Source organism: Acanthochromis polyacanthus, chromosome 5, assembly GCF_021347895.1.
Source record: "Acanthochromis polyacanthus isolate Apoly-LR-REF ecotype Palm Island chromosome 5, KAUST_Apoly_ChrSc, whole genome shotgun sequence".
NCBI classification, from domain to species: domain Eukaryota; kingdom Metazoa; phylum Chordata; class Actinopteri; family Pomacentridae; genus Acanthochromis; species Acanthochromis polyacanthus.
Window position 1 is genome coordinate 25,281,438 of NC_067117.1, and position 136,942 is coordinate 25,418,379.

The following is a 136,942-nucleotide window of genomic DNA, read 5'->3' on the forward strand; positions in this document are numbered from 1 at the left end:
TTATAGTAGCTACTTGTGTGTACCAAACCCTTCAGGAGCGAATTCTAGCCTTGGCAGGAAGAGTTTTTGTGATATCCCAACAGAGCAGAAGACGGCCCTTGATCCTTGATCTCTAACTGCTTTCGGCGACCCGTGGTCAAGCAGAGAGTCTTGAAAAGTTGTAGAGACTCTGCTGGTCTAAGCATCAGTCCAGATAAACAAGTGTTATTGCTGTAAAATGAGGCCCTAGTGTGTCAGACTGATTTCAGTGGTTTGCTGTAGAGAGTGGTTTTCAGACAGCCGCTTAAGTGGTTAGCCCCAGTGTTTCAATTTGGCAACATCATATTGCCAGTCCAGTTACTCTTGTTTCTGCACTTAAATCCTCCCACGCCTTACAAGACTGACTCTCCGCTGCCCAACTGTCTCTGCCTTTTAATAGGCATGTAACAAAACATAATATGCAGTTTTTCAGATCCGTAAAGAAAACAAAAACAATCCACCAAGTCTTTTTCTCATTTATTTAGAAGAAATTAGAATATTAAACTGTGTCTAACTGGCCATAATTCTCACTCTAACAGTTTTGACACTTATATCTGGCATATTATCCATAAGAAAAGACCGGGGTGTTGACTCTAAAGCATAAAATGCCCATCAAGACAAGTACAACATAATCATAATTAAATTAACCATTAAGTCAGCAGCGTACTTTCAGCTTTAAAAATGGAACAAAGCCTAGCACTAATAAACTCAGCATTTGCTTTGTCTTCACTCTATTTCTCAGCCCATTTCTTCCCTCACAACTTTTTCTCAATTGCTCCATCTAACTCATTTAGTCTCTTCATGCTGTGACCCATCACAGACTGCGAGGGGCTCTCCTTGAGGAGGGGGTTGGGACATGCAGCTGATCAGAAGGCAATCAATTGGGGCATAATGGAGCATCATGTTGTAATGCTCACACTACACTCCAATCAATACACCAGCTGTGGTGAATGCTGATGAGCCCTGGGCTGTTGATTCGGCATACATTAGTCGCTGTGGTTCTCTGGAGCCTGGGGTTTTTTTTCTACCTGCTGCCCTCGTGTGAAATCCTCTTTGGGGATGTTCGGTGGTTGAAAATTAGAGTTGGGAGTGAAATTTTCCTCCGATCCCATCTTTATAATTGCTAACACTATCCGATTCCCATCAAATAGATCCCAATTCCAATTCAATTTAGAGTAATTACTTCCTGCGCTGAGTATTACAAGTCATCCTCATAGTACCTTGGGTAAGTCACAGGATGCTCAGCAAAGCTTTGAAATATATCAGCAATTAATTGGATAATTCCTCAATAAATTATTGCATTGATTTTAAAGAAATGGACCTGTAACATGCACTGACATATTATCAATTTGTTGTAACATGCCTCTACTGTAGAAAAAGCTATGGCATTTAAACAAATGTCAGACGATAACATAAAAATCCTGACTTCTGCATATTCCTGAGCTTCTCTCTGTCCTGTCTCTGTTCTGATGACACAGTGCAGTTCATCCCACTAGATTGCAGCTGGTCCCTAGAGTACCACTGGATCCAGTGTCAACAACTTGAGGGAAATGTCACTATGCCGTCACTGAGAAAGTCTGAGAAAGAATTGTGCTTTAGGGCAGGCGGCTTAAACTACACCAAAAAGCAGCAGCAGTCAAAGCTACAATGATGACATGCACTCACCCATGTATACCCTCTTGAAAAATTATTTGTTTCTCTAACCCAGAGAGTAAACAGATTGTGCACACAGATCGCATCCAACCAGACCAGAAATAATTTTGCTTGGCAGCGAGACCTGTTAGTCAAAGAGGTGGTGAATGAGTGAGTGACTGATTGGCTGATAAGCTTCAGGCCTTTGTGGACTCGGTGCCTTGGTCAGAGCCCGAGATTTGTGTCAGCAGCAGGAGTGGTGGCAGAAGCTGCCTTAGTAGTTAGGCAGTGATTCAGTGCCAGCTGTAAGTCAGCCATGAGTTGCTCCTGGCATGATACAGCCACCGCTCTCTTTGCCCCATTATTCATTTACTGACCACACATCATGACTTTGCACAGCACTGCTCTGTGGCTCATTAACATGGCTGGGGTTTCTGCATGACACTGTGTGTGCCACTCTATTCTAATAAATAGCAGTGGCTCACAACAGGTCCTGCTTAAAAATAAACCCATATACAAATCAAAAATGTATCACAATTCACATCAAAATAATTTGTTCACAATATAAAGCATAGAACGTACTAATCAAACTACAACTTTGAGGAAAATTACAACTACAACTGAACCATACTGTTTTTCAAATAGGAACAACCTATACAACACAAGGTTTGAAATGCCAGAAATGATAGTGGGAGCAGGACCAGAAGTGAACCCCGGGGTCCAATTGCAGAAATTGCTCCAACCTCCCATTGCTGCCAATATATTCCTGGGGAATCTGTGGGGGTGCGAGTGTTTTGTGTGTGTGTGTGTGTGTGTAGGTGTCAAGTGTGTAAAGCCTGCTGTTGAATCATTTCCCACTGTGAGGGCTTACAGCATATTACCTCCCCGTTCGCACAACAATAGCCTGTGATTGACAGCTCCTCCTATGCTTGCCCCTAAATTCTACCGTCTGGGAAAGGGAGGAGTGGGGAGACTCCCTCCACGGGATGCCCAGAAATAACTATCATCATGCTTAAAAGCTCCTAATTCAGTCAGACTGACACCCATAGTTAGACTGCTCCACTCAGCCTGAACTGTCACAGAGACAGACACACCTCTGCTCAGCTGCTGCTCTGGCTGGTCAGGAGCAGCCGATACTTGCCAGCCAGGAGCAAAAGCTGAAGCGGCTGTTTAAGAGGGAACTCTTTCTACACAAACCAAAACAATGAGCCCAAGCACTTCAGAGAGAGAGAGTAATGAAGAGAGTGAACGAGCGATGGGGAGTGCGATAGAGAGAGAGAGAGAGACGAAGGAAAGCCCTCATTAACACAGCTCTTTTATTTGAAGTGCTGTGTGGAGGACAAGCAATTATTTCCTGCCAGGCTGAATGAATGCAACGGCAGACAGCTGAGCGAAGACGAGAGAGAGAGAATGAGACAGCCAACAGACAACGGTGTTCTTCGACCAAGGACAGCCCACTAAATAGCTCAGGGTATTAAAACATCTCCCGCTCTCTCATTCACGTTTTGTAAATAACCACAACTGCATGGGAAAAAAAACTTCTCCTCGACGACCTGCAAAGTTGTTCAGAAACACGAATCCTCAATTCATTTGCATTCAGTAGTGACCTGGTTTCCCCACGCACGGGACTGAGCGACCATCACAGCCTCAGCCTGGAGCACATGTCTCAGATCCAACATGTGAGGATGCCACAGGGCTTTAGTTTGATCACACCACCTCCCTGTGACGCTCTGGCAATCATCTAACTGATGATCTACATGCACTCATCTGTGTCAACACTTGCTTTACGCCTTGATCATTATGCTGAAACACATGATGTCCTCCCCTCCCCCTACTACTATGAAGGTTGATGGAGCAGAGCCCAGAGCTGCCTGCGCTGCTCCGAATTTATTAACTAGTCAGCTGGTATACTCCTCTGTATGCTCTATTGTTCTGTATTTAAATGTTGGACACTCTCTCGAGAACGGCTTGAAGTTTGTTTGGGAGGAGCACTGTATAGCCTCAGCTCATGATTCTGATAACATTTTCTCAGAAACCAGGCAAATAAAAACCGTGTGCTTGTGCAAGATGATAATGTGAAAAAGCAAAATTAGTTTGGATTGTACAGATTGTCATCAAAGCATCATATGTAGTAAAGTCAATATTAATAATTTAATACAACTAACACTAAGTGAATCAACAAATATGATTCAGCAGCTATTTTAGATAAGTGACTCATTGTTTACTTTCCTGGGATTGGAGGCTGTTGGCTGAACAACAGCAATTCAAATACATCAACTTGGGTTTGGCATTATTGACTAATTTGTTGACAATTTCTTCAGATAAATAAATTCTTAAATCAGAAACCAAAAAAAGAAGAGAAACCAATGACCTAAGTGCTGTCACAAGGGGATACAATTTGCCATTGCAACAGAAAAAGCAGCAAATCTTGACATTTGATTGTAAAACGCAAATAGAAACATGGATTTCTAGAGCTGGAGATGACCCTCAGGAGGATGAATTAAATTATAATTGTCCTTTCTGCTTATCCTGAGGTGTAGTGCGCTATGTCCAGAGATGATAAAATCAATAAATATAAAGGTCCAAATGTCTCAGACAGAACCTGTAATAAATGTACCTAGAACAGTGTATATATACAAACCCAGTCATTTGTTTCTTCTTGCCCTAAAAGTTAAGTGCAAACTTACAAATACTGCTGGACTGTGGGACTTTGGGTTCCCCGTGAGGAAATTCTGAGCCTGAAGAGACTGGAGCAGTGTTGTCATCTCCAGCCATCCATGAGTAAAACAATGTGTGTGAGTGAGTGCGCTGGGGAGGTTGAATGAGGATAGCACCTCAAGATCAGCCTGAGGCTAGAGCTCGTCTCAATTCATTCTCGCTGCCCACCAGAGGCATTAGGTATTCATCCCTTCATCTGCCCCTTCCAGTCAGGATTTTGAGGGCTTAATGTTATTGCCCCTTCTCCACCTTGACCCTCTACAACTTAAAAGAACGCAAGAAGCCAGAATATCACAGTTTTTAGTGGTTGTTACAAAATTAATCATAACATTGATTAAGCTATGTGCTTCACAGAATGAAGATCACACCAACTATCAATGACTGAGGACAAAATGCAATTTTTCACCATTATTCATCATAATGCTGCTCATTAGTTTAAGGCAATCTATCTGTGTTCCCTTTTCAATCTTCCAATTCTGTGTGCTGTACAATCAGGCAAAGTCTTATAACTCCATTCTCCACATGCTTGCTGCTTCTAGCTAGTTTGTGTGTCCACAGATTCAATGAGCCATTCTTTTTCTGTTCCATTCTCTTTAAATGCAAGTCTATTTCTGGTGGGTAGCTGAAGCCTGAAATTCACATGTGAATGTATTACAGTAAATGCCTTTAGTTACTGACAGTTGACCTGTAATTATTTTTCAATTATGGGATAATTTGTCACAACTTTGTTTTAGCACATACAGTGGAACTACTCTTTATTTGTGTAATTAGAAAAAGAGACAAACACACACAAAACAGCAAGAGGAGGGAGGAAGAAATCTTCGTTAAGGAGAAACACATGATCACTGGTAACAATTTGACAATCTAAACACAGACTGCCCAGCCCTATCAAGCTAGCCTGATTAATTTTTACAACCTGTAGCTACACCCTAAAACTGACACAAGACTTTTACAACTCATGTTACACAACCAACTTGGTCCAAATAAACAAAGTTCTGATTTACAAGTATGGGAATAATGAGCTCAAAATGTTGACCTAATAGGCCTAAAACGATTAACTGAGTCCCCTGCAAATCATGTGCCACAATCAGCTAATCATTTATACACTGCTCAAAAAAATTAAAGGAACACTTTTTAATCTAAGTATTGCATCAAATCAGTCAAACATGTGGGATACTGATCTGGTCAAGTAAGTAATTGAGGGGCTTTTTAGTCAGTTTCAGCTGCTTTGGTGTTCATAAAATTAACAACAGGTGCACTGGAGAGGTAACAGTGAGACAACCCCCAAAACAAGAATGAGTTTACAGGTGAAGGAAACTGACATTTTTTTCCTTCCTAATGCTTTCTGACTGTTTTTCACTAGTTTTGCATTTGGCTAGGGTAAGTGTCACTTCTGGTAGCATGAGGCTATACCTGGACCCTACAGAGGTTCCACAGACAGTCCAACTCCTCCAGGATGGCACATCAATGCGTGCCATTGCCAGAAGGTTTGCTGTGTCTCCCAGCACATTCTCAAGAGCATGGAGGAGATTCCAGGAGACAGGCAGTTAGTCTGGGAGAGCCTGACAGGGCTGTCGAAGGTCCTCAACCGATCAGCAGGACAGGTATCTGCTCCTTTGTGCAAGGAGGACCAGGATGAGCACTGCAACAGCTCTACAAAATGACCTCCAGCAGACCACTGGTGTGAATGTCTCTGACCAAACAATCAGAAAGAGATGTAATGAGAGTGGTCTGAGGGCCCAGCGTCCTCTAGTGGGCCCTGTGCTCGCTGACTGGCACCGTGGAGCTCGGCTGGCATTTGCCATAGAACACAGGAATTTGCAAGTCCACCACTGGTGCCCTGTGCTTTTCACAGATGAGAGCAGGTTCACCCTGAGCGCATGTGACAGGCATGAAAGGGTCTGGAGAAGCCGTGGAGAACGTTATGCTGCCTGTAACACTGTTCAGCATGACCGGTTTGGTGGTGGGTCAGTGATGGTGTGGGGAGGTATATCCATGGAGGGATGCACAGACCTCTACAGGCTGGACAATGGCATTCTGACTGCCATTAGGTATCAGGATGAAATCCTTTGACCCATTGTCAGACCATACATTGGTGCAGTGGTCCTGGATTCCTTCTGGTGCACGACAATGCCCAGTCTTATGTGGTAAGAGAACTCATGCAGTTCCTGGAGGATGAAGGAGCTGATACCATTAGTTGACCCCCATGCTCACCTGACCTAAACCCAATAGAACACCTTTGGAACATTATGTTTTGTTCCATCCGACACCATCAGGTTGTTCCTCAGACTGTCCAGGAGCTCAGTGATGCCCTGGTCCAGTTCTGGGAGGAGATACCCCAGGACACCATCTGTTGTCTCATTCAGAGCTTGTCCCGGCATCGTCAGTCACACATACAAGCACATAGAGGCCATGCAAACTACTGAATACCGTTTTGAGTTGCTGCCAAGGAATTTCAGAAAGATGGACTAGCCTGCCACATCAGTTTTTCACTTTGATTTTGTGGTGTCTTGAATTTAGCCCTCCTGGGGGGTTGATAATTTTCATTCCCATCAAACAATGTGGCACTTTTCATTCCTAACACATTATCCAGTTCATATCAATGCTAATATCCAGTTTGTTTTTTCCCCGTATTGAAATATGATATGTTTTCAAAGTGTTCCTTTACTTTTTTTGAGCAGTGTATTATCACTGGTTACTGGAGAGTGATGATACATAGATATGTGCATCATCACATTAACCAACAGACAAATGTGTCGGTGTAGCAGACTGAATATTAATTAGCTACAGCTGATATAATCTACAATAGGCGACACTGTTCATTTCAACCACAGAAACAGTTTTTTTTTTAAAAACTACTAATATAAGCTACAGGTTTTCAACATCAGACATCAAGCTTGTAGTTTACATCCATGTCTGTCCAGACTTCATTATCTGGATATGAATGTCAGCACTTCATCATGTTATCCAATTACACATGTATGTGAAAGTTTGTCATAATAACCCTCTAAATATGTGAGCTATAGCCAGAAACATACTTTGTGAGATCACAGTGACCATGACCTTGGACCATCAAAGTCTAATCTGTTCATCCTCAAGTCTCCATGTTAGCCAAATTTGAACAAATTTCCTCGAGGCATTCTTGATGTACTGTTTTCACAAGAATGGGATGAGTTTGAGGTCACAGTGACCCTGGCCTTTGGTGACTAACATCAAATCAGTTCATTAATTATTTCCTGTGAATATTTATGCCAAATTTAAATATGCTCCCTCCAGGTGTTCAAGACATATCGCACGCACAAGACTGTGATGGATTGATGCACTACCTGAAAACATAATACGTGGAGTCATAAAATGTATGATTTATTAGCATCTGCGCACAAAGTTTCCACAAAATGTCCCAGTGAAATCCCAGATAGCATCTAAACCACACAACTTTTTCCTAAAACAACAAAAGACAAATCACACCTAGCATTGTGTTACAACAGTAGGGAATACTGGCTGTAGTGGGCAGAGCAAAGGAACTGGGGAAAATCTCCCAAAGATATCTCAACTTGTCTGCAACAACTGTAATGTTATTCACCACGCAGGCTGCCGGGAGCAAGTTTTTCTGCTTCTCCCGACAGGCTAAAGGAGTCTGGCTGTCTGGGTTGGTGTGTGTTAGAGTGAATTTAAAGAGGAAATGTCTAACTTTGTGTCTGCTTATGTGCAAAAGATACTTCATCGTCACAGTGACAAGTCTTTCCATGAGTGACCTTTCAGGCAACGAACTGCCTGGCATCGAGCAGGCTGACAGCAAGTCATTGCAAAGGCATTAAGCACATATGAGCTCCTTCCATCAGCACCCCTGTCACATTGCTCACTATCATTCATTTGTTTTCCTCTTCTGCACCACCGCTCCATCATTTCCTCTTTGGCGCCTTGCTCTTCACTTTCTGCTCATGCATTAGCTCTGCCACTGTTTCTCCTAAATGCTGCACACTTTAAGCAGGTCTCCTCTTCCTGCTGCTTACCTCTGGTGTGCATGAGTTCTCTGTCAAGTAGACCCGGTCATCACATCTCCGCTGCCATGCTGTCATATTCTTTCCTGTTTGCTTTAGCGTGAACAAAGCCCGTGTTGGAATTTGCTCAACAAATTATCAAGCAGCACGGCCAAAGGGGACGCAGTGCCTTCACAGCAGGCTCTCATGTTCTACACCAGGGAAACAACATCTACCAAGCAAACAAAAACAAGATGTGGGGAAACCTTGACACCAAGACAACAAACATCAAGTCCCTGCTGACTACTGCAGCTGCGATTCAAATCTACCAAACTGATTTGACTTATCCTGGACTATGACCTCTCAACAGTGGTCAGACTAACTATGGTTTAGCCAGAGTAAAGATTAACAAGATGAAAACATCTGGAATAACTAAGAAAATTGTAAATGCAATTCTCACTTCTCTCACAAACTCAGCTGTGGTGAATGGCAAGTATAACGGTGCCATTCTTGAACCATGGATGGATGGTGGTGCTGGTAGAAACACATGAGGCTGTCCAGTCTCTTACTCCCTGGGTAATGATGTGCTTCGCTCTGCTTTAGCCCCTGGAGACTCTTGGCTGGGTGAGCACATCCCCTTACAGCTATACCCCCTTCTCAACACACATACATAAATGTCCAGATGCTAAACATTCCTCTGTCTCTTCACTTTTCTGTTTCTATCCATGTCCTCTTTTGCCCTCTCCTTCTTCTTCCTCCTCAGCAAGCTGCAACTCCGCACTAAACAACTCCCTTACTCCCTCTCTCGCTATCCTCCTTTGCCCTCCTCTTCTCCTTATTCCTCAGCTAGCTGCGACTCCCTCTCTCCTCGTCCTCATATGCCTTCTTCTGTATTTTCCAGAGACTCCTCACCCTCTCGCTGTCACACTCATTTGCTTGCTTCATCTTTTTTCCTGAAGGGGAGGAGCCCAGATACAACAGCTCTCTCAACATTTCTCTGTTTTGTCAGATTGCCAAATTGGCTATTGTATTTAATCACTCACACACTGCCAAATCCCATGAAGTAATTAAGAACTTTTAAATCCGGCAATTAACATGTAAAGATTAGGGCTACCCGCTCGTGCTCAGGGCTTTAGTGCAGATGCTGATAATGCTGGATAAGCAAAAGCAGTTTCCTCTGAGTGGGGGTTGCTGTGGGGGCAGGGGGTGGGCGAGGAAGTGCGGATATAAATTGAGCGCCAGCATGTCCCTCTTATGTAATTCCATTATCCTAGACAATTTGCCTTAATGTGACAGTGGTAGAATCCACGGATTATAATGACTCTATTCCATCATTGGAAAAGACAGACAAGCACACACACCAAGGCGCCCACAAACACAGACACACTGCAATCATTTTACAACAATTGTGCTGTCTTAACACACACACACACTTTTACTTTTTTAGCCTCACTCCTAATCCATGACTGTAGTGGTGGATATCATTTATTTATCCGTCACTCTGAATCTGCTTATCAATGCTGAGTCCACCTTCAAGTGTAGATTTATGGGTGGTCTCCCATATGGTCTTACTATCAAGCCAGACTAAACGCATTGCATATTTACATCTGCAATATCTACAGTGGTGAACAAATATAGTGATTGACTTACATATGTTTGCCACAGTGATCAGTCAGACTCAACAAGCTACAGGAGACTAAAAGTAATTGACTTGTTTTTACTTGTAGCACAGCCTCACCTGTTAGATAAACACAATAAATGTTGACTGTCGTAAACCTACAGAGGCTGCCTGGTGACACGGAAAGAATAGGAATTATATGCAGAAACGTCACAAGTCTTTCATTTTATTTAGCTCAGAGCAGCAGGTTTTTAACACTGACACCTCCTGCATGATATTTCACGCTGCCAATCCTGATTTCTTGGACAGATTTGGCTTCATTTTAAAAAGCAATCTTGACTAACTAAGATCACCTGACAATTTTTTTGGATTATCTTTTGACCTCTTTATCAGCATTTACTACGCAGGAAACAAAACAAAACACTGCACAAATAAGTTGCTTTGCTGTGATTTCTGTACAAATGGTTGTAAAAATGTTAATTTCTACTAAGATCATTTACTACCATCAGTCATAATGGCTTAGTGTCTGTGGCCTTGGAGCAGTCTGGGTTTCAAATACCTTGAGGACTACTTTGCAAGTTTTTCTATTTAATCAAATCCCAGCACTACATTTTGCTAACATGAGAGAAACACCCATTTATTCTGTTTTATATGAAGCAGAGATGAAAGTTATTTGAAATGGTTGACTACAGAGCAATAGAGCGAAGATAACAGCAAAGACTGAGGTACCTCAAGACTTCCTGTGATCCCCACCATCAATCAACTTTTAGAGGGCTCCTAATGGTTTCTCTCTGGGCCCCAGGGCTGCCAGAGGTGCATACCAAACACCACCACAAAGCAAACTGATGTACAGCAACACAGTGTCACATTCACACAGCGATCGAGTTCAGATGCCAGAAACATTTAAATATGATAGCATCCACCTCACAGGGGATGCTAATGCAAGCCCTTCTCCAATTACCAAAGAAGCGGGTACTGAATGCAGAGGCTGAAAACTTGGGCTGCTTGGACTTGTAGATTAGCAGTGAGGTCAGGTGCAAAAAGCAGAGTGCTTTCTTGTTTAAGAGTCAGAGTGGCAGAGGCTACATTTAGCCTACTTGGGTATCATGTTTCATCACTGAGCTGGACTGGGTCAACAGGTTCGTTAGGCTGCGCTCGGCTGGGAAGAACGAGGCCTCTCCTTGCATGCTGATGCCACAGCCAGAGTTTTGATCTCGTTAACACACATTCTTGACTCCATTAAAACAAATCAGAGATGCACAGCCTCCCGGTTTCCAGCTTGCCTACCGCTGGCAGGGGACAAAGTGTGATTCAAGCCTCATCAGAGTGTAAGCCAACACCCGTCTATCGCCATGTATCCTGTCAAGTGTGTGTTCCCCATCACCACCAGTAGAAACAGCTGGTGTCTTAATGACTTAGATCCACGCCTCACAGTCTGCACTATCAAACTCAGAGAGGATGCAAATATTCAACTGGTTTAGAATTTCATTTGGGACACGCTGATAGACCCTGATACAAACTGCAGCCAGCAAGCACATTGCTGTATTAGCATCTGCCAAATGCTACCTGTTGTACAAAACAACTTTTCAGTAGTAGATGAGGTGTACCACTGACTGTGATGCTGCCCGAAACTTCAGCTACATCTGTTTTCTCCTTTCAGTCAATGCTAGCTGAACAGGACTGTCACAACCACTCCACTCGCAACAAACCCTTTTCAAAAATGCCTTCAATACAATCGTCTCACACTGGTGGCACAAATCAGTATGTAAGATCATCTATCTTGCAGTGAACATAAATTGATGATCCAAATCAAGCTTCGGTGTTGACTTCTACCAGCAGTGAGGAACTCTAATTAGTGAACACATGTGTCCTCATGCATAAACGCACATTCAAATTGGAGCCCCAGATAAAAGCAGCAAGACAAACATCCACACACAGCCTTAAGTGTAAATCATTTAGCTAAGAGCATCTTGCTTCGTCCCATGCCTTGCTAGAACACATCAAACAGTGAAGAAAAGACGCCTAATTAGTACTCATTAGAATAAGAGGCAGCCCCGCAACTACACAACTGAATTAATCAAAGGTTAACAATTCAGATCAAACAGGAATGTGTGACAACCACTCCAGTGATGTCATGTGCTCCCATTTACCAAATAGAGGCAACTGGGCTGTTGCCAAAGCACAGAGGCAGGATGGCTACGACATGCTTGTCTCGGCTTCCTGCTTTCATGCAGCGTGCTCAGCCTACATCATCAGCTGTGGTCTTAAGCTACACGATGCTGGGAAAAGATCATAGGGGGAGGGGAGCGAGATGAAAAAGACGGAGCTCAATCTTCTGGATTGTCAGTAAACCAGCCCTAAGTGTGTTCTCCCCATCCACGGTGCACCACGGGTGTCAGCTGAGCCACTTATCGTGAAACCACAGCTGGAAAGGTTAGAGTGCAGGGGACTTGTCAACAAACCCACAAATGACTCATCTGTCTCTCCGTCTCATCATGCAACCGATGACATGAGCAAACAAACACACACGCAACTTATGATCAGAAACCTTCCCCTGAACAGAAGGAGTATGCGTCAGTATACACAAAACTGAAAGGGAATCCCATCAGTGTTGTACAATGATTTCATCTCAATTTCCCATAAGGCGATGTCTTCTGCTGACATTACAAAATGTACTCTGAGTTAAGCTCGGGGGAAATGTCTGGGACACACAACCCTGTTACTATAAATGCTGATATTAATCTGGAGAAATATCTGAGGGCAAACATCAGTGAATTCACTTAACAGCTTTGAGAATAAAGCAAATTTGAGGCAAACTGAGCTTTCAAAATGATCAATCATTGACAAATGTTTGGACTGACATTGGAAATGAAAAAATTAAATAATTTTTGGCCTTTCAAAACTGTGAACTTCACAGGGTGACACCAGACTGTGCGTGAGACGACACTGCCTTGAACTACAGAGCACAAGAGAAAAAAGTCTGATGACCTCAGGAATGTCAAAATGTACATCTGGGGTTTTCTTAAGCTAAGAAATATAAGCACTCTCCTACTGTACATCAGCCTTCTGCCCAGTAAGCCTTACTTGTCAGACCATTAAGAGGTTTTCTGCAATCCTACAGGTAGGTGAAATGCACAGGCAGGCATTCACCTTGTTTCACTCCATGAAAAAAACAAACAAACAAAAAAACACATCCCTCTCCATGTTGCTCTGTTGATGCACTGTAGCTGTACAGCCATCATGAAGTACGGTCCCTCTTCCCCACCCCATCCCCCCTCTGGCTAGTGAAGCAGTCAGCCTACCTAGACGAATGCATAAAAGCAACGCAATGTTAGTCGCATAAAACAAGAAACTATACGGATAATCCAAGACAACGGCGGGAGATATGTGCGAGATTGTCCATCAACAAGTCCCCATTCGCTCACAGACAAATAGGCTGTCGATCAAAGTTGTCATTCCCATAAATTGCGATGCAATGCTGCTGCAGCCAGGCAGGCAGGGGGAAAACGAGACGCTCAGACGAGAGGGGAGAGAGAGAGAGAGAGGGAGCGCTACGTTACCTTGTGGATGTGCCCTTCCTCACATCGCAGATGCTGCATTTGAAAGCCTCGGCGGTGTTCCTGAAGGTGCAGACGCTACAGTCCCAGTATCCGTCGTCAGCGGTCTGTTTGGCTTGTCTTTTTGGCCTTACAACAAACGAGACAAATGTTAAGGTCAAGTTAGTTTTAGAAATACCACCAGCGCACATTTCATGAATTAACAAGAACGGAGATTGTGACAAACACCACCCGGCGTGCGATATACAAGCCCCCCGGCACATCACAAAGCGTGGTGGTGTTGTCATTAATTTTGGGTTCGAGTCCCGGCAAGTAGAGCTCCTTGGTTAATAAATCTCCACAGTGGAGAAGCGGGCGACTATCCACACCGTCCGATTGTATCGCCAGCTAGGCTAGCAGGCAGGCAAGCATTGCTAAAAATTTCGGCATCGAAGCTTAGCATGTCGGCTAACAAAACCAATATCAAACAATGCCCATTTCGACATTGACCCTCCAAAAGGCTTCGTCGAGACGGAAGAGCGTTTCAAGGAATGCCAGGCGTATCCTCTGAAAAATTTCCCTTTGTCTGTTAAGTGACTGGGTTGTAGGGAGCGAGAAGCCGCCATAGTGACTGCACTATTCTAGCTAGCTGTGGCATACCAACTGAAAAAGGGAGAAACGATCCTTGTGTGAGAGAAACGCATCCGAATATCGAGCCCCAAAACGCGTAAAACAGCTCGAAATCGACAGGGGACGGTCGCATTACCTGGTAGGGCTCTTTTTGTCGCCCATGGTGAAGAATAGTCCTCGAAAATAAGAAGAAAAAGGGGGCCTCCTTTAATTGTCAGTGAGTGTAGTAGGATCCAGATAGAGCCGCTGCTGAAGCTGTTGGCAGACAGGCTCCACTCAGCGCTGGCTCGAGGCACGGCACAGCGACTGACTGCACTCCACCACGTGACCGGCCGGCAGCCAATCAGAAGGCGCAGGGGTTTAAAAGTCTGGATGGATATTTAGCAGCTATTTTAATAACTACTAGAGATATTTGACAGACCTCTCCTCTCAACCTACACACTTCCATACAGATGTGCACAGATGCAGCATCCTTCACAATCCCTCTGCTAGAACAAATGGAACTTAAAAAAACATTCAAACCACTTTATGTCAAAAAATAGTTAAAGAAAACAATACAGCAATTTAGATTCAAACAATGCATAGAAAAATAAAATATAGCAAGCCTATTATTGCAGGTTGTAGACACAAAATCCTGGTATTGTAGTGCAGCCAGCACAAACTCTTTAGACAGGTGTAAATCTGCTAGCAATTTGAGACCTGCAGATAACCCCACCAAACTCTCCAACTTAATAAAAAGTAATAATTATAATTTATAGGGCTTCAGTACAGAGTACAGAGACACTCCGGGGGAGATCAGTTCAGTTCTAAAGAACAGAAATAAATTCTTCTGAATGAAGCATTTCTTAAATGAGAAATGAAATATCTTCAAGGACCAATAAATAAATACATAAAATAAAGAATTAAATAAAGAAAGCATGTGATTACAGGCGTGAGCGTGCTTTATTGTCAGTATATGTAGCCCTATGATAGACTGGTGACCTGTCCAGGGTGTCTCCTGCCGTTGCCCTAACTCAGCTGGGATAGACTCAAGACCCCCCACGACCCTAATGAGGATTAAGCAGTGCACAGATAATAGATGGATGGATGATTATGGGTTTGTCAAAATGTGCCTGTATGTCATGATAACTGACAATAATAACAAAATCCTATTATTCATGTGCAGGCAGCACAAACTTTTTGTGTAAATCTAGTTACAGTTTGATGTGGGTCTATCGGAAAAAAAACACTAGAGATCTGCTCTCAGCTCAGTCAACTGTATTAATGATAATCCTGTGAGTTTTAGCAGAAGGCAACTGGACTCCTCTTTTATTAGTTCTTGGACACTCTTCAATAGAGATCAATTCAGTTCTGAAGAACAGAACTGAAGACACCTCTTGAATGAGAAATAAAACGTCTCAAGCAAACACATTATTACAGGCTTGTCAAAAGCACTAATATGGCATCATATTAGACACAAAATCCTGTTATTTGAGTGCATCCACCACTTTTGACAGGTGCATATCTACTAACAATTTAATGTAGAAAAACATTAGAGATATTCTGATAACAACACTCAGTTCTCCAGCTCAGTCAACATCAATAATTGTAATTCTAAGAGTTTCAGCAGAAGGCAACTGGACGTCTCTTTTATGGTTTTTGGAGACTCTCGAGTAGAGATTAGTTCAGCTCTGAAGAACAGAACTGAACAATTCTGAGCAGTTTTGGAATTGAAGAAGCCTCTTGAGTGAGAGATGAAACATCTCAAAGAACCCAAAAAACAAACAAAAAAAAAAAAACAAGAATAGTTGAGTTGCCATTTACTGAAGCTCTTAGGAAAACGAAATTATGTAATTGTTTATAATAATAGTGTTATTATGTTGTGGATAGCCACAATGAATCCACTGTCTGCTGGCTCAAGGAAAGTGGGAATCACTGTCAGATTGTTATACTGACAGATTCAGAGCAGTTCTGAAAGATTTTAAAGAACTGAAATGAAGAAATGTTTTTGAATTGTTCTTGAAATGTCTTCAAGAACCAAGAATGAATAGATAAGTCTAGATGTCTTTTAATGAGACTCTTGGGATTACCTAAATATACAATTATTAATAGCAATAGTGTTATCATGATGTATATATCCACAATGGACTGACTGTCTACAAAAACCAGGCATTTCAGTTGCACACCAGCATTGAAGGGTGCATCACACTTTGAGTGCTGAGCCTCTCTCAGCATGCATTTGATGATAGGGAGGGAAGCTCTCTGGACAGAGTTTGAACATGGCCAGACGGACACCTTTGCAATCAATTTCACTCACAAGTTCACCAGGACTGCATGTTTTTTTGACTGTGAGAGGAAACGAGAGTGTCTGAGGAAACCCTGTGAGCATGCAAACCCCACACATGACACCAAACATAATCCTTCAGTTGCAAATTATTGCTGCTTGTTTGGGCAATCGCAAATACGTCTGAACAATGTAATAGACAGGTTTTGCACACAGTATGTTGTCTTTTGTCTTGTGTAAAGTTTTCAGAAAAGTAAACTTGTTGCACTGAAAATTTGGCAGGGAGTATCCATTTTTCTCTCAAAGGCTTTTAAGAGCTGGAGGGAAATTCTGAATGGAAAAGATGCAGACTTAATGGACACATTGTCTTGCATTGTTTACCAATACTGGCACATCCACTGTGCCCCTGATTGATTCGCGACTCCAATAAGTACAGCAGACTTTTCTTCACTCAGCGTCTACAAGAGAAACTTTTAATCATCCCTTCACCCTCCTGGCTCTGACGGGCTGTGTCATGGAATGTGTTGGAGCAGACACTGCACCTCTAGCATGCCTCCACTCTGCCCAGGACAAGGCTGTCTGTGGAGGAGGCCAGGCGTGAATCATGTAGGCTCATTAGCTGCTCTCCACGACTCCAGGTCCTATTGTGAATCCACCGCATTTTCTGCTCACAGTGAATATCCGCGCCTCCATGTTAGTTTGCCCTCCACCCAGCGATTGCCTCTGCTTACCTTATAGCATGCTGCTCTAATTGAGCTTCATCATGGTGGCCTACCGGTAACTACAATTCAGTCAAAACAATGTTAAGCCCTGCTTCGCTGGCTCTGTAATGAGTTCCTGGGAAAACTGTGCTTTTTTTTTTGTTTTAATTTGCAACTTATATAGCGCTTACTTGTAGAAAGTGGAGTTCATTTCTATTCATAGGATGAGCCCTTGTGGCTACATATGTTTTCTTTTTATAATTTGAAATTTGTTTTCGACCAAAATACCTGCATGCAGATGGGTTGATTCATTGACGGAAATGAGGAGCACATTAAAGCAGGCTTTTAATAACATTTACGGAGAGCAGCTGGCCTAAAGGTGAGAGAAGTGCACAGTCCTCCCTCCCTCATCAACTACACCCTTGAGCAAGGCGCTTACATTACTCGCAGACGATTTCACAAGACAAACAGTTAGCCCTCATTTATTATTTATGAGAGGTGAGTAGCAGAGTTTGAACAGCGAGGCATTAAGGTGGTGAAACAAATCAGGGGTGAGATACACCGAAGGAACTTTGAGGGGAATGTTTATGATGCAAAAGAGGATGACAGTCATGCCAATTATGCTGGAGTGGAACTGCAAAATTTAATTCCATGAGGCTCAAAGAAAGTGGGAGTCACCGTCAGATTGTTGGTTTACCAACAATTAAAAATTGTTCAGTCTCAATCTGACTGCATCCCTCATCTCAAACAAGCACTTTGTTTGAATCATGAAGCAGCCTTGAATTCCAATAACTCCGGAGAGCTACAGAGTGTCTGACAGTAAAAGATTGAGGTTGTACTGCTTCTAGGCATGAATGTGTAAAATCTGAGTAACGTCTAGTGTTTGGAGAAAGAGCAGGTTCGGTCTCCGCTGCAGTCAGTATGCCCATCAAATATCATCATCACAGTGCAATGATGCAGCCTAGCATCCCAAGCAATTATGTCCATATTGAACAACCTTATTTATCTCTGATTCTAACATTTATTGCCCATGCAGTTGGCAATGTGGGCATTATGTAGAAGGTTGAATGGAAAAGTCAGGTTCTTTTAAAGATGAAGTAATTTTATGACTTGTTGCGGAGTGAATAGTGAGGCGGGGAAATCAAATATGTGGATAACATCACAAGTTTTCACACTGCCTCTCTTGGAGGGCATGCATTGTGCTGCAGTTGGTTGTACACACAAAAGGTGATAGGAGTTGTTGTGTAAAGAATGAAAAAAAGAGAGCTTCAGAAGTTCCAGCCTTGGCTTCTTTCTCACCTCTGTTGTGCTGGAAGCCTACCAATTTGCTGGAAAGGTGAAGAGACGGCTGTTTCCGAGGCAATCTCACCATCCAACAGGCACTTCTGAGGAAGCATGCCGCCAGCTTGAGAGTGTGGACTGCAAATGCATGCAGAAGACCAGACTCATCACAGACCTGTGGTTACAGTTCAACCTTGAGTGAACTTAACCACAGTCTAACCTTAACCTAGTGTTTTAGCTGCCTAACCTTAACCAGTTTGTATACTGTGTCATCCAACCACATCTTAAGAGAAAGGTGTTTATAGCCGTTCCAAATGGCCCACACTTAAAGGCAGAGTGAATTCCCTGCTGTGGAAGAGAGCAGTGAGACATGAGATGTGTTTAAATGGGGAGAACACCACCAGACAATTTTTCCTCTAAGGCATTTGTATTGCTGTATGTATTTGTACATATTAAAATGTAACCTGGTAAGGGAACAGGGGGTCACAGATGCTTTTAGACCATCCAACAAACACAGGGTGTAGCATACTGAAACTTTAACCACACAGCAGTGGTCATAGCCAGATGCTGGAGAGAATTTTTAAAGATGCTGGCAGTGGATGTCTTGAAACTGAATGTAATCCAGAGCTTTGCAGAAATTGTTGAAGGTGAATGTGTGCCATGATGTAATGGTTGGGATGCTGCAAATCAACTGGGACTTAAAAAAGCAAAGTAGTAAAAATAAAAGGCAAGCAAGTTCTCGCTCTGTTTTATCGCAGAAAGCGAGAGAAATTCGGTCAATTCTAACACTTTTTGTACAGTAATTATAGTGCATTTAAATGAAAGTATTAAACAAGCAGGATTCCGAGTTGATAATTCTCTTTCAGTCTTTATTGGCAAGACAAAAACAAATGAAATTTCCACAAGGGCCCCGCTCAAAGCTGTAAAACACTAGAAAGTTGAGCATGTGGCAATTAAATTTACTTAAGAATAAAGCTGTTAAACTTCCCCTATCTCAAGTACTTCAGTTAGTACTGAGTCTCCAAAACTCCTCTGCAATTTCACCAGAAGAGCCAACTGTGTAATTTCAATATGCCACTGAATCATTTATGTGGGCACACAGAAAGATGCTGGGCCACGTACACGCTCAGTGAGCACAGCCACCCAGGAAAGCAGAGGAGAAATCAGATTCTCTAAATCTCTGTCTGGACCATTTTGCTCTGTTTACTTGTTCCTCGAAAACATTCAGAAACCGAGGAGTTGGAGATAAGATGAAGAGAGCAGAGCAGAAGTGGGAGAATTGGCTGCTAAAAAGGCAGTGGGACAGCAGATTCAGGACACCTCCTCCTCCTCCTCTCTCTTTCTCTCTGTCTCTTCTTCTGGCACTGATCCATACTCACAGAGGAGAAAAGTGACTTATGATTAATCATCTCTCACAGAATCCCCCCAATAACATTCCCCGATCGATACACCTCGCATGCCAGGAGGGAAAACGCAGAGCTTATAAATAAGATTTAAAATGATTTAAAGCCCTCTTTTGTGCTTCTTTGCTTGCTTGAGTCTCAATTTTTGCTTGACTTTGGGGCAGAATCGGTCCCTTATGGTTGCTTCCTCCCTTTTTTTTCCTTACAGTGATGACACCTTTGTCATCAAGAGTAATCTTTCTGGTTCCCCTAGACTTTTTGTTGCATCTGTCCTGGCTTTTACCACCAGTTACATACACTTGACCTTTCACCTGCAGATAATGCCCATGTGAGTCTCCTCCCGTATTGTTCTCTCAGTAATTTGCCACATTTATCAAAATTAGAAGCAACATTGCAGTTTTTTAGTGTACTGCTTTTCCCCAGACCTGCTGTCTGGTTTTCAAAGAGCGCTCCTGCCATGTTAAACAAATGTACTCTTGTAACAGGCACATAACAGCCCTCCAACGGCTCTCCTCCTGGTACTCTTCACTGTAATGCTTGCTTTTCAACAAATGCTTTCATGGATTACCAATAAAAAAAAGGCATTCAGTTGAAGAAGAACCTCTTCAACATCTTATAGACAAGTGGGGTGAATTAGCACAGTAAAGGGAAGTTTATTTTTGTTCATTTCAGAGTCAGACTCTTGCTCCAAACCCAAAATTTAAATGTGAGAGCGTGTGGTGATAAATGGTGTGGAATAAGCTGATCATAGATGTCTTTACTACATTAATTTTCAATTCTTCTGGTGGAGTCTCTCTCTCTGTGTCTTTCTCATACATTCCCGTGAACACACCCTCTCTCATACATAGTCATGCACACACTCTCTCACTATTTCTGTTTATCTCCGTCTTTTTTCTCTCACTCACACACACAGACTTGCAGCCATCTTCATTTCCATGTCCATGCCGGTGCTGAATGGCTGCAGTCTGTGCCCGCTCTTTGTGTGTCTGTGCATGTTTGTATATGTTTATGTGCAATGATTGTCCAGTGGTCAAGCCCTGGCAGAGCGGTGTGGGATGTGTGGAAGCATCCAACGGGGAATTGTGGGGGAAGAAAAAAATAAAAGGAGAGTTGTGGTGTTGTGTGGTGTGGTGTGGTGGGGGTGGTTGAGGACAGTGTTTCCTTCAGCGGTGGAATGTCTTCATGCATGTTCCTGTTTGGAGAGGCTGCTCACGGCTCCCAGAAGTTGGCAGGAAACCACATGCTGCTTACACTGGGGCCGATAAGAAGGAGGAGGAGGCGAGAGGAGAGAAAAGGGAGGAGGAAGAGGAGAAGGAGAAGAGGGGCTGTGGAGGGAAGGGGGTGCTTTAGCAAACCTTCAGGAAGGTAGATTATCCCACGAAATGCTGGCAGAGCTTCAGCCTTTGTGCATGCCCGTGTATGGGTGTGGGTGTGTGTGTGTGTGTGTGTGTGTGTGTGTGTGTGTGTGTCGAGGAGAGAATGAGAGTGTGTGTGACAAAAAAGCAGCTCCTTCAGCTCACTCAGCAGTGGAGAGTTTCAATGAATCCAGGGCAGACTCCACAAAGGGCTGCAGAACAAAAGGCCTGCAAGCTGAGAATGTGCAGCGTAGAGGCACGGCCCAATCTCACGCTTTGTTAACTCTCCAACATAACACTGAATAAAGACTAAGACAGTCACGCCTCACTTGTCAATTACCTGCCTGTTGATTAAAAATCTGACAGCTCTACACCTCAGACTGGTGGATTCTTACACGACTGTTGCTGCAGCTTCATGCAGGATGACCGAGCTGCATCTTCTCGAGGCCAAATTTGAAACATTTGTTTCAATCCTAAGCACACTGCGGGGGCATCTAAGCAAATAAATGTATATTTTGTAGCTAAATTGTCAAGAGTCCAACAATAATCTCACTCACTCTCTCTCACTTCTATTCATTCACTCTCGCATCCCTGTTCGCAGCTTGCACACACACTTGCCCAGCCTCACAGAGCATTTCAATGTGCCAGTCAGAACTACAGCGGGCTCCTTCTGATTGGCTGTTTTGTTCCAACAGTTTGTAGGATCTTCGTCTCGAGGGAAATTAAATCCATTCTGTGCTAGTTTTTCAGCACAGAGTCAATTTTTGTTTGCTCGGTTTAATGAAGGACTCTTCTAAAAGTACAAAAGTTATGGAGAATGGCCCATTTCAGAAGAATGACTGTTATATTATTGGCCGACAAATTACTGATGCACTGTATTATTTTACTGTTGCAGCTGTTGCTCGTTTATACACTCATGTTTAGCCTGTGAAATTTGCCCTGGGATCAATAAAGTTTTATTTTAACTAATAATAATATGTCATAATTTATTTGCTGATTGTATTTTATTTTATTTTATTAATTTGAATGACTAGTGAATGAAAAACTGAGTGGAATAAGTACAATAATATCCCAATACTTCAGTAAAGAACATAAGGATTTAGTTAGTAAAAGTACTTATCTGTCATTGGGAGCTCAGAATTGAGACATAAAAATAAGTACACAAAGCTTCTTTGACTAATTATGATGTTAAACTTTATCGCAAAATTAATTACAGTGGCTCTTCAAAACAAACATGACAAATGAGAGCTGATTAAAAGTTGTCATGGGCCACCAGTTCAAAGTTTTTGATGTTGCTTTTTTTTAAAAATGCATGTACGGAGAAAAACGGCAAAGACGTACGATTTAGTTCACTTTTGGATCATGCTTCTCTGAGCGTATGAGCCTTCTTACCCTTACAATACAACTGCTGAGTCCTTCTTGTCCAACACACACAATCTATAGTAATTCCCACAAGTGCACACACACACACACACGATCCGGGGGATTATAAATCACAGGCACTTGGGGAAGGTTTCAGCTGACTACGGCTGGTGTTTATGGTTTTCTATGACTGAATCCAGCTGTTTGGAGCCACACAATGCTCTGAGATCTGCAGTCAATTTGGCAGATTAGCGTATTGACAGATGGTGCGCCATCCATCCAGCAATCAATATGTTTTATTTTAATCCTTTCAAATGTTTACTCAAGAATCTGGACAAAGAATGCCTCTTTCCCCAGGCTCTTGAGGCTGCTATACAGTATCTACGCCCTCCTAAAACACCACCTCCTCCTTCTTTTCCCTCCTGCTAGGAATGACTTTCTGGCTATCAAAAGCAAGAAAGCAACACTCGCTCCCAAAGTGCAATGGGATATGCTCCCCCTCCTCAAGTAGGGCAGCCAAATCGAGCAATCAGACAAGACATCCATCACTATCCTATAGGGTGGAGTAAATGACCTTGATGCAGTCTTCACACTCAATTTCAGATACCCTTGGGCTCCATTATGGGGAGATTTAAGCAGTGAGAGCGGGGCCGGCCTTCGCATTTGATTCTTACGATACTAGACGTGAAAAGTGCGTGATGCAGCGCAAGAAAAAGAGCGCAATACAGGAGGTACAGAAAGTGGGAGGGGTGAACGAGGGTGAGTCAGCAGGTGATGAAAGCAGCAGAAAATTAAGACGGAGTAACAGGACTGCAGGAGATGAGAGAAGGAGATGGTTGAAAATAGCAGTAAGAGCGAGCAGGTAGAAGGTGGCTGTGGACGGAAGAGGATAAATTGCTTTTCAAGGACTTTCTAACCCCCGCGAACGAGACGCTCTGCCTCAAAAACCAACAGTACTCCAGGTAGCGTAGACACAATATGAGGGTAATTTTCACACAGGAAAAAAAAAAGATCTCAAGAGTGATCCATTACAGTGGAAGCACATGAGTGAATTTAAGCAACTGAGAAAACCTGGTGCTCTCTCTCTCTCTCTCTCTCTCTCTCCCTCTCTCCTAGCTGGTGGGGAAGAAAGCCAGTCTGTGAATGGGTAAGCAACTCGCACCCTTCCCCCCTCTTTAGCTCTTCTCTGGCTGTTGGGAGAGGGGAAAAAAAAGTATGCACAGATGAGCGCACTCAAATGAAAACATGTTTGCATACCACACAGGAATCTGGTGAGAGACACTGTATCCATTTTGCGAATAAAAAAAGTAACTCAACACAAGAAAAAAAAAAAAGCCGAACACCCACTGAGTTTTGATGTAAACCAATTTGGACGATGCTTTCCTTTTATTTTCCCTCTTTGATAGAATGTGTGCTCTTCCTTCCCTCTTCCTACCAGTCAGGACGAATGAGCTGCCTTGGTGCTGCAGCGATGCACGCCGCTCCCCCGGGAGTTCATTTGAGAAACACCACCTGCAGCTTTGAGTGGCATCATTAACAAAGGTCAGATGTGCTCACTGTGAAATTATACACGCATGAATTTCTCATTGACTTGTTAATACACCTGATTTCCTTGCCCAGGGTGACAGTTTGCCCTTTGCTGTCTGCCAGGGGGAAAATTAGACAAGAGTGCACCACGTGGGCACCGTGCATTTGATTTAATTAAGAGGCTGCTGATAGCGCTTTTACTCTTGAGTTAAGCAAGCATGTAAATAAAACTAACATCATTAACGAGTCGAGTGGCAAAACAAATCAATATGGGATGTGTGGAGGATTGCGGCGCCTCAATCCCCATCAGAGGCTGCATGTTCTTATCTGTCCTTTAGGAATTGGAGAATTTAGGACAGTCAGTCGCTCAGCTTTTCTGACTAATATTAGCTCCAAGTTTACTTTCTAACATCTTTTACTGTAATTTTTTTTTGCTTCAAGCCAAAATGTCAAGTGATTCAATTTCTTTTTATGTGCATAGCCCATAAAATTGGGGTTTGTTCTGCAGTGTGGTTTAACAAATCCAGACTTAGATGAAGTCAGGCTCACTGAAAAAAAGGAAGAATAGTTGTATGCACTTAAATGAATTGTTTCATTTGGAAAAATGCAACTGAAGGAAGTTCATCCAGAAGTAACAAGTAGAGTAAATACTGCTGCTTTAAGTTGAATCCTCCTCACGAATGAACAGCTTGCACTGCTGCAACCTAACTTTCAGGACAGTCAATTGAAAGCTTCCTGTTTTCTTTACCCAAGCATAAAATATAAAACATAATTTTGTCATTACACTTCCGTTCTGTCCATTTCTTTACTCTGTAATTCTACTCAAAGAAAATGGAGGATAGCTGCAGCAGGAAATTGTAAAGAAACTTGGAAACCATGACTTCAGACGTTTAATTTTTTTGCAGAATTTTTGCACTTTTGCAGAGATTAAAATACGAGTTTAAAGAGAAAAAGTGCAATTTCAAGTTGCTAGAATCCACCAAAGTCAACTGTATCACCGAAGCAGAATAAAAAATGAGATTCATTCAAAACTTACTTCAACAACCGCTCAAACACACTTTTTACGGCGTAAAACGATTCAGTTAATTGCCATGCAGCTGCTGTTCTGCTGTGTTTGGTCTCACATTAAGCAGATTCAACTTCAGAGTTTAAATTAAATATCCTTTTCTCCCAGCATACAAAATTAAATTGACTATAGCTATTTTCAAGTGTACTGAATTGATTTCAAGCCCATCTCATTGTATATGCTGCATAAAATATTACCAGAGAGGTCAAAGCAGCACTTGCGGATAAGTGTGCATCTCTTTAATGGTCCCACGTAGCACGAACAATTTGCGGTCATAACATTGTGAGAAGGGCTGTCATGAAGAGAAATGCACCATTAAGAGTCAAGCAGCTGTGTCAGATCAGAGTTTTACACAGCCCGCTGCTTTGTCATGTAAGAGAAGGTTGCGGCTTGTCCTTGTCCAGTGAAGCGAGTGTTTGCACAGTGGAAACAGGCCCAGGGCAGGCAGTGTGTGCCGCACTCATCCATGTGACTGTTGCGTATAAAATAAAACTCCACGGTGCTCCTACTTTTCCATGATAAGCTTTAAATGTGGAGGCTCATGTGGTTGAGATGTAATCCATGGTAATACAGCACAACCAGGACAAACGCAACAGCAGTGCGTGTTGTCATGACAAAGCTTGTGATGAGTGCACAAATAGTGACTCGTGATGCAGCTCACAGAGAGGATATTGTCACAAGGGACCGAATCTGTGAAATTAGAAGACGTCATAAGAGGAGAAAACTCATCTGAGTGTTTAATAAACACTGTTTTTCTAATGCAGGATTTATTGTTGTCTCAGAATCGCCTAGCAACTAGACGAACGGCATGCATGAGTTGGGGGTCAGGTCAGGTTAGGGTTCATTAGGTTGAGGATTAAAGTCTGCTCCAAACAGGCAACCCCCACCACCACCCCCACCCACACACACACACACACACGCACACACACACACACAGTTTGGAGCAGACGTGGGAGACCATCTAAGGTGGTTCCAAGTGTATCAGAAGAGAAAGAGAGGTTCAGTATTACCCCAGTTTATTAAAATGAATGATCTGAATGGGATAAACTTCGTATTCTATATATACTGTGGGAGTCACTCAGACAAACTGCATGCTATGAACAAAAACTAATGCGGCATCTTCACCAAAGTACAATAATGAGCTGTAGTTATGTGTTTAAAGAGCCCACAACACAAAGTTACCTGCAACTTGATCATACAACATGATAAAGTGGATGGTCATGTTGGTCTATTGGTCAGCCCTATCATCAATATTAGCAACTTTTTTGTGGATTGCTGTTCTGCTTTGTACAGACATTCATGATCCCCACAGGATGAACCCTTGCTGGTCCCCTTACTTTTCTTCTAATGCCACCACCTTGAATAGCTTGTGAAGCATCCACAGATTAGAATTTGAAGGTTCTTTGCAGCAACATCCATAAACTGTGATGACTACGATCTGTTTTCATAAGAATCAGCTTTATGGGCCAAACTTATGAACTCATACAAGGAATTTGACTCGGTTTTTGTTTACTCTTCAGGAAGCTAAACACTTCACAGCATTATACTGATCTGACAGACACTGGTGTAAACTGCAACACGATGACTGTATTCCTGCGCATGTGTTTATGTTCTCATCACTCTAAAGCACATCATCAGATCATATTTTATTTTGTTAATACTTTGCTTTTTGTTTGAATACATGCAAAAAACCTACAACACTCCCATTAGGCCCAGCGATACAAGCTCCTACAGCTGTCGTTGAAAAGTTGAGATAGTTCGCTGATCACGTAGCTGGCAAACCATAATATGCAAGCATAAGCTCGATTTAATGGATCAGAAATCATCCTTTCAAAATCAACTGGCACGTTCCAAACGTGTCATGATGTACTGCAGACTGCTGAAAAGGCTGAGACATCGTTCTAAAACTGCCAAGTCATTAAGTGAAACAGCTTGTCTTTATATTGTTGCTAAGTGATGTTGTCAGGAGAAGTGGATCTCCAAGACAGCGGTCACATGCGTTTATTAACAGCTGAACATCTCCTAGAACCGGCAATAAAATCCATCGCAGAAGCAGCCGAGTAGCCTACCTACAGAGCTCACAGCATCTCATTCTGATGCCAAACACACAAACAAAACGTAACAAGGCGACAGAAGCTCAACATACTTTCTCTACTCTGCTCTAAATACACATCTCACAGTTTGGAGGATGACAAGATGTTCGTTTTTTTTTTCTTTTTCTCAAAAACTGGTGTCCAGAATCAAGGTCTGTTCTCAATTAGAGGCTGTCACGATACCTTCTGTCACATTCTTGTATCCTCCAACAGACTGGATGGTTGTGAGACTTGCCAAGCTTTACATTTCCAAGAATGATGCTGTTGGCACTGAACTCTCCACTATAAGTTATCCTCCGTCTCTCTCTCTCTCTACTTCTCTGAGATGAAAGCTGAGAATCATCCACGCTTGTATTTATTCACTGCTGCCTCGGTGACCCCTGACAGAGCGGAGTAATGTTTCTGCCAGAGCTGAATGGTTGAGCACTCCTCGAACTCCTCGGCGGTGCGAAGAGTAAAATTACTGAGGTCAGCTTTTCAAAAGATCTCAAACGGTGCAGATTGGCTTTGCAACTTCACCTATTAAAATTAGGACATGTGGATTGATGTCATGCTTAAGTGGTGCATCCCTTTGAGAAAACACATCTCTTGGCTTTGGCAAGCAATAAAAATAAGTGTACTTCAGTCACATGCCAAACTATTCCCAAAATGTCAAGTGAGGAGAAATATTTGCCCATCAATGCATCATTCAGCAGTTCAATGACTTTCATATGCCTAAGTAGGGATCCTGTGGTAATTTTGAGGTTTTATGCTAGATGAGTTGGTAGCTTTTGCTTTTCGTCGCCAAATTCAAGTCAAACAAATGTATGCAGGGGCTTGTTTTCCGTTTCTGCTCCGCTTGGGCAAAGTGACATATTATCTCACATTTGCGGGCTCTTAAAGAAGGCCCTGCTGGCTCCTGATAAGATTCACAACAGAACATGCGGTGTGTCCTGATGTTACCCCCCAGGCCGCGGTGAAGTGTGAATGAGTGTGGATGGTTTTCGTCGAAACGCTAGTAAATCCACAAGCGATGCTAACGTCCACAGACGTGTGAAGGCTGGAGTCTCCTGAGTCAGCCGTGGAGATGAATGCTGTGTGGGTGGGCGGGCGCCTCATTGATTTTTGTGTTGGACAGATTAGTGCATGTTAGTGTTGTGCACGAAGGCTGGAATATATTCAAGAGGAACATGCACATTTAGCCTGACTGCAAAATCCAGCACTCCGCCCCCCCTCCTTTCCTCCCTCCACTGAGATCAGAGGATGGACCAGGCTGCAAACAGATGTATTACCAAAAATACACATCTCAAGTCTTTTGATCTGATAGTAAATGTTAATGTCATTAGAGTGAGAAAATGTGGGAAGAAACAAATGCATATGTTTCTGATTTAAATTGAGAGATTTTTTTGGTAATGCCACTTCCTTCCTGACCTTTTGGGAAGAGTACATGTAACCAGATACTCTAAGCTTTTGGGCCTTTCATCTTAAGGTCACTTCACTCAACAAATGGTCGCTACATGAGCGATGAACTTCAGCCATGTGGTAACATCGAGGTCAAATATGGGGGAGAAATTGTTACTGTTCATCTATGCTGCTGGTTGATCGTGTCATGAACCCTGGATTGACCAGTTTTGATCTGATCTTCAGAGACAGTTAAAGCTGCCTCCTCTTGTTTTCTCATTCAGTCTTTTACTATGGGTCTTTGTCTTAAGAGTTCCACACAAGCATCATGTTCTTGTTTCTAGGTTACATTTCCGTGATTGTTCCTCACAGCTACAGTCGGACAAACTAACAAGAGTGACGCAGAGAGCCACAGTACACAAGTGATATTTGGCGCTTGCTCAAGGCTGGACGGTACGTTACTGACGTACCAGTTATTGTGACTACATGCAGTTTAGAGTGGTGTCATGTTAAACGTGATATGTAAATGTTCCTGGGTCTGACGTAGCAGGATTACTGCTCCACCCTTTATAGAAAAGTGATCAGGCTCAGACATGAAGTTGACCCTTTTTCGTATTGCCATCAGATTAATGAAAAGAAGTCTGAAATAGACTAAGGCTCATCTTTCATTCGGAAAATCCACTGAAAACATGCACATTATGTCTTCCTACCGGTATGTAGCTTTCATCTTCTAGGAAAAATCACATTTTTACACACAGTACGACATTGCATTTGAAGTCAGATGGGCAATTTCTAAGGGGAGTGCAATGCCAGCTTATGAGTCTGTATAGGCATTCAGCATACTTCAACAGATCCAATTTATCTGCTGTATGTCCACAGGCTAACATGTGTATAGCTGTTATAAATGGCCACATGTAAACATGGTGCCACCTTGACATCATAAGCCCTTATCAGACACGGGATACGTAACATTGCTGACTTCATCAGTCCTCTAAAGTGACAGCATTCAGGTAATTTTAATGCTCCTTGTGACTTCATTCAGACAAACCCCACAGTAAAGAAGAGAGCTGTAATATGTGTAGTTCATGCACGATTAGATAATACACCAAGATCATGTATAATGCATAATAAATGCAATAACAAACACAGACTAAATATCTTTGCGGCGTCATTTATTATTATTAGAAGTATTTAATGAAGTTCCCAGCGGTCTGCAAATGTGCACAGCTCTCTCACTTTGGAGACACACATATGGATCCTGGTGCTGTTCGATGCTGCGGGTATTTAATCAACTCAGGTGGGAAACTACAAACAGCTGGAAGCAAAAAACTAGACCTCATCCTTTATTGTAGTAAATGGATGTTTGTGGCTGAACAGATTTGAAAATGAAGAGCAAAGTGAATGACATTGTGAGTGTTGTGGCACACAAACTCTCTAGAGGCGCTTTTTCACTTGCACCTACTCGGCTCGTCTCGATTTAGGTTGTATTCTATGACAACTGAGTATCACCAAATTGTGGGTGAAGTCGTCATAGCACGGCGGCCCGGAAGTCCCTTAACCTCATTTGTGTGCGACACAAAGTCCGCCACCAAAGACAGAAAAGTCTCGACCTCCCCATTCAGATCTGGTTGCCATATTCAAATTTTGCCAAGTTTCATGAAGAGAAATGCGCACCATTGCTGTTGCCAGTTTTTTTTTTTTTTTTAAATGGTGAGTTTGGTTTTCGTGAAGGAGTCGCTCTCATGTGTCGCAACTCCCTGTCCAATCAGTGGCCTACACTCTGTAGGCGTCACATTATCGGCTTGACTCAGCTCGTTTAGAGCCCCAGCTGAGTCGGTACTACCAAAAGTACCTGGTACCAGGTTATCTGTCCTAACGGAAAACCTCACAAAGCGAGTAGAGTCGAACCGAGGGGAGCCAAGTAGGTGCTAGTGAAAAAGCGTCATATATGTTGGTGCTGAAATGTGAAAAAGGTCTGCCTTAAATCTCTTCATGCAACTCAAAGTACTGCTGCTTGTATCTGTCTATCCGTTAATTTGACCGGGTGGAGTTTAGATTTGTGCTGTGTTGAAAGTAACACAGAAATGTTGCTAGGTCTGAACTAGTGACATTGCAGGAGAAACTTTTACAGTAAAGTATCATTCAGACATGTGGCAGACACGTTAAGGTGCCGTCAGTTTAATAGAAAGGAGTGTGTGTCTGAAAGGGGTTCTAGAGTCAGGTATGATGCAGTGACTCACGCTCTCAGACAGTCTGTCCTCGAAGGCATTCATGACATGCAGTAGGTTTTAGATACCAAAAGAGACACAGTCATTTATGTGAAGAATGAAAAATGAGACCTTGAGAAAGGAGTTCAAATCCTGTCTGCTTTCTCTCCTCACTTGTTAGATTGTCAGCATCTTAATTCTGCTAGTCAATCTGACAAGCATTTCAGCGGAAGCATTTATAAGCCTTTTACAGGATTTGATAGCAATTATTTATATCAGAAACTCTGCTTTGTGCAACAAATCTCTACGTTAAAAATTTATAAAATGTAAGAGACCTTAATTCACACAACTGGAAAAGCCTGTGCAAACTATTTAAAATGCTCTCTGATTAATTCTTGCAGCAGACCTTCAGAGAGATCAAAGTCTGCACTCTGCGCACACAGATACTCCGTAACTCCGGTGCTATTTGGACCAGCTAAAGGTCAGTTACAGCAGCCACTTTTCCAGGGTTCAAAGGTCGCCAGCCTCCTTATGTACAAGTAAATGGATCTAAGTACGAGCTGCTTATCTGACTCCTTTCTCTTTTTAAGTGCCGAGTCACTCAGCTCACAGCCAGCAGATTTTATCCACATTATCGTTTCTTATCTGATCTGACACTGTTCCCTGAGCGTGACACAGCATTAACATACAACATGCATATTTCTCTGCCCTGATGTCAGGACAATCCAGTGAGCTGCCACTCATGTTAGGGCAGATGTCGGTGGCAGAGATGACACATTAGTCACATTCTGCTCTTTACTCTTTGTTAACACGCCTTTCTAAAACGTTTCATTTGCCTCAAGTCTGGTTCTTTGAAGAGAAGCGTTAGAAATCTTCCCAAGAAATTAGAAAGAAAGTGTAAGTAGGAAGTTCAGACAGCCATCTTTTTTCAAAGGTGACACTGACAGTGATTTCCCCTCCTCCTCCTTTTCCCTCCTCTCGTCTCCCCCAAACCTCTCATTTTTTCTCCTCCGTTGATGCCGTGTGTCAGCTGGGAGGCACGGTGCTGTACCATGCAGATGTAATCTACACCTCTCCGTGCCAGAGAACAGCGATTGAATCATGGCGGGGCAGCCGATCCGTGAGCTGCTGACAGGATCAGCGTAGCGACACATGCGGGTATCTGCTTTCATGCAACACATCCCAGGGGGCAGGAATGTGGTTGGAGGCCAACTCTTGTAATATGCGCAGGGGTGAAAAGGAGGAGGTGCTGGAAACACTGCACAGCTGGGTAGGATGATGCACGCTTTGTCAGATATCAATCTTAACGCTATGAACCCTAAAATCCACCAGCAGGCTTGAAAAACATATTGTATTTAAAGAAAAAACACCAAAAATTACACCATTTATCAGAGCCTTGACAAACTGAAAGAAGTCCTTCAGTTACTCATATGTGAGGCACTTTTACATGGAAAGACTCAGCCAAATCTAAGCTTAAAATCAATACATTTAATCAAAATTGCCTTATTCGACATGTTAGTCAAAAATAAATTGCTTGCCTTAACCAGATTCAGTAAATAATAATTTTAAAAACTCCAACAGTTACATGATGAAATTTCGAGAACTTTTCAGCTCAACTGCAGGCAGTGCTTATGCAGAACAGACAGGAGACAAGCGAGAAAACAGATGAGATGTGATGTAATAAAATATCTATAGTATGTAGAGCCACCATTTTTTCCAGTACTGATAACACCTGTGGACACTTTAAAAAAAACATGGCACTTGCTGATTCCTTTTCCCCCAGTTATTGTAAACCAAATAATCTAAGAAATTCAACATTTATCTTCTCTTTTTTATGATTTATGGCATTGCAACTTTCTTATCCTGCACAAGAAACATTTCTGAGCTCTTTCTGCCTCTAGCTATGGTTGTGATGTTTCCACAGAGGTGCAGGACTTTATAATGCAGCAAAAAATGAGCCCACAAGAGGGAAAATGCCCAGAAACTGTTAAGGGTTCAAAGGGTTAAAGAGATCTGGTACAAGAGTGAGATTAACCTGGCGGAGATAAGACAGAAGGCCACGAGTGATGAGTGAGAGCATGACGTAGCAAGAGCAGGTCAAAGGAGCTAACAGGGAAGAGAGCCATGGATAAAACATGGCAGGATGAGGTTGTGTTTTGCACCAGTGGCTGCTTTCAGGATGGACAGTCCGTGTGTTTGTTTGCTTGTCAACAGCAGCACCAGAACTGACACGAATTTAGAAAAGGAGCAGAGAGTGTTTCTGTGTTTACATGCGAGCAGGGGCTTTTATCTGTGTCGAGATCTCGCATCGGTAATGTCAGGGGAGCTTGTCTGTAGAGCGCTCGGGGAGTACGAGCATGAGAAACCTTTGTTCGCCGTCTGGTTGCAACACACTAACATCCGTGAGGCATCATTAGCTTGCTCTGGTGTGAACCAGGAAGGGAAGAACTACGGGGGATAAAGGGCACCGTCCCACGGACAGAGCAAACACAGCCGCTGCCTCAGAGTTTCGGCACACAGGTTCCCGCTCAATTTCACCTCTCCCATCTCTGAAAACGAGGTATCAAAGAACCTGCATGATGATTGTTCGGCCTACCCGACAAACACCGACAGTTTGTTGATGCCAACCAGGAGAGATTTACTCCGTTTATTTTGATTTCACATCGTGCACAGGAGTCATAAAAGAGCTGCTCAGTTTCATGAAAGCAGGCGGGAGGAAGAAGTGAATATATAGAGCAGACGCAGCCGAGTAGGGAGAGCGCCAGAAAGCAACAGTGTTGGTTTGTTGTTTCCAACTCCCCTAGCACTTAGAGGTTCCCTCCAGCACAGTCTCTCACTGAAATATTAATCGTGTTTGACAGCTGTTTTAGCAAGGAAAACAAACATAAGACCGGAGCTTTTTTGGAAAGCGGAGCGTGGACTGGTTCAGATAAGGAACAACTGTTGTGGACAAAAGAGGAGCAGGCTCGAGACAGCACAGTGTGGAAGCAGCCTCATTAGAAATGTGCTGTTGTTTACCAGTGTGAAATGATGACAAGCTGTACTGCATCTCAGCTGTCATGTCCTCGGGCTTCACGCTGTAATGCAATAAGTGGAGGAGGATGAAGTTTACGATCTGCATTCACGTATCAGCAGGTCGGAGTCGAGCCTCGTGCGTGGCCTTTCTTCCAGATAACTCTCCTCTACCTTTAACGACGTCCCTGCAACCCCAGCGTACTTAACAAGGTGGTATAACGATGAGAGGCTCTCTCGCTCCAACACGCACACACACAGCTCCAACATGGCAGAGGCAATTTGCAGCATTAAGCTGCCTGATAGCACATGTCCACTGGGAGTTAGGGAGTGATTTAACGGACATTGCTCACACCAATTAGAGTGAATCAGCCAGGCAACGCCACTGACGACAAGAGGATGCCGGCACTGTCAACACACACACACACACACACACACACACACACACACACACACACACACACACACACACACACACACACACACACACACACACACACACTGCGGAAAGGGGGTATTTCACTGTTTCTTTTGTGATTAAGAGCATGAAAATAGCCCATTTAGATAATCCCACCCTGTCAACACTGTCAGCCTGAGAGACACTGACACATCCCATGCACTCATTCCCTCATTACCATACGCCAGTCATTTGGAGAGGGCCGTCTACAAAGCCCCGAAGACTGAGCTGCAGGGAACGGCCACCTGCTTCTCCCTCGCCAGCGTCGGAGCAGCTCCTCGTCTCTTCGCCGACCAAGCCTGGAGCGACATGACAGAGTAGGAAGGCCACAAAAGGGAGAGTCGTGCCGCACCAGGCGACACGGCCTCGTGAGAAAGAGGGCGCACAAAAGGATTTCTATTTGCACGCCCACTGGAGGAGTCAGGCCCTGAAGAGCACCTGATTCATTTCTTCTGGAGGGCTATTAATCTTTTCAAGCACCAGAATCACTTTGCCTCTCAGGAATGGGAGAGGAGATTGAGTTTTCTATTACAATCAACCAGAGGCGGTGTGTCGCAGGGAGAAGGGGGGCAGTGACGGCACTGTCCTTGGCTCTGCCTTTCCCGTTTAAAACAAAAACAAGGGAAGGAATGCATTATCACATTAGTGAGGTTATTCTTAAATTTCTATTCACAGCGGGGCAAGAAAATGTCCCAGCAAATGCATTGCTGTTATGGAGCTTCTTTATGTGAAAGGACCAAATGGTTCGCTTTATCTTCATAGGCATCAAACTTGACTGATTTGCCTTTCTTTCAACCATGCATTACTTGTGCAGAGTGGCTGCTGGCATTATCCTCAGTGTCTTCTGAGTGTTTTTGTGTGCGTCCTTAAAAACACAATGCAATTTAGTCCAAGAATTGAAGGGGCAGGATGTGAAGGTAAACAGAAGTGAAGCTACAATGGTGCTGCTTCCCAGACGTTCTATAATTTAAAGTTAAGGCTGGAAAGTCTGAAAAGTGGACCTCGAGGTAGAGATTTCTGTTTACTCTCTTGCAGAGATTTAGACTGGAAGATCAGCCCAGAATCAGGATGGAACCAGCTGATCTTAAAAATCTGCCAAGCAGCATCGTAAAAACTTCTTCATAAACACCTTTGTTTATTACATCTGTGCACAAACTTCAGTGTGAAAATGAACAGTTGTGTTTTTGTGAGTTCTACGCCAAACTATTTCTTGGCAGACTGTGGTGCCTTTCTAAAGTCTCACTCAATTAATGAGTTTAAGAGGTGTTGGTAGGTGGATTTTTTTTCAATCTTTTGAAAAAGCCACAACAGCAGTTTCCACATTTCAGTGTTTTCATAGCTAAGTTTTCCATTTCCTAACATAAGCTTCATCTTTAATAGACAGATAGCAAGTCCACAAATACCAACTTCTTACTTTAAAGACCCCAGTAAAAATCTAATTTGTTGTTTTTACCATGCTAAATTGTCCAGTTTGTGTTTTCTATACACTGGAAGACATATGATGACACCTTGAAGCTGTTCTAAAGACATCTCAAAAGCATACATTCATGCAGACAAACAAAAGGAATCAATTCTGCGACATTTTCTGCATCATCATTATTCTTTAGAACTGGTACATTTTAAACATGTATGACTGAACAATCCCAGTACTACAACTCATCTTTGTTTAGTATAAAGTGGTTTTACAGGGTTTGAGCTGTTGAGTTGTCGGTGAGCTGGTGTGCTCAATCTGCAGTGACTGGGGAGAGAAAGGCTGGGAGTTCATAGATCTGCACACTTGACAGGAAGCAATAGTGTAGAGTTACATCGAAGCCACATTGAAGCAGGAAAAGAATATTTTCAGGGGAGAACACAGAAATGAATTTGGTTCTGTTAATCAACAAGCAGAGAGACATTCCATGGTTGAGGAATGAACTCCACATTGAATGTTTACTAATGTTTCTACTTGGCAAAATGAATAATTTCAAAGAGGACATTTTGATTTGGATTGCAGTCAAGCAGATTTACTCTTTCTTACTCTCCAGATATACCTCAGGTGCACTTCTAAAGATATAACAACAGTGCTCGTGCCATCTCCGCTTGGACACATCTACAGCACAAGGCTTACTAGACTTACCTTCACTATTAGACATCTGCTGTTACTAATTGGCTCATTACCAGGATGGCCCAAATCAGTCTTGAACACATTACACCATTTTCTTAGACCCTTGAGGGTCAAAGGGGCACACTCACTACACGAGTAAGGGGCTGATTTATCAAATTCCAGTCAAAATAAAGCGTAGACGTCACATTAATTACTGCCTTGTATAATTTATCAGCAGTGTTCATTAAACCATGGCCTCGCGTCTTGAAAAATGTCTGTCGGCAAGAGCATTAATTGCAAAAGAACCAAGTGAAGTGGTGAGCTTGGCCCCGGATGCCCCAGTCAGGCTCTGGGACGGCGGCACTAATGGAGGAATATGGAGGCCACTTTAAGATGAAAAACGACAACGGAGCCCCGTGTCACTTAATCAATGTGAAACCCCGGCGAGGAGAGGGAAACACAACCTGCGGGGGCAGCGCAGTCCCAAGACTCATGTCCCCAGAATGAAGGGGGTTTTAAATGGGCCCACTTTCACGGCGTAACTCATCTCACTCATGGCGATGATGGCGTTGCTTCCCAAGGGGGTGTAACAGTCTTGGGAGGTGCTTAGAAGCAGCATCCATCTCTGTAAGACAATACTACAGACGCCGCCTACCTAAGGAGCCATCATCACCGGGGGCACCAGAGATGCTTTCATTCACTGTGGATGAAATTCCTCATGAAAAAGCCTGAGGCACCGCTGTGGCTGTGCTAGATCAGTCACTCCCTCACAAGCCAGTAGGATCAGAAAACCTGACAAACTCTGCTAATTTGGGTCAGTTCGGTAATTCTTTCTCTCTCTCAATTACAGTAATCAATACAGTTCTACTCAAGGGACACAGAAATTAACATTTTTTCCCTGCTAAGCAGGGGTGGAGCCAAGGGGCGGCCGGGGTTGGCCATGGCCATCACAAACTAGTCTTTCCCATTTTCCCACCCATTTTAACAGTGGAACCACAACCACACCCATACAACCAAATGCAGCCATGTACGCCGTCTATAAAAAGCATTTCATTTCAAAATGAAAACAGATTTCTACAAAGTAATAGGAACCATTTTAAACATATAAAACATAAAATCTATTATTGCGTTAGCAGTCACTTCCTTCAAGTCAGCATTTAGTAGATGCACCATTTTAATTGGTCACTTTTACAGCATTGATCCTGTGTGGACATGTTTTAATCAGTCTTGCACATTTGGACACTGCAATTTTACACCGTGGCTTTTTGCAAAACTGCTCAAGCTCTGTCCTGTCAGGTTGCAACTTTTTTCAAGCCTAGCCACAAATTTTTGGTTGTGTTGAGGTCTGGGCTCTGACTCAGCCTCTCCAGAACTTTTAACTTGTCCTTAAACTGTTTCTGTATAGTTCTGACTGTATGCTTGGGGTCATTGTCTTGCTGGAAAACAAAAAAAAAACCGAGTTGCAATTCACTTACAGAGTGCATCATGTTGTCCTCCAGGATTTTCCTCTACCTTCTCAAACCTTCCATGACCTGCTGCTGAGAAGCATCCCCATCATGATGCTGCCACCACCGTGCTTCACAGTGGGGATGGAGTTTATGCGATGATGTGCTATCTGCTAACGAAAAAGCTCAATTTCGTTCTTATCAGATCAAGGAACCTTCTTCCAGTTGACTTCAGGGTCTTAATACTTATGCAGTGACTTATTGTAGATTGTTTTATTAACTAAAACTTTTTCATTTAGCTGTGGAAGAATCTTTATTTGGAAATTCTTGTTAAAAAAAAGCCAAATAAAATTATGATTAGCACGTTTACATGAGACCTTTAATTCCTCTTTAATTCGGAATTCAAGTTAATCCGGCTTTAAAATCTCCTTGTAAACAATTCCGAATTAAAACGTGAACTCCGAATAAACATAATTTTGAATAAACTACCTGGTTTATTCCAATGTTAATTCTGAATAAACTAAATACTGTGTACGTTTTATTCATGTATACAGTTAATTCCGGTCATTCTGCGCATTCTTGGCTCCTCATGTAGTGACGTACACGTTCTGCGACCTTACTGGCGCAACAGAAGTAGTACGGCATTGTGGAGTTGCTGTTTCAAAATGACAATAAAAAGCAAAGCGAAAAGCGTGCTTACGAGTTGTTCCTCCATGTTGTTGGGGAAAAGAAATGCTGCGGCAAATGGAGTTTGTTTTCTTCCGGTAAACAGGAATACGTCACGTCCACTCCCTGTCCAATCAGAATCCTTTCCAACGCCCAAGCGTGACAGCAAAATTAAAGAATTAACGTGCGGTCTATGTAAACCTTAATTTGGAATTAATATTTCAATGTAAATGCGAAGCACAAAACTTTAATTCCGAATTAGTTGATTCCGAATTAAAGAACTTCATGTAACCGTGGCAAATGTTGAAAATAAACAGGAATAGAAAAAACTGCAGAGGGAGGTGAATATTTTTTAATGGCTACTGTACATGTGATAAACCAGAAAACGTGTAAATTAATATGTATATTAATAATTTGTGCATGTTTCAGAATTTAAAGTGCCTATAATTTAGGTTTAGCTGTGGATTTAGTTGAAGCTCTTGTGCAAATTCTGCAGTTTTAGTGTCTAGATTCTCATCAGGTCAAGGTAATCCTCGGAGCTTCAGTAGAAATCAACTAGATGTCTTTTAAATTCTTGAGTGGCTGAAAATAAGACTATCTGGCTGACCGCAATTTGCAATGCAGAACAAACTAATTATGATATATCAGCTTCCACCCCAATGTGAGTACAAAAACTGCTTGGTTCTGCCACAAAGATGTGTCTAGTGCTGAGGCAGGACGGACGCTGCATGTGGACATCTCCACGGCTGAGTTGAGCTGGCCGGAGTGTCAGTTAGTCTCTGCTGGCCCCGTGCTATTCTATCTCGCGGCTGCCTCCAGCCCCGGGGTGCTCTTATCGCTCAAACAAACGGCTCCTGTGCTGCAGCCTCGCTCGCAGCCCTCATCTATCTGCCTGACATGTGCTTCCTTGTTTGTTTTCTCTCGCCTGTTAGACGCGGCCGATGATATTGAGCTGTGTCGACGGCGCTCCTCCGCTCACGCCAGATGAATCAATCACTCCGGCTTGCTCCGCTGCCCTGTTTAGTGCAGACAGAGTGTTTTCCACTTCAATCAATGGCGGGGCTTTAGGAAGGGGTTTGCTTTTCCTGCTATTTATTAGGAAAAGAATAGCTCCCTCCAAGCAGCTCTGCCAGGCACTTTTGAGTGCTGAGTGACATACAACAATGACAAATGTTTGGCAGTTTCCTGGAATGGCTTTCCTGTTTTGTTTATTAAAGCCCAACGTGGATATGCAGGGTGAACATGTAAATTTGGTTATGTAAATATACATGCGTAACAGAGGACTTCCACAGCGCTGGCAGATCACTGCCAGCACACCGAACTCAGCTCACAGACGCTGTTGAATTACTTTCAATAATTAAGAAGGAGCAGGAATAATTCATATCAAATCAAACATTTTATGTTCAGAGAGGAGGAATGTATTTGTAAAGCAAGTAGGGAGCTGGAATATAGACAGGCAAGGGGGAAAAAAGGTCAAGCTGCTGATGAATCTTGTACATTGGTGCTTGAAAGTTTGTGAAAGCAACTATAGAAATGTGAAAAAGAAATTTTAATAAGGCTTTGCAAAAATCATCAATTATCAAAATATAATTTGTTTTGGAAACCAAACTCCTTCAGAGGAGAGTTAAAACATTAAAATAATAGCTTGGCAAAACAAGAAACAGCAGAAGCAATAACGCATTTAAAAATACATACATGAAACCATAAAAAACTACATTTTCTTAAATGACTTACAAGAAGTTTACAGCTCAAAACACATCACAGGGCTTGAAAAATTCTTCTTGGAGTCTTCTTGCTATCAGCTGATGAAGTCTCTCTTAAGATCGAGATCTTCCTGTGTTTGGATGATGAGCAGAGGGTTTCTGCGAGTGCTCGGCTCTAACAAAGTCCCACTGCTGCTCCGCCCAGATGTTCCTTCAGTCTTTGCTGCAGCATCGCTCAGCTGTGAACAGCGACTCTCTGCTGTGCAGCTGGAGTCAGGAGAGACTCTCAGCTCCTCTGCAAGCCGTTCCCCCAGCTCCTCGATCAGCTGTCTGGAACCTTCTGAGGCTGAAGGAAGGGAGTTCACCTTCCTTTTTTCTGCTGAGAGGAGTGCGCTTGTGGGTGCCTGGGGGATGGGAGAGACAGAGCAGGAGGGTTGGGGCTGTAGAGGGTTGTCCTTAAATGCCTCTCCTCCTCCTCTTCCTCCTCCCTCGGTTTCAGTGCAGCCTTGTCCTTCAGCCTCAGATTCTTCACTCTCAGATGAGTCGCTGCTGCTACTGCTGCTGCTGCTGCTGCTGCTGCTGCTGTCACTGGAGGCACTGCTGCTGTCATCACAGGATACACCAGCACTCCTGGAACCTCTGCGCTCTTCTTCCTCCGCCACCATCGTCGCCGCGTTCTCCAGCTCATCAAGCTCCAGCTCCAGATCTTTTTTATGCAGGGATGCTTTCTGTAGCGCCGTGGACAAGTCTGTCACCTTTTTTGACCTGTGAAGATTGGGAAGAGCAGTGACAAGTGAGGAAAGCAAAAAGTTTCACCTCAACAAAACTGGTTTATGGCAATGCACAGAGGGAGGAAAAAAAAAAAAAAGAGACATCCAACTACAGCATCATCAGCGGCACCCGAGAGAGCGGCACGAGGACTGACTGATCGACTGGCTCTGCGTACTAAAGACATAGCCACAGGATAACCATCTACAAATCTAATACCCATTAACCAAATCCCATTCTCATATGAATGCTAAGTAGACCACGATTTGCAGAGCCGACGGGGGCTCAATGAAATATGGAAATATGGATGTTTAATAATGTAGGAAGATGAGCGCTGCTGATACACGGGGCTCGGGATCCTCTCCTTCCCCCACCGCTGCTCTCCCTGCGAGAGGTGATAAGAGAATGAGAGGGATTACAGAGAGAGGCACACCCCTCCTCCTCCTCCTCTTCCACCTTAACACGCTAAAACATACATTCACTTTTACTTCTACATACGGAGAAGCTAAGCCAGCGCTGGAAACTGAAAGAGAGGAGAGGTAACAAAGATTGCTTACAATCCATCTACTCTTGCCGGAGGTTGATAGAAACCTTCCACAGCATACAAGATGTGATTTTCATATTTTAAAGAAAGCACTTGTGATCCCTTTTAACAATTTCAAGAGCAGCCAACAAAGACAGAGTACAACGGATGCCAGAGAGAGAAAAAGATCCAACAATCATGCTGCCGTGGGAACAAACAGAATCAACGCAGGCGAATACATTCTGGAGAATGAAAGCAGGGAAGTCTCAAGAGGCCGACGAGACTGCAGTTGTGCACCGAGTCTGACTGCAATACAGTCAATAGAAGTCTGGACGGAGAATGACTGCAAGCTGCAGCCCCACCACGAAATGCCTCAAAAGATTAAGATTAAGAGAGTGCCCTCATAAAGCAGTACATTAAACAATGGTCCTGCCCCGTCACTTCAGTTTTATAGTTGTGTCACCGCAGAAGACACAGCAGACTTGCTTGAAGAAAGAGAAGGTGTTTTATTGCTGATGAATGTCCTCCTACAAGGCCCCGTTTGTGTAAAGCCATCAGATTGTGTGGAGGCCCCCGCCTGCACATTATTCACGCTGGGAATGCCTGCCATGCTGCCAAAAACTTAAGTGGTTGCTATTCGTCCCCTAGTGCAGTTAGGGTGTGTGTGCCGCCCCCATTGCCATGGTGATTACGAGCTGACCTATGCGGGTCACTGCGATTCAGACTCTGTCTATTCAGAGCGGAAGAAAGTGTGTGAGAGCTGTGCTGGTGTGGATGCATGCGTGGACGGGGTATGTGTGGAGGGGCTACTCTTCCGCTGCCATTCATATTCACACACGTTCGGCTCCTGTTGCCCTCTCTGGCCCAATTAACCCACTGCTGAGCACCAGGATGGCTCCTCATTACCGTGCAGTCCTAATGAGCCCCCTATTCTGGTGAGTAAAGTGTTTATGGAAGCAGCATGTAGTAGCCGTGCATTCATTTAAGAGCCCAGGAGGGACTGTGTAAACAGATCTTATAGTGGTGCTGCATCATATGGGCATATATTCTTGTCTGGGCACTGAAAAACAAAAAGAAATAAACTGGAAGTGGAACGCCCTTTCTCACATGCCCCTTAATCCACAAATGTTTCTCACACAATGTGGCAGAATTTGAGAGCTGCCAAAGTCGGTTTTCCTGCTAAGACCCGCGGGCAGCTCGCCAACTCAGGACCAGTAAAATCTTCCCGTGTGGTTTCAGTCTCAGAGTTGCGAGAGCGGGAACAACACACACAAACATTCTCCCGCTATCGAAGCTGTATTTCCTAACAAATGCGTCTCTGAAGACTATGAAGAAAGACGGACTTGATATCAAGTATATCCACGAAAAACCCAAAACAAACTATGGACTGATCTTGCAGCCAAAACCTGAAATACCATATTCACTGTAGCACACCCGCCGAGCCCTGCAGTGAAAATACCAATCTGGAATCACCAAAGTAGTTAGGTTTCATCATTTTGGAGACTGTGGACATCTGTACCAAATTTCATGGCAATGAATCCAATAAGCGTCGAGATATTTCAGCCTAAACCAAAGTGGTGGACTGACTCGCCAACGCTGCCATCCATAGACCACACAAATTAGTCTGGCTAGCGTCTGTGTAAGGGGAGCCGATTTTCCAATTTGTACAGTAGCACATAAAGGCACCACACTGGCAGGTCTTCCGAATATGGAATAAAGACGAACACCAGAGATGCCTTGTGTTGCGTGGGCAGTGCTAAGTCTCCATACACAATCACGTCAACACATAAGCTGTCTGCGGAGGTGACTTAAATGTGAACACAGAAAACCACTGCATTCCTTGGATAACTGAGTGTGAAAGCAAGTATAGCCAAGTTCCCCAAGTCCAACACAACTTTTTTTATACAGAGACAACAAGTACAGGGTTTCAAGCCATTGCTGTGTCTTTCACTGACGATGACAAGTGTGTGTAACTTGCATGGAGCCTGTTTAGGTCCCAGGCTCTATAAAAACCCATGTGAGCTTCCTGTAGTGAGGCTGGGGCAGAAGACTCTCCTGCAGCACAGCCACTTCAAAGACTGCCCCGTATTCGCTTTCCCCCGTGGGAAGTCATTATTGAGTTAGCATTGGAGAGGTGCGCTTGTTTTCTCTCCCCTCCCTTGCTCTGTGGTGGGAGAAGCTCAGCCTGCGGTGAATACAAAGACTCTGTCCAGGAGGGGGAGGGATAATGTTGTACACAATCCAGTCATTACTACACTGCTGTTGTGGCTTGCCTTCATTAAACTGAGGAGGGGCGGCTTTTTCAAGGTTGGAAAACTTCTGGCGAGACAAAGACGCCTCCATCTGCCAAAGTCTTTAGATGAGAATGGGAAAAGAGCGCATATATGTGTGTGTGTGCGTGTACGTGTACGTGTGTGTGTGTGTGTGTGTACGTGTGGTGTCTGTGTCTGCGAAAGAGCCGAGCTAAATTACAATCTGACATTTCTTTCATCAGGCTTGTGTTCACTGAAAGAGCAACTCATTCAGCGTGTCTGTGTTCTTGAAAACATCTCAGATAAAGCTTGTCCTCAGATGTATAAATCTGTGTAATATAAGCACCAGATTTCCTCAGAGTAACTCGCAAATGCATCATTCACTCGCTGAGGGGGATAAAAGCTGACACGAGGAGATGCGATCCGTCAGTGTGACTGAATACTGGAACGGTCTGAGGCAATGGTAGCCGCTCCGATTCCAGAAATGAGAAACACAGATGTATTTATCCGCTGAGCCAATGTGTGAGTTCAGACTTACAGTGCTTCAGAAAAGAGTTACTGTACGTTTGAAAGACTCATCAATGGTTCATGCGATTGTGTTGTAAATATCAGTTAAATAAACTCTACCTATGAAGCACTTTTTTTTACCTTTACAGTTTACCAAGCCTAGCCCCTTTTCCCGTTTATTCACCCATTTCCACACACATGCAAGTTGGGAACCATCGGGATCAATTTGTGGTTCAGTGTGTTGCTCAAGGACACACAAGCTGAGACAACTGTTGACTCAACAAATTTACTGCAGCCACACGTGGGAATAGTCTCAGATAGCCAGACGAGCACTCACACAGAGCTGTGTAGAATGGTCTAACCGCGCCTCATTATCATTCTGTTTCTAGGGGACATTGTATTTCTTCAAAACAATCACAGTTATATCTGGCGGGGTGTTTTAGTAGAACGTTTGCATTCAGGGAGACAAGTATCATCATTAAAATGGCTATTTCAAAGAAAAAAATGAGCAGGGCTGCCTTACTGCCTAATCCGAACCGCTGGGAAAACTTAAACTTTTCACTGCTGTATATGTTTTTACCCAGAGCGTGGTGTTGTTGTTGGGAGACTTTGTAAATAGATAGTGTAAGGGGACATGGTGTGAAATGCATGGCCAACAGCAGCTTATACCTTATACCAATTTACATATGATGAGTGCAGCAATTTCACACCTGACTATAACCATTGTACAGAAATTCTCAGGTTAAAAACTTTGAGATTATTAATAAACATGTTGGGTGGAAGCGTACATCTCAAATTTGGCATCCTGTATTTACATCAGTTGTAAAAGTGCCCAGTTTGGTGTAGGGCTGGACCCGAATATCCCGAATATTCGTTCCCTACGGCACTATCCGGATATTAATTTTGGTATCCGAATATTCGACAAAATGAAGGCAACAAGGAGACCAGATGAACGGATCCGAAATACCCCCCCCCCCGGACGTTACGGGCGGAACGAATATTCGGATGTTCGTCTTTAATAGGGCCTGAATATTCGGAGGCCAGAAACCACTATTCGGGCCAGCCCTAGTGTGGTGGCGACAGCAGTCTAACAGTTGACTGTCCACTTGGGTCCAGACTTTAATATCCTGACAACTCATAGATGGATCAATGGTGTCCAGATAATGAACATTTATGATTTAATGATCATCTTACACAGATTTTTTGCTTTTCTTTGCCATTTTTGTTCTGTATTGGATGGATTGCCTTGAAATTTTGTACCTATATTCATGTTCTCCTTTAAAAAAAAAAAAAAACAAACTTGGTGACTTAACTTTTCCTCTGTTGCCATTATCTGGTCCAGTGCTTTGGTTTATGGCCAAATACTAACTTTAAGACATCGCTCATCATATTTTGTTTACTGCTTGTCAGGAAATGTTACAATGCCTCTAAACACTGTCTGCTTAACAAGTCAACATCGTGACAGTAAAGCTCTTGGTGCAGGTCTGTTCTTCTGTCACAACTTAGCTCAACAATGAGTGTGTTTCAGTACAGTCTCAGTGGAGCTGCTAGCATTACTACAGACTAATTGTGCTTTTTATACAAAGCTTGGATTACAACCAACATTAAGCATGCACTGACTTTTTGATAACTCTTCAAATGCATGTCACAGCTGACACGGTTCTGTTGTAATTCCCACATCATTGTTTCGGTTTAAAAGCTGAGATGAAATTTTTATAAACGAGTGATAGATTTAGTATCACAGGTTGTGGTTTGGTCTTTGCTCAAAAAAGACAAAGCCCTAAAGCTTGAATCTGAAACGTTTTTCAAAATTTTCGGGTCAAAGTTGCTCTTCTGTTGGGATTACGGGAGTCTTACTAAAAACTATGTTTGGCTCTTTGCTATCCACTTTTATCCTCTCCTCTTTGACCTTTATTTATGCAATCACACAGACATTTAGGTCATAAAATTGCATTACAAATTTAACCATTGCTTCATATTCCATGTTTAACATTGTGTGTTTATAAGTCTAGAAATGACTGAATTGACAATGCAAGGTGCCCTTGTTTAACACGCCTCCGTCTAGATGCAAGAGCTTTTGAAGCTGCACAGACAGAAAAAAAAAACTCACAATAATCAATGGCATTAACTGAAGTGGGCACTCCAAACATGGGTAGTGGAAATTATGCGAGCAGTAGTGTGTGTTTAAGATGGGCCTGTGTATTCAAGATAAAAATCTGGAGTGGACTCATGCTGAGAGGAAATCTGTACTACTTATCCGTGTTAGCTGAGCGACATTTGTGTCTTTGTTCTCCACAGCGGGGATTCTAAAGATCTCCTTCAGCGCTGAGGCTAACATCAGATAGAGCAGCTCCATTATCGGTTTCAAAGCTTTCAGGACAGGCATTTGACAGTTGTGTGATGCTGCCTGATAGAAGTCCTTCAAAACAAACATCTGGGAGCCACATCAGCTGTGGCACACCGCAGAAACAAGTTTGAATAACTAATTTTTATTCTCAGGGAGAAAACCTGAGTGCAAATAGAATAAAAAACACCTATTGTGTTGAGTGGCTGATGTGAAAATCTGGGTAATAAGTGTCTTCTGCTTTAAAATAACACACAGAGGTGCAGTAAGGTGAACAGACAGCCCGTGCTCGGCAGAGTAGGGGTGGGTGTTAACACAAGTGCACTTTGAAGGCGTTTGACCGCAGCCCTCAGCTAACATGCTGACCCTATGCTTGACCTCGTTGCCCTGAGACGCTCCCAGTTGTTAGCGCTCCAGATGCTTTTCCCTGTGGGGGAGCTGCTGTCAGAGCTGCCGACAACTCTCCCTGACGGCCATTGTCACGGACACAATACTGCGCAAGATTGAGACGAGGGAGATAGAGCGAGTACGTGGAAAGGGCTGCTCCGTCCTCCAAACATAAAAGAATGTCTACAACTTCATTTTTTGTCAGTTTCCTTTGTGGCTTTCATGCGGTGCTGCACACATGCTTTTATAGCACGCACTCCTTTGTACAGTGAAAACAACACCCTTTGTTTTTGAGAACTGCTCACTTCACACCTACCATTCACAATTATTTGAGTCTGTCCATTCATCTGTTATGGTGCGAGGCTGAGCCCATCCCTAAAACCATTTCTTGTCAATTTTCCAGTCTTTGGAGCATTGTGTTATTGCCCATTTCACACATCTTAAAGACAATTCGCACATTTGCTCCACAAAAGAAACAAAAAAGGAGAACCATTTTTTTTTTGCCTTTCCACTAATGACTTTATCCTCCTCTCAGACAAACCCCGGAGCACATCACTTGTATGCTGTCGTGTTTTATTTCCTTGCTAGAATCTAATTGACCCAATTAATAAGGGTGGGTGGGTGGTTGTGAGTGAACCGGTGCTGAAAAAGGAAGTTGTGGCCCTTCTGATTTAACCGAGGTACTGTAACACAACACCAGGCTTATAAGCTTTGTCTGTGCTGGCTGCCGTGAATCTACGTTGGCACGTCTCCAAGCTTTTTGATAAAGGGAGGGGAAACAAAGAGAGAGAAAGTGAGGCGACTCGGTTTTTTTCTTTGCAGTCCAGCAACTCTGCAGGGGTTTTTGGCAGCTGAAGACCTTCAAAAGCGTACACTGAAACTAATGGACTGAGGAGGCTGCTGCTCCATTTGGAAAAAGACTCTCTGCTAACAATTCGGAGATAATTAGGATTGGACGGGAGTGTGAGGGCGAAGTTAAAACAGTTTCCAGCAAAGGAAGTGTGTGTTAAATTTCTGGAACAGTGACCACTCCTGTGAATAAAACAAAAGTTCCCCATCACTAAGACAATGCGAGGCGCAATGCACTTTGAGGTTGCTCTCTTGATTTCAGCATGCAGGGGCTCTGCTCTGATTCTGTAGAGTCAAGGAGAGCGCCTGGCCCAGGTCTTAAATCATGGTGAAGTCTTTACGAGGCTGTAAATTTGAGACCGATGTCTCGGCAGTCAGAGGAACTTTAGGAGAAGAAATGCATGTGGGACAGTGATGAGACTAAATAAATCAAACCCCCCCCAGCCAGCAAACATCCATTAATCGCCATGTCCATCATGTGCAGCTGATCGCGTCTGCCTCGTCGGCGGCAGGGAGTGACAGGATACAGGGATTGCACCGGGGGTATAGATTACATCTCATCTAACCGCCTGGCTCCCAGAGACGACTCACTTAGCGGAGGATGACAAATCCTGCACAGGGGAATATCTTGCACCGAGGAAAACAATGCCTACACGATCTGTCATCAAACCTGTCACAAAACACAAAAGGGCTGCCACAATAAGCTGCATGTATGATAGTGGAGGTTGGTCTGTTGAAATCACCGCTGCACTGGAAACCTCAGAGAACAGACCTCGCTCTCCTGCGCTGCTTTGCATTTTGACTGCAGGCTCCTTTTAATACTACACCGCAAACATGGGAACATAGTTTCATAAACCACAAGTGGAGATTGTATGAATGTCTGTTGAGTGTGCGCCTGAATACCCATACTCGGAGAACAAAAAAAGCCATTCATGCTTGGTTGCTCTCTCAAGTGGCTGGAGGTGATAGAAGTGGTTTTACTAATCCGTGTGTCTTTTTCACAACGTGGCAGCTTATATGAAGTGATGGGGGGAAAAAAATGTAGCTTTTGTTTGTTGGAGAGAAACGTCACAATTCAATCACAGGTCAGTGCTAAGAGAGCGCGGGCTAATCCATTTAATGATCGATGCAGGGCGTAGTAGGAGTCAGCATGTCAGGTCAAGCTGACATTTAGTTCCAATGTTCAGCGGGGGAAAGGAGAGGAGGAGCAGGGAGGGGAAGCAGTGCTCCGGCGCCCCTCAGCAGAGAAGAGACTGATTGAGTTTTTCAGTGAGTTGACACAGCCTCCGCAGCTCTATGTGCTTACAGAGTAAGACAGAGTGTGCATCCTCTCTCTGTCTTGAACACGAAAAGGGACACACCATACCCAGCATCCACTGCATTTTTTAAAGCAGAATTCAAGACTGGAGCTGGAAAAATGTAGAAGTGAGGAAGGGGTGGAGTGGGGGGAGACCACTAAATCCCCGCAGACCTTTTATCGTGTCTGCATCTGGGCGTCGAGCCTACAACATCAGGCACACATTTTTCAACTGGGCTTTTTCCAGACGAGCACACCACTTGGCTGAACCCCGGCCAAGAGTAAAACAGAGCTCATTACTGAATGTGCTCGCGGGCTCACATTTCAAATGTGTAAGTAATTGTTAAATACGAACTAGGAGGAGGAGAGAGAGCCATCGGCCCTGCATCGCTTAGGAAGAAAGTGCAGATTGCACATATTTGGCTTGCAGTGCTGGTTGAAAGGATACACCCACGGAAGATTTGAGAAGACCAGAACACACATGTGCACTTTCCAAAGTTTCAAACAGAGAATCCGCTGGGTTCAGCGGGCTCTTTTAAGACTCACTGATGGTACTTCTGACACATGATAATAAAGACAAGGCAGACTGTATCTTTCGCCGGCTCGGCCATTCAATTGGTCCTGCTGTGACAAATGACTCATCTAATCCTCTCCTCTAAAGCACCGATGCATCATGGGGGCTGAGTGGCACTTCCCGTGGCTCTGAAGGTAATTCTCTCTAGATGAAGGTCTCTGATGTGTGATGTGAGTGGATGGATTTGTGTGTGTGTGTGTGTGCGTCGGTGAACTTACTTGACCCTCTGGATCCAGATGCAGTAGTCTGTGATGTACAGGTCGTTCAGTATGTATGCCGGGTCGTTCTCTCTGAACACTTTGTGAATATCCAACAGGCATTTGAGGACACAGGCTTTCCCTGGGCACAGGAACACAGCGAGGCAGGCAAATGGAAAAGCAGTGTTATTCGCGCTCGGTATTAAGGATGACAATGCACTCCAGCTGCTGGCAGACACAGCATGCATCTAAAGGCTTGCAGTCATTGTTCCATACATAAAAGCCAAGGTTCGGGATCAGAGGGAAATCCCCGTGTGCTGCACAGTAATTTGATCCATATGGTTGAGACAAAAGAGCCAAAGAAGACAACTCTATTTCTGGCATCATATCTGTCAATTTAATAGCAGTTCTGCTCAGAATCTGTCAAAAATGTGCTCACTTTGATTCATCAGAAACAGCACTGAATGTTTTTGATGATTTTCCGCTTGTCATCAGTTCTAGTTAAGGCCTGATTTACAAACTTTGTACACATCAATTAATTTAATCCAGGGAGGTGAGAGTGTGCAGCGCATCAAAAACAAATGCAATTCATTAAACTACACAACTCAGTCACTTTGTCTTTGCTTAGTGCTCTTAAATCAAAGAAACATCTAAAAGAACAAACTCCTCATCTTTTGGCAAAATTTGCTGTTTTAAGAATAAAATGGGTCACCAAGAAGATTCATGCAGATCTGAGGAGAAAGAGCTGTTCTGAATGTGAGGAATGATGTGCTTATGCTACTAACTCTAACAGTCCAGAATAATAGTAACAATGATAAGGTAAATAATGGTATGAGAGTTATGTGTTGGTCAATGCAGCTGCCTTAGCATGGCAGGTAGGTAGTTGGGCAAGTGTGTGTAGGGTAATGTGGTAGAGAAAAGCAAAAACTTCGGCTCCTGATATACTGGAGACAACACAAACATGTTCCTCTGTCTGAAAACCATGTTTAAGGTATGTTTACTCTGACACGGGGCTGATGTGTTTCAGTTGTGATAATGCTAATTCAGGTGGTCCATGATTTTTAGCATACACCCCCCAACACAATATACCTTTTTTTTGTTTTGTCAGTTCCTGCATCCATTTATTTAATATGGCTCATATAAGGCCGTTTTACCCTATAATGGCTGTTAGAGTTCAGCCCTTTTCAAACACAGGATATGTAGAAATTGCTGACTTAAAGTGATGACATTCGGTCATTGAGACATGGATCACTTTTACATTAATATTCCCCATGGCTACATTCAGACATACGCACCACAGTACATCAAGTGATGTGCAATTTGTCATAAAGTATAAATAAACAAAAGATAAAATTAAAACTAACCTTGTATATTTATGATTTCCCTCATCACTGAAAAGTCTCAATGTGATGATAATGTAGCTACAGTACATCTTTAGAAGCAGGACAGCTGCTGTGTAACAAACGATTTAATTGCAGCTGATAAACTGAGTCTGTGTGCGACAGCTCAGCCGTCTGAAAGGAGAAAAGCACACAGTGTGACTTGCCGTTAGATCATGATCGATCCTGTCTCCATGTTCTACGTGCAGAAATTTGCACCAGTCTCTTATTTTGGAGACGTTGCTGTGGAATCCTGCTGCTTTTTGAAGCTGCAGGTATTTAATGAACTCATAAAATGACTCCCACTAACAAACTACACTTCAGCTCCTGATAAAACATGAATTAATCCATTAATATTATGTGTAACACTGTCTTCAGTTCCTGTTCATGTTCGTCAAAGCACATAATGCATCCTTTATTGCTGAGTCTCACAAATATTATCTGTTAACTTTTGTCTTCATTGCAGTACATTTTTGCTTTTAGGGACATTCAGTTTGTAATAGATGTGAAACTGTAGATCAAAGTGAATGAGAAAGGTATTTTGTAATTTATGACAAGCAAACTGTGTATTTTGCTCTTTTGCTGTGATGTTTTTTGACCAATATTAGATTTGAAATGTGGAAAGGCCTTCCCAAACACGCTTCACACACCTCAAAGTATGTCACTTTCACCTGTTTTTCGACGCCGTCTAAGTAAGATTGCCATCAAAACTTTCACAGCAAAGTCAGCAGGGAGTTAATTTGCAGACATGTTCAGATGGCATGAGATTAATGGAAAGGAGTGAATGTCAGTGAAGCGCTTTAGTTTTGAGGCAGCTGCAAATATGCATGTAATAACTAGAAATGAGCATGTAAAGCAAATACCTTTCAAAACCTTCCCCTAAGGGATAATGTCCTCAGACCCTTTAATTTATGGTTTTCTCTATCTACAAAGTTTTTTCACCGCTTACTGGTTGGAACCCTCAATCATGTTCTCAAAGTCATTCTTTGGCAGTTGGTAAATTTTATCTGGTGACAACTCTGCAGTAAAGATGAAGACTATAAACTATCAGAGTACATTTAATATTGTCACTTTTATAGCAGGAACACTTAAAACCTGCATGGAATTAATGCATGAGGAACAGCCAGAGAGTTGAAACCTGCAGTTTAATCAGCCACTGCAAAATGTAGAAATACTTCAACCTGACTAATGTGATAATGCTGGTCTTGTGCTTGTATTTGGGTCATAATCATGCCAACATCCTGTGATGCCAAGTTCCACTTTCATTTATACTCTTCTGGTCCAGATAGATGTGTTGACTATGTGATTTCTGGTGTGCTTTTGAAGGAGGCAGAAACAGAAGTGACTGGGTTGGCTTCCCCACAGATCAATAAGTCAATCATCAACAAGAAGCAGAGGAGGCAGACCTTGATGTTTCAACTTCTATGATGAGCCTATTGCAAGAAGCATGCAGGCAGCTTAAAGAAATGTGTGCACTTAAATACCGATCCATTAAGATACACCTTTTTGCTTTGTTTATAGCCACCAGCAACATCCAATCCTACAAGATGCTTTTAGAATTTCACAGCTAGAGAAGAGACCATTACAAAAACACAACTTACAACATGATGTATGTGTAGAAATAGAGGTCACCAAATACATGCCCTACTGTTCTAACAAGAACATGAATAATGTCATGTGGACAGATAAGAACAGCAAATATGTCAATCGTAGCTTTTGATTATTCAAGTTCATGTAATGAACTGTCTAATGTATAAAAAAACCCATATAAATCCTTTCTTTTTTCCCCATTTCAGTTCTGTAAATGTTCATTTTATGTCTGTGGCCTTCCATGTGGAACATTTGAAGTATATGAGGCTGTATGAAAATAATTACAGACCATTAAAATGAAGCATGATTTAAATATATAATCTACCAGCCAAAGTATGTAAACTATCAAACGTGTTTATGTACTAAATAATGGTGCTTTCAGCCATGATTGACACCTGCGCTTTGACAGCGTGTTTTGACATTGAGGCGAGCATGCGTCATCCTTTCAATGCCACAAATGCATCACACATGCAGAAGTACACCAAAACTGCTTTTGTTATTCTGACAAATGGCTTTTTCCTTAAACTATACAACAAGCCAAACTGCCGCAGCATTTCTCCCTCTAATCAGGCATATAAATAGCCTTATGATGTGGCCAACGATCCACTGAGGGCAGGAGAAAATGCTCCTCTCCACCTCCACAGAGCCGGTTGGCATTGTCCAGAGACATTCCAGACCAATCAAAATAAACAGCACACTCACAGTGAGGAAAACCTTAAACAAACATTTGGTTCTGATTTAAAGCATGGGATCGTGTGCAGGGAACTCTGCCCTAAAAAATTCAGGGCTTGGATCACGTGAGGCAAAAACACACTTGCTTCCAAGATCCGACTTCTTTTTCAGAGGGAAGACTTATAAGTTGTTTGTAGAAAAACTGGAGGAAAGGTTGCTCCCTGCACCAGTTCAACGCCGTGCAAAGGACAAGAGAACAAGGTGTGTTAATTTGGCAAAATGCGGCTATCCAACGAGCATGGAAGAATGTGCACTCCAACAGTCTAACAGTAAGTAGTTCATAGCTGCTGAATAGGCAGGCTGGCATCATAGTGGTGGGTGTGAAATGGACCAAAAACAAAAGCCTGCTGTGTTTGTGAGACGCTAATGCAGATTCCAAAAACTGCAGCGACAGCAAAGTGAAAATGACACATTTTTTCCATTCCATGCTGTAGTTCAGGCCCCTTCAGTTACGAATGCCATCTTTGCGGTTAAAGAATTTATAGTAGATTCAAAAGTCAGATTAATGTACAGAGATCAAAACATAATAAATGAGAAAAAAATTAGTATGTCTAAATATATAAGCAAAAACACGATACAAATACCACTTTGTACTATCTCTCAATGTCTCTGTACAGTGTTCAATGTTTTTCTTAAGAGGACTAAACAGTCCATCTTTTTCAAGATATTTAAAAAGAGCAACCATTTGACTATTGTAGTCCGTTATCACTCTGACAGGGATTAAATAATTGAGCAGACTTAGTCCAATGAATGTTTTTTCGACAACATACCAAAAGTGACACACATCATCTGCAAAAATAGAAACACAGTACTGAATTTCCTATTGCTTTAAAGCACCCATATTGTACTCCATTGCAGGTTTGTGATTTCATTCTTGGGGTCGACTAGAATACGCTTGCATGCCTTAAAGACCCTCTATAATTTTTCCCGATCATTCTTTATTCAATGGCTTGCCAAAGTAGGCCCCAGACTTTTGTTATGGAAAAGTGTTAGATGGTGGCATAGGTAAGACAGAGATAGGAAACAGAAAAAAGAAACCTGGACTTCAAACAAGGCATTTCAGGCAGGTAATGACAGTATTTACTAGTAGAGTAACTTCCTTTAGTATGGAATTAAGGCTTTGTAAGTTTGTTGACCATGTCCAAAATCATGACAACACTCTAAAAGAAAGGGAAAAAACTGCAAAGCGTAATATCAGCTCTTTAATGTTTAAATGCCTTGGTAGCTGGCGTAGTCCCTCTGCTGATAAAATGTACAACACAGCAGATGGTTAGTGTCTGTAAAGGTTCCTTAACTCAAGCAAACAACATTTCTCAAACTGTATTATATGCACTCTTTCAGAAAGCAGCAGGGAGAGTTCAGCATTTGACTGATTTCACAACTAATGATGATGTGCGCGAAAGGCATGAGAGGCACATCTTCACCCTGTGTCAGGTCTAATGTGACAAGACAGTTTATCTCTGATGCTACGTTTTCCCTTCTCAGTCACACATGCACAAGCACAATCCATGCGTCTCATCCAATAAAAGATCATCAGTAGCCTGACCCTATCCTGGCCTGAATGTAAAATTTCATTACTCCTCTTGATTTTCCGTAACTAGGTCAGAGTGCCTTATTTGACCTAAAATTTGACTTCCACAGATTAAATTGCTCAAACTTTCCCAGAATGCTCCAGATGAAATTCTATAACCACTATAAAAAATAAAAAAAACACGCCTGAATGAAGCAGAGAAGCATGGCGGATGGATCTGTAACAAAGGCCACATCTGACATTCCTTGTCCTGTCCTGTCAGCACGATCATGATGGCAGCATGACCTCGAAGTCTTCCTTAATACTTCCTCGCTCCAGATCCCCCCCACCCCCCAGGCTCTCTGCTCTTCTGTACCTGCCCGGTGGCTCTTTAGTTACAGCCACTTAAGAAGCAGGTGGAGGAGCTCCTTGAGAATACTCGCCACACTGCCAGAGGGCTGTTCAAATATTTACCCCCGGATTACATTTCCTCTAAGGCCTTAACCTGTGCGCTGCCATTAATGGGTTTGTTTTGCTAATACCTATGAATGTTTGCTTTTACAGCCACTCATATGAAGTGCCTCAAAAACGGGAGCGCGCATTTCCATTTGCCTTATCCTGACAAATTAATTAGTGTTTGAAGTAACGCTGGGAGGAAACACACCCTGAGACACGCGCCGGGGTGAATTACCGTAGTGTTACAGTTCCTTAAGGAAAAGCCTTGTTCCTCATTCTTCTGTAATTCTTGTTAATAATGACGGTTATGAGCCAAGAGTGAACTTTATTAAAATGAATTATAAAATTAACCAAGCTGAATGAACTGTCATTTTTTCCTTCTATACATTGTAACAACATGAAACCTGTCTGGATGTTGAGGCTTTTTCTTATCAGGACATTATTGGTAAAACTGTAGCATGATGTTCTGCTCTGAGTTCAAAGGAAACAGAGGTATGTCAACAAGAGAACAGGATTTCTCTTGTTCGTAGGTAAAAGAAAAAAGGTGAGGAGAAAGAGTGACTAACTGCTGCTTCCCTGCCTCTCCTGATCAACTCATCTCCCTACTTAATGAGGCGAGGAAATGCTAATCTGAAGCTTAAAAGGCCTTTAATTTGCTGTCATTTACCAGCGTTAAAATCATCACAAGCTGGATAATCTTAGCCCTCACACATCCTGAGTATGTTTACACTGCTGACTTTCAGCTGTCTGCGGGGGCTTTTGATTTAAAGATTACTCTGGGCTTTGAGATATCAAAGTCAACAGTCCGCTCTCGACTAATCCACATTGCGTTCCCTGAGGGGTGGGAGCCCGGCCACTCTCCTGCTTAGCTGGAGGAATATTACTTTCAAACGCTCGCTGCAGTATGCTCAAGAAGCACTTTCTCTGAACGGCAGGCCGTTTCTGCTAGACAATACACTACAAAAGCATGGCGGCTATCAAGCTGCCTTTTCAGCAGCATAGACTTACAATCGAGCCGCATCCCACTGCTTACGGGCACGCGGCAGCCTCTATCTAACCGCACATGCTTTCACCTATTTACATATGAAAACATTGCTCAGAAGAAACCGCAGGGTATACAGAAATAATTGTCACTAATTAGCAAAGATCATGCGTTAACAGTGGACAGAAATTAAGTTGGAGTTGGCCTCTAGTCTGAACTAAAGACCACAAAACCAACCCGAGAACATGTGGCAGACATCAAAGGGTCACTACCGGTCTGCAGAGGTGAAACGTTACTGTTATAATGCTTCTTTATGAGCGTCTATGTGTGGGGGGAGGTTGCTGGTGTGGTGCTTTTAGGAGACTCACCTGACTGCAAAACCTTCGTCGTGTCATGAACAGCAGCGGAGACCAAAGAAAAGTGTCTGTAGAGGGGGTAACACAAAACCCTCCGTCCAAATGACACCAGGACCTCTTGCAGTGAGCTGTATGTCTGCAGGAAAGAGAACATGACATCCATAAAAGGATCCCGCACAAAAGCGGATCATGTTGTTATTCAAGAAGACAAAGAAAGAAAAGGAAACACAAACACTGAACTGACAGAAAAAGCTTCTTTCTGCCACATACTCCGACGCAGGAGATCTTCTCGCATTCTTACGCTGAAAACCAGCATTCTTTGGTGTGCATTTCAGTTGATGGTGCTCTAATTAGTCTTAACAACTACTCATTTATAGAGCTGGCAAAATAGGGGCTCGCAACTCTTAAACACCTCTGCAGCCCTGGCCTGTTAATTGCTGCCTCTCTTTAATCACTGCCATCACTCTCAGATGTTCTCCACACTAATAGACACACAGCCTGGAGACGGAAAGAGAGATTTGTATCCCGTTTCTTTCCCTCCTTTTCTTTGTGGCTTGTTAAGGATGTGTTGCGAGCTTGCGAGTGCGTGTCATCGGGGATCATGCTCTCCCCTGGGCTTGTTTAGCCGGAGTGTAAATAAGGTCTGCTGCTGCGGGGGGGGGGGGGACTCAGTCACACCAGCGCAGTTGACTGAGGACAAGTAAACATGCAGCAGATGGAGGGAGGAGGGACGGTGGTGTGGGTGGGATAAAGTGGTAGGGAAAGGGGAATGTCTGGCATAAGCGAAGCAAGAGAGACAGCCAGCGAGAGCATTAAAAAAAGGGATAGTGGAGAGGAGAATGGAGTGAGGAAGCAGAGTTGATATCAGCGGTGACACACAGATAGACAGACAGTCAAAGACAGAGAGGAAACCATAGTATGGCAGAATGTGAAGGGAAGAAGAGAAGCCTGGGAGGGGGGATTGAGTGAAGTGAACTGTCAATGGGAGCTGACAGCCCCGTTGACTGACTGACGAGCAGTAGAGCGCTGCCAGGCAGGTGAAGACTGTTCTTTACTTCACTGTCACCACAGCAGGAAAACTGCTACATCTCAAACCGCGGTCAAGGTCTCAGCACCCAGATCCTCCAAGAACCCTCGCTTGACTGGTTTCACAATTCCAACAGGAATGCATCTTGATCGCAAGTGGCGAGGATGCGTGTAACACCTAATGAGGACGCTCTGGGATCCCTTCGCTCACGAAACATTCAAATATGCTCTGGGACACATTTACCACACCTGCGCCAGTGTTAACTCAAATGTGTGAACATTAATGAACGATCACCTGTTCAGCTGCATCATCTGTCCTGGCAGATGGATGATACATGCAACAACTGGCAACAGCAACCTTCAACCCCCACGAGCAACAACAATAACAGAAAACAACAATACATATCTCTATTGAGCACCAGTGTGGGTCTGTAGAAACAGACGCGGCGCAGTCTTCAATGACTAAGTGTCAGCTGAGATTTAAGCTTGATTTATAGCCGAGTGTTAGGGGATAACACTGTAGCAGATGTGCTCCTCCTAAATAATTTGACTGCACTTCAAGAGCTACAACTCAACTACAGAGATGAAACTGCAAAGTGGGACGAGTAATTGTGCTTCCACAAGTGCAAGCCTCGCTCGTTTTTCCACATTAGAAATGTTAGGTGACTGACATTTGGAGCACTTCTAGAGCTTGGATGAACAGGGATCATCAGTATAAAATATTATGAGCTGAGAAAATATTGTCCAAAGCACATGCCTGAGTACACTCCAAGCAAAACATCCACTATGAGTCCCACAGTGCACTTAGGCAAGAAACATCCAATCACTAAGCTTACTATTCCATCACATGCGCTGCTAATGCCAGGTGGAGGCCAATGATTACAGGATATGGCAACAGCAGAGGTGGTTTGTGGGTATTTAGACCCACATCTTCCTGAAACGACAAAACATGATCGAGAAACTAAGCTAAAATAAGCAGCACTGGTGGTTGCAATATAAGTGTATATGGCTGGTAAAACAGTGATACTTGTTTCTGTTCTACCAATTGAAGATATTGTTCAAGAAGTATAGTAACATTCAGCCACCATCCCTCTATCATCACTAAAAGTATTAATATAGTGTGAGGAACAGAAAAAATGGATGGATAGCATACATTTATCCAGTGTTGCAGTGAACAGAGAAATTTCACTGCTGAGCTAAAAATCAAAACCTACATCTGAAAGGTATATAAAGTGAGATTTAATCCTTTGAATGGACTATAAATCCATACATGACATGATTTCTGAAACAAGGTGGGAAGTGCAATTTACAGCAGCTACATCTACAAGTAATCTGGATGTGTGCTGCACAGTGCACAGGTCTGAGGAGTCTGTCAGGTGTTTTTGCACAATGTGTTGATTAGGGTGGAATGGCTTCCACTTCAGTCTGACCTCAAATCTACGAGAAGCTGTCACGGAGTGTCACAGCACTCCAGCATCACAAAGCCAAGGGGAAATGCACATTGTTTTACACAGCATACCTGCAAATGCTTCTCTTTTCCCTCTCTTATCAGCTTATTTGTACGTCAATACCATCGCTGGTGATGTGGCAATGCAGGGTTTTCTTCCTATAAGCAGGTTTATTGTGTAATTTGGATAACTCTGCTGACTAAAATGCAGAACCTTCTCAAACCTGGATTAAACTCTGATGTAAAAACGCCTGCTGAATATCAGGTTTTACTCATCAAAGTTATTCAGATCACTCAGTGAACCTGCTTCTTGGAACAGACCACAAGAGTCAAGCATTTCTCTATAAGACTAAATAATAAGACTGATCTTATCAGTTTGACCAAGAATTTAGTTGACAGATCAAACGCCATTTCACGCTTGTGAAAACTAAAATAACAAGTCCAACACCAAGTATGTGTTTGACTAACCACCGAGGCTAAAACAAGTGATAACAGTGAGCAGAAACCAACAGAATAAAGGTGTAGTAGGATGAGAACAAACAGAGCAACTGCAATTTTTTGTCAACCACTTCTCCTAGATGCAGACATCAACAGGCCCTGGAGGAGGGAGAGAATTAACCATGTCCTGCTGTTTTGGCATGTCAGCATCAAAAACAAACTTATCTGAAAACAATGCTGTGGATGGGACCCAGTTTGACACAAAAAACCATCCAATTTATTCTCCTATTGTGGTCCTGCGTTAAGATGTTTGATAAGCTGCTCCCACACAGGGAGACACTCCTATTCCTAAGGCCATTCACACACACATTACACACTCAAGTGATTATCCAGTGGCAGGCTGAGCAGGCAGACCAAACATACTTTTATTTGCTCTTTGAACTGGAAGCACCTGTTCCTACTGCTGTGCAGCCTTCAGGTTGTGTGCCTGCAGGCCTAAGGTAGTGACACAGAGCCTGGACGTGGACTGTTCATCTTAGTGCAAAAATCAGTGATGGACATGTCTGGAAAAATCAGCAGGGGGTTTCACAAAGTTTGTTTCCAAAGCAGCTCCTTGCCAACATAAACCTAACTCGAAAAATAAAAGATCTGCCTCTGTGAGAAAGTCATCATTACGCCAGAAAGGAAAAACTCTGAGCCCTGTTGGATTCACTCTCCAACCAGAATTACTGCCTCCAGTTGTTTGCCTCTGCCAGTCAGTCAAGGTGCAGTATATATCCATGTCCGTTCAGATTTACACGATATATGCAGTGCAGATTTTTGAGGATTTTTTTTAACTGACTTGTATTTTTTGGGCAAAGTGGAATTTACTACATTGACAAGAATCATTCCAGGGAAAAATGTTCTGTCATAAACGGGTGGAGACTATGAATGTTGCAAGAAAAAAGCTGCAAATTTTAAAAGGTGGATGCTTCAACGTGACAGCCCATACCATCTACACAGTATTAGACCAAGTGCTCCTGAGTACTGGCACAGCATAATGGCAAGGAAAGTGTTTCTGGAGTTTTTTGTCACAGTGAAGCTGACTTTTTGGATATTAAATGTCATCTCTATCCTATTGGACATTTGCATGAAATTTAATCATTATTTGCTCATCGATTTTTGAGCCATAGTCAAAAATGTGTTGCGAGGTCACCATGATCATGACCTTTGACCTCTGGCCATGAAATCCAATCAGCTCATAAAGAACAAGCTGAAGTCTATGTTAACTTTGAAAATGTTCCTTCCAGGTGTTCACAAGAATGGGATGTACTTTCTGTGTACTTTTGCTTATTTAGCGCTGAAGATGTAATTTTAACTGGAGATTGCTTTTCTGATGAATCTACACTAAATAACCACAATGACAAAATTAATACAGAGCATCATTATAATGAAGCATGGTGGTGGCAGCATCATGCCTTTGGGTGCTTCTCAGCAGCATGGACAGACAGACTTTTCAGAAACAAGGGAAGGATGAATGAAATCAAATTCAGAGAGCTCCTTGAAGAAAACCTGTTCCAGAATGAATGTGATTTGAGACTGGGGTGAGGATTCAACTTTTAGTACATCAGTGAACCAAAATGCTGGTGTGGCTTCAGGATGTTCCCCTGTCTCAGTGGCCACACCAAAGCCCAAACTTAAACCCCAAAGAGCATCTATGGAAAGACCTGAAGATGGCAGTTCACAGATGCTTCCCATCCAGTCTGATGGAGCTTGACAGGATCTGTCAGGAAGACTGAGAGAGACTCCCCAAATCCAGGTGTACAAAGCCTGTAGAGACTGTAGACTGATGGGGAAAATGCCAATTTTATCAAAGCAAAAACGAATTCTCACACAAACTAAAGCGCGCAAGACATTAAGTGATCAGAAGACTTCCTGACAAATTAACATCTGTCCATTTGTTGCCTAGTGAAAGCTAGTGATGGAACTGCAATAGCATTTTATTTGGTGCTTTTTTCATTTCGGTAACTGATCAAATAAACCGCAACCAATAAAACTTTCAGAAAAACTCTTCAGCTCTGTGTTCGTGTTCTGGCATCAAGCCAAGTTGGACGTTTATAGACCAGAGAGACAAAGTCAGCAAAAAGCTCTGAAAATATGATAAGAGCCCAGATGCGCTAAGGAATAGCAGAGCCAAAGTTTTCACAGCAGGGTGGCAGCAAGACCTTTCAACATGTGCTCTGAATACGCAGCTTTAACTCGATGGAAACCAGTCCCATCTGTGAATGAGCCCCCACCCTTAGTTTACCACAGAAAATTTAAAAAGCAGAAGTGTTGAACGCTGCTTTACATGAGGATTATAAAACAGGAAGAAATGTTTAGAGGCCACATTAATGAGTTCACACAAAGTCATTGTTAACATGGAAACGAAGGCAAACTGAAGCAGAAAGACAATACGGGGGGTATTTACTGATGATTCGTTGAAGGTGTTAAACAGAAATAATGTCTGTTCCTATATACTTATGGGACTGCGCCAAGGTTTCACAATGGCAAAAAGCTCAACAACAGACAAAAACTGTCCTTCACAATCCATATCTTTCTAGACAACAAATCTCAAAGTAGATCAGGAACCAAGATTATTTAGTTATACCTGCAGTTTGGTTCATTTACATTGGGGATCTAAGTAAAACTTTACAAGAGACGGTAATGTATGACATGCTTAGTAGACATCTCCTTGTGTGTCACTAAAAAAAGGTCAAAACTGATGTGTCTAATCACACATTTATAGTAATGTTTAAATGTGTTCATTGACCCTATTAAAAAATTGTGTAACAGCAAGTAAATAAGGATCACTGCTCATCTTATTTCATTGTATTAACGGACTCACCTCCAGCCAGCACAGAGTCCCACTGAGTTTTCTGATAGTCCACGGTGACTCCACCTGCAGCAGAAGGGATTCACTCTTTATCACAATAACAACACACAAGATATACTATAAACAGATTGCAATAAATTCTACTTGGACAAATGCAGCTCAGAGCTTTCTTCATAGTGAAAAAACAGGCTACAAGGAATTTTAAGTGAAGTGGGGGACGTGATCTGGACTCTCTCCATAGTCTAACATCCCAAGTGGAAATTTAAGTGCTCACCCATGACACATTCACCTCGCTTTTATGCAGCTACCTCAGAAGAGTGACACAAAGAGGCCTGGACTGAGCTCGGGGATCTGCTGGTAATCTCTTAAGGCTCTGAACGAAATGGAAGGAGGTCTAAAGGATGTGAGGATATAAGGCTTTGTCATCCAAGGCCTAAGTGCTGCTCAGGAAGAGTTGCCTCTTCACACATACATACACACACTCACATTGTGCTCTCCTTCTGTAGAGCGCACTTCATAGGAGTAAGCCAGCAGGATGTCGACGAGGCCGAGCCACGCTTGGTGACGGGACGTCTTGTCCAACAGGTAGGAGCGGTTGGTGAATTTCCTCAGCTGCTCTTTCTCATCATCGGTAAATGATATAGCTGCATGAGAACAAAGACGTTATAGTCAAAAGAAGTGAGACAGTCCAGTATCCAACATCTGTAAAAGTGATTCTGTGAAATGCAAAAGAATCCAGCAGTGGGTGTCGGAAGCGGTCACAGTGGTTAGGTGGAGGAGGAGTTGCACACACTCCTTTGCACATGTAAGCCTCTGATGTAAAGTCGGTGTATGACTTTACAAACCGTCCACACCACCAACGTGTAATTCCAGCGTGCTTTAAAGCCACAAGTTAAAAACACAAAGCAATCATTTTCACATCAAATACATACTGACACCGTCATGCATCAATATAATAAAGGCACAGGGTTTGAGTACAGGGATAAACAGCTTAATAAAAGTAGGTTTAGTGACCTAAGTCTCTAAGATTATGTCCACACTAAGCCGGATAAATATGAGATGAATGTAGTTTTGCTAAACTCATGTTTCAGTTTGAGACCTTTTGAAAAACAAGTGCAGTAGGGTTAAATGGGGGCAGACTGGTCACCAACTTCCTCCAAATCCTGAAAAAACCCAAGATTTTTAGTGTTGCTTGTGACACTGGATGCATCTGATAAAACAAAAATCCCTTCTCTAAATCTCACACAGCAGTCAAAGATACGGTACAATCCTGAAATTTCACTGATATTCCAAATACTTTTCAAGTTAAAACACTTTAGACTTAATGTAATCAGATTATAGACTGATGATACTGGATCAGTTAACAAATTTCGGACTAAAATGAAGCCCAATAATGATCAGACCACAGGAAGAATAGCTGCTGCTTTGCAAAATCTAACAGGGAATCTTAATAAAACAAACAAACAAACAAAGCCTGCAATTATTTTTACATGTATAACCATTAATCACGATACAAAACAATCTTTATATCCCTTAGAGGTCTTTAAATTATGACCAAGACACATACAAAAGTTGATTTTGCCATTTAACGCTTTGGTGAATCTGTTCTTCAGTTTCTTGCTACATATGAGCTGACATACACACCAGGACAGCTTTATCCGTAATAAAAGGGCTTTCACACAGCAACGCTCAAATTAGCTTTGACAAATAGCAACATGGCATCCACAATGAGGCACCCAGTCAGGCACGGACAGCAAACAGGGGAAGAAGCTGATGCTGGGAGTTTGTCTGAATTCTCTGAATTACATGACACAAGTCGGTAATTGTGAAAAGAACCTTGACATTATCTTGAAAACAGGTTTCTATCTAAGTAAGCATATCAGGTGTGTTATATGTAGAAAATGTGTGTAAAATAGCTTTGGTCTGCCATGTGTTCCTCCTCAAAAGCTCTATAGAGCTGTTAAAGTCTCTTAATGGAAGTAATGAGGTGAAGAGGTATGATTCATTTTCATGAATTTTAAATTTTTATCTTGTTATACTCAGTACTCAGCAATTCTCCTGAGCCGTGTGCTGAACCCAGCAGGGAGTGCAGCTCATGTTGTGTTGTATCTGAACGGCCCATATGCCAGTCTAGCTCAAAATCAAACACTCATACAAGGGGGACACTAAAACCCTGAATATCAAAGCGCAGAGCAACACCCAATAAGTGCATATCAAGTACGGATGGTAGCCTAAAAAAACAACAATATCCAGGAATTTCCCCAACTCCTCAAACCAGAGTCAATATAAAGATACAGCATGACAAGGACTTTGTATTTTTTCCTACACAGTGTTAGCACAGAGCCAAGATGGTCATACATGGTTAACTGTTAAAATTAATGAAATACAGTGATTGCTTTTTCATAAGCCTGTGAAAAAAACAGCCACTGTATTAACAACATAATACTGTACAATAAAAGCTTTCTGTAACCACTGACACACGGATTTTCTGCAAAATAAGTCGGCTGTGTTAGAAATGTGAAGAACTGTCAAAGAAAACAGCAGGCTACTTTGATAAAGAACACAAAATAACGACTCATTTAAGGTGCTGAGATTCCGTCTGTCACTAGGTGATAACTGGCCCCACAAAACCCGAAGAATTAAACACAGAGAACAGCTGCACAACTCCCAGGGTTTACTGGAGGAAATAAATTAGATGAGACTAAATGTTTGGACACATCTAACAAATAAAACAAAGTCTACCCCATTTTTCCTGTGTTAGAGGTATGGTCCTCCGCCGTAAAAAAAATAAAAATCTATAACATTATTGAATAGAATCTCATCACAACAAACTTGAGCAGTGTGGGTTTTACATGAAATAATCCTCATACCTGATCTACATGATGGAGCGACTTGTTGACTGTCCAGCTGCTGGAAACAGCTGCTCCGCCAGGACTTGTCCACAAATACTGTCACAATCCAACATGGCCGGTTTGGGAAATCTGTCAGTATTTTCTGCTCAAGGTTTTTTTTTCTCTGTTAAAAGGGTTTTTCTTGCCACTGTCGCCTTGGGGCTTGCTCTGGGGGTCAGGCATATGGGTTCTGTAAAGCGTCTTGAGACAATCTGACTGTAATTGGCGCTATATAAATAAAACTGATTTGACTTTAGTGTCACTGCTAAAACATGCTTATCCCCAAAGCAGAAGAGCGTCACTGATACACTTCATCACTTTTTAGTTTAATGTTGGTGAAAGCATGTAATCAGAGTCCTTCAGCTCAGACGGCTAGCTAAACCGTACAGCAGGCAGATGGTAACTCAGAGGAATTTCACAACTTTAGGCAGCAGTTTCTATCAGCATGTCTGCCACAGTGAGTAGACTAAAACAAAAAGCTTTGTTTTAGAATTAATGGTACCATCGAGGGTCCAAGTGGCTCAACTGGGTGCTCCAACAAATCTACAATCAGCTTTCTGATAGTTAAACTGCATGTTGCTCATCATCTGTATTATTTGTTCACCATTTTATTCAATTTAATTGAATATATAACAACAAATAATGAAAATCCATAATTTGGATGTGTTCCGTTAAGCCATAATGCTGGGAAAAAATAAGATTTAAGCAATTTTGTGAGTTTGTTTTTAAAATTAAATAGATTTTTTGTCCTCTTCCGACACGTAAACTAATGAATGCAAATAAAGAACGCAAGAATAAATCTCAGGAAAAACATATTTTATGATTAATTATCTCCCGTCTTGTATTTATAACCTAATCGTTCGCTGTTTGCAATTTTCACATCTTTAGAGAACCATCAACTCTATTTGACGGGGTTAAAGTAAAGGAGATCACAAAGAGCAGGAGTGCAAGTGTTTCAGTGTGGATGGTGATGAAAAGCAACCTGAATGCACCTCGTTTTCTCACGTAAACAGGTTTTGACTCTTATTAACCAATAAATGGCTTTTCTGGCTCAGACGATGATAAAGTCCCTGTTGAGGAGCATGTGATGAGCATAAACAAAATAGGCCATAGAGTCCCACATTAAATGAATAAAATTAGCGATGCCAATACCATTTATGCGTTTGACAGCTGAGCGGCTCCGCATTAAGAAAATTTAGAGCTCCGTTATATGAAAATATCTGAAAAGCGCTGCTTCCGTGCTCTCTGCAAATTCACTAACTGTTGCCTTTTGAAAGAGACATCTGCTTAATGGGGATCTGTGGCAAACCTAATGGGGCGACACAAACAGACTTCAATCCTATTTAAGCAATCTGCATCGTTCAGCATTGAAAGGCGCGCCGAACGTCTGCAGCAGTGTGCTGTAACTCAACAGTTTTCTTCCCTCCCGGCAGCCTATACAACAGCTGAAAGCAATTCCTCTCTCTGCATGAGAAAAGGAGAGTCCCTACCCAGAGCCCCTGATGTGCAAGGTGTGTATTGGCTGGAGCACACACACACACACACACACATACGCACACATACACACACAGAGCCTCAGAATGATCTCTCTGGCTGCAGTGGGAACTTGGCTCTGCTGCGAAGGAGATTCCTGCTGCATTACGTCAGGTTTTAGCTCCCTGCAGACACTACCTGGGTCCCTCGTCAGTGCAGCTGCAGAGGGAGCCGAACACACAAAGATCTGCATGCACGTGCACCCACATCTGTGCACATTGTTTTCGGAACACACGCATCGAGAAGAGCAGCGGAGAGAAAGAGAGAAAAAAAAAAAACACACAAAATTGGCACGCCGACTTGCAGAGTCACAAACAACAGATATCCAAGCAAATGTGCAGGAATTGCCTTTCAAACAGACACAAATGCACGTGACGCACAGGAATAAAAATCATGTATGTAATTATTGACATAGAGTGAATGGATTTATGGGTAGCGCATTCAAATGACATTTGAGGACACATGTTGCACCACCACATGTGCAACTGAAACTGATACTCCTGTCACCTAAATCCAAAATCTGACTAAAACTGAGCACCCACTCTCTTTAAAGATGAACACAGCAGCGTTGTGATACTGATGTATTTTCTATTAACGCTGCAGACCTGATGGATTTACCCGCCACCGTGTTCATTCATCTCCACTATGAAGCCAGTCAATTCTAGAGGGCATTAGCGTGCAGCGTATGAGGGCTTCTGCTGATTGCAAATTAATTTCTGACCTAATTCCTCCAGTTGGAACGGCAGCCTGGCTCGTCACCGCACTCTACAGGTCCAGATGGCCTGATGGCATGGAGCAAATATGCTTCGTCAAAATACTGCTGAGGGTTGGAAAACGCTCCCAGAATCTCGCAAATGCTAGAGGTCAATGTATGACCTTGCATGACAAATACGGTTAATTTTGCGCATTCCCACTGTGATGGTGTCAAGAATCAAACCAAAGGGATATTTAATGAAGAGTCTGCTCAAACCCTGAACGTGATTACTGTGGGTAGCCTAAATCAACAGACGACTAAGTTGGTCAAAGGTCAGATTTCTAAACTCAGCCATAACAAAGTGCAGCAGGTAGAGAGAGGCCGAGCTGTCAGGATCGTTTAGGCTGGACCAGTGCGTTAATACAGGCCTCCAGTGGACAGCTGTGGCCCGTCAGTGTGCTGGCCCTGACACTGGAGAGCACAAAGGGGCCGGTTTCTACTTCATTAGCACTTGTGTCCACATCCATCTGTCAGGTGACATATATATCAGACTTAGCAGAAGTGAAGGAGGGGGTGGGGTCTTTAAAACAAACACACAGAGGACTAGCAGTTCTCCATTTGAAATACACGACAGAATCATGAGCGCGCTTTCGAGATCTGACGGCAAAGCTGCTTAAATCTCCTGACCGACACCATTCTTCACACTCAGCTGAGGCTAATGCTGTTTGAGCTGTCAATCAAGCCATTAGGTTTAATTTGGCCCATTTATCTACGCCTGGGCTCCCGACTGAGCCACTCTGTCTTAGAATGCAGAATGAGCGGAGGGAGCCGGCGGGGCTACGGGGAACCGTAATGCTCTTTGGAGGGAGGCTAAACTCAGACGGCAGCTAATGGCCTTTGCATCACTGACTGATGGCTGCTCGTCTGCGATCGGGCCCTCGCGCTGGTAGAAACATGACCGGCAGCAGCACTCTCTCCTGCGATAATGCTATCTGTTCAATCTAAATCCTCTTCTAAGCGTGCAACATCCGTGCACTACACATAAGCTGTAGCTGTGAGCCACGCGCCTGCTTAAAACAGTGGAAGTGCTGGAATTAGCAAGCTGTTAGGAGAGCAGGGTGGTACAATTAAGGAGTCAATGCCATGATGGGGTTCACAAGCTATCACTCCAGTGGAAATGAAGCTGCAAGGCTCCAGGCACTAATTTAAAACAGACAGGAAGCGATTGGAAAAAGACAACCTGAATTTAAAAAAAGAAAGATAGATAAGAAGGTAGGAAGAGAGGCTTTTTTTAATTGTCACACTAACTTGGCAGTCTCAGCACTCTAAACGTCTAAATTGGTCAACAGGCAGCAGGGGGATGTAGTGATTAGGGAAGGTCCAAGGTCAATGTCTGATAATGGCGAGTGTCTTTCCTGTTGAAATGCCCTGAGGCTCTTTAGGAGAGAGTGCAACTCTGTAGCCGACTAGCTGAGGTCCGCCTTTCCTTAAGAAGGGGGGCGGTGAAAAGACTCATGTGTCCACTGGGAATTCATTTATCGTCAGAGAACAATGTCGGTGTCTGGCAGACACAAAGCTCAGCTATCACATTCCTGGTTGCAATACAATATTTCAATTCACTACAGTATTTGAGGAAGATTTGAAACAGCACAACTGGGAACAATAAAAATGATCCATAAGAATAGTTTCATTTGGTCAGACAGTAAACAATGCATGATTGCCCTACCAATTTTTGCAACTTCCTGCCACCTTCTGGTAGCCTTCAGTCACTACTTTGTTGGTGTCTCACTTCATTTGTATGTGTAAGATTTTTCAATTTTTGAGCATTGAGGACGGTAAACCATGCACTGCCACATGTGTGTAATATTCAAAACGGATTTGGGGGCAGACAGGAAAATAAACATTATCAGGCCGCCACTTCAAAAATACACCTACAAGTAGGTTATAATAGTTGTAATAGAGGGATAGTTTACTATGCACAGTGCAGCACAATGGATCGGTGGTCAGCACTGTCGCCTTGCAGCTACAAGATCTCTGGTTTGCATACTGGCCTGGGATCTTTCTGCATGGAGTTTGCATGTTCTCCAGGTACTCAAGCTTCCTCCCACAGTTCAAAAACATGCTGAGATTAATTGGTGATTCCAAATTTTCCGTAGGTGTGAATGTGAGTGTAATCGTTTGTCTCTATGTGTAGCTCTGTGATAGACTGGTGACCTGACCAGGGTGTCTCCTGCTTTTGCCCTAAGTCAGCTGATACAGTCTCTTTGCCCACCTGCAACCCTAATGAGGATTAAGTGTATAGAGGATGTGTATAGTGGATGGATGGATGGTTTATGAACATCACTACAAAAACACAAAAGATAACAGCAAAAGATAACAGGAAAATCCACCCATTAATTCAGTTTCATCAATTAAATCTTGTTGTAGTCCGTATAAGCAATAATCAAACAGGATAGCTGAGAAATCATTTACACCAATTCAGACCCCATAAATCAGTACTGATGATAAAATCGAATGCTTCTTAAATAAATAATATATTTTTTCAACCTTTCAGTTAAACACGATAGATTTTGTTTTGGGGGAATATATTCAGGTGAAAGAGACAGTTTGTACATCCTACAGGTTAGCTGAGGGGGCTGCGTCTGTGTTTTACCACATTTAAAGGGCAAACACACTATTTCATACACTAAATATTCTCAGTTATTGTGCCCTGCTGTTGATGTTTTCTTAGTTAACGATGGGAAGCAACTGAATACATTTATTCAAATATGATTGTCACGTTTGAGTTTGATACTATTCCACTACATCCCAGAGAAAAATTCTGCACTTTTTACATTTCAATGTATTTAACAGCGAGAGTTACAAGTAATATCTACAACTGATAGGTGCATAAAATACATGTTTTAATGTATTGCTAATAATGTTTCTACTCTTTTACTTAAAATCTGACGCAGGACTTTTAATTGCAATGCTGTTATTTTACACTGTATTGTTGCATTGGTTGCTTTTAATTAAGTAGACGATCTTAGCACTTTTTCGTTTTTTTCTAAAAACAGCATCTTTATCTTGATGGCAAGCAACACATTTCAGATTTAATTTCTAATACATCACATCTCCGTAGATCATGACACTCTGATATAAACTCACCAGATTCTTCCTCCTGCTCTGTAGAAGGGCTCACTTTTGCCCACCATGGCTTAAACTTCAGCAGCGCCTTTATCTCATCATCCTCAAACAAATCAGCCCTGCACAGACACATGGATGTTAGCAGAGCAGAATAACACAGAAATAAAGCCCTGTCTCTGTCAGAGGGTTTTTGCTCTGTTAAACTCACAGATAATGGTCAGGAGAGAAGGCAGATGTCTCTGCTTCCAGTCGTTCCTGCCTCCTCTGTGCTGCTGACATTCCTTCTGGGTTTTTGACGTCGATCACGTCGGTGAGTTCTTCCTGTCGGGACATTCGCAGCATGTACAATCTAGTAAAGTCATTTAAACTACATCTGAAAGACAAGTTCAGAACTGCAAAGAACATCTATACATTTATCTCACCTGCAATCGGGCAAATACTCCAGACCTCTGATTTCCAAAGCCATATTTCTGCAGGGCACTCAGCTCCTCCTCAGATCTCTCTACGTAAACCTCCTGCTCAACCTGCCAGTCAAACTCTTCTTCATCTTCCTCTTCATTTTCTGCTGCACTTTCACTGCATTCTTTTGAAGTGTTAAGAAGCCAGTTGATTCCAGGTTAGTGCCACATCCATTCCAAGTTATCTTTCCCACCCATGTGCTCAAAGTGAAAGCCGACTTCACAAACAAGTTAAACGATGGATAAATATGACATACCTGCACTAACATCTTCCACCAGTGGTTTTGCTGATCGGGAGCCTTTAGGGGCGAGGAGACTTGTCAGCATCTGAAGCCCTTCAAAGTGCTCTCCGGGTGTCTCTTTAGGCACCTGAAGGGTGAAAAGACCTGCAGCAACAGAGGACATGAACGGGAGGATTTCAGCCGTTACAGAGCCCCGATTTAAAAAGATCCATACGATTAAGACACACTGGGTTACTCCAGGGTTTGAGTTAAGCTTAAGTTGTGGCTAATACACAGAGAAAGCAATTTAACAGCAGCTTTCATATGCAGAAAAAGTGAAAAACAGCTAAAAACATCTTTATTCAGCACTTCCCAGTAGTACAGAAGAATTCTTAATAATATAATCATTTACGTCTGAACACAGGTAAACAGCATACAGTGGATGTGTCCATTACTATTTAAAATGATTAACACATTGACACAAGTTTGTGGTAAAACACACATTAGATGATGAGCTTCCTGTTCACACTGAGAGCACAACACAGTCCCAGTAGTTCAACTATTAGTTAACAGCACGCTATCCAACACAAAAATATTTTACAGCCAACATTCCTGCTTCTCATAGGCAGGAGAAAATATTGAAGAATTTTGAAGAATAAATTCCATAAGAAGTCTTTGCTGAGGTAACTTATTTCAGCGCTTTTGAGGACATTTTTGCACTTTTTCTGCCTTGAAATTAATTAGAGGAATTAATTTTCCATCACAATAATTCCTTGTTACATTTAAAATGGTTTAAATATAACTCAGTACTGTTGCTTCTTCAACTATGCATGGGTATATGAATATTCAAATGAGTTCCTGCCTGCAGCTGGAGCACACCTGCTCTCCTTTGGTGCTGCTCAAAAGCAGCACTCAACACTACACAACGGGGAATTTTAATATTTGAGTAATTCACCCACATGTTTCAGCCAAAAACCAATTTGAAAGAAGAAAAATGATAAAGTGAGTCGACAGGGTTTGTCCTTTAGGTCTGTTATGTATAAAATACTGGTTGTTTGAATCTGTGTTTTGGGGATGATAAATAATGAATTAATCAACAAGTTCTTTTTAAATATCACATTTGACTCTGGCAGTTTCAGAGGATAATTCTGATAGTGGAATCATTGCTTTTTAAATGTGAAATACTGTCAGGGAAGATTAAAATGAAGTTCTGTCTGACAACATGTTTGAAAAAGAGACATTAAGTGACAACATAATACAGATTTCAAAACACTAATTTAAATAGGCTGATTATTAAAGTAACAGATTTGAATCAAGTATATTTTTTACACCAAACATTGCTGATCAATCAGGCCATCTGTGCAACGCTTCAAACTTAAGGAGCTGTTTTACAAACTGCTATTAAAACTAAACAGGCAATACATGATTGATGACTTGGACGATTTGGCCACACCACAGAGATAATCTGATGGCTGCCTAAAGACCTCATAAAATTTCAATGCACCCAAGTGTTGCAGCCTAGAAGTGCTTTACAATAGAAGCTGACTAATTGCTTTGAGATGCAGGCCTTGCAGAAAGGAGAGCCGGAGAAGAGGGATCTTAATGATTGCTCATTATAAGTCTAAACAAGGACACTCATTAGCTGAGCTTTATTAGCAGATGTTGCAGGCTTATTTAGACACAGCGTGTTAACTGGGGCCATGCTGATAGACAGGCAGCGAGGTGTCAGGGTCCATAAGGCAGACGTCTCCATAAAGACAACTTCATTATAACTGATTACGTGCAGCAGAAAGTCACAGACACATCACGGTGACAGAAAGTAGCGTATACTCATGAACGCCACGCCAACAGTCATTATGATTTGTTTGTTATAAAGTTAAAGAAAATCCCACAGAAGCTGCCAGTGTCCCTGCGCAAAGAGCTGCCTGCAGGCTGTAATCATTATGACATTACAGATGGTTCCAGTGGCCCTTTAAATCGGATGAAATAACGCAATCAGTTAGGCTAATTTACCATGGCTGATAGACTGAAGCACAAACTAAAGACGCCCCAAGGATCAATCACTGACTAGAAGCATGTTTCAAGATCTTGTACGGATGCGACCAGTCAACAATAGCAGACACACAGAGACATGCGTTTATCAGCCAAGGCATCAGCGCTTTCCATGGCAACAACATAAAGAAGCCTACAATGTACTTTGCACCAAATAAACATACCGTCAAAGTAGTCGAAAGCTTTGAAGACAGATACTTGTACCCATTCTTCTCCCAAAATAACACACCACATGTAAATCACAAACCTGCACACCTCTAAGACCTCGCCTCATCATTGTCACAGCATCTTATTTCAGCATGGTGGCGGCTCTCACACAAGAAGAAACTTGTGGTGTAATTTTCCATTGCAAAAAACAGATTAGTGGTTCTACCTTGTTGGTGGTGACTGAATAACGACCATAAATCCAGTCAAATGACACCAGTTGGGGAATAGTGATTAACACACATGCCACAAACAGCACTGTGCTAAAGTTCTAAGCTCTTCAAATGTTTGTATTCCTTTGAGTCGGACGATAAAACTAAGGTTCCACATTTATTCCGCAGTGTGACAACGAACCTAACTGTACTGCCACAGCGATAACGAATTATCTTCAGCAAGAAGAATGATGAGTCCTACAACAGACTGCGCGGCCCTCAGCATCATGGAGTCGGTCTGATGCCAAGAAAAACAGTCTTTTACGCACGCCACAAACATGTCGTTGCTCTGAATGATACCATTACCCATCTGCTTGGGTAACGCAATCCATACACGCACACAAGATCAATGTCTACATATTACCACTATTGCCCTTTAGCATAACTTGGGGACACAAAGGTTGGCCTGCACTCAAACATCTGCAAAGAGATCCACAAAAACCTGGGAAAACTACCAAATTTACTCTGACCCCATACGCATGAAGTAGAATGCTAACCTGAGATTACATTAAGAGGGCAAAAACACCGAGCTGGTTCAACTGTGATCCTTCTAAGATCTGCTTTGCTTTTCCACAGGCTACGGACTTCCACACAACAAAGCCATGATTGAATTTCCTCCTAGTTTATTCTGAACGTTTGTCGAGAACAACTGCACAAGCAGACAGTTTGTCTCCAGTGCTAGAGAGCTGATGCGGTAATTATTTATCTCCCATTTCCTGCCGTTCGATGCTACTCTATCACCAGTCTGTGTTCATGAACACTGTTGCAACCAGCACTTAACATTTGGGAACGTTGCTCTTGGCGCCAGAGTTTGCAAAGGTGTTTTTTAAGGATATAATACCATGTGTAATTGGATCAATAATGACATTATCAGCTTTCGAATTTATATCCACACTGAAGCTCTGGCTTATCTTCTTCTTCAGATTGTTTTGCTCGTTGTTTGAAAACGGTGGACACACAGTTTTGGTAAGTGTTGAAGTCGCCAACGCAAGCAGTTCTTGGTTCTAGACCCGCAAAGTGATGGCACTGTTCTACAACCAGTTTTACTGTCACAAAGCGAAGAAAAGGTGTGAAATTAGGCAGCAGCTGTAAATCAGTCCTTGAACTGCTAGAAGAAAAAAAAACTACCTGTGAAGTAGCTTTAGAAAGTGTCAGCATGCACTATCATTCAAAAGTTTGGGGTCACCCAGAAAATTTCATGGTTTCCATGAAAACTCACACTTTTATCCATGTGCTAACATAACTGCACAAGGGTTTTCTAATCATCAATGAGCCTTTCAGCACCATTAGCTAACACAATGTAGCATTAGAACACAGGAGTGATGGTTGCTGGAAATGTTCCTCTGCACCCCTATGTACATATTCCATTAAAATCAGCCGTTTCCAGCTAGAATAGTCATTTACCACAAAACAATGTCTAGACTGTATTTCTGATTCATTTAGTGTGATCTTCATTGAAAAAAAAAAGTTTTTCTTTCAAAAATAAGGACATTTCTAAGGGACCCTAAACCTTTGAATGGTAGTGTAAATGTACCTTACAGTTATTTTGCTGACTCCATATCAAATAAATCAAATCAAACTTTATTTATATAGCACTTTTTATACAAGAAATTGCAATACAAAGTGCTTTACAGATTAAAAATGATTAAAAATGATGCCTCACCTTCTACCTTCTTGCACAACTTTTACCATAACTACAGCCTCACAGGTACAATTCCAGCTGGGAAACTTATTTTGCTTGTCAAATACCTCTTTTTATTATATGTTGTGTCTGTACGCTCACTGCAGAACTATCCTATAAAAGGTGAAAATGCCAAAAACATTGCCCTGCTTTTTACAACTCCTGTACAGCATATAAATTACTGGAAGCTTTGGTTGGTTCCGTAGTTCAGCATTAGTGTGTATGAATTACAGCTCAATATGTGGAGACAACATTTGTACAACTTGGGGAAGAATAGGCTGAAAAACTGTTTTTCCCTTGTTGAAACAAAGGTCAGCGCACAAGGAAAAATCTACAGTTGTTAGACTTTAGAAATACATCCTTGGAAAAATGCTTTTATTTGTTTCCATGCCTTTTTACTGACAGACTATAAGATATCAGATCCTCGACAGTGTTCTTAGTCTTTTTCTCTTAGCTCAAAGAGTGTTGATAATTCATTCTTTGGAGAGTGAAAGAAATCTATTTTTAAGACAGCCGAGGCAGGATTTTTACAACGCCCAATGAAACCGGTTACTGACCGAATCGTATTTGATTACACAGGGTGTAAAAGGTTGGAGTGCACAGGGATTTATTTGTGTGTGAGAAATCAGCTCTGCTCTCTCCAAATCGTGCTCGTATGTAGACTGACATAGAGGCTGTAAGTCTGCCAAAAGTCTGGCTTCATTTAATGCAACAGCTGTCGTATATTTACTGCAATACTTCATCAAGCATTTTGTCAAGTAATACCATAGCAGGACCAGGGCTTAAAATGGGATTTGTGAGTAAGTGAAGCCGTTGTCCAGGGAGGTCGGGACTCAAACCATGACTAGTCGACGAATGACAATCAGTAGTCAACTAGTGGAAAATATGGCATTACCAAAGTCAACTATATGGAATAATGCTCATGTACCACTGGATAAGATGCAAGATATTTTTTGAAAGCCTGTCAGTGAAGAGAGATCTGGCTCCTGGTGGGTGTTTGACTGTGCTGGTTCCTGCTTGATCTCTGTCCTGGTGCAACAATTTCTGCAAAGGTACTCTGTCTGTGCTTTTGGTAGCTGTGCTGGAAAAGAAGTTCCTCCACTGTATCTGCGGCATTGCCAGCAGCAGAAAAAAAGCCTCTCTGATGGAACTGAGGTGGCTGGATGGCAACAAATTCTCTTTGCAAGTTGAGCAATGCCTGGAAAAGTGATAGGTTTTGCTTCCACAAGCAAGTTATCAAGCTTTGTTAATGATTTACCCTCAAATTGTAGGAAAATCACACTATCTTAATCACGTCGACTAGAGAACAAAATGATCAAATAGTTGGGTACTGGTAAATGGTAGTCAACTTTAAAGACCAGCTGTCAAAACCCAAATAGAATTACCACCAGTATATGTGCTATCATGATGTAATAAAGCAACCTACCTTCATCAATGTCAAATTTGCCCTTTTCCCTCCCATCCTCTACTATTCTGCCAGGAAGAGTTAATCTGAAAACAAAAAGGTTATGTTGATATTAAGATACTATGAAAAGAAGTGACTGCAAATTTAAATCAATGTAATACCTCAGAGTTAGCCTAGCTGCGCTAGACCCAGCTCTTAAGACACAAGGGTCTAGGAACGCTCGACAGGGAGGGAGGCGGGCTAAAAGGTTGTCTTTCAAATCACTCTGCAGCAATTGGGTAGGTATACAACCAATCAACGCAACAAATAGGCTGATGTAGTTCCTAGAGCGCCGGATTGTGGCTAAGTCCCATTAGCTTCCCAACCAGCGGAGCCAACTGGTATATTAAGGATTTGCCATATCCCGTCGGCATAAGTCCAAATACGTCTTTCTTCTCAATGAAACATTTCAGTACTGTCCTTTGTTTATCTTTCAAGTTGAATTTTTGCTTCAAATCTTTAAGGGCTGTGGCCAAAGTCGAGTCGAAAGATAACTGTTTATTGTGCGCTGGTTGTTTCTGTCAGAATCGTCGCGCCTCTGTTGTCACTTAGTTATGCCCGCCTTCTGACTCTACACTTCATGGTGATTGGTCCGGCCAGTTTTAGGACAATCCAGCCTCGAGCCTTATGGAGGGTAACTAGACCCACCCTGGCAGAGAATTAAATTCGTTGTCGTGGGTTGTCTAGCGCGGCGAGGCTACCTCAGAGTGTCATCAGAATTAGAATCAAAAATATGCTATTAATGGCCGAGGGAAATTACTTACATTACAGTCATTACAGTCTTAGAAATATAAGCAGCACAAAAAAAATCTAGATTAATTGAAGCACAAAAACATATCCTAATAATGAATATATTTTAAGACATGTAAAATGTGCATTGCATTACAAACAGTATACATTGTAATAAATAGTCATGGAGTTATATTTGTGTCATTGCACAGAGTAGTTATTATAGTTAACGCAGATTTTTGAGTGTTAACTCAAGAAGTGAAGTAAAAATGAGATAACTGCTTGCAGGTGAAATGTAATGGCTCCAGAGTCGAATCAGAGTGTCTGACACTGAGTCAGTTACATAAGTATGTGTACTGATAAACTCACCTGAGAAAGTAAGGCTTTGCATAGAACTTGAGATCCGTTCCATCGATGCAGAGGTCAAACTCTGACGTTCTGGTGTAGGGCACACGGATGTTGAGGATCAGATACTCGGGATCTTGGCTCAGGTCAAACGCAGGAGTTATCATGATGAATTACGATGTAATGCAAACCTGTAGCATCAATGACAGGAAGGATTTCTAAGCTCCAGGCACATTGCATTGGATTGCATCCCACATCAGCCTGCCAGCTTGTAATGAATCAGGGGCCAGATGACTCCAGCCCGCCACCTGGTGGACGACTCTGCTGTATGTTGTTGATCATATGCTCAGAAACCCACGTGCCACACTGACCGTAAAGACTGCAAACATAGCTGTGTAAAAAACATACCGACCAGTTTCCTACCACAGCGAGTTACAAAATATGTCTTACGCTTAATACTCGCTTTAACTCCTTTTCTCGTTTAGATAAATCTTTGTACCAAACTCCATTCGAAAATTTGCGGTTTTAAAAAAGATCTTGCCTGATGTAAAACGTGGCTCAGCATGTTTTTAAAACGATTATGAATCATAATCATCCCCGGCACACACATCATCCACCAAATAGGAACTAATTCCTCTATTTTACGTTAAAGTAGTCTATGTAGCTATGTCAGTGAAACACCTGAAGTTTGAGCCTTAACGCACTTAATACTTCTCAAGAGCTAAAATTTGTTTACAAAGTGTTGTTAATTAGCCATGAAGCAGGCCGAAATTAACTCCAAGTTCTCACAATCACAAAACATTAAGTGTTAACATATGAGGCGAAAGCATTTTTAGATAATCCAAACGTCATTTAAACTAAACAGATTTTTAAATGAAGCTTGGTTAGCGGTTAGCTCGCTAAAAGCTAACACATGACTAGTCTCCTCGTGTGTTTGAGGCTAACAGCGGAGAAACTGACATCTGCAAGCCAACACTATTATCATTTACATTCAGGCAGCGAACGTTAACTGTTCGAGTCATTTTAGTAAAAGCCACTCACAAAAAGACAGTTAACATAAATAAACACTCACCAAAACACAGGCTTATCCCAACAAGCTACTCTGAGCGCTGTTTGATTGTAGCCTCCATGTTTACCGTAGTACACATAAGAAAGACGCAATTTAAATGTGCAGGGAATAAAGCACAATGTATAAATGATCAAAATAAAAATCTGGGGTGTCGTTTGTTGCTGTAACAGTGATCCATATTTGGCAGCATATTATATAATGGAATACACATATGCTTATATGCTGTACAATGAGTGTTTATGGATAAAAGGTAATTATTTTTCCATTAGTTTTGTTTATACAGGCCATTATCAGGTCTCTTCCAGTGTTTGTGATGAGGGACAAAATCCACGGTCCTTAATCTATGCAAAAGTGCATACCAAAGTTTAACCAAAACTAACAGATTAGACAAACAAAATGATCCTTCAACAACATTAGAGTAGTTTTTGTTCATTTTTTGACAGTCTATTCAAAGGAGCTCAGAATGGAAACACTGTCTTGTGAAAAGTAAACAGAAAATTGTGCCCTAAAATGATCTGAAGTGTAGTTTTTCATTAAAATGGAATAACTCTGGATTTTGTCGTCACTCCTTCAAAGTACTGTTGAGAATCACCTACCTTCGGGCATCTGTGAAATTAAAAACCCAAAACGAAATAAAAAGAAATGACCAAAAGCAGTGAAATTACAGAGGAATGTCCATGTCATATAGTAATTATAGTAAGACAATATTTTGCTTTTATGTGATATAGCATTATGTTATTAAAAACTTATTCTTTGCTTTTTAATGTATAATGAATCCTGTTCATGTGTGTAAAAACAGTAAAATCATCTAAAAAATTGAAATATTAATACAGCATGATAGTTCAGTTATTGATTGATATTTATCATACAGCACAATTGTTTAAAAAATGTTGTCAAAATAGCAATTCAGTTTCTAGTTGCAACCAGGTACTGCTAGCATTTCAACATTTTAAGTGTAATATGAGTTTTAAAATTCAACTTCACATAAAAATATTCTATATTTGTCTGAACTTGAATGTTCAAAGCAATATGTGCACTTTTAAAATGAGTTGATTTATATTTGAAAACCCCAATTTTTCAAGTAAATATCTGTGAATTTGGTTACAACAATACACTGTGAAATTTACATTATATAACGTATAACATGATATTTTACACGCAACTTACTTGTGCATTTAATAAATCTTTACAGTAAAAGTATGCCCCGATACAAAATAATGGATTTACCTTTGAAAAAACATGTAAAGTTACAGCTTTTAAACACATACACATGACCATCATTTCAAGGATATACTGGTAATTTCTGATCACGTCATATGTAATGAGTTTTACATTTAAATCTACATAAAAAAAGATGTTAATGTTAAAAAAGGATACATGTAGATTATATAAATAGATTTATTTATTGTATTTCTGAGCTTCCATTACAAACGTGTTATAATCAGTTTAGAATTTTTTTGAAAGATGTTTTAATGACATATCTTAAATTGATTTCTTATTCTTTTCAACTAATAGATAGATAGATAGATAGATAGATAGATAGACCTTTAGGTATACCTTAAAAATGAATAAACATTGTTATTTAATTATTCAACAAATCATGGTTGGAACAGAAAAAAACAACATGAAAATAAAATGCTTTTAATTGCTAGATCTTAGCTTGTAATTCTTAAATGTTTATGTGTGATTTTATGATTATTTAACGTATCTAAGCCAATTTCAGGCACATAATGTGTTGTTTTGTTTTGTGTTTTAAATGAAAACTAATGAGGATAAAGCGGTGTATAGAGAATGGATGGATGGAAGTTTTACTGTATTTCAGAAGTAAATTTACAAAGCTTGCTGTTATACTTACTTATACTTGCTGCTAATTATCTTTAGAATACGTAGAAATATGTTTTATTATAAATTATACAACAACTCAATCAAATTAAACCCTTAGTTTTCCGATCACGTAGCATGATTTCAATTAATGGTTTGAATGGGATTTAAAAAAAAATGTTAATGTCTTTTTAATGTACTGTATGTTCAAAGGAATTTTTCACATAAGCTCAAATATAAAATGAGTTGTTGTGTGTAAATACATGTGTGTATACTGTAATGATCAGTTTCGTTATTTTATAAAGATGGTGTGTCAACAAGCTTTAAAATATTTTATTCTTATTTCACTGTTTCTTTAACGCTGATAAAATTACACAGATACTCTTACAAACTGGTAGGTATACCTCTCCGTGGTCTAGTACATGCGCTCATACTCTCAACATTACGGTGGAGCAGCGGAAGCCCCGCCTCCTCTGAATAATCCTCCATGGACGATGAGAAGCAGCTCTCCGCTCTCCATCATCATCTGCAGAAAAATGCGAGCGGGGAGCGGTAAGAAAATGCCAACTCGGACCGCTCTCCCTCCGCCGCAGACATGAGCGCAGCGCCGACCGCCTCTTCCAGCCGCAACAAGTCGCTCTCACCATGCGGATCCACTGCAAAGTAGTTGTGATCGCCGTGTGTTTCGGAGTTTTCCTACTTTTGTACTTTTTGGGGGGCAACGCCGCGGACGATCCGCTGCTCAAAGAAGTTGGAGAGGAGCCGCAGCGGCAACAGCAACGGCAGCAGGAGCAGAAGAAGAAGGAGGAGGTGGTGGAGGAGGAGGAGAGCAGCAACTCTTCCCCGTCGCCCTCCGAGCTCCGGCGCGATGTTGCTGCAAAGTTTGCGGGGAAATCCTCCGCGGGAGTCGGCGTGCGTCCGGAGGAGCCTCGGAAAGAGAGGAGAGGGGTGAATGCAAAGAGGTGAGGGGAGTTTCTTTTGTCCAGTCTTTTCCCACAAAACACACACTTCTGATCTTTTATTATTCTCCTCCTTGCTGCTGTTAGGAAGTTCAACAGTGAGGGTTTTTTTTTAATCACCAGACTGCCCACAGTGTGCTCAAGGACGCAGGATTCACAATAGCCTCATCTGTCAGGGGACACTACAACATGCATCTGCTTCTCTGCCTTTGGTTTCTCTCATTATTTCCTTTTTGCACTCAGATTCGTGGCATGACTAATGTGATTTGGGTTGGAAATAGTGAAAGGGATTTGCGAGAGAGGAGATCAAACAGCAGCGGCAGCAACAACAGGATGATGAATCATCTCCTGACCTCCACATCTTCATCATTTGACCCCTTTTTCATTGAATGTCATCTTCTGAGCACTCAGAGGGCTAAAGGTCACCTTGAGGGACATACATTGGGATTGATAAGAGATGCAGATGTGCACAGCTGGTTTCACTCGAGCTGTCAAAGTCTACCCAAACAATCTTTATGGCGTGAAAAGCTTATCAGGTGTGACTATTCTCCTTTTTTTCTTTCTTTACCTTTAAGTCACCATCTTGTCATTGTCTCAGGCAGAACCTGTCAGCTGCTATTTCTGTCCAAGGACGGAAGGATTATGCTTCCAGCTTTCTAATTCTGGCTCACATTTCCTCCCGGATTGCCATCATTGGCCACAACATTGGTCATGAAGATGCCCACTCTCTAATGCATATACTTTGCTCCAGAAACCTAGCTTGGAAGGTTTTTTTTGGGGTGGGTGGGGGGGAGACGCTGTTAGGTAGATAAAAAGCCATCAAGGCGTTCCACGCTGGGAAAAGGACCTTTTGCGTCCTCACAGAAATCACACTCCTGCATGCGTGCTCGGTGCTGATAAGGGAGATGGGGTGGAAGGGGTCACCAGTGGCTGTTTAAAAAAAGAAAAAAAAAACACGTTGGAAAACGCTCGAGAATGACTGCTGCGATTAGAGGAAGCACGCTGAGAATACAGCCGAAGCTTCTGAAGAACTTTCTTTTGTTCTTTCTCTTTTATTTGCAGCAGCTAAGAGGAAAAAAAGAGTGCAGTTTCCAGGTAGCAGACATACAAATCATGCAAAATAGTCAATGCAAAGGCACTGACAGCTGCACATGTGCTGTAATTATAGAGCTAAATTGTGATTTTAGCATAGAAATTCCTCAGTTATACCTCTATGACACAGAAGTACACTAATATACACACATGTGCACGTCACACAAAATGTCCTATCAATGCATTTTTTCATATATCTGCTCCTTTTATGCTCCATTCCGCCTGTAAATCTGAGCGTCGGACACATTTCCTGTTCAGCTTGCCTAATAGACAAACATCCCTGTTTTTCCTAATTATATCATTTCCTCTTGACACATCACACTGCTTCCCGTGACCAAAAATAGAGGGAGAAGAGCTCCAGCTGCTCACCATGCCCCAAACACCATACATGCATACCGGAGCCTGGTCAGTCATCAGTTAAAACAGTTGCTGCTTTTGCATTCTCAAACAGGATTTTTGCTCTTTTCTTTACTTCAGATCAAACCTCATTTTCTTCCAATTCTTATTTTCCACTATTTGACTCCCCCAACATAGTTGAAAATAGAAATAATAACAGTAGAAATAGACCGATTATCAGCCTGGCTGAATATTATGGCTGATATTTGACATCCTTATTACAGGTATTGGTATTTTTATTGGCTAGTTGCTGATAAATTAAATGCACTATTTCAGGTCCAATACAGCGTCTTCTCTCTCTCTCTGTGGTCTCAGGATTTTTTCTCAAGATGAAACTACAAAAACTGAAGAAGAAACAAACTGTAGACACAGACCAGGAAATTAAGACAAGATCTACTTTATTCATCTTGGAGGAGATTATTTGATAAATGGTAAAAAGTAGTTGAAAGAGGCATGACGAAGCGCAACTATGTCAGCTCCTCTCACAGTGGCTAATGCTATGCTAACGGCTAGTGGCTAACGACTAAGACAGAAGGCAGCCGCAGATTAACCTTAAACAGAATCTGGAAAAAAATAGTTAATAATGCTTTAAGATATGAACCTTAACGGGCAATGAACAGTGCAAGATTATGAAAATGAAGAAGAACAACCACAGGAGACCAACTGATCAATCTCAATCAATGCCACATAAACAAAGAAGAGCGCCCTAATTTAACCACTCCTATTTCTGTTTTACATATTCAGTTATAGTCACCCTTATTAATGTAGAAGCCTAGTGAAGAATGACAGGTTCCCTGCTATCACATGCTCTTAAAACATTACGTTTAATGTATATTGGCGCCAAATATCAGGTATCTGCCTTGCCACATTATCAATACCTGGCATCAGTATCGGTCCTGGAATACCCATATCAGTCGACCGCAACTAAACAGCATCAAATAGTGACTTTTAATCCTCACAGTAATCACATTTTACCTGTAACTTCCACTTCCCCTCGCTCTGATTTCCTCATAATCTTCATTATATGCTCCAGCAGCACAATAATACACGTGTACCTCCTGTATCCCCCTTTTTTGTTCCGCAGCATTAGGGCCTCTGCATCTGCGGGATTAGATTGGTGTTGATACTTTGTGTTGAAACAAATCCCCGGGCCTGTCACTTCAAATATAGTTAAGCAGCATTCCTCGCAGTAAAGAAGTCACTCTCTCGCAGTGACATTATGCATCGCTATAAAAATGTCATCTTGCATGACTGAGCACTCTCTCTGCTCCGAGTGATTCAGAAAATCTCCCTGCTTGCCTGTGCAGCCTCGACGGCGAGGCTGGAGAGGGCTGCTTGTAGGAGCCTCATCAGGGGGAGTTACGTCTCCATGTTAGTTTGGCTAACTCGCTTTTAAATGACTAGCGAATGAGTCATTTAGGGTGTTGAGGCACAAGAAAGATAGGAAGCGAAATCCAGCATTTCTAAAGAGGATGTTAGAGCTGAAGTTTTCCTGGAAGGACAAAGACGATTCTTTGTCCGTGGTGAACAGTCACCTGATTTATGGATAACAGCTACAACTTTGATGCTCAATTACAATTTTTTTTTTCAGGCTTTTCACTAAAGTAAGAATAATCAGTCTACCAACGACAAAGACAATTAGTCTGTTTCAATATGTTTAGCAGAAATTGATGCATTTTTCTGTAATTTTGGGCCATTTTATAAACGCGTTTGTCTCTTTCTTATTCCCAGTTTCTTCTCATTTTGGTGCTAGTGATTCTTCTTTGGCAGTAGCTGAAACCTCCTTGGGGGCTGTCCAGATTACCATGCAAGGATGCCAGAGTTTTGATTTGTACATGGTGTTCTTTGTTTGATGTTGTTGTAAAGTAAATTTTTATGAGTTTTGGGGCGTTGACTCAGTGAAACTAGTGATTAGAAGATGTCAGCTCAGGCTCTGAACATTTGTGATTGGTGTTTTTTAAGTAATGTGGGACATTGATCGTATAATCATGTAAAGCATTCGTTAAAAAACAAAGTTGACGTATTAATAGGTAATAAAAATAATGGCTAGTAGCAGTTAATTTCAATCCCTGGACCACAACCCCCTTGCTTTTATTTCAGTTAGTAAAGGTAATGCAGGTATATACACGAATGTTGATGCTTTAGTTCAGGGGTCACATTCAGCCTAATTTGATATCAAGTGGGCCAGACTGGTAAGAACAGAGCATAGCAAACTATAAAAAAACCACAACTCCGAATGATTTCCTTTGTTTTAGTGCAATAAAGTACAAGAACATTCTAAAAATGTTCACATTTAATGAGCTGTCTTCTTATAAAACATTATGAACAACCTGGAATATCATAACACTTTGCAAAGTCATCCTGCAAGCCGGATTGGACGATCTGGCGGGCCGGATTCGGCCCTCAGGTCATATATTTGACACTCTTGCTTTAGTTGCATGAGGCTGATATGTGACTGAATATTATAATAGACATCAAGCCACGTAGAAGAGGTAGTTGGATGCGCTTGCAAAAGGTTTGGGTGTTTCTGGAAATTTACCCAACTTTGGTTTAGCAGTGTCGACACACTTCTCATGTGATACACCACAGTTTGTCCATAGTTTATTGAGAAACAGCAAAGCTCCCAAATTTTAGATGTGAAGTTAACCACAGTGCCTTGAGGAATCTAACACTCATACTACACACCAAACCTGCTGTGTCGGTGGAAGAATTTGTCAAAGTTGACTTGTGTTGCTATAAGAAATAGGTTGTTTGCTGTCAAGATGACAACGGTGTCCTGAAATGATGAGCTCAGCTTTCTTATCTGCATCAGAGCTGCGTGATATTGGAAAAGAACTCAGCATTGCAATATCTAGATCTTTGTGATATTTAGTGTAATATGAAAACATACGATAATTGTCACCAGATGACTTTTGGAAAGTGAATCTATGGAGAAAATTAAAGATTTTTGCCATTTGAAATCTTTCTCATGTGGTATAACAGCAGGAAAGGCATCCAGAATACTATACAAGATGACATTCAGATCTGGCTTTGCCCTCATAGCCATGCAGAGCTCTGTGGTGCTGATTTAAGGCGTAAAACTAAGTAATTGGCTCGTGTCATGTGGCAGCACTTGCAAGAGACTGATTGGTCAACATCTTACACATGCACGTCAACAAACGCTGTCTTTTAATTAAGTAAAAACAAATTCTGTTCAATCTGACAGACTTCTCCTGTAGATTAGTTATATAAAATGAGAACAGCGCAAGTTTTCTTTTTGTATCAAGCTGCAACAAAAGTTCTACGATGACATGTTTGAGTTCATTTGCGTGAGTTTACGCTGCACTTTTTGCTGTGTGCACTGAGGCGGATGAACTTTTGAGCGCATCCCAGTGTTGATGCTGAAACAATATATTGTGAAGCCCCAATTTACTCCTCCTGCTCGCTGAATCTGTAGCTATGCGCTGTACATTCAGAGGCTGTCCTGATTGGCAGAAGACAGCTAACAGACTACAACTGCCAAAGTTTACCCAGTGGAACCTGCATCTACAAATTTAGATTTCGCCCTAATTGTAGTGGCTTGAGCTATTGGAAACATAATTATTTGATTCATGGGGCGTTATACAGCCACACGAGTTGGCACAATGGTACATTTCAAAACTCTTAGCCATACTTTGCCTCTAGACCTCTTAGATCCTTAGAACAGCTTTTAATTGTTCCACCATTGAGGCTGGTGTTCAGACGAGATGGAGCCTTTTTGGTGACGGCTCCAAAGCTTTGGAGTTTTTCAAAGTTTTATTCTGTTTTCTGTGTGGCTCTTTTGAACATATTTGTGTTGCTGCCTGTCCTATATCATGTACAGCACTTTGGGCAATACATGTTGTTTTAAAATGTCCTATATATATATATATATATATATATATATATATATATATATATATATATATATTCAAAAATATACTATACTATTTGAAATCAAGGGAAGAAAATAGTGTATTAAACTGAATAATTTGTGCACCTTGAGTGTTTAGTGCTGGTCCAATAAATTGTTCAGTGTTTTAGTGTTTCAGTGTTCAGGATAGGGATGTCCGATAATATCAGCCCACTGATAATTTCGGCCCCATATTGACATAAAAATGTAATATCGTCAATATCGTTATCGATTTATTTTTTTTGCCTAAAATGAAAACCGATAAAATAATGCCTGGATTTCGCTGGCATTTACCGGCGCACAAATGATCACATCATCACACTGTGTAGTGAAGCGTGTAAACAGTGTGGCTACAGTATCAAGCTTGCTGTGCCTGACTAACAATATGTCTGTGGTTTGGAATTATTTCCAAGCCCACATATATCGGTAGATATCGGGATCGGAAATTGAGAATTAGACAATATCAGTTATTGTCAAAAAAGCCAGTAATCCTACATCCCTAGTTCAGGATTTTCCCTTCTCAGATCTATGATTTTGAGTCCATATTTTCATGACGCGAACGTGGTGCTCTTTCAAACTGTGTATCCAATATGTCATCAACTTTAGTTAGCACATCTTGGACGAACAAAGAATTCTCTTATTTGTTTTTTCAGCTAGACTCCCTGATGATTGCAAATCATCTGAGAAGGCACTGAAATGAAAACAGATTGTCTGGAGTCTGAGTCATCTAGCTGTGGTTACATCAAGACGGGCTTCATACCAATTTCTAATCTGCTGAAGTGCAAGAATTGTTGAATAAAGTGCAAAAATCCACATCCGGAAGGATTCCCTTCATGTTACATTGCCGTATAGTCTCACCTCTCTGTCTGCTCTGAGGAGCTGAATCCTGTTTCCAGCCCTCATCATCATCATCTGAACGTGTTCAATTTAACGGCTTTTGATGCTTCAAACCGAAGCGAACGTGTCAGATACAAGTCCACCAAATGACCCAGTTCCATTCTGATTAATGAAATCCCTCCAAGGTGCTCTTTGGTTTAGTTTTTACTCTGGCTTTTCACTCTGCACATGTACATTTTTCTTTGACATTATCTTTAAAGGTGCTGCTGTTTTACCCCCCCACCACCCCTTTACATGGTTTGAAAGGCTTGGCTGTGGTGCTTTGTAGGCAGAAGGCCCCTTCTTCTTCTGCTCACTCTGCAGCCAGTAATGAATTCAATGCTTTTGTACCTCTTCTGTGCTTTTTGACTGCTTCCAGATGTGGGGAGCAGTGCCATGACACAAACCATCATGTGTGCAGCGCATGCTTTACGCAACAAAGCTGCTTTTTTTTTTGTTTGTTTTTTTGTGTGTTTCATCATCCCATTTTATACAGAAAGCGTTTCATTTATTTTGCATGACTAAGTGCGACATAATTGCGCTCTTGTAGGAGAGATGGAATGCATTTTTTGGGGTAGGGCAGGAAGAAAAAGGAATGTGTGCTCAACAACCTTGACAGAGCGTCAGCCTTTGAAGCGTGGCAGACAGATTTCTCAGCACCTTCTTGTTCGTCCTAATCTGCCGTTCATCATTGTCCCTCAGCCATGCAGAAAACGAAGTGTCACGCTTGGAGACTGCCCTGAAACCCACCTGTCAAATTTCACTCTTCTTCCCTTCCCATCCATTTTATGGTTCCTTCAGACTCACAGGAAATCCGTGCCTTTTTAGAATTTTAAAACCATTTACCTTCCACTGTTCTCCTCCACGTTGAAACAAAAGGCTCTCTGTTCTTTTTTTTTTCTTGTCTGCCAGTCTTTTTTCCCCTCCCCCACGGCTACGACAACATTTATGTCGAACATGTTGTTGCAACCAGCCTCATGCAGTGTGTGTGTGCAGGAGGACAAGTAGATGATGTTGGCCTTAGCTTCAGGCTCCCCCATTGTACAAATGTTTCCCTATCATAGTGGGAGATACTCGGCACTGCTGAGTGTATTTGAACTCCACGGCAGCACTAGCTCTGCAGAGAGAGCAATTTTTTTTTTACATCAGATAAAGGACCTCCTTGCCTTTGAGCATGGAAGAACAAAGTCCAGTGGGAACTCTCAGAAGTACAGAAGAAAAGAAGTGGTTTTGTGTGCGGTGAAGTGTGGAGGTAGCGTTGAACAACATACAAAGCGCAAATGTCACACTTTTTGAGAAAAACCACTTGATGTTGCACCTTGTCTATTTGGCAGGAGGATGATTTGATATCTTCCCTGAACACTTTGCTTGTTTCCTCTTGTCTTGATTCCCATGAAGCTCCAAATGAATTTTTTTCCGAGCCCTACTACATGTTCATGAAGCGACATGTTTTGGCAGTTCAACGCTGACATGTTGGCAGGTGAGGATGAGAGTTCCCATTGACTGGATGCATCCGCTGGCAGACAGGTGTCCCCGTTTGTGCGTTTTTTTTCTTTGTGGAATCTTTCTAGTGGATGTTGTTTTTGTGTATTCGGTGGCTTCTGGAAGCTTTTAATTCATTCTACTGGTCAGAGTTCCTACTTTGAGGGCTGTGTTTTCAATGTAGCGTTTCTAAAGTATTTGTTTCTGATTGTTCAGAAGATGAAGTTCTAATGCATTTATTGAACGATGAAACAATTTTGGATCAGTTGGACACTCATTTTTGTTGAAAAGTGTATGAGACCTAGCCTAGCCGCGCTAGACAACCCACGGCAACGAATTTAATTCTCTGCCAGGGTGGGTCTAGTTACCCTCCATAAGGCTCGAGGTTGGATTCTCCTAAAACTGGCCGGACCAATCACCATGAAGTGTAGAGTCAGAAGGCGGGCGTAACTAAGTGACGACAGAGGCGCGACGATTCTGACAGAAACAACTGGAAACAACTAGCCTAGCCACGCTAGACAACCCACGGCAACGAATTTAATTCTCTGCCAGGGTTGACAACAAAAACGACAACAGTCGTTGAGCTCCATTAGCACCGACTTTGAATAATCTTTCTGTTAACATGTCTGTAATATACTTGAGCTTCACCCATTGACTGTATAAATAAGGCTTCACCGAACTACCACATCCTCTGATTTCCGGCGCTCTAGGAGCCTATTCGTTGCGCTGATTGGTTGTATACCTACCCAATTGCTGCAGAGTGATTTGATAGACAACCTTTTAGCCCGCCTCCCTCCCTGTCGAGCGTGCCTAGACCCTTGCCTTCAGAGCATGGGTCTAGCAGGGCTAGGCTATATGAGACCATTATGTAGCCGTTATTCTGTATGACTTTATAATCTGACAACTATTGAGTACAGCAAACTGTATAAAGGGCAAGAGTAATACCTTCGTTTGGTAGAAAGGGTTGTTTTTTCACTAGAAAACTAGCTGAGTTTGCTTTGAAAAGTAAATTACGGGTTTCAAATAAAGAAACTAGGACTTTATATGAATGTGTTTCTATAAAAACATTCTAAATCTGTAACTTGTTACCCTGAGTGTTGCTGATAACATTTCAATGGCTAATTTTAGATGAATAAAGTCCGTCTGTCAGATATCTGCAATTAAGAGGCTTTTGTGACCGAGAAATAACATATTATCAATTTTGACACAAATGGGATAATGAGAATCATATTTGGAGTCTGCAATTCCAAGGAATGCAGAATAATATCCTCATTATATCAGCAGCTAATGGAGAAAAGAGGAGAAACAACATTACATATGAAGCATAAATGGGAATTGAATTGGGTGTGGATATGTCAAAAGATGAACAGATTAATATATGAGGAACGCAGTCTTTCACATCCTCTTTGGAAGGAGCGCAGTTGGAAGAATGTAATTCGATTTTTTTACACTCAAAATTCAGAGCAAATACTCGACCATAGCACAACCATGCCGGAGACAATGTGGGTCAATAAATTCAGAATATTCTCATGAATTTGTGGAGTTTTGGGGCGCTCAGAAGACACAGTGTCAAGGAAAGTGGAGAAATGTAAGAAGGGAGGCAAAACAAGACACTGAAGTATTGAATATGCAACAGGAATGAACAGGACAATCCACAGCTATCCATGCGTTCTGGCTTTTTTAATGTATGTGATTTAATTGTTATGAATAAGCAATAAAAATGAAGCTTCGAGAAAAAAAACTGTCAGCCTTGAACCCTTTTGGTCACATTTACAAATGCATGTTCAGGAGCTGAGCTTTGTTCAGACGCTTAAATGGAATTGTCAGATTTTGTATTTACATATGGTGAAACCTCTATCAGCCAAGTCAAACGATGCACAATTTTTTTCTGATGTAACCACAAAAGTTGTGTTTTAAATCAATGTTATCTTTACTGCAACCATGCTGTGCTGCTGCAACGAAGCAGATAAATGCACTATTTTTATAAAGCTGAAAACATATTTTTTTTGAAGCAAATGGGAATTTTAAGGGCACTTTTAGCAAGCAAGAAGTTAATAACTACTGTGGTAGTGCAGTGGTGTTCTTAAAGGCTTTCCCACCATGCCATTAAACTCAGCAAAGTTTAAGGGGAATCCTGACCTGCTATGTAATTTTGGGTATTTTTGTACAAAAAACTAAAATGTTAATGGGCATGTATGAGTAGGTATTAAAGAGCCATCAGGATGCGTTGGATTAAGTAAACTAGAAATATGTGCATCAGCTAGAGCGGAAGAGGAAGTTTCAAATGTCTGTGTGTGTCTCAGTAATTTCATTTCCTATGTTTTGACTCAAGCGTACTGTAGTCCATCTGTTGAGCACAAATTGCTCTTCACAAGCTCTGCAGGCCAATTTAGCAGCGATGAGTGAGGCAAACGGGGTTTGTAACCGTCAGCAGATCCAAACCCTCTTCCACATCCCCCCCTACATGTGGCCTTGGCCCATTTAGATCTAAAAACACTGCTGGGTGAAGAAAACTGCACATCCTGCACATCATTTGTTCAATGAATGGAGGCATTTTTTTTTTAAATCTCCGTGTCCTTATTGTTCCATTTTTATTAAAAAAAAGATAATAGAACAGTGTGACTGCTGGAATTGTTTTCTTTTGTACAAGCAGCTCATCCTCATTCCTGTGTTTTCTAGTAAACCGCGGAGCAACGTGGCCCGACGTGTGACCAAGCGTTCCCGGGCCGAGGAGTTCATGCACTTGGCTGTGGTGGCTTGTGGGAATCGTCTGGACGAGACCCTCACCATGGTTAAATCGGCCCTCCTGTTCAGCATAAAGAAGATCAAGTTTCACATTTTTGCTGAGGAACCTTTGGCCCCGAAGTTCGAAGAAAGGGTAAGACGCTCATGCTGTGCTGAGGGCATAAATATATGATTACAGTGCAACAACGCATAATCAGCTGAAGCGCTCTTTTTCTGCATGTGTTCAGTCGATCTTTTCTGCAAAGCCTCTGATTTAATGCAGCACGTTTAACACTCCACCTCCTCTTTGCAATAGGTGACATCAAGATCAGAGCAGTTTTTAACTCTGCTGCTCTGACTCACTCGAGTACAGACATATAACCCTTTTATCTCAAGGCCTGAGCGTAATATATCACCAAGACACCGCACTTTTTTCCCTCAGCACCGTGCAACACTTCAAAGTCACCTTTACAGAGGGGCCGGGCATGACTTTGATTAGTTCCACTGATACAGTAACTAACAGTCTGTTAACATCACCTCAATTAATAGACCTCAAGCATCACCTCGAGTAGTTAAAATGTAAATCCTAAACCTGTGAGCCTGCCTGCATGAGTGCAGTGAATCAATGCCACGTGTAGAAAATTCCCTTGTGGAAGACGTGGTAGTCGGGGCCCTGATAATGTAGCACATATGCTGGGTTTGAGCAGCGAGGAGCTTACGACCAGCCGCCGTGATAAGAGGAACGGTGTGTGCTTTAAGAAAGGTTGGTCTCAATCTCCGTTGATCCCCTGTCCTTGTCAGCACAAACCCTGCCAAATGCTTGCAGCGGTCTCGCTCTTTTCACGGCCAACCCATTTAAACTGATGATTACAGAGGGATTCAACGACTAACACTGGATAACAGGAGCTTCGGCAATACAACGTGGACTTCAAGATGGTGCCTTTTCTTGTTTAGACTGTGGCTTTTTGATAAAACAACAGCTGGCGGCCACAAAACAATGTTTTAATTGCCACCTCTACACGCTGATGATAAGACTGTGAAAAGACAGAGAGGCAGATTAGCTTTCAGTGTAATTATTGTTTATCCCGACTCTTTCTCACGCATTCAGCGTCCATTAGACACTTCCTCGGTGTAACATGTGGTATGTTGTTTTACTTGCAGCTGAAGCAGTGGCCTCGCGACATCTCAGCCAAGTTCCAGTTCAGCATCTACCCCATCTCCTTCTCTGTGGGCAACGCCGACGAGTGGAAGAAGCTCTTCAAGCCCTGTGCAGCTCAGAGACTCTTCCTCCCTGTAAGCCAGCAGCACTTATCTCACCTCACATCCTCGCCACACTTAATGTCATTAACGCGGCATTATAAAAAAAACGCCATTAGCCAATTTCATTTCTGGCTAGACAGCATTTTCCAAAGCCTTTATTTCCTTTCACTGCATGGTTAGAATTAATTACCTGCGTGATTATTGATGACTTCACGCCGCTTCTGCAGCACTTACTTAAAAAATAAGCAGCCTCCAGAGACCGAATCCGGTAATTTCATCAAGTGAAAGCTTGTGCCTGGATATTGATTTTCTTTTTCTACTCGTGTTCATTGAAAGAACAGCCAGTTTACTTACCATGTAATGAACATATTGCAGGTCAAACGGATCCATAGCTGTTTTTCTCTCGCTGCAAGGCAATCAATGGACATTCAATATTCGCTTTATGAAGAACACCTACTGAGCACCTTGTACTCTTGCCTCTACGATAGAATTATTTAAGAGCTGAGTCGGTCCCTCTTGGTTCAGTACCATCTCTTAATTCTGCAGATGTTGCAGAAATCCTAATCCAGCTATTCTTCAAAGTGTACTGCTGCACTCCCATTGCACAAAGCTGTCAGCCTGACTTCGATGTGCTCTGAGTTGACACACTGCTAGGGTCAAACCAGCATGTACACTGCAGGGCCTCCACTGAGAAATTGCTGGTATGTATTGGTGTTTTCAAGCAGAACTTTTAACCCCATACAGAATGCTAAATCTGTGCACATGGAACAATGTCAGTCCATTCTCCTTGGGTCAAGTCATGTTGGCAGCAGGCTAAGCAGTGCGTTTTACACATTCCTCTCCCTAGTGACATTTTCCAGTTTTGCTGGAGGAGCCCAAGGCGTACCAGGGCTATAGGAGATGCGTAAATCCTTCCAGTGAGTGGGGAAAGCTCTGGGGTCTCCTATCAGTTGGATGTACCCAGAAAGCCTCCAAAGAAAGGCTCCCAGGAGACATCCTAATCAGATGCCTGAACCACCTCAACTGGCTCCTTTCAGCTTTAAAAAGCAACGACTCCACTCCGAGCTCGATATCCCCAAGATGTCTTTAAAGTTGAGTCCAGCCACCTTAGGGAAGAAACCCATTTCGATAACCGCAATCTCATTCTACCCAGAGCTCATGATGATGGGTGAGGGCTGGAACGTAGACCGATCGGTGAATAGACCGCTCAGCACATTACTGCTGATGTTGCTCCAACAACCTGTCCATTTCATGCTCCATTTTCCTGAGTTAGCGTAGCGGCTGGGCTAAGAGTCATCGTTTCCAAATCAGAAGCCATGATTCTCTGCCGGGAACCAGTGGGTTGCTCCCTCCAGGTTGGAAGTGAGTTGCTGCCCCAAACAAAAGAATTTTTGTCAAATATCTTAGGATGTGACTCACACGTGATGGGAAAATGGAATATAATGGTGGTAAATCTGACAATAACAACAGACATTTGCTTTACTCATTATATTCTGCATCATTGTGGTATTTATTAAACCAACTGTATAATGTTTGCATGATGCTGGGAAGTACACTGCTCAGTTAATTACCTTTCCCATTAAGGTCAGGTCAGTGGTTTGGTTAAAATCAAGCAACATTTCCCGCAGTGATTTTTTTCCCCACTAAGCAGCAGCTCAGTGCAACCAAACTATTTTATTTTCTCTAGAAGAAAACCACTCATACACTGCATCCAACACAATATTCTTCACCTGCACCTTCACATCAGCCGGTCAGGAGAGAATCAAGCAGTGTACTGGTTAGCTGGTAAAGAGCAGAGAGGACGTTTTGAGGAAAGTAGCTTTTACTGGATAGATGGTGGCTTGGGTGTTCCATTGTCACTCGGTGTCTTTGCTCTAATCTAGCCACCTCCTACTGCAGCAGCTCTTCCCTTATTTAATGACTGTGACATTTAAAAGTCATCACATGTAAATGTGAAAGGAAGTCAATATGTTAGCACCACTAATTCTGTTATTATCTGTCTCCTGGCTGCATCCATCTACCGAACGGAGCTTTAAAATGATTTGACGAGGTGCCGCCTTTCTACTAACTGTAGTCTATATATGGTAAAGGTATAGTCATATGAAAATGTAAGTACAAAGTGAGAGTTGTTGTTTTGGGGGGGGGCATATTTGGACAAGCCTCTTTGAAAACAGTGCAAACAGGTAAATGTGATGTATTTGAACAAAAACACAAGAAAACCTATCTTTTTTGATAATTTATTCAACAAAAATATCAATAGGTGTTATTTACTTCACTGGAAAGAATAGACAGTTCAGATATGTACCAAAGGAGGTAGTATTGCCAGAAGTGACCACCAATCACTGACATCAGCTTGTTGATATTTGTGACCATTCTTCCTGCAGAATTCCTTTCCTTCTAAGATATTTGAAGGGTTTCTTGCAGCTACTGCTCTGCATTGTGGAGGGATTTGAAATGAGCAGTTGGCTTTGACAAGGTCATTCCTTAACCCACCATGTTTTTCTTTTTGAGCCTCCTCTGTGGACCTGCTGGTGTGCTTAGGATGAATAATGCATTGATAGGTGGACCTCTTCGATTTCAACTTTTGAAATCTTCACTCACTCTTTGACAAGATCCAGACTCCACAGTTGGCACAAACCTGAACTGTAACATTTCTATCAGCCTGCTGCACAGTTGCTGTGAGGTTCCTCTCTTGAAACACTGTCTTTGTTTTGTACCAAACATGTCTGCTCTTACTGTACCCAAACAACTCTTGTTGCAGTCTACACCACATTATTCCAAAATGTCTGCTCTTTGGCTTTGGGTTGATTGAAAAACTGTAGTTGTACTCGAATTGTTCACTTTAGAGACCAAATGTGTTTTTCCTGGCACATAGCCCATGCAGGCCAAATTTGTGCAGTCTCATTCGGATTCTAGACACAGCACTTTGACACCAACAACTGCCAGAATTGCCTGCAGATCCTGTGATTAAATTCTGGGGTTCTTTAAGACTTTTAGCTTTTGGGAAGAATTTGCTGAGTCCTAGACAAACTGGCAGTCATTTGAAATCTATACCACTTGTGGATAATCTTTCTTACAGTAGAATAAGTCACTTCAAATAAATGAAAGATCTTTGAAAAATACAGTGGAAACCCAAGGCACCAAAGCCTAAAAGTTCAGGTTATGAGAAACCTCAAGTTCAATTTCTGCTGAAAGCTGCCTATAGTCTACAGAGCCTGACTGAAAACCATACCCTGGTATTCATGGCAGGTTCTTGGATGCATTGCTACGCCAGCTACATAATACTCTGCAGCTCTTTGGAACTGCCTTTCATTAAAAGCTTTTCTTATCATTTAATTTGCAACACTGCAGTGAACGGTGGCTTTTTCAGTTATGAATTCTCACGTCACAATACGTTTATATCTGTTTAATTTATTTGACATCGTCGTGGAGGGGAGCTTAAAGAGAAAAATTTTGTTCATTTTGTGGCCATTCAGCCTTTTTAGTGGTTTCTAATCTTTTGTAGGAATTGAGTTGTTTACAGTTTAACCACAGCAGAAGCATTTATACAGACTGAGAAATATGTGTTGTCCTATTCACAGAAGCCATTCACAGCTTTGCAATGATATGCAAAGCTGTGAATGTATACACACACGGAAATAGGCGGTCTGCTGCTCTGTCAGCTGCTGTCAGCAACAGAATCCAACAAAAACAGAACTACTCTGCTGCTCAGACTTCATCGTCCTAGTTAGCAGTATTTCAGCTCTGTCCCACAGAACCTCCATCTGCCCACATATTCTAAATGCCATATTGTAATTGATATAGATATGGCATTAGTCCTGTCCTGCAATATACACTGGGATGTTCCTTTGACTGTCTGACCTGCAGAATAAGCAGTTTAAACTCTGAAAGCTTCCCAACTCTGAATATTGCCTCCATGGCAGTGAGGAGTAAAACCCAAATCTTATGTGAGCCAAACTCTATAATTTTTCAGCCGTGCACTGAGGCACAATACATCAGCTGATATGGGATGTAATTATCTTTAATTCATCTTATTGTTCTCAGCTGACAGTAGAAGTCAGCATTTTCTTGTGCGGCTGCAGCCCACAGCTTCAGTGTTGGATGATGTGTGAATTCTTAGTTGTTCTTCCAAAGATCTCCTCGAACTTTATTCTGACTTAATATTTTTGGAATTTTTCGCACTATTTTCAGTTATGGGCCAAAATTTTAAAATGCTGGAGCTTGGCAGCTGTTGAATGCTGAACAACATTCAAGGTCCCTTAAATCACACAGTGTTTTCACGCATTTAGTTAATCTGATCTGGACTTAACCTCTTGATGCTATCTGTTGCTTTACCGTTAAGTTTTCTTAATATTTGAATTAGTAGGTGTCAGGTTGAGCAAGCTGTTTGTGCAAACACAGAAGTGTGGTATGACACTGTGGGGAAAATGTGCTTTTTTCCCCCTTCTATGAAGTGTTATAGCCCATGTATCAACAGCAGTTTTACATCATTTTAATGCCAGTCTGCAACTACTTTATTCCAGACAGAAAAATGTCCACAGCTACTGGATGGATTGCCATTATCTGTGGTGCAGGGGTCATGTTTCTCTCAGGATGGATTCTATTAATTTCCCTCCTGACATTTAGCGGCATCACCGTGTTTTGTTTTCGTCCAAAACTTTTCTTTTCTAAGTACCTGAAAAGCTAATAACGAATAACAGCTGTGCATTCTGCTAATTAGCAAATATTAGGACGGATGCAGCCTCAGTAGATGGAGATGGTGAACTTGTTTTCATACATCCAGTCTAATCTTACATGAAGCGTGAAACATCGTTTTTCTATCATTAGCAGAGCAGACAGTCAGCCTGCTGCTGCGCAACACAACAGTCATAAACTCACTGAACAAAAACTCACATTAGTTTTCCTGCTAAAGTGACTTTCTTATCTAACTCGCAGACATCTTATCGTACATCTCGGCTTGCTGAACGCGCCACCAGACGACAATGCATCAGTTTGCAGACTAGATAGCTAAACGTGCCTCCAAATGTCCCTTATTGTGTGGCATCAATCCTGTACTAATGGTTGGAATTGTGCTCCCAGGTCATACTGAAGGATGTGGACTCACTGCTGTACGTGGACACGGATGTGTTGTTCCTGCGGCCCATGGATGATATCTGGAGTCTCCTGAAGTCCTTTAATAAGACGCAGCTGGCAGCGATGGCCCCAGAACACGAGGTGCCCAAGATTGGTTGGTACAGCCGGTTTGCTCGCCACCCTTTCTACGGAGTCACAGGGGTGAACTCTGGCGTCATGCTGATGAATCTCACCAGGATCCGCAGCACGCTGTTCAAAGTAAGGTCAAACCCCCGTTCTTCAGACAGTCTGCTGTGATTTCCATTTTGCATTCTGATGGGTTTGTTTCTTTGAGCCCACGTCACAGGCTGAGAGCTCTGAGTGGGCTCTGATTGAAGCGTTTCAGATTACCACGCTAGCATCACAGCGTTTTGCCCTCAGAGCTCAATTTAGCAGCTTTAGTACCGGCAGCAGATTGAAAATGGAAGCTGGAATGTAAATGCGCTCCTCCTTTGATGATTTGTTTTTCAGCTTTGCGGAAAAAAAAAATGAAAAAAGGCGGCACTTGAGCTGTTGTTGTTGATGTTGGTATTTCAGAACAGCATGATTCCTAGTGGTCTGTCATGGGAGGATCTTCTCCATCCGCTCTATCAGAAGTACAAGAACCACATCACCTGGGGGGACCAGGACCTCCTCAATATCATCTTCCACTACAACCCAGGTACATAGAAAACACATCAAAACACACAAAGGATTCAGAATGAATGAAATGATCTATTTAAGACCTAATCAAAACGTTAAACTGTATAAATAAATGCATTTTGAATTATTGGTCTGCACACAATCAACACAGCAGTTTCACACTATCAACATGTTCGTATAAACTGCCCTTTATTTCACTGCTTACAAACCAGTCTACACCATGAATCTGGTTCAGTAAACATGAGGTTGTGGCTGCAGGCAACAGCAGACTGGGTTCCAGCTGCAGCGGCCAGATGTGGGCATAAACTGCTCAGAGGCATCGGCAGTGCTGGCATCGCCGATGTTTGCCCGACATCAGAGCCGAGCGGACTGTTTGTTTTAAACGTTAAGACTTGGAGAGGAATATTCATGTTGGTCCATCACCATGTTTCTGACCTCTTTTTGCTTCTTGCTCAGCAGTCAGGAGAGTCTTTGATCTGCCTTTAAATGAGGATCTGATGGTGTTTAAAAGGAATCAGATGGAGCTGGCATTTAGATTCATGTTGTTTTTGGCAGAAATGGCCAATCCTCATTATATGTACCCTTGTATATTATTGACTTCTCATGTTATATATATATATATATATATATATATATATATATATATATATATATATACTGCTCTACATCAGATCTCGATGACGAAAAGATTGAAGTTGAAAATCTTTATTGATGAACACTTATGATGCAGTGTCTATATACCATACACAGGCCAATAAGTGTTAAAATGCATCAAATCTGTAGCTATTGTGGGTTCAAATAACCAAATATGCACTCAAAAAAGATAAAAAATTGCAGCATATAAATAGTCTTCTTTCTGATTTAGAGAAAACAAAAATTGTGGTTATGGTTGGAAAATTATATATTATAGAATAGATCATTTTGTCAGTTGTGCACAAATATTTCTGAGCTGTTCAACTGCTGCCAATTTTTCAATCAGTGAGTTATTAACTGTAAACAACTACCTTAAAATGCAGCTTTATTTATTTGTGATGATGCTAAGGATGACAAGAGAGAGATGAGAATGATTTATTGGTTTGCTCGATGCGGTCGTGTCAGTTGGGGCACTGAACAGGAAGCTGGATGACCCCACTTTCAACATTATTTGTCTCAGAAATCATTCAGACAGCTCTTAATGACTGACAACGTGATCCTGTCCTCCCCAGTGTCCACCAAGTCATAATATTACTATAATATACTTAAAATTTGACATGTGTGTTTCTTTTTTGTTCAGTATATTGGAAGATTTATGCTTCCTTTTATACTCGATGTTCACTATTTGCACTATTCACACCTGGCAGCTGTAATTTAATAATCATCAGCCGCTGCAGGTGGAGGCTGATTGCTTGCAGTGTAAACAACTCTATTATGTGTTATTTTGCTGTCTTTGTTTAGATGCAAATAAATAAACAGAGAAACATTAAAAATTTTCGGGGAGATGATGCTGTTTTCCGTCTTCCGTTATTTCTTTTTCCCCTTCATGTTGTTCATAAGTTACACAACAAGACATGACAGATGTTTTTACATGCACATTTTAACTATCAGTTGCATTCAAAACATTCTGATAACATATTATTTTTGTGCATCAATGGCTGTAGCCAAGCAGCCAAAGCCGAGGCCAGAGAAACAGTCAACAACATGTCAAATCTTGAATGCGGAAAATTGGAAAGCTCTTTAATTAGAATGAATGGGAAGCATTGTGTTCATATTGATACAGCAATTGTGGTTTGACATATCCTCCTACTGCTGCTCGCGTGGTTAGTTTTCTCTCCAAGAACGCTGCGTTCTTTTACAAATGATTTAAAGTGTGGGCACTGTGGTCACATCTGCATGTTTAATTATAATTATCCAACTCATAAAGCATGAATTAGAAGAAACAGAGGAAAAGCTTTATATTGTACGTATGGGTAGTTCTGTCTCACATCCCTGAATATGGACCGTATGTTCTGTTCTCCTGATGTCCAGATTCTAGAGAGACACACATGTAATGGTTTCTGCTGAATGTATCGGTGATGTTGTCTTCCTCTGTTTTCCCCACAGAGTGTCTCTTCATTTTTCCCTGTCAGTGGAACTACAGACCCGACCACTGTATGTACGGCAGTAACTGTAAAGGCGCTGAGGAGGAGGGCGTGTCCATTCTCCATGGCAACCGCGGAGTGTATCACGATGACAAGCAGCCAGCGTTCAAAGTGGTCTATGATGCAATACGTGATGTGAGTATCCCAGTAAGATCTTCAGGTTTAATCACTGACAGTCTGATTCATAGCGCCCTCTGTTGAAACGCCGCTGCTGGACATATTGTGAGAGGAGGTTGGAACAAAAGGTTCCACCACCATTGAAACACAAAAAATACTGAATCCTATGCTTTATTCATTCCTGTAGGTCATGAACACTTATTTCGCTAAGGTGGATAATTGCAATGAGTTGAATTGATCAAACTAGAGATGAACAGAGCCGTAAACTTCAGCACTAGTGGCTACAAAAATGCACAGTTTTCACAGGTGTAACTAATCACGTCTCCAACGGCTGCATTCCATTTAGCTGTGTCAGTTTCACTGCCCTCGTTAATGTTATTAATTACAGCTGTGCTTTTTCGACGATGGCACAGGAAAACATCTGCTTGAAAGTACAATCACTATTACATGCGTATAATTCAGTGCTAATTCAAAGTCAAACAGGATTTTTTTTTTATTTCCTAGTGATTTATTCAAGCAAAAGTCAAATTATTAAAGGCAAAATAACAGTGTTTAGTGTAACTGTGTGTGTGTGTGTTTTTTAATACAGTTTTTGCAGCTAACATTGTCCACAAACATGCAGCCCTGCACAGCTTATTTTCCTAAAACTTTCATTTCATTGGGGGGTAATGTGAGTAGAATTAGAAGTGTTGAGGTTATACTGATACTGATAGTAACCATGATATTTAAAAATTAAATATTCATATCATTTTAATCGTACACTTATGACATTTTCATAAATAATCTACCACCTATCTGGCTGACACTCCATCATAGGGACAGCATGCATTACAGTTCTTTTTACAGATTCAGGTGTAATAAAAGAAGAAGGAAAAAGAGGAAATTGACTAATGGCAGTACTATTTTTCACATTTTTTGAATGAATAATGCTAGAATATCATTATCATTAATTATTTTGGCCGTAGTAATTGTATATGACAACCCTGCCAAGAATATATGGAACAATCTGCATTATAGGAGCATTATTACTCTTTAACCAGTGAGAGGAGAAAAACTAAATACTTCTCAGTTTGTGCTTCTAATACAGTTTGACATATTTAGTCCAGGGAAGCTGCTGGCCAAGCCCTGTTAAAAGAGGAGAAAATGCTCCTTCTAGCAACAGCCCCAGGGTAATACACAGAAGCATATTCCCCACGTGTTGTACTGTTCCTTTAACAGCTTCCTGTGGCTCAAAGAAAAAGAGCAGCTATGAGTATTTATTTTGTAATGCAAATTCTCTCCTCTTGCTCGCATTAAACAATCTGGGTCAGTTTTTAAATTTAGAATTTGTTGTCTCCGGCAGCAGAGTCGGTTCCCTCCCCTGCTCTGCCGAGATAAGCCTCTTAAAGATGAGCCGAGCCGTAATTTCTGATTAATACGGAGCCCCACCCCACCCCTGCTGACAGAAAGTGTAAATACCATTTAGCGTGTGATATGCTCCATTAAAAAAAAACTATCAAACTGAAAATAGCTTTTGGGATCGACGCTGACACAGGACGATGTCTCTGTCTCTGCAGTTTCCCTTTGAGGACAACATGTTCCAGTCGCTCTTCTACCCCATCCAGACCAAGTTCCTGGACACGGTCAACACCCTGTGCGGTCGGATTCCTCAAGTCTTCCTCAAGCAGATAGAAAAGACGATGAGGAAGGTGTTCGAGGACAAAGTGGTGCGACACGTCAGACCACACAAATAACAGAGAAAGTGGACTCCCTGTGGATTGTGTGTCACACCAACATGCCTCAGATCGAACTGGTGGCTCTGCGTTTGCAGTTTTCAACATGACACCTCTTTGATGAAGGGTCTTCTAAACATTGTGATCCTCTGGTGATGGGTAAATAAGGTCAGGAGCCTATACAGGAAAGCATGCAGTGCTGGTCAGTGATGCCACAGAATAGGTTTGCCTTATTGCTGTCTTTGTTTTTGTGTGCGTTGATGAAATGGGTGAGAATGTTGGAAATCGACAGTGAAAAAAGACTGAAATGATTTCTTTATCAAGAATAATGAAACTATCAGCTCATCTCAAGTGTTAAATAACACATGAAGGAACACTTTTGTCAAGTAAGTGTTGCACTAAAGCAGCAGCCTTCTTTTTCTCTCCTCGTGAACATTTTTTGAATTGTTTCTCCTCACCATTAGGGAGGAATGCGCCACACAAAGGCAACTTTGGACAGCTTTACTACGTGGAGTAGTAGATCCATAAACCACTCCTCTGAAATTGTGAATGTTTTACCAGCAAATAACTTGAAATGTGAGTCTGGTGTGAATGAGAAGTATCTGTTCTGCAGTTTCCAAATGCCACTGACAGTATTAAATACAGCACAACAGATGAAATATGGACTTTTATGTTAAATACCGAATGTTAAAATGCACTTTGAGAATGATATTAGGACTTAATGGTTTTTTTGTTTTGTTTTTTTGTACACATCCACATTTGATGCAACACCGACCGAATCAAAACCAAAAGTGCTAGAATTTTAAAAAAGAGTGACAGAGTACAGCTGATTATGTGCCATATAAATATTAATGTCTGCCATGTTCACTATTAGAGGACGATGAATGGTGTAGATGTGTGTTTGAGAGGGAATCTTAGCTTGTAATATGACCTGTGGTCTGTGGTGAACATATGAGTCATATGTTTTTACATTACTCTCGGTGTGGTGTAATGGTCTAAATGTATCAAATCATTCAACCTGGAAACTGAAAATGGCTGTACAGTCAACATGTGTTTCTAAATAAAACAATGCAATGTACTGAGCCTGATGCAGCCTCATTTCTGCACTTATTTGATAATATGCCATTTTTGTGGATGGAAATAAATGAATGTAATGCAAATTGATGAAATGCAATCCTCTTAAAATTGTATGTCAGTCACAGAGTCACGCCAGATACACAGTACAGTACACATCCATGGGGTAGAAGGTTCCTCATCCTTTGTTTCGACAATATCTGCATTTATGTTTTGATTAATACTTGATCTGGTAATATAATAATTCGAAAGTGATTTGAAACTGAACAGAAAGAGCCTGTCTCTTTAGGTTTTCCAACAAATTTAGTGCTTTAAATCTATTTTCAGTGCCTGAATCAATAAAATCACCTTTACAAATGTACAAAGACATATGTTAACCAATTATTTTTAATTTATTGCATGCACAATTACATGTATACAAATAGTTAAAAGGCATGGAAACTGTAGGGTGGCATGGTGATGCAGTGGTTAGCGTTGCTGCCTGACAGCTTTTTGTGGAGGACCTTTCTGTGTGAGGTTTGCACATTTCCCCTGTACCTGTGTGTGTTTTCTTATGTAACAAATGAAAGGTAAGTCATTCTATATCACCAGTGCGAGTGTGTAATGCTGTCTGTCCAGTGTACACTTTGCTTTTGGCCCTGTGGATAAATCAGATAACACTTCTAAATGGATGGAAGTTGTGCATTGTAGTTAAGTTTAGGATCCTTCGAAACCTATTCCCTGTTCGAAGTGTAATCTTCATTATTTGATAAAATAAGGTAAAACTTTGTTCTTCTTGTGCCAGATATTGCTCAGAAGAAACTGAATGACATCAGAAATTCTGTGCCATGAATTAGAAAAGCAACAGGATTTAAGTATGATACATTACTGGAGTTAAATGAATGAGCTAAAATAAGAAGAGAACAGAACAATAAAAAGTAATGAAGGCAATAATACTGAGGTAATGAGTAATATCACACATGATAGTTAAAAACTGTGCCTGAAAAAGGAGATGAAAATGTAATATTGAAAATATTCGGTGGTGCACAGTAATGCATATATGTGTTAATGTGGATTAATATATCTATATGTAGAATATTACATTTTCTGCAAAATAAAGTCTATTTTTCCATGCATTTTTTGTTTCATTAAATTTATTATTAATTTATTGCTTTTATTTATTTTATTCGAGTTATCCGGTAAATGTCAACATTGTATTTTATTTAATATGTAAGTAAGTTTATGAAGTTGACATGTTCTACTTGGTGCTTTCCCCTGTGTTAGTGAACAGGCAGTGACCTCACGGCGCCATATTAAAATGCTCCCTCCTCTTTGCCTGTGAGATTGTAGCTTAGCAGCAGCAGCTAGCCACCAGTCTGCTTTTTACATCCACAAGACTGACAGAGGGCAACGACGTGATGGAAATTGACTCGCTTCAAGAGGCGCTCAGAGGTCACTTCAGCTTATTTCGTTAGTTTAACTGTTGATTGAGACAATAGGATACACGAGTTTATCGGAAAATGTCCTGTAATAAAAAATTAACGCCTTGTAGCTCGCAAGCTAATGTCGCTAGCCAGGTGCTACTCAGGACTAGCGTTAGCTAACAGTACAAGCGGTTTCACGGAAATGGTTTGCTGTCTCTTGAATTCATTAGCCAGGAGAGAAAGCTAACAAAATATGATGATTTTCGTTATCCATACTTCCGAACTTGAATGTGTTTGTGCTCAGTACTTAACAGTATTCTCGTTGATATGAAGTATCTGCTCAGTGTCACCGGATTTTTGTAGACAACTGTTTGCCGGCTACGCTCTTTCGGCTAACTTAACATGCTAGTCCGTGTGCTAAAGTTAAGCTAGTTGTAGCTAGCAGGCGACCTAGCTAGATTGATTATGTAAATAGCTGTCGTTCATGAGACAGTGTGACTGTCTTTAGCCTGTGTGTCGTCGGAGACCTACTAAAATGCTTTATTTAACTGGCAGCTAGTAGATGACCACTGTAGATAGTCAAAAAAATTCAGGTTTTAAGGCAAAAGTATCAAAAGCTATAGGTTAACCTAGAGTAAATCAAAGCCTGTTCATCTCTACTAGCTACAACATCAGGTAGATGTTTGTTTACTCACGCCGTCTTTTATTTTATCCTTTTTTCCTCAGACTTCGATAAGAAAGCAAAGAAGGAGGCATCTCCTCTTCTGGAACAGTTTCTATGCCATATTGCCAAGACTGGAGAGACCATGTAAGTGAACACTGCAGGCCTTACACAGTTCCTAGTTCCTGTCGTTCCAAAACGCATACAAACTTCATTATTTTTAAATTGACAATGAATGTGTTTGTTGATGTCATACTTTTTCTAGATGTGCACTTCAAAGGCCAGTTTCAGTGTAGTATACTTTGGCTATGACTTAGTTCTAACTAATGGCAGTTCAATATGTGTCTGTAGCATAAAGTATTAACTTAGATTTCAATTTGTTTTACTTTTGTTACAAGTAATTTGTGAAGGGATACATGAGTTGTCACTGACTTTTATCATAGAAATATAGGCTTAATGTAGCATCTTGTGTTTACTTGCATTGAACTAATCTAATCTAGACTGGTTTAAAACTGCCGGCAAGTATGATTTTGTCTAACTTTTAAGGTCGAAGTTGTTTTTTTCTCCAGTATTTTAACATTGTATACCAGATTTGTTGAGCCTTTTTCAAATTTTTTTTGCCTTTCTTCTAGGGTCCAATGGTCTCAATTTAAGAACTACTTTCTGTTTAAATTGGAGAAGGTAATGGATGACTTCAGAGCCTCAGCACCTGAGCAAAGAGGTCCTGCAAATCCCAATGTGGAGTCAGTTCCATTTGAAGATATGAAGGAGAGAATCTTGAAGATTGTGAAGGGATACAATGGGTACGTACCCAGCTGAAGTACCACATTTTTTGAGTGACAGGTGGTAGTAGGAGGGATGGCAAAGTCAGACAAATAATTTCTGGCTTTAAATGACAAACACACGCCATGGCTAGTGTTCTCTAGCTCCCCCTACCCTACGACTGCATGCAAGGATAATAATAATACCCAATGTCTGTGTCACATGTACACATTTGTCACACAGCAATGTCACATAATGAGACTTTTTTGTCATCTTTCAATTGTAAAAGGTCTTCTGCTGTTAATTACATTAATCAGACCTGAATATATATTTAAAATCCTGTGGTTAACTTTCAATTTGCAGCTTTCAGTGTATCAGTTAGGTGAAAAATATGACCTACATATTACTGAGCGACTGATTATTTGTTGTTTGCACCTGTTATTGTTACAGATGGCTATTGGACATCATTGCTAATACCTGAATGCTGTTTAAACCCACTTTCAGATTTGTGAAACCTTTTTTGATAAAGTAAAATATGATGAGATTACAACTTTTTTTTAACCTCTCAGGACCACATTAGAGCAGTTTTAAATCTAGACTCTACTATATGCTGTACTTCTCTAAATCTGGACTAGATTAGTGTTTCGTTACTAAATGAGAAACTACCAATGCCATGCATTTGCTGTATCTATGGTCAGTCATGGAAGTCACTTTCATTGTGAACAATGAACGTAGCTTTGTGAAATGTGTGTTACTGAAAAAGAATAGAGCTGAATCTTTTTTTTTTTTTAAGTGTTATTTTTCCCTTCCTGCTGATGTCATTGTAGTCCTTGACCTCTACTGTTACTGTCCCTTAGAACTTAGACACATGCCCTAGTCTGTTTGGATTGACTCTATTGCTCTTTTCTTTCTTTTAGAATCCCGTTTACGATCCAGCGCTTGTGTGAGCTACTCACAGAACCCAAAAGGAACTACACAGGAACTGACAAATTTCTTCGAGGGGTGGAAAAGGTAAGTCTTCAGCAAAGTAGTTGTTTTTCTTAAAGTAGTAACAAATGACTTCTGAGTTTGTCACGACACAAAAAAACGGTATGATTAAAAATATATGGGGAGGTATATGAAACTACATTTCAAAATCATAGAAAAAATGGTATTTGTTGCTTTGAAACTATGGGAGGTGTGTCCACTGAAGGTGAGTGACCGCTGTGACACCAGCCCAGATAAACTTTACTTACAGGGAAACAGATGTGGAATCCCAAACGTGCACTGTAGTTGCTGACTATTTTCATCACTCTGCGGATGGGGATGGGACCATCAGTTCAGCCCCAGTTCACCAGCAGTGGGCTGTCCAAGAATCTCCAAGTAGAGATTGTAAAACGTCCACTCTGTAAAATAGTCACTACAGAAGCAGGTGTCAGTGTTTGTGAAGAACAGATGCATTTGCTGGAATTGACTGTGATAGGTGTTGTAACTGCTGATAGAGAAGAATCACTGATGCTAATATTCTCTCATTCTTATAATATTATAGTACTGAGGAGGGGTAAAGCTAAATGTGACTCCAGTGTGTCACCAATCCATAAAAGTATCCACAAAAATGGTTTTACTCCACAACTCATCATTACATTATTATGTCTTTTCACTTGTTTTAGCAGTTGTCACCTGACATATGGAATGTGTTTGGAAGCAAATCTCAGAATTTCCCTGACATGGCTTTCAGCTACTAATCTGATAATTGTTATATTTCTTTTGTAGAATGTAATGGTGGTAAGCTGTGTCCACCCAACCTCAGAGTAAGTGTTGGGCTGAGTTTTACAGTTTATAAAACATTTCCAAGTATACGTGCATGTAATATGAATGCATTTCTCTTGGATTAAGAGTTGTTTTTTTCTCATCTGAACTTTTTTTTAGGAAAAATGGATGCAGTGCTGTCAATAGAATGAATGGAGTGATGCTTCCTGGGAACACATCTGCATTTACAGAGAGGTTGTCTTTGAGAAATAATTCTCATTTGTCCTACAATTCACATCATGTAAAGCAAATTAATATGTGATTCAGAAATATTTTTAAAAATGCCATTTTCATTCTGTACCCCCCCCCCCCCCTTGTTTTTTTATTTTTTTATTTTAATTGTTTCTAGGAAAGTGAACGGTCCAGGAACTCCACGGCCGCTGAACAGACCGAAGTTGTCTTTGGCTAACTCACTAGCAGCGAACGGCCTCCCAGACAGCACAGACAACAAAGACCTCAGCACAGAGCAAGAAGGCGACAAAGACTCGACGTATGAAAGAATTTCTAACGAACCAAAAAAAATCAGTTTTCCATATTAAACAGAACTAATGCCGCTTGAATCACATCTGTATCTGCTGTTTCTTTTTCAGTGAGGTCTCGGCGTCAGAAGGCTCTCCGGGGAGCTCGGTGAAGAACAAACACCCAGACACAGACGAGGACATGGAGGCTGAACATCAAGAAGTGAAGAGACTTAAATTCAGCGAGGAAGAAGAGGAAGATGAGGAGGATGAAGAAGAAGAACAGGAAGTGGACACACTGAGGCCTTTACATGCCACCTGCCTCTCAAAAGAAGCAGAAGCCATGGTCCAAGAGGAGGAAGAGGAGGAGAAGGTTGCATACAGCAAGGAGAATGAAGCATCCAGCAGTGCTCCTGCCTCTGAAGACCAAGGTAGGTTTTCTGATGTGCTGCATGTGTCAGTGGGTTGTTGGTTTTATGTGATACATTTAATGTGTGTGCGTTTACTACAAACATGGGTTATGGAAAATGAGAGCAATCCTACAATTTCTAGCTTTGAAGGCTGCATAGTCCTTTGCCACACTACACCAAATACAGTCCACTAATGGATCTCTGAGTATGTCTGTTCCAATGCTTTGTGTTTTTTCCCAGTTCAAAAACATAGAATAAAACACTCCAACAAAGGGAAACACAGAAGGAACTGGAATAACATCACTTTAAACTAGTGTGGAGCCGCTTCATTAGCAAAATAATGACTCAGTATCATGCGACAGCGCTGCTGTGACCAATTAATGTGAAAAATGATCACTTTTAAGTAAATGATCGTTACCTTTCCGATACTTCAGCAGTGTTGGAAACGACATTATGCTTTTACTTGGGGAAATGTTTCATACTCTTGTGTACAGTCAGAGCTGACTACAGAGCACCTGTGTGAAGTCCTTCCTTTTTTTTTTGCCTTGACTTTTTGCCTTAATGTTGGTGAAGTTTTCTCTGTAAAAAGGTTTGCATCTGGCACATTTTCCATTAGCTGCAGTTTTCAGCTAACTTTGTCATTTCTCCCACCTAATGCTACCTTAAATTCACTGTGAGAGCACTTAGATGTGACTAAGTGCAATGACAGTGCCATGGTGTGGTTGAGAGTTTCAAACTAAATAGAGGAAAATTCTGAAAAAAGATGCAAGCAATCTTTGGACTGAATCAGGGCACAGCATGTGACTTCATGGCATGTTTATATTTTTTGATAATTTTACACGGACAAGGGTTTTGGCTGTTGCTCTCGCTCTGAGAATTTGACTCATTTAGTTGCGGTTCTAACCAGACTCATTCCAACCGGTACTTTGAGTGTAAAATATAGCTGCCTGCCAAAGTTCAGTTTTATTTCCTTGGTGAAAATGGGCACAAGTTCAGCTGGGGCTGATTGTCTCTCGTCTGTTGTGGGAAAACGTTCATGAGATCAACACAGATTTTTGTAATTTTCGGTTCCACGGCATCTGTATTGGATGAAGACAGACACTGATGTGATTTACGTCCACATTATTTGGTTGACCTGTTCCAGTTGGCATTATATTAACATTTTATCAAGCTGTGCAAAAATTGTGATGCTTATTTTAGTACTAAGACATCAGTCTATTAAAGGTTGTTTTACTCAACAATATTCTTCATATTGTACTTGTGATAGTCTCAACCTAAAATACACCTGAAATGTTAATCTAATGTAGCTAAAGTGACAGAGTTTGTTAAATGGCAGGTAGAGTAGTAGTTTTTGATCCTTCTTAAAATTTGCTTCCTGTTAAAAAGCCATCAAGTCAACCAGTCGTTCATCTTTTTGCTGCTGTCTCAAAGGATTTAGGCAAATTCACAGTCTGAGGAATATTAGAACCCTTCACATAGGCCTTAGGGAGTACCTCTGTATTTAAGAATCAAGAAGCTGGGTTTTCAGTGCTGTCAAATACAAATACTCTGCTTTTCTATTACCCTATTTGCATGATGCAGTGCACAGTGAATGCCCCAGAGGCCAGTCATGATACGGGCAACTGGCAGAGCTTAGAAGGATGGCAGGCAGTGGTTGTTATGAGGAAACCTGAATGAGGAGGTCTGCTAGACCTGTACCAGACCATGTAATGATCCATTACATGTAGGCTAAGGATTTAAGTAGCTCAAATTATCAGCCTTTTTAATGCACAGTATGTTGTTTTAGCTTCAACATGTTGATGTGCTTGTGCAAAATAGTGACATCACAGGAAGTGCAGTGGGATGTAAGGAGAGTCAGCAGGTTTTTTTTCACTTGATACAAATCGAAAACTCACTGGCCTCATTTTCCAAGACTAATCAACAAGAGAAGAGTGTCTGATATTTATCCAATTCATTCCAATTTAAGGGTTCTTAGATACACTAAGTTTATTTTTAAACTTTACTCATGAAACACAAGAGTTCGCTGACATGTAGGTTCACATATGTGCAGAAAAATGTGCGAAAAACAGAAGAGAAATGCTGTGAAGTAAGATTTTATCAGATGTAAGGAAAGAAATTGGCTACAAAATGGGTCTGCTGATTAAAAGTGGTTCGCTGTTGGGAGTCAGGATTGTTGCCACCATGTGAGGCAACACAATGTTTGACCATTCAGATCAGCACCACAAAGCTTTGTATAATTCATCAGTATCATCTACATGAGTGCAAAGCCTGATCTGAATGCCATTCAAAGAGAAAACTATTTTGGATTCCACTGCCTCAGTTTCACATGTGAGAAATAACTCTTTTTGTTTTGTTTTTTTTAATGCAGATACTCCTAAAATTTTCTTTAATTGTTCTTTCCAAACAGTTATTTGAGTCATCTGGTCAATAGTCCTGTGTATTTTTTCTTAATACAATTTTTCACCGAAATAGAAAATATCAGTCATTCTCATCCAATATTGTGCAGCCTTAAATCTCTAAACATGTTTTTCTATCTTGTTCAGCCAGAACACCCACAAAATTCTCCTTGCTGAACTATTTTTGTGAATAAGTGTTAAATCCATTAGCCTACTTGTATTTAATGGCCAATACTTGTCAGTATGCTGCATTGAAGGGATGTGCCATTTTTACTGGTGGAAACGACAAGTCAAAAATGAAACGAGTTTACGACAAGGAACATGCAGAAGGTTTATTTGAAGATGGAAGGGATTCACTGTTTGATAATTTTGTTCTGTTACCTTCAATTAGTGCTGCATTGTAATAGCTCAATACTCACAATACAATAGGTCAATACTTTTTACTCTCATTGTCACAAGTTGTTGGTAATGAACAGTCCTGTAGGTCAGAAAATGTATTTAATGTTTCTGAAACAAATATTCTCATATACTGCATACACTGGTGAAACCGAGGGATTTTATTAAGGTATGCTTTCCCACTTTTCCGCTCCAGAACCCACTAGCAGCACGCAGGCTGAGGTGAGCTGTGCAGGCTCAGGTCAGGAGGCGGAGCAGGCTGAGAGGGAGGTGCCGAGCGGCTCCGAGGAGGAGGGCAGCGACATGGATCAGACGGAGCAGCAGGCACCGGCAGGCGTCCTGGAGAGCCCCGAGACCAGCAGGGACAGTGAGGAGAGCAGCAGTGACCCAGTGAGCAGCAGCAGCAGCAGTAGCAGCAGTGGTAGCAGCTGTAGCATAGAGGAGAGTGCGGAAGCGGCCAGAGAAGACGTAGCTCTCGCTCCCTCCAGCAGTACGACTGAACCTCCTACAGAGGGCGCCACGGGAAGTGCCATCTCAAACACTGGGACCACCGAGGAGCCTATGGAGCAGGACTAGACTGAAGGCCACCCTGCAGCCATGTGTGACCATAAACCAGCTTGTCCTTGGATCCAGCTTGACTGTCGCTGGGAAAGAGGACAACTGCACCTCATACACAAGACGAACGCCTCGTCCCACTTTTGGACACTCCTCCAAAATGGCTACCTGGCATTGATGTGGGCATACAAAAATTTCAAGGTTTTTGTTTTGTTTTGTTTTCCTTTTTAACTGGAATATTTTATCGATCTTATCTTTTGTTTTAAGTTTCCCTTAAAAGGGGTTGGTTTCAGCAGCCTTAAATTTCTTGGCTGGATTTTTTGTTTGTTTTTGCGTTCATTGGGATTGTTCTAATGCTGTGGTGGTCTGGTTCTTTTCTAAATGCCACTCACTCCAACCATTTGGACATATGACAAATTGGTAGTCTATAAGCCTAGTGTACTTCACTACCAGGGTCAGAACAGAGCCATACCAGCCCTTCATTATTTATGAGTTGCTCAAATATGAGTTCAAACCATCATTTCTGTTCCTCACTGAAAAGTTCTTTAGTCATGGCCTGGATCTTAACACCCCACTAGCCTATGTGTTATTCCACCAGGCTGTTCAAAACATGCGTTCTTTTCAGATTTACCTCTCCATCCTTGTGAGATGGGAAACATGTTTTTTTTTTCTTCCCATTGTCCTCCTCTTATTTAACCATATTTTTGCAATGACACACTACCAATCCCACTGAACAATACTATGACGTGCTGCCTTGTGGAGGCGTCCTGTGTAAAATGATATATTTTGGATGCATAAAAAAACAACATAATTTATATGATCATTTCAATTCAATGAGTTATTTTGGAGTATGTTTTCGTTTCGTCTGCCAGTTGTAGTTTCCAAAACCAGCTGTAAGTACAAAGATGACTTCCGCTTTCTTTGTATCGTGATGTCACCATGTTGTTTCACCGACCGATATCCAGAGCAGTTTCTGGTTCCAGTTCTACACCTGTTTCTGCAGCTGTACTTTTTGATATTTAGAATTTTAAATTTCTGTAAAGTAGATTTTTGTAGATTGTAATACAGTATGTGTTCACTGCCTTTGTGAAACCATATATAATTGTATAATTTCTGTGTATACTCTGAATGCTTTTGCTTTCAATGCAGTATTCAGAAACAGCAATAAATGTTAACATTTTTATGCGTAGTGGTCTTGCTTACTTGCATAATGCATTTTGGTGTCTTGTGTGTAGAATATGCAGCCTGGTTTATGCTGCAGTTGGTCACATGAGCAGATATTTTAAGTTACAGCAGGAGAGGCACAAGTGTAGTTACTTAGATGGTAGCTGGATTGTGTTTAAATTAAGCCACTTCCAGTTGCACATATCTGCTCACTTGAGAGACAGCTTGGGAAATTAATGGAATAGACAGCATTAATGGCTTCAGCAACACCTAAATTGAAGTCCTGCCTAATAAAATTACTTCATTTCAAACATTCACAGTAGTTTCAACTTTATAATTTGGAGTCAGTTTTTGTAGAATACTGTTTTGCAAATTGATTGCAGACTTTCATCAGCTACACAAACCTCTGATGCGCACACTAGGTATTTTCAGAAATAGTATGCATTTTTTTCTTACGGGGTCTTCAAAGGAATGATGCTGTATTTGTACCACCAAACTGTGGCCTCAGAGCAGCTCTGCAAATCCATCCATACCAGATGGTTTCAAAAACACTGGAATAACTTTTATTAGTTTGCCTACTCACTGACACATTTTCAAGTGAACCCCACAAACTCCAAACCTGATGGCTGTTTTATGTAGTATGGAAGTGGGACACAGCTGGAATTCTCCTTGCAGCGCAGGTATATTTTGGATTAGAAGGCTTCAAGGTCTCTGACTCCAGAGGAGCACCGAACACCTTTTCCTTTCCTACCGCACATCCAATCTGTCATGTCAGCCGAGTTAAAAAATACAGGTGTTACTAATAACATAAACAGTGGCACTAATCGTAACACATGCCATGTAGCTTCCGTGCACAATACCAGGACCGTGGCAATGATTCCTAATGAAACGCAGCCATTATTAATACTATTCGTTACACCTGTGTCATTTCACTACCTTTAATCCTCCTGTAATTTGTATAATAATGAGCGCTTATGTCCAACAACAAATTAGTTCCTCTGAAACAGATGAAGCAAAATTAGTTTTTAGGTACCACAGACATTAATTTTATTTCTGTTTCCGTTTAGATTTATCCTTGATCACTGACTTGTTTCTTCATTTAATTTAAGTAACAAACCCATTAGTACTGCTGTTGTCTTCTCTTGACGTATCAGTCGGTAAAGAAGACTTGGTTCCAAACTAATGAAAGCAGATCAGTTAAAGCTCACCAGCTGTTGCAAGACTATAACCACAATCAACGTACACAAAGGAACAAATCTTTGGCTGCTCAATAAAGATGACTTCTCGTGTCACTTTGTTCCGCAAACCCTTATGAGATGGTCCCACCATTGAATTTACATTATCATCTGTGGCTGCTGAAATTTGCTCGGGTTCTCAGAGGAAATAAAGAGCGGACTACATTAATCCGTGCACCGCTGTTTAAACGTTGGGCTTTGAACACTTGTCTCCAGAGATACAAATGCCAGGTCAGGAGGGATATTAAAAAACAGCTTGACACCAGATGATTTTAAATGTGACCCCAGTTTTATTAACAGCAGATGATGTGAAAAGAGGAGAACGATGAATTTCAGAGACTTTCAAGAAGCATCAGTGGCCTGCAGAAGTGTCCAGTTTACCATGTGCAGTTATATCATTGTTTTTGTCATAGTTGTTCTTCAGCTTTCAGCTTATGTGTCACTACTGCAGAATTTGCTGTGGGCCCTAAATGATATCGCTGCTGTCTTGCGTGCCTGCTGCCTCAGGGAGTGAGACTCTGTTAGCGGGGGATAGAATTTTAGAAAGGCAAATGCAGGAGCCTGCTGTCAGATGAGAAATGCAATGAGAAAGGCTGCCTCTGGCCTCCCTTAAAAGCAAAAATAAAATCAAATTAAATAAAAAGTGAAAGAAAAAACACTTTTGAGGGAAAACAGTTAGGCTCACTGCTAGCTGATGTGTGATTAATAATTTATATAGATGTAGGAGTGAGAGCTGCAGCCTTTGATCGAGCTGCTCAGTAGAATAAGTATGACATTTAGCACTACTTCAGTTTGCAGCTGACTGCTTTGGACCCTTTTGTCATTGGACCCCTGGGCTGCAATATGTTAGATGTATGTTTTTAATGAAGGTTTGGGCCATACCAAATCACGCTAATTGTCTTGAGGCTTCAGGTTAAGTGGAATGACTGTAGCGCTGGGCATACTTAGTGACTGTGACAGGATTAAAACAGCTCTTGAGGAGTCTTCATAACACACTCGATTAGTTGACATGCATCAGTTGAGAGATTTAAGTGGCTCAGCAGGATTGAAAGTTCACATATGGAGCATCATCAGCAGCCATGTCCTCTCTGAGAGGTCAGGCCCCTCCGCACGCAATCTTCATGTCATCCAATAGAGGGTACTGTTTAGTTTCCGAGCTACACCAAACACGCTTGAAGCCTGCCCTGAAATCAGAATGCAGACTGAGTCCTCCTCCTGCTGCCACTGCTGGTGACACAGTCAGGGAGTCTCCTTGTACACCGTCTTGAATCGCCTGAGAAAGCACACACAGACATTATGACCTCCTTCAGCTCCATACTTTACTTCTTATACTTCTTCCCTAAAGTAGGATTCCTTCAGTTGTACTTGTTGAGAGGGAATAAATGCATTTTATATCTTGTATCGAGCGCTGACCGCAGGATGAACCCTCGCTTGTCTAATTTTCTTTCTGGGGTACGGGACTTGAGGGCAAGCTGCCTGTGAAAGCGTGTGAATGAATATTAAGATGACATAACCATCTTTTTCTTTATTTTTCCAACTGCCAGTTGCAGTGTTTGTTTCTGCTGCTGCTACTTGGTTTAACCTGTGACATGTTTATCACGCCTCTTCAAAAACCACAGACATCAGATCGACTCCCACGTGTCTCATTTCTCACGGGAGGAAAAAAACCCTTTATCAGGATGATCTAGAATATGCTGCTTGCAAATACGAGCTTCTCTCGTGCAATATTTTGAAAGGAAATAAACAATGTGAGAAACTGATTTTCACTGGAGGATTTCTAGCTGGGATCAAGTGGAGCTTGGTGTCAGTGTCAAGTTGCATTATCTGGCACGCAGCAGGGTCTAACATTCTGAACTCCTCTGACAAAATGGAAAACACCAGCAGTGGGTGGGATACTGTTCAGTGTGTTGGCAGGCTAGACGAGGCTCGGTGGGGGGAAAAAACATTCATTTCCCCCAACTCCTAGAAGCGCACCTAAAAATGGAGGCAGCTCAACCACAAGAGGCCTCCAGACAGACTTCACAGGAACCGCTTAGCAAAGTGTGGACAGTGAGAAATACTGTGTAATGTTCTGAAAAGGTGAGTGGAAAAAGGCAGAGATTGAATTATTCTGATGTCCAGGCTCCAGTGTGTTTGCCGGGTGTTTTTTTTTATGCGGCTCAGTGTGGGGGCGGCACGCTCAGCGGGAACCGACCTCAGGTGGCTGCTGTTTGAATTTCCACTTTGCTGTCAGAATGGCATCATCACAGGCACGCAGTGTACGGGAGACTGCTTTGATTTAGCCAGTCCCTTTCTGTCAGCGCCTATCAGCTCCCTCTTTCTGATCGGCTTCAAGTCCTGTCAAGTCTGCCAAGAGAGGAAATTCTAAGACATTGCACATTATGTGGAGTGGTGGCATTTATGGTTGGCAGTAAAATGCTAGCTGTAAGCCTGACAGAGGAAATCAGGTCAGTGTTAAAAACAAAAGAGAGTGTGCATTTGACTTAACCTTATGCTTCCAAGACATGCATCTTAGACATGCAGACATAAAAATCCAGGAAAAGGGGAGATAGTCTGTTACTTCATCTAGCAGCTACAGTAGGACTATAAATGTAGGTCTTGTAATAAGCACAAGAACTTTGCCAGATGACCTGAGGTGTCTCATATTTGATAAGCAGCTCAGAGGCACAGTGGGGCCACATCATGTAGGCCTTCATACGCAAATTGTAACTACTGCAATCAGTTATGAGACTAAATGGAACCTAATGCTGAGATCTGGCAACATGTAGTCTGTTAAAATCAGCTCTCTTGTTCAGACTCTGGCAACATAAATAAACTGCAGTGAGGCTGCTGTATTTTCAGATAGATCAGTGAGAAAGACACCAAAGTGGTTCATTTAACTCTAATATATATATATATATATATATATATATATATATATATATATATATATAACTGTAGTTTTTCTGCACTCTGCACAACAAGAAGTCTTTTACTCTTTCTCTTACATATATACTTTGCAATGGAGTTGGTTCCAAGCAGCAACCTCTGGGGATAACAAATGAAACTGCCATTGAAAACTGCAGTTCCGCGAATGTCCACTAGAGGACGGTTCCAAAAGTGAGTCAGTCCCCACAGATCTCCACGTTAAAATGCTCAACTCACAGCAGAAGTAAACATGTGTACAGTCATGGTTTTGGTCGTTGTGGCTACTGCAGTGTGCGCCAATGACGTCGGACCATCGGTCAAATCCGATTTGTGTACCAAAAGTCCGGTAAAACTTACTACATTACCGGTCTCATGTCCGGTGTAATTTCAACTGCATGTAACCCCGAAGTTCCACACAATGCGATCGCGCCGCACCGCGCAACGGAACGAAGCGCCGCTGTCTTGCTCCGAAAGTCAAAGCACACAGCAAGTGCAGCGCAGCGGCGCGCCGTCCGGATGGGGAGGGCTGCTCCTCAGAGAGGCTCTCGTGTGAACAGCGATATGACGCGATAAAAACACATGATATAAACAGAAAATAAATAAACCACACCTCATTTCGCTTCTACAAGGTCACTCTGCTTGACCCAGCCACATTGCTCTGTGATTTATAGTACTTCTAGCATGGTTGAGTACATGATTTATGTTTTGATCTCAAATGAGTGCTTTTCTTTATCCAATAGTTAATTTTGTATGGTTTATTCTATATAAAAAACGGTAATTTCTCTTCGCCCATGGTTTCATACATACCTGCAAACATAATTAATGAAGTAGTAAATTTGTATAACAATTATTAAAATTAAATTATACATCAACTTTTGGTACATTTGTGCATAAAATATTCGGTCCAGTAAAAACTGTTTCGGTCCAGTAAAAAATTACTGTTTACTGGTCCATGGTCCAGTAATAAATTGTGCCCATTCGTGCAGACTGTACTGTCCATGGTCACTATAGCTGTATGGGGCGTACATTTCTGTATAAGACACTGATTTGAAATTGTACTAAGACGTAAAGTTATGCATAATAAAAGTATTTATCCTCTTTGTGATGAGTTGGTACCATCACAGGACAGTCCATGGTCCAATCGCACTTCACCTCGTTGCACATTTTTTAGCCAGGAGTTAGGACGAAAATGAATAACTACCATTTAAAAAAAACAATAACTAACACCACTGAAGGTTCGTCCATCTTTATTTATAGTCTAAGGTAGGTTCACTGCTTTGGTCCAGACTGAAATATTAAAATAATTATTGGATCTTTTGTCATTTCTGGCACCCAGAGGATGAACCCTGATGACTTTCGCTGGCATTTTTGTTAGCGTCAATTGGGGGCCTCAGTTTTATTTTACTGCAATTACTATTTTCACATAAACGCAATGGATTGCCACTAAATGTTGTACAGATATTCATATTAGATCTAGACTCTGGAGTCTGAAAAACTTTAGCGATCTCCTGACTTTGTTAAGTGCCAACAAGACATCAACATTTATGGTTTCAGGGGAAACATCCATAGCTATCAGACAGAATCTTAATTTGTACTTCGGTTCAAGTAGCTGCAAAATGAAATACATTCATGTTAGCAATTAAAAGATCAGAGTGTCAGTAAAATATGAATGTAAACATATTCCTTGGCATAAAGATTTAGCACTAATTAGAAGAACGTTGTTATTGTTTAACTGCAAGAAATCATATGAGATTTCATTGTTTGTCTTTTAGATAGATAGATAGATAGATAGATAGATAGATAGATAGATAGATAGAGATAGATAGATAGATAGATAGATAGATAGATAGATAGATAGATAGATAGATAGATAGATAGATAGATAGATAGATAGATAGATAGATAGATAGATAGATAGATAGATAGATAGATAGATAGATAGATAGATAAAACCTTTATTAATCCCACAGCGGGGAAATTTACAGTGTACAGCAGCAAATAGACCATTTGAATCAAAAAAAGAGTGCAGCACACATCCATCCATTCTCGATACACCGCTTTATCTTCACTCGGGTCGCGGGGGGTGCTGGAGCCTATCCCAGCTGACTTGGTCGCCAGTCTGTCGTAGGGCTACATATACAGACAGACAATCACACTCACACTCACACCTACGGGCAATTTAGAGTAACCAGTTAACCTCAGCATATTTTTGGACTGTGGGAGGAAGCCGGAGTATCCGGAGAAAACCCACGCATGCAGAAAGATCCCAGGTCCAGGCCGGGACTCGAACCAGGAATCTTCTTGCTGCAAGGCAAAAGTGCTAACCACTACTCCACTGAGTCCTACAATGCACACAGTGCATATATATGTCAGGGTAGAGACTGCGATTTGGTAGACTTGGAGTCTCTACCAGTAGAGATTGCGATTGGAGTCTCTACCAGTAGAGTTTGCGATTGTAATCTCTACCAGTAGAAACTCCAATCCTACCAGTAGAGATGGAACTTTAAATCTGACCCCTGCCCTGACCCCTGACCCTAACCTTAACAGTCTAACCTTAGCCCTGACAAATCTCTACTGGTAGGATTGGAGTTTCTACTGGTAGAGATTGCGATCGCAATCTCTACTGGTAGAGACTCCAATTCTACCAAATCGCAGTCTCTACCCTGACATATATATAAATAAAAATATTTTCTTCAGAAGAAGAAAAGAAAGTATTTACAGCAAAATTTCTATGAAATTGCACAGCATCATTATTTACATTATTTACATTTTTTATTGCACGGTTTGTAAGTGGGTAAACTGAACTACTGGGAGCAGGCTTGATTGTAAAGTCTGACTGCAGCAGGAAGGAAGGACCTGCAGTATCTCTCCTTTAGACACCGCAGGTGAAGCAGTCTGTCACTGAAGGAGCTGCCCAGTGATCGTACTGTTTCCTGCAGGGGGTGGGAGGTGTCCTCCATGATAGACAACAGCTTTGTCATCATCCTCCTGTCTCCCACCACCTCCACAGGATGTAGATGAAAGGTGGCTTTCTTTACCAGTTTGTTTAGTCTCCTCCTGTCTGCACCCGTGATGCTGCTCTTCCAGCAGACCACTCCATACATGATGGCTGATGCCACTACAGAATCATAAAAGGTCTTCAGAAGGGCTCCTTGCACCCCGAAGGACCTCAGTTTTCTGAGCAGGTGGAGTTTGCTCTGACCTTTCTTGTAAAGTGCGCTGGTGTTACGGTAGTAGTCCAGTCCAGTTTCTTGTTTAAGTGAACACCCAGGTACCTGTAGGAGTCCACAATCTCAATGTCCGTTCCCTGGATGTTCACTGGTGTAGGAGAAGTATGTCTGTTCCTGCTAAAGTCCACCACCAGTTCCTTGGTTTTCACCACATTGATCTGGAGGCTGTTCAGCAGGCACCAGTCCACAAAGTCCCGGTTAAGTTCTCTGTACTCCTCCTCATCTCCGTCCATGATGAGGCCGACGATGGCAGAGTCGTCAGAGAACTTCTGAAGATGGCAGTTTGTGGTGTGATGGGAGAAGTCTGCGGTGTAGAGGGTGAAAAGAAAGGGGGCAAGGACAGTCCCCTGTGGGGCCCCTGTACTGTTGGCTACAGTGTCGGACACACAGTCCCCTGCCCTCACAAACTGTGGCCGGTTGGTGAGGTAATCCAGCAGCCACATTGTGAGGTGAGAGTCCGCTGTCTGCTCCAGCTTGTCCCCCAGAAGTGCAGGCTTGATGGTGTTGAAGGCACTTGAGAAATCATAAAACATTCTCACATTGCTCTTCGTCTTCTTCAGGTGAGAGAGGCATCTGTGCAGGAGGTAGGTCACTGCATCATCAACCCCGATGACGGGCTGGTAGGCAAACTGCAGCGGGTCCAATGATGAGCTCACCAGGGGTCACAGATGACAAAGGACCAACCTTAGTGCTTTAAGAGACAACAAATTTTCTTCCCGTCTGTCATTGTTACATGTATTGCTTCATTTCCGCCAGCCTTCATCCTGCTGTTTTTACCTTAAATATGTGTTCCAGGTCATGTTTTGTCATAAGAATCCAATTTTCTTAAAATATCTGCTGCCTATGCAGCAACAAAATACAAATTTGATTCGTGTCTATCCTAAAATATCCATCTGAAGTAAGAAACATTGCCAGTTTGTCAGATTGTGGCCTCTCCACATGTTTACTACACTGTAATGAAGTACACTAATTGACTTTACTCACCAAGTTGGCAGCACAGGGCCCGTCTGCTTCCCCCAGCCACTCAGTCTAATGGCACTGAAGGGTCTTGTTTATAACAGTCCTGTGCTTTTAGAGGCCATTTCCAGAGATGCGCCCTGCTCTTTGCGCCGGGTTGTAAAAAGTGTGAATGGGAGACTAATAAAGGTGCAATTACAGCGATTGTGTGTGTGTGTGTGTGTGTGTGTGTGTGTGTGTGTGTGTGTGTGTGTGTGTGTGTGTGTGTGTGTGTGTGTGTGTGTGTGTGTGTGTGTGTGTGTGTGTGTGTGCTCAGGTGCTGGCTATACTTGTGGGGACCAAATGTCCCCACAACTGTAGGAAAACCGAAAACAATGTCACTTGTGGGGACCTCATTTCGGTTCCCACAAGTTTAAACAGTGTTTTCTTGGCCATGTTGTTGTTACTGAAAAAAGTAAAAGTGCAAAAACGTTTCTTTAGGGTTAGGCATTGTTTTGGTCTGGGTTAAGGTTAGGGTTAGGGTAAGGGTTAGGGGTTAGATATGAATGGGAGTCAATGGTAAGTCCCCACAATGATAGAAAAACACAGTATGTGTGTGTGTGTGGTGATACTGCTGCTGACCGCGACTGTGTCTGTGCATCCTGCAGCTGATGATAATGGATTATTAGGACACCCTGAGGCAACACACAGGAGAGTCTCAGTCTGAGGTGCTGATACCTGAAAGCCTGACATATAGTAATTCTTTCATTGAAAGCAAAACTAAACAAGAAAGTCAGCGTGCTCTTCACTTGAACTCTTCACAATAAGCTATTTGGATACTTCAATATCAGCCGAATGTCATGAACTATTTTGTTATGGCCACTTAAGCTGTATTGATTTGACTTTCAGCTGGAGGAACATAAAGTTGATATGTAGCTTGTGAGAACAGGCCATGCGTGGCTGAAAATTGCTGCTGTGGGAGGCCAGAAAAAAAATCCTCTGTTGTTTTAACACAACAGTGGACCTCTTGCCACATTTAGAGCAGCTTGTTGTATTATAAATCAATAGGCAGGAAATAAGAGTTATTCACTCAGACTGTCGGGGTGTCAAAAAGATCCAGAGACCAGCATGTTGTGTGTGCAGGATTTGAATTACTAGTGGTACGTCACTGCCCATACATTATAAATGGACACAGTAGGTGGAGATAAATATTAAAGGATTGACTTCAAAGAATCAAGCTTTCCTAAATACGTAAACCTCAGCCTTACATCATGCTCTCCGTGGATATTTATAAAAGCTAATGGTCAATAAAAGCCTCACCAAACTCATGCACACACAAGCAGCACACACACACACACATTTCTCACTTTTAAGGTTGTATACTATATGGATCTTAGAAGATGATGTTCATTTTTATGCATTTTGTTTCAGTAACTAGATATGTTTTTCTTTCAGCCACTGAAAATGATGTCTCAGTGAAGTCTTTCAATTAAAGCTTGCATCACGCTGAGATTCTAATTGCATACTTCAGTGGATCTCTAAGTGGAGCCCTTGGGAGGAGGAGATCCTTTGAAAATGAGAAACAGTTCAATTTTTACATCACGTCGTTTAGCACACCACATCATTAGCTTGCGGAACTCTCAGATATGCATATTCGTTCTCAGATTGACATAAAGTTTGGTATGGTCAGATGAATCATGAAGGCTTTTACATTTTAGAGATGTGTTTTCTGTAGGTAAAGCTACAGCATCTAAGGGAGGGGATTGATGTTAAGGCCACCTTGTGAGCTAAAAGTTTGAAAGCTTGCTAACAGCCTGCAATGTCCATTATGCAGACAACATGAAAGTGTGTGGGGAAGCCAAAAATGCTGCTGTTTTAACCATTCGTCTTAGTTATTCTACCTGAAGAGCAATGACATAAATGCCATAGAAAGTACCTTCAGGAGTTGTTCAGCATTTGGCAAATACAAAGTTCAAGGAATGAGTTTCTTCTCTGCAATCAAAAGTTGTTTTTTTTTAAATAATCACTTATTAAATGAAAAATGAGAATTTTAAGATGATTACTCATAATAATAATTTTTTGTTAGTAATTTTTCTGTGTTATTCAAAAGGAATTGGAAATGTTATGTGCTTATTTTCATAATTTTGAACACAAATTGTAAAGTATATTTGAAAAACCAAATAAGTTGCTGCAGTGTAAGGTGTTAACAAATAAAACCATGCATTTAATGAAGTGGTGTGAATAGGTCCCTTGGATTAGTTGTCCAAACTTAAAAAATAAACCTACCAGCACCTGTAGCGCTCACTAATGCAGTGCCTTCTTTTATAAACCCTGAATGTAAAAAAACAAATATTTTTGAGACCATTCCTTGGCAATCAGTGCTAATCACTTAATCAAAACTTAACTCCAAACTCTGAGTGATGTCTCACCCAACTAATGTCTCACAATGTCAACTAATAGGGACATTTCCCAAAAAGAATATCTTTATTTTTTATCTTGTGCTATCAGAAGTTTCTGCATATGGAGAGCTCAGAGGACATACCAAATGGAGAGTGTACACACTAGGGAGCATAAGTTGCCTCAGGAAATTTTATTCCATTCATTTACATCTTTTACAATATACACACATCACAGTTTTGGGATTTAATCCTTTTAGTCAGACCTACTTGTCCAACACAATGCAGGTTCAGATGTGCCAGCATACCCACTTCATAGAGTCTTTGAAGGTGCCATGGTAAACCATTTTTAATGAAGTTATGGTCAGTCTCACATGTTCTTTTAACGTGTATTTTAAGTTGAAGCTCAACCGACTACCCACATCATTTATTCTATTCTATTCTGGCGTTTATCCTGTTGTCACACCACGACAGACTGCAAAACCTGACCAGCTCTTACAGAAAACAAACTTTCTGATGTATTTTGTGGGTGTTTTGGATTGACATGAAAAGTTGCTTGTTTTTTGTTTTTCTTGGACAAAAATCAGGTCACAGCTCACCCTGCTCATCGGGTAGATCAGCTGCACCTGTGAAGTGGAGCTCAGGTGTGGGCTGTTGGTGAGCAGCCTGGCTGGGTGACTTTATAAAGCAAGGTTTTTGACTTTCATGTCAGTTGGGAAGGGTGGCTCAGGAGGTTCAGCAACACCAGTGGGTTTTCTTTCAAATACTGAGTTTGAGTATCTAAATATGACAATCAAGTTATTCTTTGCTTCTTTTTTCTCTCTTCTCAAACAATCCATTACAAAGCCACTGAATCCCATATAAGTTGTGTTTTGGGTCGTAAGTTTCAGTTGTTTTATTCTTTTGATAGATTTAGTTGGTAGTAGTTGGGACAGATCTCCTTGTCACCTTTTAGAAAATGCAGTCATTTCTGTTTTGAACCCCATTTCGAGTGTGCAGTTTCCCCATTTAAGACCTTTGATATCTTGTGTTGTGTTCTGGAGGAGATGAGATGAGATGTGATGTGGGTCTGTAGACATACCTGAGTCATGGAACTGTGTTCAAAAACAATGAAAAGCTGGATTTAGCATATTGTGTCACCTTAAGAGCCATTCTTTGGGTCTTCATATCAATAGCAACTTAGACAGCAGTAGACTATCTTGTTCTGGACCAAAGTTTTCATAAGCTTCAAGCATAAGGTAATAAAATACAGGTTTGGTTCTGAAGTTTCACATGAAAGGAGGAGTCGCTTTGTGATGGCCTCTGACTTTGATTCATGAACATATTGGACAACAAGTTGATTTCATCAACAGTGAAGAGTGTAACAGAGTATTTGTTAGGTTTTAATGATGATTAAATGAAAACTACTGACAGAAACCAAAAGCACTGCTTTAATATTTGCACAGGAGGACCTTTAACCCATCATTACCTTGATATACTTACCAGAGAATGATGTAGGTGCTATTAAGCACTGCACATGGGTGGGATAAGTCCTTTGGATCCAGTGGGAAATGTGGCGTCCTTCTCTCTTTCTCTTTGTCCTTGTTCTGTTGCCGCCATCCTGCTGACTGAAGCCTATAATTTGGAATGTGTATAATGGATAAATTAGCTGTCAGCCAATAAATCTGCGGAAAAGGGAGCCACAGAGGTTCATGTGATCTGACCCAGGAAACTGTGCTGTGAGAATAGTTAAGCAGCTGTGGGAGGACGGGCCGCGGTGAGTTACAGCTCCGCTGGGCCATAAACAAAACACAAGCAAAGGGGCTTTTGAAGCTAACAAGACCATGCAAGGGTCAAATACGTAGTTGGAGACATTTAATGTGTCTTTGGCATTCAAAGAGTTGGCTCACAATTTGCATTCATCTGATGGAAAAAAGTATCAACAGGAGGAGAGCTGGAAAAACAAATTCCCACTTAAAAAATCTGTCATCTCTTACAGTATGGTGTGCACTACACTATTTCATACAAAGTGGTTGTTTTTTCTTGAGTGAAGAAATTTGGTTTCTGGGTCCATTTGTAACCGCTGATGTTGGGTGTAATTTCTGAAAGTCAGCCATGTTCCTGTCAGGCTTCTGTCTGATTAAGGGAAAACTTGGCCGACACACCTGCTCTTCTAGCTGACAGGGTACTTGCTGCCTTATTGCATGTCCTGACCTTTTAGTCAAAGTGCAAACAAATGACTCTCAGACAGAAGCAGGAGCTCCAGATAATGAGGGTGCCACCATACACTTGTTTGAGATCACTGCAAAGGTTGCCTAGAGTCAGTGGTAAAACTTTCCGATTCTGATTTTCTCTTGGGCTGACTGACAATTTTTCCCCCCTCTCTTCCTTCTCTGAGATTCTTGAAAGCCACATATTTTATTACTGTTAGTATATTTGAATCTCATCCAGTGTCTTGGTTTATGACCTTGCGAAAGTAGTGTTCCCCTGTGTTCTCCCCAGCCTCAGCTGTACTTAAGAGTTTGGTTGGTGTCAGATTCCAAAACTTGGGATTAGAATTTGAGGCAAGAAAAGCCTGTTTTCCCACTGATGCACTTTACCTTAATCTGAACTGAATCTGTACTCTAACCCCATGTTTTGATGCTTAAACTGACCCCAGTTTTCATGTTAGAAGTCCAGTTGTGAGCTGTCAGTCAGTATTTTGGTACGTTTACTGGCATTCTTGGTGCCATCTATAGACGTTCTCTCTCCAGTATCTTTTCACTAATACATCACCACACTCCCACTGCCGTGCTTCTCTGTCAGGACTATGAATCCACTGTAGTGGGTCCTGACCAGTTTTGTACCAAATTTGCTGGATCCCATCTGAGCCAAACAAATTTACCGATTATACCTAGAAATAACAAGCTTACTCCCTCTAAAAGGTTCTCATAATGTAACAGCATTTGCTCTGTAAGAATGAATTTGATTCTTGTTCCTATTTTTGTGTGTCGCAGAAATGTCTGACTAAATATTTTTACTTGTCAGGAAACTTTGGTTTGTCTTAATGATTTGGTCTAGCAAATGTGGTCAGATACTGGAGCATCCAAATCCAGTTTTACACTTCTTTACTTACTTAGGCCTTGAACCCCTAGAGGAGCATGGGCCATTCACAACAGTCTGCCAGCGTCCACGGTCCTGGGTGATTCACTCCAACTCTCCCCAGGTGCAGCCGGTCTGCTTGATGTCCGCCTCCAGGTCTCTTCTCCAGGTGTTCTTTGGTCGGCCTCTCTTTCTCTTCCCCTGAGGATTCCAGGTCAAGGCCTGGCGTGTGATGTTTGTTGATGGTTTCCTCAGGGTATGCCCTATCCATCGCCATCTTCTTCTCCTGATCTCTTCTTCTGCTGGCACTTGGTTGGTTCTTTCCCAGAGATCGGCTTCTTGGGCTGTTGTGAATGCTTCTGTAGCAAAAAGTTTTTTCCGGGGTGAGGGTGCTGACCCCACGCCCAACCTTCCCGGAAGGACCGGGTTTCTTATTCGAAGTTGTCCCTCTCCTAGATGAATTGCCTGCCTGAGCTAACGAGTTCCATCTACCCAGGCATCCAGTGCCAGAACCCCTGGTGGGTGAAGGGTGAAGTGCTCTTCGTCTAGCCTCTACCCGTCGACCAGTCCGGCATGGGTGGCCCTACCAGGAGACGAATCTCCCGCCGGCATAACTCTTGGGGTCACTGAGGCACGCAAGCTTCCTAACCACGACAAGGTTGCATTTTCTCTGGGAAGCCAGTTTTACACTGAAGATGAAAAAAAGGGGTGCATTTGACTTGGATATGTCACACTAGCCATAATAGCTAGAGTTACTGGAGTTTGGTTTTTACTCCTCTTCTCCAACTTTTGGGAATTATTACCATTCTGTTTTCAAGAAGTACACATTTCTACTATATAATGTTTTTTTAAATTTTTTAATTTTATGGTATGGTAAGACACCTCAAGTTTAAATAAAATGTTTAATTTCAGCAGCTGTATGCATCTTTGTGCTTTCCTTACTAAGGCGATACAAAGTTGAATGTTTAGTTTCAAATATGTACGTAAAAAAAGTATGATTTCATCATATTTCCCTCTTAGGCACATTTTTACAATCTAACTGATGTTTCAGGTCCCTGTTGGTTGCCAAGACTCATATCTTGTGCAGGTAAACAACATGTTCCTGTGTTACTTTTTCCCATTAATCATTGGAATGTCTCTACGTTGTTCCACCTCGTTCTAGTGATAAATCACAATAGCATGTGGATTTTATCATTCATTTTATGCACTTGGCATATTCCGTTACCCTTGGAGGCTTTCTCATCCCTCACGACTGTCACGTACGATGTCACAGCAACACATTGTTCTGGATTAAAGTAATAGAAAGCTGTAAAATGCAGTGAAGGTGTCACTTCTTAAAAACAGTCCCCAGTTGATCAGACGTTTGTTTGTAATTGCCGCAAGTTCCGACATTACTGCAGGCAGCAAGAAGAATGAAGCCGGTGAAGGTACAGAATGATTTACATTTCAACAGCTCACTCTTTTTAAGAAAACACAGAATAAATTGTTTTCTTTACACTGTCTTTTGGTCTTCTGGGAGCTTTTTGAAAAGTGTATTTGAGGTAATGTTTGATTTATGAAAATAGGTCACATCCCTCAGGGACATTCTGCAGCACAGAATATTTTAGGTGCATTTTTAATGACAATAAATTGTAAGATGTCTTCTTTTCATGGGAAAAATGACATTGTTACTATCCATTTCTTTTGATATCTAGCATCACAATAATCTTATTACCATGGGCTTTACACCACTGATCAGTCATGCAAGTCAGGCTTAGAATTATTGCTCTGAATACAGATATCTGTGTTTTAAATTATATGGGGACAAAAAAAACAACCACTGTAGATATGCATGATTCCAAGTAGTGATCTGACAATGTATTGCCTCTAGACAAAAGCAAGATATTTAGCATTATTTCCATTCTCCATGCTGAGCTTCACATCAGCAATATTTTTTAGCTTTAGCGTTTACTGTGAAATATCTAAGCTCTGAGGGCAGGACTCCATATCTGTCTTTTTGACTGATGTTCAGACATGATGGAATAACACAGACATGTGGTTCAGCGTTTCTTTTTGTTTATCCAGCAGCTTGTTCTCTTTAATCCGAGATGGGAGACATGCACACTCAGTCTCAGCACCTGCTGAACTTGCTGGAGTGATGTGGTGCCTCCGAGGTTTATCGCACCCACAGATAAAAAAAAAAAAAAAAAAAGACAAATTAATTTAGGTCATGGCATAACCAGGCAGCGCACGTTGGTTTATACTAAGATGTATCACAAATGGTTTCCTGAGAGCTTCACTGTCGTCTGTCAAAATAAATGTTGTGACATTCTACTTGTAAATATTGCGAGTTGTGGTATAATGTCGAGGCTTATCGAGCACGTTCGAGCCTTTTAGTGCATCTCCACAGTGAGACAGCATCAAATCAGCAGGCAGCAGAGGAGTCGCCTCTTTATCAGTTAATGGACGAGTACACTGGAATGTCGGCCTGTTCTCGGCGGTGACATTTAAACTGATGAGTCCTGCTCTCCAGCCCAAACAAAGAACTGTCAGACTGTTGGGAAGGGGAACACTTTCATCCCAAAGATAATAAAAATACATGGGGTAGCAAAAGCGAGTGTTTGATCGACTAATCTCCCAGCGGTGTGTGATGGCGGTGGTGGGGCGTTGCAGGATTGATTGCTGGAGCTTTTATTTTGCCGTGCATGCCATATTGTTATCTCCTATTAAAAGAGTGTTGTACAGAGACTTGTACCCAGACATAAATCACAAAGCTTGGGTTCGGTCAGGCTTAAGGAGAAGTAATCAATTATACTCTAGCAGACATAGAGGAAGAGGCTGAGCTTGCACCCCCGGCTGCTCTCATTATCATAATCATCCCCTTTAAGTGATGCAGACTCGAACATGCAGACAAGAGATAAATTCATGAACTACTGAGCCTGACAAATAATACAAATTGAAGACAGTACCTCAGCATTCATAAAGGAAATACAGTCTTTTTGCATAATAAACTTATTTCTCTGTAAGTCAGATGACGGTTTTAGTGATATAATGTATTGTCTTGGAAGGTAATTGAAGATTTAAAAAGATGTAGTGGCCCTGGGAGTGTGCTTGGTTATAGCTGGACAGCATTTATTTCCATTATGACCCTAAAATAATATTGCAAAATCCTTGAAAAGTTTCACATCTCAAACTTTATTTGCTACTAATGACGAGCAGTCAACCCCTAACTTTTATCACGTCGATGACTCTGGCTTGCCAAACTTTTGTAATTATAAGTTCAAAGACCTCCAAGGGAGGGTCTGACAAAAGATATGATTAATCTGCATAAGGGAAAGTGTATGACACATGGGAATTTGAGCTTGGTTATTAAATCCACTGAATGTGTAAATGTAAAGAGATTACATGCTGTGTTGCTTTGATTTCCTTCAGTTTTAGTGAAGCGCAATACTAAATTCATGCAAACACCCATCAGTCACAAAAATAAACCGGGTTCCTGATAATGTACAGGTTCTCTCATGTCACCAAAACAGCTCTTCTGTTGGAAATCAGAGAAACTATATTGATCCCTGATGTGAAATGGCTTCAGTTGAGGGTTGGGATTCTGCAAGACCTCTAAGGTTATCCTGCAATATGAGGCACTGAGACATTAGCCGCATATATTTAAAGTTGTAGACGATGCAGATACAAGATGGTACCTGCGTGGGTCCGTGGTCGGTCCGTGTACTGATCTTGTAATTGGATTTTCCTTTCTGAAATGGGTATTGAAAAACAAAAAAGGAGTGGTTCTTTGTTTTTCTTTTTAAAATACAAAAATTAAAATTGAAATACAAGGCGTTTTTCCTTTTTATGTTTAAAAATGGATATACTAAATTAATAAAAATGCTTTGATTTTCATTTTATATTTAGAATAACAAGAAAATAAAATCAGTAAGAGACAGAAACGAAAGAAGGCCCGTTATTTCATTTTCTGAGACCAGAAGTGGTCATCAGCAAGGGTGGACCAAAACAGAATTCACCTTATTTTGCACCTTAACAGGGCGGCGCGATATTACAGCATTTTGTCATTTGATTTCCGCTTCAGACTGGAAGTGCAGTTATCAACAAAAGGGGCGAGTGGTGTAAGCTAACCAGATAGCGATTTTATTTAATCAAGATATCTAGTATTGTGTGTTCAGTCAGAGGCTGCCAAAATAACTGGGCCAAGAGGAGAGAGTTTTTGAAACAAACCTGTTTTGAACATCATGTGGAGAGATCGGAGTGTTGTCGTGCACCACAACAGCAAGAAAACTACCACTTCTACTTCTGCTATAGCCATAAAACTCTGTAATATAGCCTTAAATGCAGTCCAAATACAATGCAAGAAATAAAGAGTTCATATAGTTTCAAATATTTTGACATTAGAACCACAACTTTAAGCATGTATTACATGCAAAAAGCAACAAATATTACTGTCTCAAGCGCCACCGTTTTTTTTAATAGAGAAAACTTTTCTTCAGTAATTATAATAATGATAACAATGATGGCAAAACAAGCCATGACAAAAAGAAGTGTAAGGTGTAGGACTTTTACCTTCCATAATATTGAGACTGCATGACTGCACGACCGTCCTAATCCAGCGATGCAGGAGCATCCCGTCGTCTCCACCGCGCCGCTACTGCTAACTAGCACCCACGCCAAGTGACTCGTACTGCTGGCCTGGCTCGAGTTCACGTCTGATTTTAAAAACACGTAATCATCTTCTGTGTGCAACAATACACGACCAACTTTGCCGCTATGAAGGTACTGGTACACCTCTGTGTTCTTATAATTTTTCATAGCCGCACCATCAACACCCAGGGATAGCACAAAGTAGTTAAAAATGTCGCCATATGAGATCTCCAGCCACTTTCTCATGTCATCAACCCACACTGACATGGTCGATGGATGAGGGAACGCAAGACCACCCGTTCTCCTAATAAAACTTGCAGTTTGTTCCCATTTTAGAGCCCCTGATGTCGCGTCTGTTGACATTTTGATGCTTTAACTCTGCGGAGCCGGCTACCGGAAAGGGCTGACTGGAAATGAGAAGACAAAATGCGGAACTACAAAGAATTAAAAGTGGGCGGAGCGAAATAAGGTGAATACGGTGCATAGACTGTATTTATTTTTTTCGTTTATTTTCATGGTCATAATGACAGATCAGATGGACGATCTTAAAATAAACCAATATTGAATTTTTTTTATAGAGGGTTAAAGTTTTGCAAAGCCAGGGGGCGGGGCTACTTGATTTACAGTCCGGTCTGGAATGATTGACAGGTCCTATGGAGGAGGCAACCAAGACTCTGCTCTCCTTGTTTGGATTAATTCTGATGTAATAACTGTTGGTTTATTTATCGGTGGAGCAGCAGAACCTCTTCCACACACAGTTTTCCTGCCTGTTGGCTTGTTTTAACCAGTTTTCTACCTTCGGCTGATTCTACCAGCAGACACTGAAAGGACTCTGATTGTTCAGTAAGTAAATGTTTATTTTCTTATCGGTGACACTTTTAATGCACTTTATACGCAACTTTAGTGTCAGATGTAATGTGTGCCATACACTCCAGATGTCAATGGAGTTTATTTCAGTGTGTGTTGACCAGAGAAGCGAGTTAACATCCAGCAAACATTAGCTTTAATGTTAACGATGCTAACCGAGCTAGTTGCTCAATCGTAGCCTGATTAAAGCTAATGTAACATTAAGCTAACAATGTTTGCATTGTGTTTCATGCAAACAGCTGAAGTGTGTTGTGTTACTGTAATGTGGTACATTTAGTGAATAAAACTGTTCATGGAGACGCTGGTTCACATTAATGTAATGTTCAGAAAACCTAAATGTGATTAAAACGGTAAGGTTAAGGTTCTGTGTTGTCAGTAGTCCTGAATATCTGCTGAGTCTCTGAAGTTAAACTGGAGAAAACAGTAAATCTACTCTCTAGTCGTTAACATTGTTTAATGACTGATTCACATGTTGTAGTACATCTTAGTGCAGATTAGAAAAATAGCCTCCCAGAATATGTCCGAAGTAATGATGAACACTACAGTTATTACATTCAAATTGCAGCACAGATAAGATGGATAATAAAATCCTCTATCCCTAAAGCTAAACTGACTACAGGCCTTTCTGTCTTTTAGTGCGTGGAAAATATATATGATATATGACAGAGGAAATCTTTCTAGGGTCACTTTAACCCATAAGAACCCAGACCCATTTTTCCTTAAAGGACTTAATGAGTTAAGGTCAGACATGAAACTTTACAGGAAGACACTGTGGCACTCAAAGTGTTTGTGACACTGGTGTCACCGTGGGTTCTTATGGGTTAAAATGAACCTCTGCCGTTGATGCTGATGCTGTGACGTCTGTCTTCATCTCAGGTGTCTCATGTGCATTGTGAGGATCTTCTGAATGAAGACAATAGAAGGAAAACCTCATCTGGTTGTAAAGAAGGAGACTGAATGGACGACATCCTCAGTGAACCACTTCCTGTTTAGCTTTCACTTACAGAAGGACAGACCAGCTGTTTCAGCAGTTTATTATCCTCTGTTCAGCAGACAGGTGCTCTGCTTTGGAGTGTGATGATGTCGTCGGTGATGTGGAGAGTGAATTTTCCGTTTCACCCACAGCGTGCTTTAGGACACCCGGGTCAGACTTGATGTTTGAAATACTGACCGACAGCTCAGATTTAACTGTCTGTAGTTACGTTTTGATGGATGCTAAATTTTCACTCAAAGCCGCCAGGAGCTGGGTCTTTAAAATAACTGCCGTCTTGTTACAGAGTGAAAGTAGCAGTTCCTTAAAGTCAGAGATTGCAACATCTGAGGGCTGCTTCAAAAGAAGACGTAGTCGATGAAGATGTTCTCCAGCAGGACCAGAAAGACCACGACCAAGCAGCCTTCAGATCTTAGGCAGCGTCTCCCTCAGGTGGGTGTCAACGGTGTTCACGGTCAGGTCTGTGGTAATCCCGTCAAAAAACAAAACAGAAAAAAATCTAGATTATGAATTAACATGTAACCAAAGCACTCTGTGTATCACGCGATAGTATAGGATGTAGTTCAGAAAATGTCAAAGTATAGTATACTTTTAAGAATAACATAGTATGGCCTGTAGTTCATAGTATAGCATGTCGGCAAAACAACCCCATAGATTATTATGTGGTTCAAAAAGCGTAAAATGGTAGGATGTTGCCTAAAATTGTCATGTATGATATGTGGTTCAAAAATGTCATAGTGCAGTATATTGTCAAAATAGTATGTCATTCAAGAAAACATCAGATTATAATATGTTGTCTAAAAAATGCCATAGAATAATAGTTCGTTGCACAAGTAAAAGTATAGTAAGTTTTAAAACTATTTAAAATTCTCCACGATGGGATGAGATGTCTGGACTTTCTGTCAGAAGACAAGACTTGAGAGATGGCCCTTTGCTGCTCCAGGACTCTTTGGATCATGACTTGTCTTGACCCCCACCTTGTGGGACAGTCTGTTTTCAGCCCATGTTCTGGAAGCTTCAGCTCCTTCTGAGCCCATGCTAGCTCCTTTTTACGCCTCCAGCTGTAGCAGAAACTGCTCACAAGTTTTTTGCAGATCCCTACTGCACGGTCGATCCATGGATCTTTCATTGCGTTCTCTGTAAAAGAACATGAGATTCATAATTAAAACAGAACAAAACCTTTCATTCAATTGCTCTTTTATTTTCAGATGTAAGTTTGTCCCAGTATATCACATGAAATAAAAGGCCAAAACTGTACATAAATAAATAAAAATCTCATACAAACACACACACAGTACAGCTTTGGTGAGTTAAGATGCACAGATGTATGTTTATCAAGTTTGTTTGTAAAGCATTTTAAATATTATCTTTTATTAATTTTATTTAAAATTGAAAAAAAATGCCTTCACATTTGATGACAAATCTCCATCATATTAGCACAGAATACATAGGTACAATTCAATTGTGTACTTTTTAAAATTGTCGTTTTTATTTGTCTTACTCACCAATTGCTAGATGGAGCCTATGGCCAAAGCACTGGAGCCTCATCCAGTTATTTAGAGAAGCTGCCTTGACGATGTTAGCTCCATTGTCTGTGGTGATGCAGACTTGTCTCTCCTCTTGAAAGCTCCAAGAGGCTAGCGCTTCCCGCAGTCCCTGGGCTATAGTTTCTCCTGTGATCTAGTGGGAAAAATGACGTCTGCAAGCACCGATTTTTAATTGTAAAATCATTGCCAATATAGTGAATTGCCAGGGACATGTATGGCTCCATTGTTCTGCTGGACCATAGGTCAGTCGTAGTTGCGAAATACTCGACTGCTGTTATTTCCCTCTATTTCCCCCCGACATTTTTCATACAGTGCAGGCAGGGGTGAAAGTAAGCCGGAACGGTCCGGAACTGCGTACCGGCAAAAGATCTGGTGGCGGAACGCAGTTCCGGGAAAAGATCTGCTGGCGGTACGCCACTCTTCCACCGGTATCTATGGGTACGCCGGTACGCCGCCCGGCCTGCCTGCTATCCATAGATATCGACCGGAGTTCACTCAGCAGTACGTGAGTGCGCATGCGTGTCTACTTCCGTAACAGCGATTGTTATGGCCAGTAGCAGCCAATAGCAAATAGGTGCACTTGATTTATTGCAC

The 136,942-nt window shown here is 41.6% G+C and overlaps 4 protein-coding genes across 5 annotated transcripts in view; 2 read left to right on the top strand and 2 right to left on the bottom strand.

The window, feature by feature from the left end:
• rybpb (RING1 and YY1 binding protein b) overlaps positions 1 to 14,428 on the bottom strand; it is a 19,506-nt gene extending 5,078 nt beyond the window's left edge. The window contains exons 1-2 of the mRNA XM_022223316.2: positions 14,269 to 14,428; positions 13,527 to 13,652 (exon numbers count right to left, since the gene is read on the bottom strand). Of these exons, the coding sequence (XP_022079008.1) occupies positions 13,527 to 13,652; positions 14,269 to 14,294 (152 nt within the window). The 5' untranslated portion in view covers positions 14,295 to 14,428. The remainder of the gene's footprint in view (positions 1 to 13,526; positions 13,653 to 14,268) is intronic.
• A 25,178-nt stretch (positions 14,429 to 39,606) lies between these two features.
• On the bottom strand, positions 39,607 to 79,352 carry shq1 (SHQ1, H/ACA ribonucleoprotein assembly factor). 2 transcript variants are annotated; one of them, XM_022223147.2, is made up of 12 exons: positions 79,267 to 79,352; positions 78,219 to 78,385; positions 77,103 to 77,167; positions 71,564 to 71,692; positions 71,271 to 71,431; positions 71,057 to 71,169; positions 70,870 to 70,967; positions 63,091 to 63,248; positions 62,617 to 62,670; positions 56,852 to 56,975; positions 49,856 to 49,976; positions 39,607 to 40,901 (listed from the first exon to the last, which is right to left on the bottom strand). In XM_022223147.2, the coding sequence occupies exons 2-12, from the start codon at positions 78,359 to 78,361 to the stop codon at positions 40,232 to 40,234; spliced, it is 1,836 nt and encodes a 611-aa protein (XP_022078839.2). In that variant the 5' UTR covers positions 78,362 to 78,385; positions 79,267 to 79,352; the 3' UTR covers positions 39,607 to 40,231. The 2 variants fall into 2 exon arrangements, with proteins under 2 accessions (XP_022078839.2, XP_051804555.1); XM_051948595.1 differs by lacking the exon at positions 77,103 to 77,167.
• A 2,198-nt stretch (positions 79,353 to 81,550) lies between these two features.
• gxylt2 (glucoside xylosyltransferase 2) lies at positions 81,551 to 104,561 on the top strand. The gene is made up of 7 exons (XM_022223046.2): positions 81,551 to 82,046; positions 92,479 to 92,677; positions 93,685 to 93,816; positions 98,863 to 99,114; positions 99,433 to 99,556; positions 101,617 to 101,789; positions 103,328 to 104,561. The coding sequence occupies exons 1-7, from the start codon at positions 81,730 to 81,732 to the stop codon at positions 103,502 to 103,504; spliced, it is 1,374 nt and encodes a 457-aa protein (XP_022078738.1). The 5' UTR covers positions 81,551 to 81,729; the 3' UTR covers positions 103,505 to 104,561.
• Positions 104,562 to 105,844: 1,283 nt separating this feature from the next.
• On the top strand, positions 105,845 to 114,569 carry ppp4r2b (protein phosphatase 4, regulatory subunit 2b). The gene is made up of 9 exons (XM_022222953.2): positions 105,845 to 105,988; positions 106,687 to 106,768; positions 107,254 to 107,424; positions 108,301 to 108,394; positions 109,136 to 109,173; positions 109,292 to 109,366; positions 109,521 to 109,661; positions 109,762 to 110,060; positions 113,028 to 114,569. Exons 1-9 carry the CDS (start codon positions 105,955 to 105,957, stop codon positions 113,405 to 113,407), a joined length of 1,314 nt encoding a protein of 437 aa, XP_022078645.1. The 5' UTR covers positions 105,845 to 105,954; the 3' UTR covers positions 113,408 to 114,569.
• The last annotated feature ends 22,373 nt before the right edge of the window (positions 114,570 to 136,942 follow it).

Bases quoted from the DNA above. Each gene is read 5' to 3' on its own strand.
- shq1 (XM_022223147.2), bottom strand. From the start codon at position 78,361: ATGATAACTCCTGCGTTTGACCTGAGCCAAGATCCCGAGTATCTGATC. The intron at 70,968-71,056 runs GTGAGTTTAACA...GTGTCTGTGCAG, and splicing joins TTCTCTCCTGACCATTATCT to GGCTGATTTGTTTGAGGATG. The intron at 56,976-62,616 runs GTGAGTCCGTTA...TCTTTCCTGCAG, and splicing joins GGACTCTGTGCTGGCTGGAG to ACATACAGCTCACTGCAAGA.
- gxylt2 (XM_022223046.2), top strand. From the start codon at position 81,730: ATGCGGATCCACTGCAAAGTAGTTGTGATCGCCGTGTGTTTCGGAGTT. The intron at 99,115-99,432 runs GTAAGGTCAAAC...TTGGTATTTCAG, and splicing joins TCCGCAGCACGCTGTTCAAA to AACAGCATGATTCCTAGTGG. The intron at 101,790-103,327 runs GTGAGTATCCCA...CTGTCTCTGCAG, and splicing joins TCTATGATGCAATACGTGAT to TTTCCCTTTGAGGACAACAT.
- ppp4r2b (XM_022222953.2), top strand. From the start codon at position 105,955: ATGGAAATTGACTCGCTTCAAGAGGCGCTCAGAG. The intron at 107,425-108,300 runs GTACGTACCCAG...TCTTTCTTTTAG, and splicing joins ATTGTGAAGGGATACAATGG to AATCCCGTTTACGATCCAGC. The intron at 108,395-109,135 runs GTAAGTCTTCAG...TTTCTTTTGTAG, and splicing joins TTCTTCGAGGGGTGGAAAAG to AATGTAATGGTGGTAAGCTG.